Source organism: Zalophus californianus, chromosome 5 (genome assembly GCF_009762305.2).
Source record: "Zalophus californianus isolate mZalCal1 chromosome 5, mZalCal1.pri.v2, whole genome shotgun sequence".
In the NCBI taxonomy this organism is placed as follows: domain Eukaryota; kingdom Metazoa; phylum Chordata; class Mammalia; order Carnivora; family Otariidae; genus Zalophus; species Zalophus californianus.
The window spans coordinates 91,554,930-91,699,108 of NC_045599.1; the positions used below are offsets into that span (position 1 = coordinate 91,554,930).

General features: G+C 40.4%; 2 protein-coding genes across 5 annotated transcripts; both read right to left on the reverse strand.

Moving 5' to 3' along the window:
- Positions 1-15,132: 15,132 nt before the first annotated feature.
- Positions 15,133-30,747, reverse strand: C5H5orf47 (chromosome 5 C5orf47 homolog). Its single transcript, XM_027604401.1, has 6 exons — positions 30,465-30,747; positions 30,171-30,374; positions 22,043-22,128; positions 20,570-20,669; positions 19,086-19,124; positions 15,133-15,520 (listed from the first exon to the last, which is right to left on the reverse strand). The coding sequence occupies exons 1-5, from the start codon at positions 30,745-30,747 to the stop codon at positions 19,105-19,107; spliced, it is 693 nt and encodes a 230-aa protein (XP_027460202.1). The 3' UTR covers positions 15,133-15,520; positions 19,086-19,104.
- Positions 30,748-46,225: 15,478 nt separating this feature from the next.
- On the reverse strand, positions 46,226-107,358 carry CPEB4 (cytoplasmic polyadenylation element binding protein 4). 4 transcript variants are annotated; one of them, XM_027604980.2, is made up of 10 exons: positions 104,851-107,358; positions 89,435-89,516; positions 71,187-71,237; positions 61,951-61,974; positions 60,077-60,250; positions 56,620-56,709; positions 56,121-56,239; positions 54,371-54,485; positions 53,097-53,278; positions 46,226-50,644 (listed from the first exon to the last, which is right to left on the reverse strand). In XM_027604980.2, the coding sequence occupies exons 1-10, from the start codon at positions 105,973-105,975 to the stop codon at positions 50,417-50,419; spliced, it is 2,190 nt and encodes a 729-aa protein (XP_027460781.1). In that variant the 5' UTR covers positions 105,976-107,358; the 3' UTR covers positions 46,226-50,416. The 4 variants fall into 4 exon arrangements, with proteins under 4 accessions (XP_027460781.1, XP_027460783.1, XP_027460782.1 ...); XM_027604982.2 differs by lacking the exon at positions 71,187-71,237; XM_027604981.2 differs by lacking the exon at positions 61,951-61,974 and having other exon boundaries at positions 104,851-105,975.
- Between the last annotated feature and the right edge of the window lie 36,821 nt (positions 107,359-144,179).

A 144,179-nucleotide genomic window follows, 5' to 3' on the forward strand; every position in this document is an offset into this window, starting at 1 on the left:
GTCTCCTACTCCTCCGCCATCTTGCTCCGCCCTGATTAGTGATGTTTAGCATTTTTTATATACCTGTTGTCCTTTTTTTGTTTTTTTGATGTTAGCTCTTACTTTTATTATTTATGCAATAAGTCTTTTTTGCTTTATTTTTTAATTTAATTTGATTTGATTTACATTCAAATAACACATAGTGTATTATTAGTTTCAGAGGTACAGTTCTATGATTCATCAATCGTATATAACACCCAGTGCTCATTACGTCACGTGTCCTCCTTAATGCCCATCACCCAGTTACTCCATCCCCCCACCCCCTCCCTCCTGCAACCTTCAGTTCGTTTCTTATGGTTAAGAGTCTATTATGGTTTGTCTCCCTCTCTGATTTCATCTTGTTTTATTTTTCCCTCCCTTCCTCTATGCTCCTCTGCCTTGTTTCTTAAATTCCACATATGAGTGAAATCATGATTGTCTTTCTCTGACTGACTTATTTCACTTTGCATAATACCCTCTAGTTTCATTCACATCACTGAAAATGGCAAGATTTCATATTTTTTGATGGCCAAGGAGTATTCCATTGTACATATATACCGTATCTTCTTTATCCACTCATGTGTCAATGGACATCTCTGTTCTTCCCATAGTTTGGCTATTGTGAACATTGCTCCTATAAGCACTGGGGTACAGGGGCCCCTTTAGATCACTACATTTGTATCTTTGCGGTAAATGCCTAGCAGTGCAATTGCTGGGTCGTAGGGTAGCTCTATTTTTAACTTTTTGAGGATCCTCCATACTGTTTTCTAGAGTGGCTGCACCAGCTTGCATTCCCACCAGCAGTATAAGAAGGTTTCCCTTTTTGTGCATCCTTGCCAACATTGGTCGTTTCCTGACTTGTTAATTTTAACCATTCTGACTGATGTGAGGTGGTATTTCATTGTGGTTTTGATTTGTATGTCCCTGATGCCAAGTGATGTGGAGCATTTTTTCATGTGTCTGTTGCCCATTTGTATGTCTTCTTTGGAGAAATGTCTGTTCATGTCTTCTGCCCATTTCTTCATTGTATTATTTGTTCTTTGGGTGTTGAGTTTGATAAGTTCTTTATAGATTTTGGATACTAACCCTTTATCTGATAAACATTTGCAAATATCTTCTTCCATTCTGTAGGTTGTCTTTTGGTTTTGTGGACTGTTTCCTTTGCTGTGCAAAAGCTTTTTATCTTGATGAAGTCCCAATTTTTGCCTTTGTTTCCCTTGCCTTTGGAGATGTATCTAGCCAGAAGCTGCTGTGGTCAAGGTCAAAGAGGTTGCTGCCTGTGTTCCTCTCTAGGATTTTGATGGATTCCTATCTCACGTTTAGGTCTTTCATCCATTTTGAGTTTATTTTTGTGTATGGTGTGAGAAAATGGTCCAGTCTCATTCTTCTGCATGTAGCTGTCCAATATACCTGTTGTTCTTAAATAAAGTGCAACAAGATTGTGAGTAGCCTTCTCAAAATATGGACTATAGGGCACATGGGTGGCTCAGTCATTAAGCATCTGCCTTCAGCTCAGGTCGTGAGCTCAGGGTCCTGGGGTCGAGCCCCACATCGGGCTCTCTGCTCAGCGGAAAGCCTGCTTCTCCCTCTTCCACTCCCCCTGCTTGTGTTCTGTCTTTCACTGTCTTTCTCTCTGTCAAATAAAAAAATAAATAAAATCTTTAAAAATATATATGGACTACCCATGGAACATTCTCCAGACTTGATCACATCCTAGGTCACAAATCAGGTCTCAACCGGTACCCAAAGATTGGGATTATTCCCTGCATATTTTCAGACCACAAGGCTTTGAAACTAGAACTCAATCACAAGAGGAAAGTCGGAAAGAACTCAAATACATGGAGGCTAAAGAGCATCCTACTAAAGAATGAATGGGTCAACCAGGAAATTAAAGGAGAATTTAAAAAATTCATGGAAACCAATGAAAATGAAAACACAGCTGTTCAAAATCTTTGGGATACAGCAAAGGCAGTCGTGAGAGGAAAGTATATAGCAATACAAGCCTTTCTCAAGAAACAAGAAAGGTCTCAAATACACAACCTAACCCTACACCTAAAGGAGCTGGAGAAAGAACAGCAAATAAAGCTTAAACCCAGCAGGAGAAGAGAAATAATGAAGATCAGAGCAGAAATCAATGAAATAGAAACCAAAAGAACAGTAGAACAGATCAACGAAACTAGGAGCTGGTTCTTTGAATGAATTAACAAGATTGATAAACCCCTGGCCAGACTTATCAAAAAGAAAAGAGAAATGACCCAAATCAACAAAATCATGAATGAAAGGGGAGCGATCACAACCAACACCAAAGAAATACAAACAATTATAAGAACATATTTTGAGCAACTCTATGCCAGCAAATTAGATAACCTGGAAGAAATGGGTGCATTCCTAGAGATGTATCAACTACCAAAACTGAACCAGGAAGAAATAGAAAACCTGAACAGACGTATAACCACTAAGGAAATTGAAGCAGTCATCAAAAATCTCCCAAGAAACAAAAGCCCGGGGCCAGATGGCTTCCCAGGGGAATTCTACCAAACATTTAAAGAAGAATTAATACCTATTCTCCTGAAACTGTTCCAAAAAATAGAAATGGAAGGAAAACTTCCAAACTCATTTTATGAGGCCACCATTACCTTGATCCCAAGACCAGACAAAGACCCCATCAAAAAGGAGAATTACAGACCAATATCCTTGATGAACATGGATGCAAAAATTCTCACCAAAATACTAGCCAATAGGATCCAACAGTACATTCAAAGGATTATTCACCATGACCAAGTGGGATTTATCCCTGGGCTGCAAGGTTGGTTCAACATCTGCAAATCAATCAACGTGATACAATACATTAACAAAAGAAAGAACAAGAATCATATGATCCTCTCAATAGCTGCAGAAAAAGCATTTGACAAAGTACAGCACCCTTTCTTGATCAAAACTCCGCAGAGTATAGGGATTAGAGGGTACGTACCTCAATATCATAAAAGCCATCTATGAAAAACCTACAGCGAATATCATTCTCAATGGGGAAAAGCTGAGAGCTTTTCCCCTAAGGTCAGGAACGCGGCAGGGGTGTCCACTATCACCACTGCTATTCAACATAGTATTAGAAGTCCTGGCCACAGCCATCAGACAACAAAAAGAAATCAAGGCATCCGAATTGGCAAAGAGGAAGTCCAACTCTCACTCTTTGCAGATGATATGATACTGTATGTGGAAAACCCAAAAGACTCCACCCCAAAACTGCTAGAACTCATACAGGAATTCAGTAAAGTAGCAGGATATGAAATCAATGCACAGAAATCAGTGGCATTCCTATACACCAACAACAAGACAGAAGAGAGACAAATCAAGGAGTCGATCCCATTTACAATTGCACCCAAAACCATAAGATACCTAGGAATAAATTTACCCAAAGAGGCAAAGGATCTGTACTCAGAAAACTATAAAATACTCATGAAAGAAATTGAAGAGGACACAAAGAAATGGAAAAACGTTCCATGCTCATGGATTGGAAGAACAAACATTGTGAAGATGTCAATGCTACCTAGAGCAATCTACACATTCAATGCAATCCCCATCAAAATACCATCCACTTTTTTCAAAGAAATGGAACAAATAATCCTAAAATTGTATGGAACCAGAAGAGACCCCGAATAGCCAGAGGAATGTTGAGAAAGAAGAGCAAAGCTGGTGGCATCACAATTCCGGACTTCCAGCTCTATTACAAAGCTGTCATCATCAAGACAGTATGGTACTGGCACAAAAACAGACACATAGATCAATGGAACAGAATCGAGAGCCCAGAAATGGACCCTCAACTCTATGGTCAACTAATCTTTGACAAAGCAGGAAAGAATGTCCAATGGCAAAAAGACAGTCTCTTCAACAAATGGTGTTGGGAAAATTGGACAGCCACATGCAGAAGAATGAAACTGGACCATTTCCTTACACCACACACAAAAATAGACTCCAAATGGTTGAAAGACCTAAACGTGAGACAGGAGTCCATCAAAATCCTAAAGGAGAACACAGGTAGCAACCTCTTTGACCTCAGCCGCAGCAACTTCGTCCTAGAAACATCGCCAAAGGCAAGGGAAGCAAGGGCAAAAAGGAACTATTGGGATTTCATCAAGATAAAAAGCTTTTGCACAGCAAAAGAAACAGTCCATAAAACCAAAAGACAACCGACAGAATGGGAGAAAATATTTGCAAATGACATATCAGATAAAGGGCTAGTATCCAAAATCTATAAAGAACTTATCAAACTCAACACCCAAAGAACAACTAATCCAATCAAGAAATGGGCAGAAGACATGAACAGACATTTTTCCAAAGAAGACATCCAAATGGCCAACAGACACATGAAAAAGTGCTCAACATCGCTCAGCATCAGGGAAATCCAAGTCAAAACCTCAATGAGATACCACCTCACACCCGTCAGAATGGCTAAAATTAACAAGCCAGGAAACGACAGATGTTGGCGGGGATGCGGAGAAAGGGGAACCCTCCTACACTGTTGGTGGGAATGCAAGCTGGTGCAGCCACTCTGGAAAACAGTATGGAGGTTCCTCAAAGAGTTGAAAATAGAGCTACCATACGATCCAGCAATTGCGCTACTGGGTATTTACCACAAAGATACAAATGTAGGGATCCGAAGGGGTACGTGCACCCCAGTGTTTATAGCAGCAATGTCCACAATAGCCAAACTGTGGAAAGAGCCAAGATGTCCATCAGCAGATGAATGGATAAAGAAGTTGTGGTATATATACACAATGGAATATTATGCAGCCATCAAAAGGAATGAGATCTTGCCATTTGCAACGACGTGGATGGAACTGGAGGGTGTTATGCTGAGTGAAATAAGTCAATCAGAGAAAGACTTGTATCATATGACCTCACTGATATGAGGAATTCTTAATTTCAGGAAACAAACTGAGTGTTGCTGGAGTGGTGGGGGGTGGGAGGGATGGGGTGGCTGGGTGATAGACATTGGGTAGGGTATGTGCTATGGCGAGGAATGTGAATTGTGCAAGACTGTTGAATCACAGATCTGTACCTCTGAAACAAATAATGCAATATATGTTAAGAAAAAAAAGAAAAAGAAGAAGATAGCAGGAGGGGAAGAATGAAGGGGAGTAAGTTGGAGGGGGAGACGAACCATGAGAGACGATGGACTCTGAAAAACAAACTGAGGGTTCTAGAGGGCAGGAGGGTAGGGGGATGGGTTAGCCTGGTGATGGCTATTAAAGAGGGCACATTCTGCGTGGAGCACTGGGTGTTATGCACAAACAATGAATCATGGAACACTACATCAAGAGCTAATGATGTAATGTATGGTGATTAACATAACAATAAAAAATTAAAATATATATATATATATGGACTATATATCTCTGCCAAGGAATGAAAACTTACAGTATTTGAAAATTTCCCATGAAAATGTCCTTTTTGTAGAGAAGTTCTACTTGTTTGATTTTTTAATGTTTATAATTAAAGAACTGAGGAAAAATCATCCCTCTCTAACTCATATAAGGTAAGGCCCTGCTTCCTCTCAATCAATGCTTATAATAGTTGCCGAGGTAGTTCTGTTAAATGTTAGTGGCTCATGTCAGTCCTCTGCTCAAAACTATTCAGTAGTTTTTCATCTAACTCTGAAGAAAAGGAAAATCCTCAAAGTGGCATAATGTAATCTGGTCTCTGTTACCCTCTCACCTCATCTCCTACCACTCTCACTCACTCACCTGGGCCTCTTTTATGGGCTTCCTTCCTTCAGTTTTTTACTTAAATATTACCTTCTATGTGAGGCCTTCACTTCACCTCCCTACTTATTACTGCATCCCTTGATACACCTTCATCTCCTTTATTTTTCTCCATAGTATTTTTTAACATTTATTTATTTTGTTTATTATCTGTCTTACCCTGAGGACAGATTTTTGCATGTTTTGTTCACTTCCGTTCCCCCAGGGCCTGGAACAGAATCTAGAACATAGGTACTCAATAACTATTACATAAGTACTGAGTGAATGAATGAATGTTCCACTAGAACCTGACTCACAAAGGCAGGAGACTTTTGACCAGATGTCACTGCCCCTCCACAACCTCTGCCCTGGGCTGTTATATAATTGAAGACTCCCACCTTCAGGCAGGAGTGGGTAGTACACATTTGCTAACTACATGGCACTCCCTTTTGTTCCGACAATTTCAGTTTTCAGCTGGTCTCTGTCTCTTGACGTCCAGAAGATCCCATTTTGGGGTGATTGTTTAAAACGAAAACAAAAAATTACATAACATGTATACTAAAATATTGGGACTAATAGTCACCCAAAATCAACTAGGCTATTTCAGGTTGTTTGAAAAATGTATCTAAACTTAACCAGATTCCTGCAATAATAGGGTCCAATGAGGACACATTAGGGTCACAGAAAGGCCAACATGACAACAGACATTTAAATGGAGCCATTTGAGATTCTGTTGGAGCACTTCCAGAAATATAAAAAATCCCCCTCACACTCAGATTCTTAGAAAGTATAGAATAATGTAAATGAGGATATTTCTGAAACAGAAAGTCAGGTCCTTGAAGTAGGAGTCTACAGATTAATTCGATTTCATTGTGTAATTTTTCTAGGAATATAAAGTATCTCTATACATACAATCAGATTTCTGAAAGCATAGAAACCAGAGAACTTAGGATTATCATTTATCATCAATAAAATTAAGCAAGTGGACAATGTAATTATAATAAGAAAAAGTAGGAAAATCTAGGCTTAAGTTGTGTTATTCCCAGAAATGTGGATATTTTCCCACACTTAACTTTTAAAAAGTACAGAATAAAACAATCCACAATGAAAGTCAACAATATGCATGAATGTTAGCAATGTAATGTTAAAAAGTAATATTAATGTAATATTAAAAGTCCAAAAAGATCATATGCAGCATGTCCTCATTAGAAAATTAAACACCTAGGTTTATAATGCAAGTTTTAGGGGACATATGATTATAATAAAACTACATAAAAAGGAAAGTAAAGGAATCATATGCATAGGGATCAGTAGGATGGTTATCTTGAACAGGAAAGGCAGGGAGGATGTGTTGAAGGTATTGAACAATGTGATTAGATATAACTTATTTTCAAGATATTGTTGTGGGGGTAGGTTCACAGTTGCTTATTGTTTATTTAAAATAACTAAATACAAGCAGACCATGCACTGATCAATGAGAATGTCATGAATCAAAGATTAATCATTAATGAAATCTCTATCCTTGAGATCCATAAATTTGACAGGGGAGAGACATGGCGATCAAAATTTCATGATGACATGAATGACTAAATATAGTCAAGAAACAGTGAATGGCCCAAATTTCTGGATTCAGCTTAGTATGTACCAAACTGGAAAGAGCATCACTCCCATCCAAATAAAAAAAGAGCTGAATATCTACAAAAATCACAATTTTTCTTTAACTCATCAGAGTGCTGAGGTTCCAATGCAACCAACTTATTGGAAGCTAAGGAAAGACAAGCATGCCAACACTTGCTTACCTGGGATAGGTGTCAGACACTGTACAAGTTGCTAAGAATAACTAAAATTTAAATGGATGGCTAAAAGCTGAATTAGAGGCAGTATGAGAGTGTAGAATCCCCAGGAGAAACAGACATGAGAATTTTCACCCATTCACATGTCTTCTCCACATATTTTACCAGGTGCTCACAACAAAGATTGTGGACAGAGCAAAAGGCTAGAGAAAGCCTCCTTTATGGTGTAGAACTTGGATAGGAAAATAACAGCACTAAAGGGAAGGCACAAAGTTCTGTTCATATCTTTCTTCCCTATCTAGTGGAAAAGATTGACAACATGCATGAACAGATGAGAAATTTCATCAGGAAAATTAAAAGTATAAGAAAGAATCAAGTGAAACTATTAGGAACAAAAAAATGCTAGAATACAAAAATGTTAATGCTAGTAAACAGAGATAAAGAATATCCTCTGAAGGTTCATCAGTAGACTTGAAACAGTGGTGGAAAGAATTAATGAACTTGAAGACAAATCAATAAAAATTGCCCAAACTGAAAGACAAAGATACAGAAGAGTGGAAAAAATAGAACAACATTCACAAGCTGTAGGACAATATGAAATGTCTAAAATATGTGTAACTGGAATACCAAAAGGAGAAGAAAGAAAACATGAAATGGAAGAAATATTTCAACAGATAATGGCAATTTTTCCAAAAGTAATAAAAGACACCAAACCAAATATCCAAAAAGTTGAAAAGACACCAGGGATAAAAACAAAAACAAACAAACTGAAACAATTTAGACACATCATATTCAAACTGCTGAAGACCAAAAACAGGGAAACTCTTAAAGGCATCCAGAGACAAAAGAAACTTTACATACAAATGAACAAAGACCGAAATAACAACAGACTTCTCATCAGAAACTATGCAAGCTAGAAGACAGTGGAGTGTCATCCTTAACATTCCTTTTTTTTTTTTTTTTTAAGATTTTATTTATTTATTTGACAGAGAGAGAGACAGCGAGAGAGGGAACACAAGTAGGGGGAGAGGGAGAGGGGAAGCAGGCCTCCCGCCAAGCAGGGAGCCTAATGCAGGACTCGATCCCAGGATCCTGGGATTGTGACCTGAGCCGAAGGCAGACACTTAATGACTGAGCCACCCAGGCGCCCCATCCTTAATATTCTTAAAAAGGAAAAGTAACCCAGAGTTCTACACAGGGAAAATACGCTCCAAAAATGAAAACAAAATAAATATTTTTTTTTTTTAGAGATGCAAAAATAAGAGTAATCATTACCAGCAGACATGCAGTGCAAGAAATGCTAAAGGAAGTTCTCCAATCAGGATGATAGCAGACAGAAACTTGAATCTACACAAATAAATGAAGATCACTAGATATGGCATAAATTAAGGTAAATATATAATTCATTTTTAAATTATTTTTAATTGCTCTAAAAGATTATTTGAAGGTAGACCAAATAATTTAAGATGTATACTGAAAACCTGAAAGAGACCACTATTTTTTTTTCAAATTTTTATTTAAATTCTAGTTAACATACAGTGCAATATTCGTTTCAGGACTACAATTCAGTGGTTCATTACTTACATAAATCACCCAGTGCTCATCCCAACAATTTCCCTCCTTAATACCCATCACCCATCTAGTCCATCCTCCACCCTTCTTCCTCCACCTACCCTCAGTTTATTCTCTATTGTTGAGTCTCTTATAGTTTGTTTCCCCCCCCTTTTCCCCCTCCCATATGTTCACCTGTTTTATTTTTTAAATTCCAAATAGGACTGAAATCATATGATATTTGTCTTTCTCTGACTGACTTATTTCACTTAGCATAATACACTGTAGCTCTATCTGCATCATTACAATGGCAAGATTTCATTCTCTTTGATGGCTCAGTAATATTTCAGTGTGTGTGTGTGTGTGTGTGTGTGTGTATTCTTTATCTATTCATCAGTTGATGGACATTTCAGCTCTTTCTATAGTTGGATTATTGTTAATGGTTATAAACATTGGGGGGTGTGTACCCCTTCAAGTCTGTACTTTGGTTTTCTTTGGGTAAATACCTAGTAATGCAATTACTGGATCATAGGGTAGTTCTATTTTTAACTTTTTGAGGAACCTCCATACTGTTTTCCAGAGTGGCTGCACCAGTTTGCATTCCCACCAGCAGTGCAAGAGGGTTCCCCTTTCTCCACATCCCCGCCAACATCTGTCGTTTCCTGACTTGTTAATTTTAGCCATTCTGACAGGTGTGAGGTGGTATCTCACCATGGTTTTGATTTGTATTTCCCTGATGATGAATGATGTTGAGCATCTTTTCATGTGTCTTGTTAGCCATCTGGCTATCTTCTTTGGGAAAATGTCTATTCACGTCTTCTGCCCATTTCTTAACTGGATTATTTGCTTTTTGTGTCTTGAGTTTGGTAAGTTCTTTAGATTTTAGATACTAACCCTTTATCAGATATGTCATTTGCAAATATCTTCTTCCATTTGGTAGGTTCTCTTTTAGTTTTGTCAACTGTTTCCTTTGCTGTGCAAAAGCTTCTTATCTTGATGAAGTCCCAATAACTCATTTTTGCCTTTGTTTCCCTTACCTTTGGAGATGTGTCTAGCCAGAAGTTGCTGTGGCCAAGGTCGAAGAGGTTACTGCCTGTGTTCTTCTCTAGGATTTGGATGGTTCCCTTTCTCACACTTAGGTCTTTGATCCACTTTGTATTTATTTTTGTGTATGGTATAAAAAAGTGGTCCAGTTTCATTCCTCTGCATGTGGCTGTCCATATTTTCCAACACTATTTCTTGAAGAGACTGTCTTTTCGCCATTGGATATTCTTTCTTGCTTTGTTGAAGATTAGTCAACCATATAGTTATGGGTCCATTTCTGGGTTTTCTATTCTGTTCCATTGATCTATGTGTCCACCAATCTATGTTTTTGTGCCTGTACCATACTGTCTTGATGACTATAGCTTTGCAATATAGCTTGAAGTCCAGAATTGTGATGCCTCCAGCTTTGCTTTGCTTTTTCAGGATGTTTTGGCTATTTGGGGTCTTTTGTGGTTCCATACAAATTCTAAGATTGTTTGTTCTAGCTCTGTGAAAAATTCTGTTAGCATTTTGATAGGGATTGTATTAAGTGTGTAGATTGCTTTAGGTAGTATACACATTTTAACCACTAAAATTTTTTTAAAGAGGTAATGCAGAATAAGCTGTGGTAGGCAGACTTCTAAGATGGTCCTTAATGATCTCCTCTTCTGTAATCATTTCTTCATGTAATTGCTTCCCCTTGAATATGGGAGGAAACTAGTGACATGCTTCAAACTAATTTGTCAAAATATAATTTGACAAAAGTAATGTAATATCATTTGTGTGAGTAGTCTATAAAAGACCATGACTTTCACATTGCTACAGACTCTCGCTATTTTGGAGAGGCCCAAATGGGACAAAACTTGCCAAATCGGATTTTAAAAACGATAGACTTTCTATAAGAAATAGACCGTGAATATAAACACAGACCTATTAAAAGTAAGAGGATGGAAAAGGATATACCATGCAAGTGCTAATCAAAAGAAGACTGACATACATATGTTAATATCAAAATAGACCTCAGAACAAGGAATATTACCAAGAATACAGAAAGACATTACTTAATGATAAAGTTGCCAATTTGACCTTTATCATAGGTCATAACAATGATCCATGTCTAAATGTGTATCCACCTAATAACACTGCATGAGAACATCATTACCTTGATACTAAAACCAGACAAAAATTACAATAAAAGAAAAACTATAAACCAATATCCTTCATGAATATAAAGGCAAAAATCCTCAACAGAATAATAGCAAATCAATTCCAATAATACATAAAGAATATATATATATTACATCACAACCAGGCAGGGTTTATTTCAGGAATGCAAGGCTTGCTTAAAGTTTTATAATCAATCAATATAATTCACCTTACTATAGCTTCATGCACTTCTTTCAAGCCCCACTCACTCCTTCAACCCTGGAAACCACTAATTTCTTCTTTATTTCTATAATTTTCCCCTTTCAAGAATGCTACATAAATGGAATACATATTTTGTGATTGGCTTTTTTCACTCAGCACAATTTTGTGACAATTCATTCAGGTTTTTGTGTGTATCAATAGTTTGCTTCTTCTTATTGCTGAGTAGTATGCCATGGTATGGAGACCACAGTTTGTTTAATTATTCATCCCCTGAAGGACATCTGAGTTGTTCTCAATTTTTGGCTATTACAAATAAAGATGCTATAAATATTTATGTATTTTTTTTTTGATGAAATCAAACTTATCCACTTTGAACTCTTTCCTTAATCTTATATCATTAAGACTTTCTCCTATATTTTCTTCTAAACATTTTATGGTTTTACATTTTACATTTACATGTATGATTTATTTTGAGTTATTCTTTTATATGAGGTGTGAGGTTTAGGTACAGGTTCATATTTTTGCACATGGATATCCAATTGTCTCAGCACTGTTTATTGAAATGACTACTTTTCTTCACTGAAATGCCTTTGTATATTTCCTTTGTAAAATATCAATTGACACTTATGCTCCTAGGAAAATAAAATAGATATACTTTTCCCTATTCCTCCCACTAAGTATTAAAAACTAAAAATCTTGGATATTATATATAAAACAAACAGAAGAAGACTGAAATATGTAAAGAAGAAGACAAATCAGCGAAGGACCTCAGGACCCAAGTAACAGCACAGTGGTAAGTTCCTGGGGTTTTGTTTTGTTTTATGGTCTCAAATATATATCCCAGACTTGCAGCTGAGGAAGCCAGCACCCCGGAAATGCCAATGGGCACAAACAAAAAAGTCCCAATAAAAGCCTGATCCATCTGGAAAAGGATAGCTTAGAAAGACAGAAAATTTTAATAACTTCTCTTCACCAGCCAAACACCACAGAAAAAACTGGATCCCAAAAACACCTATGGCAACAAAGGCTTAGTGGGGCCCCCAGATTTCGAACTTTCCCCTGAATCAAACTGCCCCCTCATAACCCAATGAGATTGTCAGAAAAGGCCAAGTAGGGAGCCAGAATTTTCAACCCCACTGGCAAGTAATGAGCCTTATCTTTCTTCCCACACTCCCTGACCACCCTTTCCATTACTGACTCAAGTGTCAACGGAGATCACATAAGAAGCAGGAAGGCAGGAAAAAGAGAACCAAGAAATGAAGAAAAATCAGAAAACATAAAATAAAATGGAAGAGTTAAATCCTCATACATCAAGAACTACATTAAATATAAATGGTAAAAGTATATCAATTAAAAGACAGAGATTTGCTGAATGGATTAAAAAACATGACCCATCTCTATGCTGTGTACAAGCAACATTTCAAATGTAATGAATGATACAGGCAAATTGAAAGTCAAAGGGTGGAAAAAGATGTATTAATTAAAACAGAAATAGTTATATTAAGATCCTATCAAGCACACTTAAGAGAAAAGAAAATTACCAGAGACAGAGAGGAACATTATATAATGATAAAGGGTCAATCTACCAAGAATACATAGTAAAACTAAACATGCGTGCACCAAAAAATATACAAAATATGTGAAGAAAAAGCTGATAGAACTGAAATAATAGACTAATTTACAATTAAATAAAAAACAAAAATGCAATATATCAAAAATCCATGGGACATAGTTAAAGCAGTGCTAAGAGGAAAAATTATGGCACTAAATGCATACATTAGAAGAGAGGATTCTCAAATCAATAATCTAAGCCTCCAGTTTAAGGATCTACAAACAAACAAACAAACAAACAAACAAACAAACCCAAAGCAGGCATTAGGAAAAAAATAATAACTGAAATTAAAGAAATTGAAAACAGAAAGACAATCAAGTTCCTGGGTAGCCAATGATGACAGGTAGTTAATATCAACTCATCATCAATCTGTCTACTTAGCTGTCCAGTGACTCTTCTCATGAGTGTTAGCATGTGATACAAACATTTTCACACTTTGTCCCTTCCCATATGTCCATCCATATGCCTCGACTCTATACCTTACCTTTTTTTCTCCAATATTCATCTTTCTTACCAGGCTCCTGATAAAATGGCCAGGCCATTGGCTGCAGCCCAGGAATCCACAAAGATTCTCACCTTGAGACACTCCCCCATCACACTAAGTGGATGACCAAGTGTGTGGCTTGCAACTCCAACCTTTTCCCTTTCCAATTTCTTTCAGGGCCACTCTGGAACATGGTCATAGTATTGCTACCATCTCTATTGGTTTGTACCCACAAGTGAACCAATCCATTCATAAACCAAAGCTCAGACTTTTCCTCCTCTTTCAACTGATTATATGGGACTGCTCATATGGCCATAAGTACAAGCAGGAGGAGGGGAGTTAGAATAACTGATGTGGGTGACCCGAGGATTGGACTACCTGCTCACATAGCCTACTTGTGCTGTCTGGTCCCACTTAGGAACCTCCTGCTGGGAAGTCTTCCTTCCCAGATGTGCTATTTTCACTTTATGGCAGTCTGCTGATGGTATTTTGTTTGTCTGTTTGTTTGTTTGTTTGTCTCATGGCCAAGCAATTTGTCTCCACCAGGGCCCCCAAACATGTCAAAACCATCTCTCTAGTGGCATTTAATTTTGTGCTGTGGACAGCATGGCCTTGATTTATAATTCCATTACCGGGTCTATGGCTGGCTTTCCATAAGCTTCATATTACATCTTTTCCCACTAATGATATCTCCAACACCGTAGGGTCTTTCCAAATCATATGACCGAAGCAGCAGGACTGCTTATACCCCAGGCTGGACCTACTGCAGAGCCTTTTCCTGCACTGGGTCCCACTCAAAGTTGGCAACCTTCTGTGTCACCTAACATAAGGGCCTGGTCAATATTTCTAGATGAGGCATGTACTGCCTCTAGAACCAAAGAGGTCTACCATGCATGGGATTCAATTTTTGTGGTAAAGAATTCAGTATGCATGTGGGGTTTCTTTGTTTTGTTTTGATTTATTTGCCTTTATCATGGGCAAACTTCTTTTTGTCTTTTCCTCCTAAGTTTTCAGGTCTACGTAGGCCTTTGATACAATTTAGGGAGAGAGACTGCATCAACAAAAAGCAGAAAAAAATGGTCTAGGCAATAGTTAATTACTACTTAATACTGAGTAGAAAATAATGGGACTTTACTGAGAAACATTTCTAAATTATTTCCAAAGTACTATATCTCTCATTTATTTACTGAAAAAAATAATGTATCTAATAATTAGGGGCTTGGAAAGGAGAAGAATGTTTCCTGTGATCTTTACCTCCAAATTTTCCTAAAATACTCCATATTACAATTTAATTTGCACAAATTTTCTAATTTTCCTTAGAATGAAAAGATGGCTTAAATACCATTAGTTTTAACACCCAAAATAATCATTACTATGTAAATTGTAGATTTTTATGATAAAACAATTGAAAAATTTAGAAAAAGTAAGGAAGCCAAAAACAATTTAAATGGAATCTGAGTTTAATTTAAATCATTTACATCTAAATGAAGGATGAATAAAGTGGTTGTTGCAGACTCATTAATAAAAGGAGAAGTTGGCAATTGTAAATGCCTGCAATTATATTACTATTTAAATTTAAATTTTACCATAAAATTTAAATTTTATGTATAAGATTAATTTAGAAAGATATGGAATAAGCATTAATTCACATTTGAATAAGACTTGCATAACACTTGTGTGCATATGATAATAATATTTAACAAAAATCTGTATTATAACTTGCAAGGAAACACATAATTTATTTAAAATGAAGGTAGTTTTCCTATTCAGTTATGAATTTATAATGAAGATAGTTTTTCTATTCAACTATGAAAGTCCCACTTCCAACAAAACACACCAAAATTAACATATAATTATGATTCAATTGAAAGTTCCATCTTCAAACTCTTCAGAGTCTTCTCTGGTAAACAGATCCAAAGACAGGTTAATCCTAAATAAAAGATGACAAAATTGAATCTTGTTAAGATAAAATGTCATGGTCAATAGTCACTGAAATATTTTAACATTTCTAAGACTGCTAAGCAACAGTTAGCCACTCCCTGTATTTACTGTTTTGATAACTTTTATGTTCTCTAGTTGACCATAAAAAGCTTCTAACGCACTCAATATGTAACTCATTTTTCTTCTCCACTCCAGCTCCTGCCAATAATCTTGATGACTTCAACAGCTCCAGTTACAGAAACTGTGTCACAAAAACACTATATCATAGTCCTTCATCTCCAGGCCGCTTCAAGCCACTCACAAGCAGGATTATCACTTTGGACAATGTCATCACTTGGCACTTCTGCTTTACTTCTAGGTGCGGAAACTCTCAAAATTGTTCCTAGCTGATGTATTTCTATACTCCTAAGTTTTGTACCCCTACACCGTCACCGAACAAGACCATTGCAACCCTTTGAACTGCCAAGCCCCTAATCTCCTATAAGCTTCATTTGTACCCCGCTCATGACTTCTGATTAAGCTCCTAGAATCACTCTTTGAAACTAAGATTCCTCTTCATCCTAGACATCACCAACATTGTGTTCTCAGTCCTCTCCTCCCCCTCCATCCTCACACTGAGGTTTTCATGCACATCTACTGCCACCACTACCTATGACCTTCATGCAGCATAGATTGTACACTAGCTCCAACAGGACACTTCCAGCTGCGCCCTTGGAATTTTCACCTGAATACCTCATTACAGCTAAAGTTCAACACACCAAAATAAAATTCAGTAGCTTTACAAAACCAGCTCTTCTTTTGACTTCCTTCTTTCTTAACTACTCATTTGCAGAACTTAGGATCATCTCTCTTTTCCCCTACAGCAAATCCTTTGTCTCCTCTCCACCCACTCTGCTACTCCCATTTAAGTGCATTTCACTTTCACTTGGACCCTGTCAGAATTCCCAGTTTTTTCACTTCCTGTCTTGCCTCCATTCCAAACCTTTCTACAAAATAACATCAGATTCTTTCTAAAATGCAGATCTGATCAATCCACTGCTTTAAAATGTTGTATACTGATGATGTACAAGGTATTTGCATAGTCTTTCATCGTGTTTCCATAAAATACTTATTAATTACAAAAGGAAAAATAAATTCCCGAAATTTGATCATTGTTGTGTGGTTATATAAAAGATATCTTTGGGGCACCTGGGTGGTTCAGTCATTAAGCATCTGCCTTCGGCTCAGGTCATGATCCCAGGGTCCTGGGATTGAGCCCTGCATCGGGCTCCCTGCTCGGCAGGAAGCCTGCTTCTCCCTCTCCACTCTCCCTGCTTGTGTTGCCTCTCTCACTGTGTCTCTCTCTGTCAAATAAATAAAATCTTTAAAGAAAAAAAAAGATATCTTTGTCCTTAGGATATATACACTAAAGTATTAAGGGATAATATTTATAAATTATATATAAATATAAAAGACATGTATCATATGACCTCACTGATATGAGGAATTCTTAATCTCAGGAAACAAACTGAGTGTTACTGGAGTGGTTGGGGGTGGGAGGGATGGGGTGGCTGGGTGATAGACATTGGGGAGGGTATGTGCTACAGTGAGCGCTGTGAATTGTGCAAGACTGTTGAATCACAGATCTGTACTTCTGAAACAAATAACGCAATATATTTTAAGAAAAAAGAAAAAGAAGAAGATAACAGGAGAGGAAGAAAAGGGGAGTATGTCAGAGGGGGAGACGAACCATGAGAGATGATGGACTCTGAAAAACAAACTGAGGGTTCTAGAGGGGAGGGGGGTAGGGGGATGGGTTAGCCTGGTGATGGGTATTGAGGAGGGCACGTTCTGCATGGAGCACTGGGTGTTATGAACAAACAATGAATCATGGAACACTGCACCAAAAACTAATGATGTACTATATGGTGATTAACATAACAATAAAAAATTAAAAAAAAATTATATATAAATATATAGATATATTTTTAGAGAAAGAGAGAGCTTAGGGAGAGGGCCAGAGGGAGAAGGAGAGAGAGAATCTCAAGCAGACTCCACACTCAGCATGCAGCCTGACACAGGGCTTGATCTCGCCACCCTGCGACCATGACCTGAGCCAAAATTAAGAGTCAGATGCTTAATTGACTAAGCTACCCAGGCACCCCTTAAGGGGTAATATTTTATACACACACATATACACACAGAGAAAGAGAGAAAGTGTCTAAGAATTAGAAAGCAAATGTGACAAGATGTTAAAAATCAGTGAAACTAGGTAAAGGGTGTGCTGGAGTTCTTTGTATTATTCTTGCAACTTTTCTGTACATTTGAAATCATTTAGAATAAAGGGTTAAGAAGATGTTTCTTTACTGCCTACTTAATGGAATACAAATATTACTCACATGAGACCCTTTGAAATATAGTCTCAGTATATTTTTATACCTTTCTTCACAATGACTACCGTAAACAAGGTTTAATCAAACTGTTCATTCCTGAACATTTTCTTGGACTCCATAGGACTTGCTCATGTCCGTGTCTAAAATATACTCCCCTCCCCCCACATCCCCATGTACAAAAGTCTGATTTCTCTTTCCCAACACCCAGCTTACTTTTCTAGTACTTTCCAAACCCCACCAAACTGGATGTAATCTCTCCCTAGAAATTCAACGAACCCAGATCATTAGCAAACCAAGGCCCAAATGAAATGAAAGGAGGAAAGATGATTCACTCGATTCAAAACATGTAATATTTCAAAATAACTGTAGAATCACCTACAGAAATTCAGAGTCCAAAGATAGAAGGAAGGTGTCATTTAAGGGTCATACACACAGTAATTGAAGCTATAAAAATGGGTATGTTGGGGCTCCTGGGTGCCTTAGTCAGTTAGGCGTCAGCCTTTGGCTCAGGTCATGACCCGGGGTCCTGGGATCAAGCCCCACTTCAGGCTCTCTGCTCAGCAGGGAGCCTGCTTCTCCCTCTCCCTCTGCCTGCCGCTCCCCCTGCCTGTGCTCTCTCTCTCACTCTCTTTCTTTCTGTCAAATAAATAAATAAATAAATAAAATTTTTAAATGGGTATGTTATCTCAGAATAAATATGTAAAGAGAGAGCAGAACCACAATTACTCCCAGGGCAGCATTTGTTTTTAAGTGGTAGCAAAAGGGACAAATAAAAAATATACAGAAAATATGGTCAGAAAGGCAGAAAGAGAACCATGTCATAACCTCCAGGACACTAAGAAAGAAGAAAAATTGAAAGTAGTAGGAAGATAATATTAAATGTGACAAGTTCAAAGAGAAAAGGGACCTAGAAGATATAAACAAAGAAACAAACAAACCCACAAAAATCATGGGCCATGGAAAGAGTAGTTTCAATAGCACCGTGAATACGGGGCCCAAATGATGTTTATTAAATTTCAACAAATATTTAATTAGGGCTTACTATGTGCCAAGCACTGGGTTTCAGGAAGGAAACAGGCTGGAATTAGCAATGGGTATACACTAAAGGTTGGAGAAGGTAAGATGTAAAAGGGAAGGAAATAAAGCCTATACTTTATAATTGTTATATAAATGGATTCTTACCAGAAGATGATAAGAAGATTCATCTTGTGTAATTTAAGTCTAGGAACAACATAAAATATACAGAAGATTCAAGTTGGCCTCTAGCACTGTTTTTCCCCTTAATAAATATGTAATAAAAAATAAGAATTATAATACATTTCTAAAACATTATTATTAGTTTTTGTAATCTGGTTTAAAATTGTAATGCAACATAATAAATTACAAGGCACTTGTTTATAACAGGCTATTTCTGGAAAACACAGAATATTATTTTAAGTTGCCAAATAAGCCTTGCAAGATTACTTGACGGTTAGTAATAAATGTCACATGAGAATTGACAAGTTCAAGGTTATGGTCAGAGCAAAATTAGATGTAATCTGTTTATTAAAGTAACTGGATCTGGATTAACACCTAGAACAATGTCCAGGGTTTGTGTGCATTGCTCTGCCTATTCAAACATCCTTTTCACCTAAAAAACCACAGATTTCTTTTTTCCTCCTAATCCCCACTTCTGTCTCATTCTCCTTAATTGAATAAATAGAGTATCACTAATATGAACATTGGCTTATATGTCATTATTGCAAACAATTTATGCTATTATTAATGCAATATTACACAAACAGTAATGAGTTTCCAGTGTAACACTGCTTACAAAATGGCCTTCTATTCTAATTATCTTATGAAAATATTTTTCACAAAACTCAATTCTGCAGATTTACTGACTGTCAAAATAGAAGCTGTTATCAAGTGACTGTACTAAGAACCTATAGAAGTGTTCAGCATGGTAACATGAGTATTATGACAAGTATGTGAAGGAAAGGGAATAACTATTATGATCTATCAATTCATGTGGCATTATTAGTTACATAAATTTTATCCAACTTAATTGTTTGAGAATCCAGAACTTCCTATTACTTTAATAAGTATACTAGATTATATCTAATTTTGCTCTGCCCACAATATCAATTCAATATTGATGCAGCTTTAGAACATGGTTTAATTTATGAGTTGTTTTCCAGGAATGAATTAACGACATCAAGGCCGTAATTCAAGGGCAGTTTTGTTAAATACATTAAATTAGACTGCAGCATCCATGGAAGGAAGTGACTATATGAACTGACACAGAATTTATCATTTTATATTGCAGTTAAAATGTTTTCCTTCATCAATATGGATGAGTTTTGTAATCTGTATTACAAAGCTGGCATTAAAATTCAGATTTAACAGACAAGTGTGTTCCTTTTGCTCAGTAAATTTAGTCAACATTTACCTTCTATGCTCCTCCACTCACACCTACGCCTGTGGTCTAGTCTATAACTCAGTGCTTTAAAATGTTTTGTACTTTTAATTATGATGAACAGTGATAAAATGGTGGCTGCATTTCTATAGTTCTGTACACTGAATGTGACAATTAGGAAAAGTACTAGAATAATGTGACCCAAGGGTGACTAAACGGTTAGGGAAGCCAGTCTTCTTTAATACAATCAAAAATTGTGTTAACTTACTTTCACAAGACAGTTGTTGGCATTTCAGCCGGAATCTAAATTTTTCATTTTCTTCAAGCATTCTAGAAATGACTTTGTACACTCTATTCCATACTGAAATCTTAAAAATATAAGCACAGTTAAGGAACACTGTGGCACAGAGGCAACTGGCAGTGACTCAACCATGCTGCATGTCAACTGATAGCACTATAAAACAATAATAGCACTTAGAGACCTAAAACTTAAATGTAATTGTTTTCCCATAATCAGTGATCTCTTCTGCTAACTTCCTAGCATTTCCTCTCTGTAGTATTTACATTAACTCTCCTGGATGAAGGCAATGTCTATAAAGTCCTACCTAAGTTGTTCCAACACATTCAATTTTGTTTTCAACAGTTATAAAAATAGTGAGTTTCTAGAGATTTTTAATGTATTTTATTCTAGTTAAGAATTAAACATTTCTCCTAGGACATACCAAAGCAAAAATTACCAGACACCATGAATATACTAGAATAGAAAGAGTGAGAGCTATGGAAGCAAACAGATCTTGGCTCGGATTCTGGCTTTGCCACTTAACAGTTGCTTGACGTTGGGCAAGTGTTCTACATCTCATCTAGTAATAACTTCATATACTGGATTATTAGAATTAATGAAAAATATATGTAAATATATGAAATGTATGTAAAGCACATACCCCAGTAAGTGACATATAGTAGTTATAAGTAAACACTGGCTATTGCTCTGTTCTCCTCACCCAAGGGGAATTGGTTCTTGGAAGAAATAATTCTTAGTATAGTGGGAAGATCAGATGCACACTCAAAATACATTTAGGATGAATCACCTTGAATGCTATTTTATACCATGCATAGGTTGTAACTCATACAAACTCAAAGCTTAGAAACAATACAATTTTATGTCTCATTATCAACTAACAGTTTCTTTAAACCAAAGTGTAAAATATATGGTGGAAAACAAATATCTGTAGAGCTAGTGATCTTGAATAAGTTTAAAACACTCAAGTTACCGTGACATTTGGACAACTAGAGGTGAAAATGGTTCAGCAATAAAGGTTCATCCTTGTTAGCTTTCCTTCTACAAACTAAATGTATATCCCTTCTCTTTAAAAGAGCAATATGACACCAGTATAAATACGTTATTCTTTTCTGTTAAATCCATGATTTTCTCTTTATATTACACTATCTATCAAAGTTTGCTATATTCTATGAAACATATATTTTCATGCTTTGAAAAATCTCCCATTACATTTTGATTAAAATGTGTTTATATCTTCAAACACTGGAAGGACTGTTCTCTACAGTTAATAAATATTTCCAAACCCAGTTCCATTTCCGCTAAATTAATTCTATTTTCTCATTTCAGTAAATTAAACTTTCAAAAGATGGAACTATTTTTACTGTTGAGTATCTTCACACATTTGTATTTAGAGAGGTTAATCTAAAATTCAAATATTGCTCATTCTCCTTTATAATATACCTTTTTCTTTTTCTTCATTATTTTGGAAACTTCATTCAAAGGGATGGGGAAATCAAACTTTTTAGCTAAATTCTTCTGGGTTAAACCTAATTTAAAAAAAAAGAGAGTGAAAAGGTAAAAGATCAAGGCCAGCACATATTTTAAATGATTCACTATCCTGATAATAAAGACAATTATAAATGTCTCTTGAGTTGTCTCTGGGGATTTTTACACTTGTTGGTATATTTCTGTTCACTAGATAATACCAGTTTACCAATTAGCTAATACTATGCTGGGGGAGAAAACCAAGAAACTACCTTGGAAATGCCTAGGAAATCTCCTTTCTTTACTTATTTGAAAGGTGAGTACCCAAAGTCAGCAACACCAAATACCAGAAGCCACATCTTGACCCAAAGCATCTCCATAGTCTCCTTTCTTTTCCATTCAACTCCAGACACACATTATGATTTCAACTCTCCCAAATACCTGTGGTTCCTCAAATGCCTCGTTCTTATCCTTCCCAGCCTTTGCACATGCTGTTCTATATGGCTAAAACACTCTGTGTACATGCATGTGTGTACACACACACACACACACACACACACACACACACCTGCCAGGCAAATTTTTACCTGCTCTTCAAGACTCAGCTCACACCATCACCTCCTCTCTACAGTCCCCCACACAGCACTAGCTCCAGGAACACTGAGGTCACATCACTTAGCACACTTTTATATCACATATTTATAATGTGTTTCCTCCACTAGGCTGTGACCTCCCTGAGGGCAATAGCTATATGTGTCTTAGTTATCTTTCTACCCACACTACCAGACAAATAGTAGGTACTAATAAAGGTTTGTCAGAGTGAGTAAGCCTCCTCCCTCTACTCCCCAAACCATGCTGCCTTCCCAAGTATTAACTGTTAGAAGAAAACCCAAGGGCTTGTGTGTCCAAGGACAAAATCATAAAACACTGAGCATGCGTTCCCTAAAAGCCTTTATATTTGTAATCTGCCCACCCGAAAACTTACCCACATTATCCCTGCCCTACCACTACCACTCTATACCTGGCTTTCTTCCCCTCATTCAATATTTAGCTTTCCAGGAACCTTCTCTGATTTCACAAAGCACCCTATGCTCAGTTATCATGAGATTTATCATGTTGTTTACTTGGGGAGTGTGTTTTATTCTTTATTAGAGATCCAGTATCTAATACCATACACATTAGATACGCAGTAAGTGTTCCATTTGCTAGTGAATTCGAGTATGTTCTAAAATGGCATTTCCCAATTTGTGAGAAGCATACCACTGATTCTGGATGGGACACAGACCTAGCACTAAAGAACCTTAAATCACACAGTGAGAAACTCATTCTTTCCCATTATTTTTCAATCTGATGACATCAGGGAGAAAGTATAAGTTTGAAACTAGTATGTTATTAAGACTTCTCTGAGATTTGCTTCTCTCTCTGACTACAGACAACCTTTGTTAGACAAGCTATTTGACTAGAATGTAATAATATTGCTTTGCTTTTATTAGATCGTTTTTAATTAATTTCTATTCGTGGCAAATGGTACAGGTTTGCCACTGAGATAATGATGTAAAGTGTTGTAAAAAGAAATTTAGTTGAGAGGGAAAAATGCACATATTTAAATAAATATATTAAGTAAATGATAGTACAGATTTATATGCAGATATAGCATAGGAAAATAACTCAAGTCTAAGAATCTCTATTCTTCACATACCCATATGTACCTTTCCCTCTAAATGCCTACGCCTTTGGAATACTATACTTGCATCATTCTCAAATATTTTCCATTTGTAAGTCTTACCTAACCTAGACATTACTCCTTGAGGTCAGGATAGGAGCCATCAAGTCTACCTATAATTACTGGGGATCTAAAATATGTCAAGGAGTATAGAGGATGTGAGAAAGAAAAAGACAAAATCATTTCTTCTATTTGTTTTGCATACTTCACTAAGGGTAGCTCCAGTGTATACCAAAGACGTTGTCCCAACTTAATGTTTTCAATCTTTCTCTAACCTTCTTTCTACACACAGTTTCTATACACTCCAAATATACTCCCAGTTCTTCCCTAATCAGTCTCCATCACAGATCCAACCCAGGGCTATGCTCACACAATTTTTCCCACCTGTAATTCCCTCCTAGCTCAGCAACATGTGTGACTCTCATGGAGTTCCACCACCATGAAGCCTTCCCTGATTCCCTCATCCCCAAATTATTCACCACTTCCAAAGCATTTATTTATACTTCCACAAAAGCACTTGTCATCCTCTGTTGTGCATAAATTAAGAATATATCTCCCAAGTTCTGTGAGAATTGATGTATTAGTCTTGCTTGAAATGTTAGAAGAGTTTCCTGATTTGCCTGCCCCTGGATTTCTAAACTCCACTACGTTTTACAGAAACAGCTTACAAAGTATACCTTCCAGAAGTGTACCTGTCTCTGATTGTTCACTCCACCATTCAAAAATCTTCAGTGACTATGCAATGACTGTCTCCAAGGCATTCTGCAATCTGGTCCAAAACTTACTTTTCATTCATTCAACAAATATTTAGTCAGGCCCACTATATACTACTCACTGGGATAATCTCCCCTTTCCTCCAAGCCATCTCTGTTCATGTATTCTATATCAAACACTGTGCTGGACATTCTGCATGCATTCTGTACTTCTCTTAGTCTTTGTAGTGACTTGTTGTGGAGAGAACTATTATCCCCATTTTACATATAAGGAAACGGAGAATCAGAGCAGTTAACTTGGACAATATTACACTACTAATAAATGACAGAGCCAAGATTATGTCTTTCTGACTTCAAAGCCAATGCTCTTGATAATCTCTACCTTCCACTAGCAATTTCTCTATTCATGTCCCTTGATTTCCTACCTTTATGCCTCTCCTTTCCCTAAACTATCAAAGCCTTTCTCAGGTGTCTTTCTTAGAGCATTCAAGTCTACTAGCTTGTATTCATATTATTCATTTAGAAGTTCCTTGACAGCAGAATATTCTGATTCTTCTATGTCAGTAGCACCTAATCTAGTGCCCACAGTGTGGAAGACGTTCAATGTTGTTGAATGGATAAATAATTTACCTACTTCCCCATAGAGTGGCAGGCATAAGTATTTAATAAACTTCCCTTTGATATTAATATTAAATACACCCCAAACTGAGTAAAACTTAAGCACTTTCTGGCTTGCTTTAAATATAAATATATGACTCTATTCCTGGTCTCACAAGCACAGCAAGGGGGCTCTGAAGTTAATGGCTCCATCATCTGCCCAGCTGCCCAGCAAGAAACTTCAGATTTGGCATCAACCCTTCCTTCTGCATCTTTTAGTCAGTCATTGATCCTCTGCTTTCTGTATTGCTGCTGTCTCAGGTCAGACCTTTTATCTTTGCACTGGATGACTATGACTGCCCTCTAACAGGACGCTGGCCTCCAGTCTCTCCCAGCCCAGCTCTGTTCTAGTTCTCCTTCCTCCACATCTGACCATGTCATCCCTACCACAAAGGAGCAGCAAAAATCGCAAAATTTCAAAACCAAACTTCAGGGCAAACTGCATTATTGTCTTTTCCCACCCCAGCAGAGAAGTCAACCAGAGGAAAGCCATCCTAGGTCTGCACGGTGCAAAGTTACAACAGCATAACACAAGTTTCATAATCTCGGCTACCCAGTTACTCCTCACCCACATAGGTGGGGATCTCTAGCACAAATTCAGGCATCCCTTCCATTCTGTCCCCCTCCCCTCTGGGAGCTTCTTCAGCCGCTTCCAGTGTTCTTCGCTTTCAATCCACCATCTTGCTGATGGACTACTATTTGTCCTTTGATTTGTGGCAGTAAAGCAATACAAGCTCTTGTTCAAATCCACTGTATTTTTTTCTGGCTTCTCGCCTAAGCTGTGGAGCTCCTCACCACCACAACCGCTACCACCATCACCACACTCTCTCCTCTTCCTAGAATAAACCTTTTACCCTGTTTCTACTATTCAAAGAAGCTGGAAGCCCAGGGTAAAGTGTCTTCTACTGCCCCTGGATGTTTTGATCCCTGGCAGAGGAGCCAGAAAAAAACAAAACAAAACAAAAACGTGAGTGCCTTTTAACAATGAGGCCATTAGAGGGGCTTGGAGTCCAAAATCATGACCCTGCTTAGGTACCTCTGAAGGCTTCCCGCCACAGCTCATTCTCAGCAGTCAATCTAAGTCACACAGAGTACAATTTCATACATCGAAATTATCAGAGTAAATTTAGTCTGGAAGGATACCAAACAAAATATGTATATATTCCTCGACTTGGGCTTCAGTCTTGCCTGCCTCCAATTCAATCTCCCTTATATAGCATGGCCTAAGGAAATCTAACCCTATCACTTCTCTATCTCTTTTAAATTGATTTATTTGAAAGAGAAAGAGAGGAGGAGGAGGAGAAGCACAGGGAGAGGGACATGCAGACCCTGTGCAGAACACGGAGCCCGATGTGGGGCTCGATCCCACAACCCTGAGATCATGGCCTGGGCTGAAACCAAGAGTCGGTTGGTTAACCAACTGAGCCACCCAGATGCCCCTCACTTTTCTTGTTCAAAAACCTTCAGTTTTGGACTTTCTGAGTCACTGAAGACAATGGGGAATGTAGAGTAGCTGACTTCCCAAAATTTCATGCCAAACAACTTCACGTTTTGAAAATTCTACATAAAACCACACCTTCAGCATTACTTGAAGACAGAGAACACTGAAACTGCAAAATAACTGTTTAAGTAAAATAAGAAAAATCATTCAGTCGCACAATTATCGGGGCTCTGATCCTATATGCTCCAGCCCCACCCCAAGCAGGGCTCTGTGGCCAGCAGGGAAGAGAAGACGGACACTAAAAAAAGTGCCTGCAGGAGAGCTGGAGCAACCAACAGAAAGATTAAACCAACCCTAAATCTGAAAATACTAAAACAAAACCCTACAGATTAGAGCAAAAACTACAGAAAAGGGATTTCAATGGGCAATTTAAAGGGCCAGACACCACATAAAGTACCAAACATGCCATTTACTGGAACAGACTCAGTTTAAAGGGGCAAGCATGATTTAAAGGGACAGTTTTCCAATTGCATGGCTTCCAGGAGAGAAAAAGAACAAAATGGAAGGATCATAAATTAGGTCACACAGAAAACATCAGTAGCATCCATAAAAGTGCAGACCTTATAAACACTCAGATTATAATGCCATAAAACAGGGACGCCTTCGGCTCAGGTCATGATCTCAGGGTCCTAGAATCGAGTTCCACATTGGGCTCCTTGCTCAGCGGGAGCCTGCTTCTCCCTCTGTCTGCTGCTCCCCCTGATTGCTCTCTCTCTCTCTGACAAATAAGTAAATAAAATCTTTTTAAAAAATTATGCAATAAGACAGTTTACTAACAAAAACAAAACAGAAAAGTCCTGGAGATTAAAAAAAAACAAAAACAAAAACAAAACTTGAATCTATTAAGCAACTCTAGAGTGAGAAGGGTAACACAAACTAAAATTACAGAATTTAAAAAAATAGTGACAATGGAAACACTACATATTAGAATCTATGGGATTTAAAGTAGTGGTTAGAAGAAAATGCATTGCACTAAACACTTATCAATAAAAAAGAATAAAAATAAATGAATGAAATGTCCTGCTGAAAAAAAGTATAAAAAGAACAAAGTAAGCCAAAAGAAAGCACATGTAAGGAGATAACAAAGTTTCATCTTTATTATTTATCTTTATTTTTTAATGAGGAAGAGACTAGAAAAACAAGATGTCTCATTAATAAATTGAAATCCTGCTTTTTTTTAAATTAAAACAAACAAAACACTGGCTAACTTGATCAAGAAAAAGGGGGAATACACATACATACAGAAAAAAATGACAATTGGAAAACAACCATTGAAACACAAGACATTTTTTTTTAATTATAAGATACTACTTTGCAGAATTCTATGCAAATAGATTTAGAAACGCAGATGAAATAGAGAATTTCCTAGGGAAATATAGATTACCAAAATTGACCCATCAGAATTAGAAAGCTTAAAAAGAGCAATTTCACAGAAGATATAGAAAAAGTTGTTAAGAAATTATTCCACAAAAAGCACTAGACCCAGATGATTTCACAGAAGAATTCTACCAGGTAGTCCCACTGTTCTATAAATTTTTCCAGAGCACTGAAAAAGAAGGAAAAGTTTGTGATTCCTTGTATGAAGTAAGTGTAACTCTAATACCTAAGCCAGATGAAGAAGTACAAAGAAAGAAAAACTACAGATCACTATCTCTCATGAATACCACTGTAAAATTCTGAAGAAATTATTAGCAAAGTCCAAGCTACTTTAAGAAAATAACATCATAACCAAGTAGGATTTATTGCAGGAATGCAAGGTTGGTTCAATATTAGAAAATCCATTTATATTATATACCATACTAATAAATCTAACAGAAAAATGTGTTTATCTCCATAGGCCTGAGAAAGCCTTTGACAAAATTCAACACTCATTTACAATTTAAAAAAATGAAGAAAATAAAAACTGAGGAATACTTTTTAATATTTTTAATATATATGCCTTTGTCCTAAAGCCAGTACCTTATTTAATGAGGAACACTAGAGGCATTCCCCTGAGGTCAGGAATAAGGCAAGGATGCCCACAATCTCCACTACTATTGAACATTGTACTCGAGGTATTAGTAATGCATGTAGTAAGACAAAACAAATCTACTGCAGGCGTAAGAATGGGTAAAAAAAAAAAAAAGAAATTATCTCTATTTACAAATAACATCACAGTATACCTGGACAATCATTAGTATCAATAATAAAACTTACTCTAATAATAAAAGAATGCAGTGAAGTGCTAGGATTGAAAAGTTAACATACAAAAACCAATACGCTAAGTAAAAGAAGATAATCAAGAAATCTCACATATTTATGAGACAATTTATATGAGATATCCAGAATAAGCAAATCTATGAAGACAGAAAGTTTAGCCTTTGCTTAGTACTGGGGTTAGGGGTAGGGGAGGGCAGTGAGAGGGAATAGTGAGTGTTAATGGGTATAGTGTACAGTACTAATAGGCATAGGTTTTCTTTTGGGGCATTAGAAATGTTCCAAAATTAGAATGAAGGGGAGTAAGTCGGAGGGGCAGATGAACCATGAGAGACAATGGACTCTGAGAAACAAACTGAGGGTTCTAGAGGGGAGGGGGGTGGGGGAATGGGTTAGCCTGGTGATGGGTATTAAAGAGGGCACGTTCTGCGTGGAGCACTGGGTGTTATGCACAAACAATGAATCATGGAACACTACATCAAGAACTAATGATGTCATGTATGGTGATTAACATGACAATAAACAATTAAAAAAAAAAATGTTCCAAAATTGAATGCGGTGATGGTCTCACAACTCTGTGAAAAGCATTGAGTTGTACACTTTTAATAGGTGAGTTGAATGAACTGCAGGTGGAGGGATAAGCCTTCAAAAAAGAAGGAAGACCTCTCCGGGAGATAGAAATGCTCTGTATCTTAATTGTGGTGGTGTGTTACTAACCTCCTCAAAATGTATATAAAATCAATCCTAAATACAGTTGATTTTTTTTAGAGATCAAGAAGTGGGGCTCCTGGGTGGCTCAGTTGGTTGAGCTTCCCAGTCTTGATTTCAGTTCAGGTCATGATCTCAGGGTCCTGAGATCAAGCCCCACCTCAGGCTCCACGCTGAGCACAGAGTCTGCTTCTCCCTCTCCTTCAACTTCTCCCCCTGCTTGTTCTCTCTCTCTCTCTCAAATAAAGATCAAGAAACTTCCTATATACTAACAATAAATAGAGGGGATTATGGAGGAGGAAACCCCATTTACAACAGAAAATCAAACACCTAGGAATCAATTTAGCAAAGATACACGCAAAACCTATAGGAAAATGTCAAATCTAGAACATTCCCAAGAGACACAAAAGCAGACTGAACAAATGTTAAGACCTCCTATTTTTAGAGAGGAAGTGCCTCAACCTGGTAGACGTCAGTTCTCCTTAAGCTAATATAAAAATTCAGTGACTCCTAGGAATACCAACAAGCACGCCTTGGCCCCCCTCATTGTGGGGGACGCAAGGGGCTCCATCCAGAGACCACTCCTGTCAGTCTGACTGACTTTACATGACCGGCACGTGCCTTTCTTTCGGCGCGCTATCCGGGACTCGCGTGAAGCCAGGGAGCCGCGGGCCTCATATTTCGGCCCCGCGCAGGCGGCTGGACTGACAGGAGGTCGAGCCCGGCCGCCCACGGCCCGAGGGGTCCCCCCAGGCCGCAGGCCGCTCGGGGTTACCGCTGGGCTGGCTCCGCCGCAGCTGGGCCGGAAGGCTGACAGGACGCTGCCGGAAGGCCGAGGGCTGAGGCGCCCACCGCCCTGGGACCGAGGCTCCCGCCCACCCACCGCCCCCTAGGCGCCACCTGCTCGCGCCGCCGGCCGGGGACAGCTCCGCGCGCTCGACGCCCGCGCCGGCGGGGAGGCCGCGGGGGCCCGGGACCGAGGGCCGGGGGTCAGCTCCGCGCCGGCCGGAGCCGCCGCCCGCGGCTCCTCGGGGCTGCAGTCGGCCCCGCGCCCGGTGCTCCCGCGGCCCTGAGCCCGGCGGCCGCCGAGCTGCAAGATGCCGCCGCACCGGTGCGAGCCGAAGCGTGTCACGTAGACGAAGCGCGCCAGGTCCCGCTCCTGCTCCCGGCCGGCCGCCGCCATCGCCGCCCTGGTCGCGGAACCGCCACCAAGTTTCCTCAGCGACCCGCGGAACGCACGGCCCGCGCGCGAGGACGCGGGCGGACGGCGAGGACCGGGCGGCGGGGGCGGGGCCGCTGTGCACGTGCGGGGGTGAGGAGCGCGCGCTGCAGCGGGCCCGCGGGGCGGCGCATGTGCAGGTGGGGTGCGCGAGGTAGGCGGGACGCCGGGTGGTCGTGAGTGGTGCGGGGGGAGGACAGCGCCTGGGGCGGACCGCACTGCAGTGAGGCGCGGAGCGCGAAGGGTTTGGTTGGGGCGACGGTGGACCGCTCAGCTGGAACGTGGTGTTAAGGTTTGGGGGTAGGGGGCAGACTATGGGGGCACAGCCCTCTGAAGAAATGAGCTGAACTAAGATGAGGTAGGGGGAAAGGCAGTAGGCCACTGGGCACCCTCCCCGCGGCTGGGTGTGGGGAAGATTTCCGAGTGAGGAGCCGACCCTGGGTTTGACCAATCTGGAGCGTAGGTCAATGAAGTTGGGGACCTGGGGGAGGGGAGAGGAGACAGCACCCTTTGCTGCCAGAGCGTTCCAGCGGGACCTTGGCCTGGTATATGTTGTGCTGGGCCGTGGGCCTGAGGCCAGCGTCTTACACCGACTTGAGGCCCATCGTTGTTCCGCTGCTGCCCAGCTGGATTATTTGGGCAAGCTACTTTTCTTCTCTAAGCTTCCAGTTTCCTCAGAAGTAAATTCAGGATGACTGGGTTGTTAAATCAAAATAAGGCATATTAGGCATCTGGCACATAGAGAGTGTTCCCTTAGACTTAACCTTCATGTCACATTTATTGAGTACATACCCTATGAAGTGCATGTGGAAATCTCTTTACATTTATACTTTGCAGATGGTTTTCCCATAGACCATCCTTTTAAATCCATGCGGCAATTTACAGCAGAGGAACTGAGGCTCCAGAACGAGTGACTTCCCCAAAGTAATAGGCAGCGATAGAGACATATTTTCTTAAGATGAATCTTTTTAATTGAATTATAAATATGTGCAGAGAAGTACACCGATCATCAATATACAGATGGATGAATTTTAACACACTAAATATATCCATGTGATATCCACCCAGGTTAAGAAATGGTGCACTGTAGAAGCACCTCATGTCCTCGCCCAAGCCCAGTCCCTTTGCTTTCTTTCAGATTCAAACAGCATCAGTGAGGTTTGCCCCTTCTGTTTGACTTCCTTCACTCAAGCTATGTTTGTGAGATACAAGTTATTATATGAGTTTGTACATCTGACTCTAACTCTATTTATTCCTCTATTCCACTGTTGATGGACATTTGGTTGTCTCCAGTTTGGGGTCGTTGTGAACAGTGCTGCTAGGAACATTAATATATATCTTTTGTTGAACATGTATTAAAAAGTATATATTTTAGTGTGGAATTGCTGAGGGCATTCATAGGTTCAACTTTAGTAGCTACTGACAAACAGGTACCTGGAGTGCTTGTACAAATTTTCACTTCCGCCAGCAGAGCATGAGAATTCCAGTTGCTCCAAATGTTCAGCATCACTTGGCATTGTCAGTGCTTTTCATTTTAGCCGTTGTGATGGATATGTGTATTAGGGCTTTCCAGAGAATCAGAGCCAATAAAGATGTGGGTGTGTGTGTTTGGGGGGGGGCGGTGTAAAGAGAGAGAGAGGTTTTAAGGAATTGGCTTACATAAATACAGAGGCTGCCAAGTCCAAAATCTTCAGGATAGGCCAGCAGGCTGGAGACCAAGGGAAGAGATGATGCTGCAGTTCAAGTCTGAAGACCATCTGCTGGCACAACTTCCTCTTCTTCAAGAGAGGTCAGTCTTTTTCTATTAAGTCCTTCAAGTGATGATTGGATGACGTTCAACCATACTATGGAGGGTAATCTGCTGTATTCAAAGTCTACCCATCTAAATGTTAATGTCATCAAAAAATACCTTCGCAGAAACATCTACAGTAATGTTTGACCAAACATCTGGGTACTGTAGCCAAGGCAACTTGACACATAAAATTAACGGACACAGTGTGGTATTGCTTTCTTGTAATTTGCATTTTCCTGATGACTTAGGAAGTTGGGCTCATTGGCTATTCTCCCTCCACCCCCTCCCCCACTCTGCTCTCTCTCTCTTGCTTGCTCTCTCTCAAGTAAATAAATAAAATATTTAAAAATTAAATTCTCTTGTCTATTTCTATATGGGGTTTTCATGCTGTTCTCAATCATTACGAGGAGTTTTTTATATATTCTGTATATTAGCTATTTGTTAGCTGTATGTATTGCAAATTTTTTCCTCATCTGACTCACCTTTTTTCCTGAGACCCCACTACACATGTTAAATCTTTTTACCCTGCTCCGTATATCCGTTTTGCTCTTTTCTGTGGTTTCTGTCCTTGTTTCTCTCGATGCTTCTGTCTGGTTATTTTCTACTCATCTGTAGACCGGTCCCCTGACCTTCTTTTCAGTACTATCTAATCTGCTCTCCTCAGGTGTCCCACCTTAAAGTCTAGGGCATTTACTAGGGCCTCCCTGGGTGATCCTGAACACTAGGCTGCCACTCATAAACTGGGCAGCATCTGGTGGGGGAAAGCTATGGTGTAGAGTCACCTTGGTGCTTTTCTTGTCCTTGGAATCTTGACCCCTTGAGGTCCTCTCACCTCAGCCCAAGCTCTCCAATCCTTTTGGACAGATTTATTTTTCCTCTTTAATCCAGCATTTGATGATTTTCTTGGCAGGAGAGACAATGGATCTGACACAAACTAGTGCCCCCTGGGGCAGATGCAGGGAACAGAGAAGACCAAGGCGACTGTACCTCATGAGCGTATTTTGGCCTACCCCCATGGAACAAACACAGATTTCACTCTCACTGCCCCTGTCCCCTGGGGCCCACCCAGTGCTCTACTAGTAGTCGGGGGGGTGGCCCCTGACGGGACAACCCGTGGGATGTCAGGAGAGCCTGGCAGATGAAAGGAGTTCACAAAGCCAGCACCTTCCCAGGGTTCAGATCTCAGCCAAGGACCCTCCTGAGAGCAGCCACCCTGGGTCCCTCTCTCCCTGCCCCCAGTCTCTTCCTTCATGGAAGTCTGGAAGTATCTAATTTAGTGGCTTGCTCCTTGATTGTCACACCAAAACCCCTATAATTGCTACATGAAAGCAAGGACCTTGACCCTTTTGTTCCCACAACATGTCCCCAGGCACTTAACACAGTGCCTGACATACACAGGCATTCCAGACTCATGTGCTGTACCTATAAAGAAAGAAGTAAATGACTAGACACATTAGAAGAAGCCAGGAACAGAAGGAAGTTGCTCAGCTAACATCATCCACCAGGTGGCAGTCACGGCTCCCATATAAAAAAGAGTCTCCCTTTTTTTTTCCCCACCCTTTAAAAAAGAGACCACTCAATTTTTATTTTTACCAAGAGTTAGTAGCCTGAATTCAAACCACGACTCTTTCATTTGAGCTTTTTGAAAATAACACTTGCGGAAAATGCATTTCCAATCCCTATGCCCTGTGGGGTGAGTGGCCCTGGCTGCCGGGGCGGGAGCGGGGGTGGGGGGGTTGTGTTCAGGTAGCGCACTGCATAGAAAGACCAGGAACAATTGTAGAAGATGTCATCTCGGCCCACAAAAGAGATGATTGGCTCGTCCCTCCCTCACCCCTCATCAAACAGCTGCAGGAGCTGAGAGAAAAACCAACGGATGCATATTCCTAGTCATGAATTTCATTTGGCCAGCCGTAGGCATGGGGACATATGGCTCTCCAAGGAGGCAGCTGCAGATGACTGTGGAAAAGGGCCTTCCCACCTCATCTGTGTCTGAAATGCTCTTCCTTCGCTCTCCCCTGGTTCTGACAAGTCCTTCCTGCAGCTTCCACCATGTTCCTGGGAGTATAAAGGGTGGGGGACCTGGAATGGTCCCTGCTGCTAAGCCAGCCCCAACTTTCAAAATGCTAAGCCCAGGGCTTCTTGAGAAAGAAAGGGGCCCAGGCCAATTCCATTTCAGGGGGAAGGAAGCATGAGGGAAAGTACATTTTTTAACATGAAGAAATTCTGATATATTTAAAAATGCTTAAATTAAACAAATAAAGCTTTAACTCCCGAAATACAACATAACAGAATTAAGTGTTTCTCAGAAACTATAGGTATTCCTTTTTAAAACTGGATTCTTTATGTGTTACAGGCAGAGGATGTGATAATGGTACCCAAGCATAAATGTGTATGATGGTTCAGGTTCTATCCTGTCAGCGAATCTCTATGGCCATTGTTTAATCTCAAGATAATGTCGACTGACTCCATTTTTTGGCCTTTTGTGAATGAGAGAACCTTGGGCCCCAGGGGACCTAGCTCAACACCTGAGTTTGTTGTGACTGAATGGATGGGAGGACCCTGCCCTGTGGGGAATACAGAGAAATTTCTCTAGACCTGGTCCCAGGGAAACTGAGCATTCCTTCCCTCCCCTGCTGCCTCCCCTCCACCAACTCAACACACTCTCTCACACATACACATGTGTGTACACACGCCTCGGCCCCTGGTTATTAAGCCCATTTCTAAGATTAATTAAGTTGTCTGTGTCCCCCCATCTATCTCATCTTCCTTCCATACGACCCCTCTGAATTAAAATAATGCGTAATCAGAATTAGATCCTGCTCAAGGCGTCTAAGTGCCACTCATAACTTGTTAAAGCGGGATCTCTCGTGCCCTTTCAAACAAGCAAAGAATTTCAATGAGACCTCCGAGGACAGGGAAGGGAATGGGGTAAAAATTTCCCTTTGCAAGCGATATCTTCCTTTCGAAGCTTCTGTGTATCTAGGTGGGATTAGAACTGCCTTGTTTCCTCCTGGTTCCACAACGGTTTTGCTTTTGCCAAAATGTTCCAAGGGAGTAGGATTAGTACTACACGGTAAATTGTGTTTCCTCCAAAAATAGCACAGCAGGTGGGATTTACCAAAACCCAAGTCATTCTCCTGTATCTGTCCCTCCAACCTGTAGCCCTAACGTGCCCACCTCTCTCTGTTCTGCTATCACCCTGGCCCACGCTACCGGCGTCTACCAACATCCACTGTCCTCACCCCCAAACACACTGCCGTCCCTCCTAAATTGTTCTTCTGCTCCCACGCTTGCTCCCCTACAGCCTCTTCTCCATGCCATCACCAGAGTGAGCCTAAATCAGTTCCTGTCCTTCCCCTGCAGCTACTCTAGTGGCTCTCCATCTAATTTAAAATAAAACCCAAAACCTCTACAGATCTACCGTGGCTAATAGTCCTCTGCCTTCTCTGGCCCTTTGGCCTCTCTGAGCTCATGTCATGACCTCTTCCTCCTGGCACTGTGTCCAGATGCACTGCTCTTCCTTTCCTAAATATGCCAAGCTTGGTCCTGCCTCGGGATTCCTGCATGGGCTGTTCCCTCTGCCCAAAGTACTTTTCCCTCAGATTTCACCATAGCTTGTTTTTCTCATTATTCAGGGGTCGGCTTAAATCTCACCTGTCAGAAATGCCTAAACCTCCAATTAAAGTAGCCCCACTTCTAGTCTCGCCAAATTATCCAGTTTTATTTTCCTCATAACACTCAGAACATTTTCTTATGTCTGTGCTTTCTTGTTGATTATCTGATTTCCCCTTCCGAATGTAAATGCCAACAGGACAGAGACTTCGATGGCTTTGCCCACACAATATCCCCAGAGCCTAGAATAGTACAGACACTTGGATGAATGATTGAACGAACAAGGAAACCCCTCGTTGTAATTCTCCTTTGCAGATTTCCACCTTTGGCTAACAGAGAGCAAGTTCACAATTCAGATGAGTGGTTCTGTGCATAATAAGAATGTGTTATCTTTGTCAGGGGCTATCTCCTGAGAATCTCCCAGCTACTCCCTATGTTGAGAATGGGCATCACATTTCACCAGGGCTCAAAAGCTGAAATGACTCACCCAAATCACACACACACACACACACACACACTTACTTGAGGTCTCAAATCCAGGTCGTTGTTTCCGGGATGTTAATGCCAAGAGGACAGAGACTTTACCTGTCCTGTCCCCACAGTATCGTCAGGATAAATAATGTGCAGATATTTGCTGGAGAAATGAGTGGATAAATGAATGAGCAAACTCCTGGAGAGAAATCTCGCTCTGGAACTAAGGCACATTCTAAATAACAAGATTCCAGCCTCTCATCCTATCTGGCTGGTCTGCTCTGGCCTCGGGAGGATGTTCCTCCCCTCCTGGTCCCTGGGTCCTGGGTTCCAGCAGCTTCCAGCTCAGGAGGTGCACCCACAACCCAGTTCGGGTCTGCTCTCTCAGTCACTACGTTCACCCTGTCCTTGGTACTCCAAGGTTTAAAAATCCAAGGCTTTCCTCAGGGACTGAGTTCTTGCTTCTCCGTGTGGTCTGAGAAGCGGCAGCCCTGGGTTCACCTGAGAGCTTGTTAGAAAGGCAGAGTCTCAGGGGGCGCCTGGGTGGCTCAGTCGGTTAAGCGACTGCTTTCGGCTCAGGTCATGATCCCGGGGTCCTGGGATCGAGCCCCGCATCGGGCTCCTTGCTCTGCGGGGAGCCTGCTTCTCCCTCTCCTCCCCACTTGTGCTGTCTCTCACTATCTCTGTCTCTCTCTCTCTCAAATAAATAAATAAAATCTAAAAAGAAAAAAATTTAAGAAAGGCAGAGTCTCAGGCCCCCAGCAGTGGTGAATCCGAACCTGCATTGGAACAATATCCCCAGATGAACCTGGTGCCCATGAGCACTGCGGGGCTCTGAGCTACCTTTATCTGGCATTCCGATCTCTATTTTACTTGTGAAATACCTGAGCCTTGGGGCCCTGTTAGCTGTCAGGCACCCCCTTCTGAGGCACAGATCCTTTAGTGGCTGTTTTGAGAGCAAGTCTAGGAAAAAGAACTAATGTCCGGATCCTGTGAGTGACTTGTCCAGTAAACATTTATTAAGCACTTACGATGCGCAAGGCACATGACTGGTCCTGAGGATACAAATATGCCTAAGACAATGTTTATCTCCCCCACCCAGAAAAACCAGGTAAACAAATTATATATAATGCTAATCACACATTGTAAGAAGTACTAGTCAGAAGGAGTGCTTCTGATGACACAGTGTGATGGGGGGGTGGCGGGGTGCTTTAGAAAGAATGACCCAGGAAGTTATTCTCAGAGGTGATGTCTGAGCTAAGTCCTGCAGGGCCAAAGGGGAGTTGAGCTGAAGCCTGAAGTCGGGGAGCCTGAAGTCGGGGAGACAGGGCAGTGGGGCGGGCAGAGAATTTCTCCCTGAGGAAACAACCGGGGTGGGGGTGAGGAGAAGACCCTGCCCCAGGGGAGGGGCCTTGTATCAGAGGAATGGATTGAGGGCCACAGTGTGGCTGGAGTGCCCAGTGGAGAGGAGCTAGAGATGGAGGCCGGGACCAGAGGCCACAGGGCCTATGGACTTGAGAAAACAGATGCAGATTTATCTCCAGGGCTGTGGGATGCCACTGGAGGGTTTGGCAAAGCCAGATTTGTGTTCCACTCCAGCTAAGGAGTGGCAAGAGGAGAAGGCACAGCACAGTGGGGGTGGGGGGGAGGCGGATGGAGGAGTGGCCACGTGACAGCAAGGAGGCCCTGCTGAGGCAGGGCAGGTCACAGGGCATTCCCCTGACTTGGTTCTCGCCCCAGTCCTGGGAGGTGGGTATCACTGTCTCCTCTGTACAGAGACAGTGAGTGTACTATCTCAGGGAGAGAGGGGAGGGGACGTCCCCAAGGTAGTTGTGGCTCGCAGTGGCCCAATCTGGGACAACAAAGGTGATGATGACAGTCTTGAATGTGTACTGGGTAAGCGCTGTTTTGTTTTGTTTTTTTAAGATTTTATTTATTTCTTTGACAGACAGACACAGAGAGAGAGGGAACACGAGCAGGGGGAGTGGGAGAGGGAGAAACAGGCCCTCCACTGAGCAGGGAGCCCCACTTGGGACTCGATCCCAGGACCCTGAGATCATGACCTGAGCCGAAGGCAGACGCTTAATGACTGAGCCACCCAGGCGCCCCAGGGTAAGTCCTTTTTTTTCCCCGATTGTCTCACTGAAGCCTTACCTCAACCCGATGATGGAGATATTATTTTCTGCCCCTTTTCACTGGTGAGACAACCAATATTCAGAGGTTACCTAACGTGGCCAAATTCACTCACCCAGAGATGGCAATGGGACAGAAATCCTGGGGTCTCACCCCAGAACTATGTCCCTAACCCCAGGGACCCCTGACTTCAAAATCCATGTCACCTCTACTACCTCGCGCCATGCCCGGGTCCACCTTTGCCTACGTTTTGCCATTTATAAAGGCAGAGGGGAAATAACCGAGAAACTAAAAGTCAGATTTCCTCGAAGGCAGTGTAACTCAATTGTCAGCTGACAGACTCCAGGCCGAATCTCTAGCTCCTGCCTTTGTCTTCCTGCTTCTTTCCCTAAAGAGAAAGAATCTCGGCTCATCGGCAGCTCTCCAGAGCTGAAACTCACCAGGGGTCCAGGGCACAGTCCCTGGGAGTTGGTGTTCACGCTGGCAGCCCAGACTCGGGGACCTCCGCCGCAGTGTATGGTTTCCCACTGGGGGAGGAATCCTGTTCCCAGCGTGCGAAGGAGACCACAAGGACAAGGCGCAGCCAGGGCAGACACTCGGCCTGGAGCCTCCACACTTCCTCCGTCACCATGGCAACTCTGGCAGGCTGGATGGGGCAGAGCCCAGAGAAGACGCGGAAGGGAAATGATGGAGGATGGCGGCGGCAGAGGGCTCCTGCCAGCCACACACACGGTCACCCTGCCACCCACTCCTGCCTCCAACCCAGCCCGGGGACCGGACCGGCACTTTGTTAAGTGTACAGATAATAACAGCAACAAGAATCATTAGGATGCTAATAGTAATAGTTAACATACACCCAGGGCACTAACTGCTGTCAGAAACAGATTAAGACATGCACAGACCCCGCTTTGGAAGGCCATGGAGCTGTGCTCTCCATATTAACTCAAAGGGGAAAGTACTAGAAAATAAGTATAATGAAAGCCAAGAAAGATTCCGATTTTCTGCCATCATGGGCGACTACTGCCGTCATTGCAAAAATATCCTCATTGGAAGAGAGAGATGGTGTGGAAGGCTGTGGCCCCAGCCGCTGGCTCTGTGTGTGGAGGGAGGTGCTACTGACTTCTGACACGAAGCTGCATTTGATGAACTGAGTTCCACTCCCCTTCTCCTGTCCTCCCCCTTCCCCTACTGTCCACCCTTACCCACCCTTGTTCCCCGATCCTGGGACACCCCTCAGGGAGGGCTGCTGATTCTGACTTAAGTAGGACACCTTAGGGGACCAAATCGGCGTCCCCATTTGTATCTCTTCCAATTTTAGAATGTGGTGTTTGGTCTTTGTTAGATTTGAATTCTTCGGGTGGCAAAGAAAAAGGAAGTTGCTGACGACTGTATTTGGCTGTGGCCTTAATGTCTCCCTCAGAAGGGCGTTTTGCTGCAAATCTATGTTCAAACATTCTAAGTTGGTTCTTCCAGGCTCTACAGCATCACATCTGTTCAGGAACAGCTGTTCAGGCTGCAGCAATGATCAAAGCTCGGCATTCCAGAGTTCCAGGGCTCTAAAAATGGCAAACACTTCTCTTTTTCTTTTTAAGTATATACGTATATTTAATATATAATTTAAATATATATATATAAAATCAGGAAATATATATATATTCTCTGCAAAAATCTATTTTAATAATTCTGACATCTCAGTCCAAAAGCAAAATATGCAAGTGCTCTTTTAAAATTCACCAGGAAAATTCATCAGTATGAAAGCCTCTCCCTGCTCTTTTGGATTTCAGGACTATTTTTGCGAGATTACAGAGACTTTGCAGGGCAGATGCGTGAGGGATGCATGAGGGAAGGCTTGATTTCTATGTATAGAACGTGTTCAATTATAGTTCTATAGAAAGAAATAAAACCCTTTCTCCTGGGGGGATTTTCCTTGAATCTAAAAAAAAAAAAAAAAAAAAAAATTGGATGTATAGATATATATAATATGTATGTAAATCTGTCAGTCTATCTGCCTACCTACCTACTTATCCACCCACCCATTCGTCCATCCATACACCCACCCACCCATCTATCCATCCACCCAGCCATCCATCCGTCTAGCTAGTTAGATATCCTTTCTTGGCACCCATGTGATTCGGTTGGTTGCGCCACTTCTTAGTTCTCTCAATTTAGGAGATGATATAACTACCACAAAAATCACAGTATTGTTAAAGACATCCTCGTCAGACAAAATAAAGAGAAATAACTTTTCAATGCACTTGTAAAATGGTATCCTTTCAGTATAACTTCTTGGTGAAATTTTAATGAAACTCCTCTTCAGCTGGTTGGAAACTCAAAAGGGGCAAGGTGAAACAGGACCTAGTATTTGTGTGCCTGGATTTGAATCCCGGTTTTGCGGATTAGTTAACCTTTCGGAACATTAGCCACCTAAAAGTGACCGCACTAACAGTACCTATCGCATGAAGTTGTGGGACGTTGAAAAGAGGAAACACCTCTCGAGAGCAAGATGCCTGGCACTTGGAAAGCATGGCATCCCTACCAGTTGTCGTTGTAATTATTGTTGTTCTTCTCACTCCCAGAACTGCTTGTGGTTCTGGGATTTGGGGGTTCGTAGTACTACAGAAAACAGTCCTTTTTATTTGTTTCCTACCCCAGATTGATCTTTCACTGGTGGTCAAAGAGAAAAGATATGCATTAAGAAGTTTTCAAAGTGAATAGAAATGACACTTAACTCCCTTGCCCCATCTCCTGGAATGAACGGTACACCAAGTCTGGCCACTGAACCACAGACACACACTTAAGGGAAGCCAGTAGGCAGACAAGAACCATAGAGGTAGCCAGAGCCATCCAGGCTTGATGACAGAAGAGCTTCCATCTGGCCTTCTTACCCAGTTTCCACTACCCAACTCCATGACCTTGAGTGAATCCCTCAAGCAAGAGTCAATTCTTCAGGGGCAAGTAGCCTCATGTTAGGACTCACAGTCAAAACTCCCATTCTCTCCTGCAACTTTTGTTTCATCTTCCTGTCTCTATACTTTTGAACATGATACCTAGCACCCAGATTCATTTTAAGAATGAAGCTTCTGTTTGGGGCGCCTGGGTGGCTCAGTCGTTAAGCGTCTGCCTTTGGCTGGGGTCATGATCCCAGGGTCCTGGGATCAAGCCCCGCGTCCGGCTCCCTGCTCAGCGGGAAGCCTGCTTCTCCCTCTCCCACTCCCCCTGCTTGTGTTCCTACTCTCGCTGTGTCTCTGTCAAATAAATAAAATCTGAAAAAAAAATGAAGCTTCTGTTTGTTTTTTTTAAGATTTTATTTATTTGACAGAGACAGACACAGTGAGAGAGGGAACACAAGCAGGGGGAGTGGGAGAGGGAGAAGCAGGCTCACCGCCTGAGCAGGGAGCCCGATGCGGGGCCCGACCCCAGGACCCTGGGATCGTGACCTGACAACTGAGCCACCCAGGCGCCCCTGAAGCTTCTGTTTTAAAAGCAAATGCAAGGGGTGCCTGGGTGGCTCAGTCAGTTAAGCATCTGCCTTAGGCTCTGGTCAGAATCTCAGGATCCTGGGATGGAGCCCTGCCTCAGGCTCCCTGCTCAGTGGGGAGTCTGCTTCTCCCTCTCCCTCTGCCCCTCCCCCTGCTTGGCTGGCTCTCTCGCTCTTTCTCAAATAAAAAAAAAAAAAAAGCAAATACCAGCTGAAAAAAAATATCCTGTCTATTGCTATTCCCCTGGCAGTGAGGTTTACAGGGAAAAAATGTGGGATTTGGTAGATGGGGATTGAATCCAACCTTTACCACATACTGGCTGCGTAACCTTGCAAGTCACCCAACTTTTCCTGGAGATAGTTCTGTATTCTGTTCAGTACCTCACATGGGTGCGAACTATGCTAATGTATGTAAGTGCCTGACCTACCAAGGTGGTCAGCAATTAGTGGTTTTGCTCTCAGAACCATTCCATCATTGCTGAGTTAGGAGAGCCTAGAGTCACCTGATAGACCAGCCCATTCCACACCCCCGCCCCCGCCCCCCCACTCCCCACCCTTGTGGCAGGTCTTTGAAATCAAATCTTCATTAAACACACAAGGGCTGCTTCACTTTTCCCTCAACCATGAGAGGTGAAGGATGCCTCCTTTCATTCAAATAAGGAGGCTCAGGTCTGTACTGGACCCTGCCTAAAACCTTTTATGAAGTTTCGCAGATTTTTATTACCACCAGTTCTCATCCTGGGTAACTCATTTCAGAACAAACTTTAAATGCCCTGTGTTGCCCTTACTGGGTTCTGCAGCGGGGTGGGGGTGGGAGGGTCGTTCCTGGGTCTGTTTGGTTCTTTTCTCTCTTGTGGTGTTGGAGGGGGGGTGAGAGATGAGTTGAAAATAATCTCTTTAAAATGGTGACATTTGCTTAATCACATTGACATTTTTATGGTATCAAAGCCCTGCTTACTGAAATAGAACTCCAGTGAAAAGGATAAAGAAAGCTCAAGCTTAGCTTTTGGCATTTGTATTCACTGATTCACCACCCTCCACCCCCATCTACCCACCAGCAGTTTTTCTCTGACACTTAATCAGATTATACCCAATAGAAAACACTGGTGACTTGCGCATGCACTGGATTTGGACGCCACTGTTCATTTTTAACTTCCCTGAGACAAACTGTACTTTTCCACCTCTGGTGACCACACTGAATCACAATATGACACTTTTTCCAGCCAGTCAACAATGACACCGAATTTGACTAGAAAAAGATTCGAACTTAAAATATCCCAACAAGATTCAGGCATGCCAAAACAAAATGTTCTTTAATAAGAGAGACTGCATTGGTACTGCTGAAGAGTTCATAGTAGGGCACAAATGCTCATTTTCCAAATTCTTAAGAGTTTATTCAAAGCCTGCGGTCCCTATTCTCAGAGCATCGGCAGGGGTGCAGGGGGACATTTTCCAAGGGGGGAAATGATATAAATGATCAGAAAGATAGCATGTCATGAATGGCAGATTCAAACAAGCGGCTTGTCTGAAGTAGTACCTGGGATGGCCCTCATGAGAAGTACGGGCCAGGGAGTGGCATCGTCAAAACAGCTTTACAAGGTGGTGATGGTTCATTCTGCAAAGCAATTTCTCTCTTTTGGAACTGGGAGTAGAGGGAGGGGAATTAAGGGAGCTGAACTGCAAATGGTGCAGGGGTTAGAAGCAAGGCAACTATGTCAAAACCCCGTAAAGTTAAATGTGGACAAGGACAACAGCCCTGGGTATGACTAGGGAGGGACAGGAGCAAGAGCCCTTGCAGAACAAAAGAAAACCAAAGTGAGATTCTTCGACTTCCTCATACCAGTAAACATACCAAAATGTACAGCAACGTATCCCAAGCATGTCCCGTGGGATCCCATGTTCTCTGTAATCAGAGACTATAGGCAAAGTAATTTGGTGGTGGGGGGAGAGACACTTGAAACAAACAAAGATAGATTTCTTCACTGTACAACTTCTCAAAGCCTTAACAAGCTAGCTGCATATTTTGATTTTCTACAAAACAGGGTACCTTATTTTCTAAGCTTATTTAATGACAGAACTTTAAATTTTTTTTGTCTGTTTCTTGTAGAGAGGATGACCTTAGTGATCTGAAGATCACAATTTGTGAAATAAATATTAAGAGTTTCTTAAGTCTATCATTCTGTCATTACATACTTCAGAAAAAGAATTACCCTTTAAATGTTTTTATTTCATCGATATCTTCACAGTTCTTTAATTTTTAAAATCAGGAATTTACTTTCCCCATGACTTCTGACCAAACATTAGGGGAGTATTTATCAAACTTTAAAAAAAAAAAAAAATTCCTAAGAAGATTATTTTCCTTTTGAACTGGGTATGGATACAAAACCATTACCAAAAGAGGTTATGAAATAACTTAATTGTTAATAGTGGTTAAGAATGGGGTAGAGAACTTTCCTTTTTGGGTGAGTTTGGGTGAACTACCAGTGAATAAGGAAACACAGCCTAGATGGCCTCTCACACCCTTTCCAGATTCACTGTTCTGTGATTTAAAACACCAAAGTACTGCACCTACGTATTATTTCAAGATTCAGTTGTTACATCACTTATAGTTGATATGCACTTGCCTAAAATAAAGCCCTAAAATAAAAAAACACAATCTACTCATGTTTGTTTTTTTTCTCTTCACGTGCCTAAACCAACCCAGAATGCCAAGGGATGTTGTAGAAAGTGGCAACCAAACGCCACCCACATCTCCGATGTCCCCGGGGCTTCCTTAGGGACCCTTCACTGAACTCTGAACAGGAGTTTTAGCTATCGTCAGCCAAACTTTCTGTGACCCGGTATTCCTGGGAGAGCCCATGTGCTGCTGGTTCAGCCCCTCACGCGCCCCCTACAGTTCACAGAGCTGCATATTGGGAAAAAAAAATTTAGAAGCAAAAGACCTCTACGGTCCATTTGTCTCAGGACGAGAATTGCTTCTTCTGGGCTTAAGAATACTATACTCAAGGTGAGAAAGAGCAGAAATTAAATTTGACAAAACAGAATATCCTCCGTGTCATACTTTATGTCGTAATAAAGCCTTAAGTTAAAGGTTTGAAAATGCAGTTTAAAATGTAAATACTGGGCGCCTGGGTGGCTCAGTTGGTTAGGCGACTGCCTTCGGCTCGGGTCATGATCCCGGAGTCCCGGGATCGAGTCGCACATAGGGCTCCCTGCTCGGCGGGGAGTCTGCTTCTCCCTTTGACCCTCCCCTCCTCATGCTCTCTCTCTCTCTCTCTCATTCTCACTCTCAAATAAATGAATAAAATCTTAAAAAAAAGAATTAAAATGTAAATACTAATACATCACAGTACTCGGTAGTCCACATGATTAATGGGCCAGATCAAAGACAGTACTTTCAATTCACATGCTATAGAGATTATTATCCCTGAGGCCGTCTCCTATGATGTTAGGATCTCGGAAGGAACTGGGGGTTGAAAGTCAAGACTTGTTGGCCATGATCCTCTTGTACGGTGGCCAAAAATCAAGGCTCTTCGTTGGCAAAGACCCCCAAACTAAACTTCCCAGATAGTGACCTTCTCTGTGAAGACACATGTTCCCTTACTTTTGTTGGACATTTGGCCTTAAGCAGTTGACTTGGCCTTAAGCTCGGATCCTGACTGAGGCCTCACACACATACTGAAGGCAAAAAGAAAAAAAAAAAAAAAAGGACTCCGCAGGGCAGTATGCGAACAAATAGTGCAGATCAAAGACAACAACCCATCGATACTTATAAACTTACATAAGCAATGCACACTTGCCACTATAGTACCCGTATGACTGGACATCTTTTCGTATCAGTTTGTCCTGCCTTGACCCAAGAGTATATACCTCATACCTTTTTAATGATCCATTCCTAATCATGGAAGCATAATCTATTTATGTCCACAATAAATAAGTATATTAAAAGAAAGCTGAGTTAAAAGTTTTATTCATTCAACATCTCACATTACAAATATTTAAAAATTATATGCATACTGGTATAAATAGTCATTTGCAAACTATTTAATAACATTAATTTTCCACTAGCACTTCAACAAATGAACTCTTTTAAAAAAGGAACTGTGTTATATAACTTAAGAGTAGAACATACAAAAATAGGAACTTAACGTGAAAATGACTTTAATAAAAAATGAATTACCCTTATTCAAAATGCTATAATAAATACTACAACCTCCCCATACACAGTAAAAACTATATGGAAATTCAGCCAAGTAGTACAATTAACTGACATACTTAAATAACTTTTCCTTCTGATAATATGAGCAATACACTGGAAAAAAAAACATTAGGGATTAGTAAAAACTAGACACCCACTTGCTAAAAGTTTCACTTCCAAAAAATATAACAAAAATCTGATGAAAATTATAAAAACTAATTATACTTTAAATTTTAAAAATATAAAAAATAAAACAGTTGAATACAATATTGTCCCAATTCTTACAATGCTATCAATCACAGTAGCTTTAAAATAAGATAATAAAATAAAGCAAATGACCAAAACCTCTTTTATTCCATTTTTAAAAATAATCTCAAATTTACATTAGTAGAAAGATTGATTTCTGATTCTTTTCTTTAGAAACACCAGCAAGAAAGAGGATTACTCTTAACAGTAGAAAATGACATTTTTAAATGTCTGCAATTAAAAACAAAGAATTACACTGCAAAGATCTTTCAAAAGTTTGAAATAAGTATTGCACATAACTTGAAGTTAACTTGCCACAATTCATCACATTCAAGTTTTAAATCACCTTTTAACAGAAGATTCAACTCTTCAAAACAAAAGGGGTGAATTATCAAGTCTTTCCAACAGCACTCTCATAAAATGCTAAATTCATTCACTGCAAGTTTTATTTTGCATTCTGCAGAGGTCTGTGTATGGAGAAGTATATATATTATACCAAAGCGTGGGGCCCGAAGGGGAAGGGAGAGGGTTCCTTTACATAGAAAATAATCAGAAACACTTTATTTTACATTGCAAAAATAACCATGTAATTACTCTGTAACTACATTGTAAGTACATGGCCAGTGCCATGCTAGTGCGCTAGAACTACATGCTTGGTAAATTGAAGTGATACCCTAAAATCTGTAAACTAATTACATGTTAATTATGTTTTGAGTTACATGGTAACTCCCAACTACAATCCCATGTAATCTGAAGGACATGTAATCAATAAAGTTCAGAGTAATAGATAATAATTGTTTATGCCCTGTAAATTGAAGTGTAACCAAATAATCTGTAAACACGCTTGTCACACAATCACAAGTAAATATTAGTAGAATAACAATTTCTTACATTAGTCATGCATACTAACATTACACACCTGTCCCACGGCAGGCTATTTTTTTTTCTTTATCTATAATTAAAAGAGCAGACATCTCTGAATCGAACACTTAACATCAATTTATTAATATTAAAAATGGCTAAACATTCACCAAGAATGTCTGCGTTATGAATAATTTTAAAAACTTAGTAAGAAGCTGTAGACAATTTTGTTATTTTAAATTTCTACCCTATGCTTATGCATTTAATTTTTTTTTCTTTTTAGGAACTACAGTGTTATCTGTCATTTTCATGCGAATTTTCTTCATTAATTTGTGACTTTACATAAACTATTTCTTAAGTTATAGGTACACCAATAGCTGGTGCTGGGGAAGGATGTTTAAGCAACATGCTTTCTCTTCTCTGCAGACTCTAAAATAGCATTGCCAGTGCACAACATTCATAATTTAAAATGTATGCAGAGCACTGAAATGTATAAAAAGCAGAATATAAGAAAATAAAATTTATTAAAATTATTTATATTAAAAAATGAAGTATATGAAGATCTCTCAGTAATAAAAGTACAAAAAGCTACTCTTTGCAATATGAAAAATTGAGGTATTGCATAAAGAGATATCCCGTCAGTGAAAAGTGTGCCTAAAAATGTTCACTGTTGGAAAAACAAGATATACAAAAGTAGTGCATAACAAATATACATTATGTGCATGACAAAATAAGTTAGCTACAAAAACACTGTACCGAAATTCAGCAGGTCATGTACAAAGGGAAAAATTATTCAAAGCTAGTTCTCAAACAGTGTTATTTCTTGTTAACTCATCACACCTGTTTACTGAGTAGGAACAGCACAATAGCACACCCCAAGCCACCTACAAGCATTTAAAAGAATAAAAAGAGGCAAATGAACATTTTGATTAGAATTATGTAGTTCAGGAGAAAAGAAAAAAAAGTCCCTGACCAGCTACACAAGAGCACCCTCCATTCGCATGACTGCTTTCAATATTTGTAGGGAATTCTTTAAAAGCAGCTCCCTTTCTGTGTTTGACCATTAGACAGCATATGCCTCCATTTTGACCTTTGGAACTTAACAGGTATATAGTTCATTAAAGCCTGTATTAAAAATAAAGGACTGCTTTTCCTAACGATAATCAGTAGGGGTCATCAGCCAGGTGGTTCCACCTTAGTGCTGGGGCAAGTCTTTGGTTTTGAAGGATCCAAGATGGTACTGTTAGGTAGCACAACTAGCAAGATTGCCATTAGATTTTTTTTTTTCTTAATGTTTTGCACACTGGTAATAATCCTTTTAATGGTGGGTAGGGCATTTGATAAGAGAATGTCAATTAAAATAAGTTACTTCCATGACCAGGGCTTCAAGAGACTATTTTAAATTTACTCCTGAAGCATACTGTTCAACACATAATAACGCCTTTCAAAGCTAGAATTTTATTTATAATAAAGCATGCATTACTTGATGAAGTTGGCACTTCAAACACTGACTATGTCCCATGCTAAGTTCTGAAATGGTAATGTTATTTTATTTTATAGGAAGAGTAAGATAAACATACGTACCTTTGCACAGATTTACACAGTTACTTAGTTCAACAGTGCAAAACACTTTGCAACTACTTAACTTTTTTTTTAACTTTTTTTTTTTCATTTTCTATGTTACAACTAAATTACAGGATACCCAAAGTAACTTTAAATCTAAAAGTAAGCCAATCAACAGCCAATTTGTATATTGGTTTTGTTTTCCAGTTTTGGCTACAATTGTACTATAACACAAAATCAAAAACGATATCCTTGAGGTATCTCTAGGTCCGTTCTGTTCTGTCTTGTTTTTGAACGTCAAAATGGAGCAAAGGCTGACACCTGATGAGTGTTAGTAAATTAGGATAGAGAGTTTATACATAACATCAAAAATAAAATTTATACATTTGTTCTTCAGGAGAGGAAATGCTAGTTTTCCCACCAGTTGTCATTAATTCTAGCTTTGGTAGGTTTCCTGGGGCTGTGACCAGATAAGGAAGTTTAAAAAGAAGTAAGTGCACTCCCCTCAGTAGTAAATTTACCCAATTTTTACATTCTAGTTTTAAAAATGGTTGAAGAGAAAATAAACCTAGCTCTGCCTACTTATTTTTTGTCTGATGTAGTAGGAACTCTGAGGCGTCATGAAATTCTATTCGGCCTCTAAACCCTTACAATTTTTGTTCTAATGCTGCTTCAATCTTGCTCATGCATTTGTGTTTGCTTTAACATGCTCTTTCCTGTTAATAATTGTTAACTTCCTCCACTGCTGTGAAATGAATAAAAAAGGGGGGAGGGGAAAAAAGAGAGGCAAAAAAGAAAGAGAGAAAGGAAAAGGCAAAAGCACTTCTCTGGGGGAAAAACTGTGTCAGGACAGACTGATAGTGTTCTTGGTGCGTGGTTAATTTTCATAAAAGTATTCTTATATGTTATATTATTAACAATAATTTACTTAAAAACCCAAAATACTCTATTGTTTCATTTCTCTTTTAATATTTCTCTTTCTCCTCTAAGAAAATGTTACAGGAAGTTTGGATCCTCTTGGTCTCCAGCAAAACAAGAGAACAAAACTTCCACGCAACATGATGGCAATATGAAAAAGGAGTTCTTACATATTGTTTCCAGTGACACAAGAATCTACAAAACGCCTATATTATAGGTCATTCTTTGCATTATACTATTGTTAAGTTACGGGCTGCTACAAAAGGACATGCCGGCGTGAAGAGGTTGAGGAAGGGGTCAGAATTAACAGAAGAGTGCACTTATTCTGAGGCCTGAAAACGAGCACTGTAGTTACCCTTTAGTTCCAGCGGAATGAAATATGTCGCGGACGGTCACCGCCTTCCTTCACCAGGGGCTTGTGGAATTCCCTGCCAGCACGAGAATGAATAGCAGCCCAGCAATATTCACAGTAATACTGCAGACAGGTAACATTAGCACAGAAAAATGGAGCAAATTTTCCCCCACAACGGGCCCCCTGACATTCATCACACAGCTGATCATCCAAGACATATGGCTTAACTTCCACCTGCAATTAAAAAGAAAAGAAATGGGTTCATGTTTTTTCATGAATGGCCCAGGCAACTCTGACTACGGTGCGTACGTTTCCATCCACTGTCTGAGTGAATCTATGCCAGGGTGCCCAAAAACAAGGGTCAGTAACTCTTTCATTGGAATTAAGAGAATCCATCTTCTAAGAACCTGGGAAGGTTTTTACACCCATCATCTTACATTTCTGTCTTATGAAAAAGCCACTTTTCAAAGGAAAATGCGATTCTACCAGAAATCACAAAGGGAAGCCAACTGTTTAGAACATTATGAGATTAAACCCACAGAAGAGTATTTATAGGCCCAGATCATCACTTATTTAGTGGATCTGGATTTTTGTCATATGTGGAATTATAATGTAAACAAACCAATTAAGGGCTTCCCAGTTCCACAAAACAGCGCTTCAATATTCACATCAGAGGGAAGATGCGTGGCTTCTGCGTCATGAGCTTCTAAGTTGTAATAAAGCCTGGGTCAGGGTTTCTATTTACAGTGTACACATCTTGGGTTATAACCACAAATTCAGAACTCTGAGAAAACAAGATTCAGCCACAGTCCTCACAACCTAAAACCTTGCTTTGTTCTTTGTCAGTAAGAATGGCTGACTTCAGTCTAAAAGTCAGAGGTGAATTTATAAAACTGGGTCTGTTCCAGTGTTCAATAGGCCAACCTGTCATTTGGGTCTCTCAAGCACTAAAAATAATCTGGCTATTAATTCACCAGTGAGAAAAGAGTAGGTTACTTTTACCCCTGGAGAGATTCATGGTTAAATTCCCCTATACCAGGCTATCACTACCACTGGTGCTATCTAGTTCTGACAAGGAATCCTGACAAGGGTTAGCTGTGAACAAGACGAGGGACATGAAGACAGGAAGAGCAGACAAAACTAGAGCATCAGCCTTCTGGGCCTGAGGCCATTCCATAACATCTACCGAGTGGCAAGAACACGGGTCAAAGATTTGATCGCAGAGGAACGCAAATGAAGTCTGCATTTCCAATGACTAACCTTACACCTCTGACACCTTTGTTGGGATGAAGCAGCGAGGCAGAGGACCCTGCTTACACGGATGTAGGTATTTTTTAGTGTGAATAAAAAACAAGTGGGCTTGTTAATGTATACTGCAACTTGTCTTGCCTTCTTCCTCTGTGTTTATAATAGAAGCTATACCTTTCTTTTTATAGATTCACAATATAGTATGATATCCACTATAATCTTATATTTTATACTGACATTGAAGTAGTATACACATGAAATGAAACATAAGCAGTAAGTGTAAACCACTACTGACTTGATAGTTTCTACATAATGAATTGAGAACAGCACAATACAATCAATCAATAAGGACTTTTTTGAGCACAATGCCTCAGAGTGTTGATATCTAAGTCAGTCCTAATGAAAGTGCCAGTCTCCCATGAAATAAGGAGCTGACACCAGAATATAAATCAACGCATTGCTTCTTTCATCAAGAGAGTCTTTCTACGAGGGGGAAAAAAAAACAAGTCAGCTGAACTAAACATTATGCTTACTAATGTAGCTGATTCACATTCTGGTGTAAATTCCTATCTCACCACAAGCTAGTAACCATTGGCTGCTGGCAGTCGATACCCAGGCCACACTTTGAGTAGTATCAGTGGTATAAGACACACTTATATCTATCAGAACATAAACTCCTGAGGACAGGGACTTCTTGTCCTAGAGGCTAAAACGTTGGTCGAATGCATGAAACACAAAGATAAGAAATAAATCTGTGAATGCAAAGAAATAAGATGGACAACGGAACACAGAGTTTCAAATACAGTACCTTAGAAAACAGAGGAGAACACTATCTCTGAGGTTTTCTCCATCTTTTTAATTGGGAAGCTAAACCAACAAAGAGGAATTTAAAGTGCTGAAAATAATGCTAATTACTACCTAATTTCAGGTGGTAGAATACACTACAAATAAAAAGATTATGACTTCTACTTAATTTGTTACAATGAAATATTGCCAAGATATGCAGTCCTACAAGTGAATTTATTCAGTCATTTGTTACACAGTACACTGGAAAAATAGGGCTTACTGAGGTATTCATGATCAAAAAAAAAAAGGTCAGGAGATCTCAAGGGCATTGATGTTTGTACTTGATATAATGATATTTACTGAATGATTGACTAACTGAATAAATGAATGAACGGAGGCGATAGCTTAGGAGATTAAATTGCCCCGAGGAAATTGATACAGCGTTCTGGTTAGGCTACTCAAAACACGAAGGGATAGAAAAAATTCGTAGGAATCCTTAGATGTATTACAAAGCATACATCTAATTGGTCCTAGAGGCATAACTGTCAGCTGCCAATTTTACTGTCATATAAAATCCCCCCATTCCAATCTTGGTAATGACACACTGAGAGGGCCATTTCTAGAACTTTCCAGAACATAATCTACGACTTACCCGTTTATCTATCTCTCCATGCTGCAGCTGAACAAAGCGGGCACTGATAGCAGCTATGTAACTCTGTTGATTAGAGAAGGCAACTCGCCCAGCTCCTTTTGGGTATTTCAGCTCAGGGTCGGTATCAATGCCAGCATAGCACACACCTCCGTACAGACGATCCATTATCATGGCAAGCTCCACTAAATGAAAAAGGAGCAAAGAGGGTATGTGAAATCAGGAAAATCCATCTAGTTCACCAAAGGTTTCATCTAAAGCAGTTCATCTGTATTCTGAGCTCATATCCTTATAATAATTACTAAATCAATCATTAATCTTTAATCTTTTAAGTAAGGGCAGGTGCTCTGCTGGGTGCTTCATGTATGTTCTCTTTTAATCTTCACAAACAACCCTAGGAAGTAGGTAGTAATTTCCTGGGGAAATCGAGGCACAGATGGTTAAGTGATAGTGCTGGGCTTGGCACCCTGGTCTGTCTGCTTCTATACCATGTTGACACCATATATTTACAGTTAATAATGTATTGCTTAATATAAACAATCATGTGAACACTAGAAAATTGATTGGCAGACTTTGTGTGGAGGTCCTTCCACATTATCATCATCAAATCCTTGTTACCTTTCCCTACAGTCTAGCTATTCACCAATTTTTTATATAAAAACCTGAAATAATGAATGTATCATGTTCTCCATGAAATGTTTCAATTCTGAAACAGCATTCTTGTTCATTTTATGTTTTTCTTCCTCACTTACACCAATAAACCTCATTTTACTTGAAGTTGGGGATGAAATTTCTCCTGTAAGTACTACTCTTAAAAATATGATGCACTGCTGAGAACCCTACTATATTTCGGAGCTCAGTAGATACCTGGTAAGCAAATGCGGGCATAGGAAACAAACCCTGAAATTCTTGACATACAATCTACTCTCGAAGGGTTTTTCCAGATGATGATGAGAATGATGCTCACTAACACCACACACAGCACTTGGCACCACTTTTTCCCACTTAATCCTCAGAACAATTCTATATGAAGCAGATACACTTATTACTCCATTTGACTGATGAGGAAATTGAAAATGAGGGAAAATAAATTGTCCAACATCATTCTACTATTAACTGGGAGCAGAGCACATGAATTCAAAATCAGATACTTTGACTCTAAAACTCTCGCTCTTGGACATTAACTCAAATGCTCCTGGAGAATTTTCCTAAAAACCTTTATAAGGTATTTCTTATGCTGAAGGGTAAATGGGGTATTTCTGTTTGTTTCATCATACCAGCTCGTAATGGTCGAGGAACACCACCAACAAATATAGTTTTTCGTGGGTCAAGAGGCTGTGAACCATCCATCACAAAGTCACTGTCACTGAGATTCCAAGGCCGAATCTGTACCTAGAGAGCAGACAAACCGAAATGTCTCATTTTTAATGCAGACAATTTATGAGAAAATAAGTTAAAAATTATTGCAGAGTATTTTAAGAGAAACAATAATCCACATCATTATAAATCAATAAAGCTGTAAAATTAGAAGACTTACATATAGCATAGCCCAACCCTTCATTTCATTTTTAAGAGTAAACCAAATGATTTTTTAAGTGAACCATTTTTAAGTGAACCAAAGTGGAAAGTTCAATTTTTATTATCTATTATAAGCTAAATCACTAACATTTCCTTAATTACTGGTAAGTCAATCAGCTATTTCTCAAATTATTTGGGCTTCTATCCTCCCCAACCCCCCAATATCCACATCATGTAAGTTAGTACAGTATTTGATGTTGATCAGAATACAGTGCTAAGTAAACTAGGATTGTGTGTCCAATCCTACAAACACAAACTACTCCTGATCCTAACAAATCTGTTGCGTTATTTCAAAAAGCATTTCCAAGTAAAAATGTATATATTTGCAGCAAACTTATGATAAAACACTTCAATGTGGGGCGCCTGGGTGGCTCAGTTGGTTAAGCAACTGCCTTCAGCTCAGGTCATGATCCTGGAGTCCCGGGATCGAGTCCCACATTGGGCTCCCTGCTCAGCAGGGAGTCTGCTTCTTGCTCTGACCCTCTTCCCTCTCGTGCTCTCTTTCTCTCTCTCTCAAATAAATAAATAAAATCTAAAAAAAAAAAAAAAAAAACACTTCAATGTGTCCACTGCTTTAGTCAACTAAGAATCGTGTACCTTATTTTTATTGTTTGCATTTATTAATTGTTAGAAATGCCCACACCAAAGGCTATGGATGGGTTCATAGTAGGATATTCCTAATATGCACATCAACAAAGTCCTAAGCCAGAGGTCCCAAATTCAAATACCTATGGGGACTGCAAGGGAACATAAGTCAAGTATAAAGAATTTAGGCCATGGGAATTCTGGGAAAAGTGTTCCGGACTTAGGCAATCCCAAGATACCAAGAGGAGCTCCATTAAAATGCTATTGCTTGAGCTGAACCCATAGGCACCTCCATTCTGAACTGTACCCCATTACTAGATCTGGCTGAGTGATAATAAATTGTTAATTTGCCAGATTCGTCCAAATAGGCCAGTTGCTACTATTCCTAAAGACTAAATTTTATGATATAAACTTTTTCAAAAAGAAAAAACAGTAGGCCATGCACATTTCTGTATATACATAATTCATTTTACTTTGGGAGAGTACCATGTGCAAAAAGTTAAGGATCGTATTGGGCAAAATCTTGAACAAAGAGAGGAAGGAGACAGACAAATATCTATTTGTGATTTTTGAGTTCTATTATTCAGAGGAAATTCAGCTACTTTATCTTTATCAAATGCATTATCAAGTTAAATCTTTTAATGGTAAAGACTTACCACTATTTTAATTAACAAAAAAATTCAATGTCAAAATAATGTGTGTAAATAATATAGAATGTCAACATTATGAGGTTGGCAACAACAGTAGTTTGTAAGTGGATAACAAACATCAATTAACAGATACATCAAGATGTCTGTGGGTTTTCAAACAAAGCAGATATGAAGGCAAAAACAAGAAGCTATTTTCATGTTAGACAGCACTCACTGGTTTATCTTTGATAGTGGGACTTGACACACACAGGTAGAGTTTTCCATCTTCTTCAATACATGCATCAATCAGAGCCTGAACAGAGCTTTCATCTTGAAAGAGCAGGAATGCATAGCCTGATAAAAAGGAAAAAAAAAAAAAAAAAGACTTATTTGTTCCCTAAATTTTTTTTTTAATTCTTCAACAGAAAGGAAGTATAAGCTGAAACTAAGGAAGGGAAAAAGAGTAAAAAAAAAAAAATTAAGAAAACTTAAATCTTCCTACGCAAAGTCTGATAGTATCAACATTAAGTTCAGTTTGTTATCTTGAAACATCTTTTAAAGTAAAATTAAATTTGCACTGAAAGTACGTATTAGGTATAAATTTAAAGATGCATTTGGGAAAATATAAGTTTAACAATGGAAAATCTTATAGCAAAGGTAAACTTTTATGAAAAGGCTAAACATTAAACAATATAAGGATACACTGTACACGTATATTGAATCTTGAGAATTACCTTTAGGAGGAAAATAGGATTTGCTCTCTGCCTTATGAGGCCAATCCACAATCAAAGGGCCAAAGCGACGAAAACTAGCTGTGATCTCATCTAATGAACAACAAAGCAAAGCAAAACAAGTAAATGTAAATATTTCTATAATCATTTTGGGGAAGTAGTTTAGAAAAAAAGAGTTTCAAATCTACTATTTACAAGAACAATACAAAGAACTCCTGTAGCCCCTTCATCTAGATTCCCCCAACTGTTACTATTTTACACATTTGCCTTCCACTTCTTCCTTCTTTCTATCTCTATGTATGCATGAATCAACCTATCTACCTACCTACCTTTTTTTTTCCTAACGTGATGCTCTATAACCCAGAAATACAACCACTGGCACCTGCTCAAAGCAAGGTCATTTCCTCATGTACTACCATGTAACCTTCCCAATCAGGAAATCAATATTCATACAATATTACTCCCCAATTCACAGACTCCATCCAAATTTCAAACTATCCCAATAGTATCTCTTTTCCCCTTTCTGATCCAGAATCCTATCCAGAACACACGATACACTTAGATGTTCTGTCCCTATAGGGTATCTGTATTCTTCACTTTTGGAACAGCTTCTCATTCTTTCCTGTCTTTTACATCTTTGACAGTCCTAGAAGTATAGAGGCCATTTGTTCTGTAAGATGACTCCCAGCCCGTACCATTTCCTCATGACCAGACTCATGAGTAGACAACAGGAAAATAAATTTCCAAAGAACTTCTGGAAAGAGTAGGTAAGCATGTATAGATAAGACCTGGGAGGAGGGCAGGACAGAGGAAAAGAAGAGATGGGGGATGTGTTCAAATTCCAAGCCGGCAGAACTGTTTTCCTCTCCTCCAGACTGTGAAAACAGTACAGTCTGCTCTGCTATGCTGCCTGTTTCTGCAGTACCATTTAGCTCATGAAGACAGACTGGTGAAGAGAGGAATGAAATCACTATAATCTGGAAGTTGTACTGGTTCGCAAATGATTGTTCCTGGGCAAGGTGAGCTAGCATACTGGTAGTAGAATTATAACCTTCACCAGGAAGAGAAAAAGCCCCTCACTTGTCTGATATGCAGGCAGGAGCCCTCCTACTCTCTTATAAGGAAATAAAAAAAGAGCACAGCAACCAGGGCTCTCTTGCTAGAGAGGCACACTCCCAACCTTGCAGGGCTCTCATCTCCTGGGAGTGTGCACTTTCTCAGGTGCTCAGAGGTCTGATTACATCTGCGCTGCCTCCAAGCCTGCAAGCCAGCATTTCTGCTCTGTTGGTTTTGTGCATTTTCAGTATTCCTTGAGGCAGCTTCTAACTACATTGAGCTACTTGCCTGAATTGTCCAAGTTATTTTCAAGGTATTAATTCTCTTTTTGTTAGTGCTTCCGGCACAAAGGTCATTGGGTTCTGAATTATTTGCTTCCCTATTTCCCCAGAAACCTTATAATCTTTAGTGTATAATTCTACAGAACACACTATTCTCAGGAATACATATTTTACATTATAGTAGAAAGGTCTGTCTACTTAAATTGCTACTGATTTATCAACATGCTTGATAATTATCATAATTCCCATTAATTTTGCTCAGTTTAAACCATCTCCTTTGCCAGACTAGTCATATTTATCTGTGCTCCTAAGAATTTTAGAAATTGCACATTTAAGATTGCTCAGTAATTTTCCAAAAAGATATAGACTATCTGGGCCAGAAGGAGTTTATTCCAGGCAAGGTCAGATAAAATTCACTCTTTGCTCTCTTTTTGTATGTAAGCAAATAATTCATTCATTAAACACCATCTGGGCTAAAGACTTGACTTTCAAGGGCCAAAAAAACAAGAATCCACAATACTAAGGAAAATGAGAATTCCAGGTAAAGAAAAGAGCAGGCCACACCCAGGAGCTTATTAGAGAGGCCAATATTGTGACCACATGGTCAGCCCAGGATGAACACTTTGGAAAGCTAGGTCCTCTGAGAGCGGGATCAAGACTGATTCAGTCTAGCCTGAAATCCCAACACAGCTTCCACCCAAGACAATTTTTCATAGATTAAACAAAACAAAACAAAAGAGAACTGTGTTTATTTCAATCTTTGGCGTTTTGAAAACTTTGTCTCAACCTTCCAAAAGATTGCCCATCTTAAGGAAAATGAAGTGACTCAATATATTTAATCTCAGTCTAAACTGGAAGTTATTAAAACCTTACTATTAGACCTTATAGAGTTTTAGAGAAAACGATTCTATTCTCCATAACATTAATTGGTTTATTGCCATTTCCATTTAGGAAACCAGGACAAAAGAGATTAGGGAAACAACCACCACCACCACCACCACCACTAAGGATATATGGTTGCTATATGGTCTGCTACTTGAGTTTTAGTCTGAACTTGAACTAGGGTCACTTAGGCCCACAGATGCAGAAAATATTGAACAACTAATCCTCTAAACCTTTGGCTGGCTCCTAAGGCAGATCTCAGCTCAAATATCACTTCCTTTAAAGAGTATTTCCTTGGGGCACCTGGGTGGCTCACCTGAATGAATTATTTGCTTACATACAAAAAGAGAGCAAAGAGTGAATGTCACTAGTTAAACATCCAACTCTTGATATCAGCTCAGGTCTTGATCTCAGGGTTATGAGTTCAAGCCCTGCATTGGGCTCCACACTTGGCATGGAGCCTACTTAAAAATAAATAAATAAATTAATTAATTAATTAAATAAAAAGAAACAAGAGGCTTTCCTAAACCACCTAAGAAGATACCCTGAATCATATCACAAAACAGTACAATATTATGCTATTTTCTTTTCAATACTTACTCTCTGATATTTTCTTGCATGATTACACACTTTTTATCTGCCTTTCCCTACTAGAATTGAAACTCTATGCACACAAAGACTTTCTATCTTGGTTATACTGTAAACAAACCTAAGAACAGTGTGTGACTTTTAAAAAGCCTGTAAATATTTGGCAAGTGAAAAAATACTCAGAAAATGATAAAACTCTTAAGATTCCCTTTCTTGTGGTACAACTTTAGGGCGTATTTTTCCAAAATTCATCCTTAATCTAAGATTTCAAATTTTTAATTAACTACATTTCTGGAGCAGGTAGGAAACAAACTGGAAAACATATCTGGCCAAGGCACCACACACAGACAAAAATGCAGTAAGCACTATGTTTGCCCACAACAGAACCCCTGAGATGGGTTTCCCAACGAGAGGTACTCTTTTCATTTAGTCTAATCACTTGCTTCAGCTGGTTCCCGAAGTCCTGCGCCCCTTCTGTTGTAAACTAATCTTATATGCCAGGATAGAAAGACAGGACAAGAGAACAATGCAATCAAAACTGAATACCTGGAGCCAGATAAGATTGTTAGAATAACAGCAACCACTATCTATGAGTTAGCTACTATGTGCCACAGTCCAGGCACTGTACAATTAGCAGTTCTTTGTAAATATACCTTCATCGATGTCAGGAGGTAATCCGCCCACAAACACCTTGCGAGAATATCGTTCCACTCTTTCTCCATTCTGGTGAGTGAAGCAGTGAGGTGAACCCAGGCCACTATGAAGAGGTTGATCCCCACGGCCATCATCCAAGAATCCATCTTCCATTGGAAACAGTGAAGACTGACCTGGAATAGAAAGCAGGAAAAAAAGCTAACAACAAATGTTCCTTGCCATTGCTGATCTTACACAAGAAACAAGGAAAACAGCAGATTCAATAAAATGGCTTTTATTTTTCTCACTGAATAGCGAATCACTTAGATATGCTCTTGAATTCCCATCACTTTGAAGTCTTAGTGGAGTCAGAGAGAAAGTACACGGTTAAATAGAAGGCTGCTCAACTATCCCCCTGGGATCCAGAAACTTCAGTGAGGTGAAACGGAAGTACAGGAGGAGGGAGCACTCTTTTGAAAGCTGTTGGCAGTAGACTGCATTGCCTTGGCAGGGCCCCAGGGCCACAGGCAGCCTAGACATGTACACTAAGGATTAGATTCGACTATCAGATGCTAGATCACTTAAATTTTTTTAAAACACAAAATAATATAGCCTACCCAATTTCCTCTAAGACTGTCCTTAAAATGAACAAGTCCATTTTTAAAGTGAGCACTCATCTTGGTTTACCTTAATGGGATATAATCAAAACCCATTGATGGCTGTTATCCAACTTCACTGCCTAGTATTAAAGAATTTAAGATTTTTAGGCATGCTAAAGATTTATTTTTTTTTTAGTTGAGTAATTAGCAGCTGCCACTAGAGCTATCTAATTCTAAAAAGTCATCATGAAGTTTGCTGTTTGAAAATCCTATCATACAGAATATATAAGCAGAAAAGACCAGAGATGCCAATGTGGTTAATATTATTCCCGTGTTTACCGGACAACAAAATATGAACTTTGGAAATCATAAGCAAAACACGGAGCTACAAAAAGCAGAATCTTTCAAGCACTGTTTCGTCACTTGTCAGGCTGGCCAATTTACTTCTAGGTACTACATAAGGAGTTTGTTAATGGATCCGATAGAAATGTAGGTTCAGTGCTCTTCCTTTACTGAAACATTCCAATGTCTTTGTTGCCACACTTGTCTTCCTTGCAGCTTTCCTAACTAAACCCAAGTAATAGTATATTTATTATGAATTTACCCTACAAAACTCTAGTTATATAATGAAGATAAAAAAGGACTATAAAATTGGAGGTTTTTTCCTAAATAATTTTTAAAAGTCACTTACATTCGAAAGTTGAGCTATTTGACTATCTAATTTACTTGCTTGTAGAAAGGCAAAGCTATGACAGGCGGCAAAAATAAGGTTTATTCAGGCACCTCTAGGAAATGATTCTTTAAAATTCTCTAAAATTTCTAGAGCTTTTTCCCCCAATGTTTGAAATTTACAGGAGTAGTCACTTATTTAGCTAATCTCATTTTAAACCAAATGTATTAGGCTAACCTAGTAGAAAAAAATAGACATAAGGTATTCAAGTATAACTGAGCTTCCAATATAATCAAGTCACACTATATTTTCCTTTTTAAAGATCCTTAATTTTTTTCTTCCAAGAAATTCCTTTCAGAAAAGAAAAAGGTGAAATAAATCTGCAGATATAAGTAAGTTGAGTTTATAATACAGGACATTACTGATTCGAATCCAGATCCTACCATTCTGACTCCTTCAAATTAGAAAGTCTATAACCTTAACTATGACATACAAAGTATGTATGGATCAAAGCTTTGTCGCATTTCCCCCTCCCCACCTTCCTCACAAGGGTAAGAAATTGAGCAAACTTAGGTCCTCTCCAAATACAACTGGTACGTTCAAAAGTTAGAAACAATAATGTTACCTCTCCTTCGCCCATATGTCCTTGCTGCATGTCAAATGAGAAAAAAAAAACAACCTTTCAAACATTGTCAAAAGAATCAACTGTGATTTCATCTACCAGCTTTTGAACCTGAAAAAAAAAATTGGCTATGTTCCTCATTTCCTAGTAAATGTCTCAAAAACAAGGAATTTGGATGGTGAGAGGTCAATTTAATGCACGCTTTTTTTTTTTTTTTTAAGTTCTTCAAGGACACTGTAAAGCTGTACTGAATTTTACTTGTGGTAAGATAAGTAGTTGGCTGTAACTGTCATGTCACTCCGGATCCAGACTAGTACGACACTCAGGTAATATGTAACATGATCTAAACCAAGTCCTACCACACTGATCTTAAATGCTCCCAAAATTCCCTGCTAACTAGCAATTCAGTAAATATTTCAATATTTAATTCATGACTTTTTCACCAGTACAGGATAAACAGCAATTTTACACCATGGCTTTATGATTAATCCCTAATAAAGAAAATCATAACAAATGAAATCTTTAGGCAACTTATAAATTTCCTTTTAGCCAAAGGAAGTTTCTTGTCCCTTGTCAAATTTTCCACCATGTCCTAAATGCTGAAAAGTATAAGGTCTGGCATTTTATTGCCAAGTAGGTTACAGCTAAGAAAAAAAAGAAAAGAAAAGAAAAGAAAAGAATATAATATAATATAATATGTATTTCCCTGAATACCTGGGAAATGGTAGTATAAACTTTAAATCAAGACACTTTTGAGAAAATGTCTTCCCTGAAACAAAACTGGCACTTATAAGCCCAGCTTGTCCAATTACCTTAATCCTATTCAACAAACATTGCTTAAATGCCTGTCTTGCTAGGGACTATGGATAAACAGCACATGGCCCTGACTACAACGGAACTAGCAACCTTAAATGCCAGACAGCCACGTAAGCAAGTAATGACAATGCAGCATACCTATTTTTATTGCTATTGTAGTTATGTGTTAGGTACAAGAACAGAGGAGGAGAAGCAAATGGCTCCGATTAAAGAATCAGAGAGAGGGGTGTGGCATTTGAGGAGGAGATGGGATAGCATTTGAGACCTTAAGGAAAAAACAGAGAAAGGGCATTGCAGGCCTGGCAACACAGCAAATAGGGTTGCTATAATGTTCAGGGAAAGATGCCTAGAACAGAAGCATACGGAACAAGCGAGAGCTTGACTAGAGAGAAGTGTTCAAATAGGAAGCTGGGAAAGATTCCTGAGTTAGAAGGTGTAGCACCTTTAAGAAGTCATTATACAGACTGGTCAGGGTTTTCATTCTTAGCCCACTACATAAATGCTCAATATGTATAACTCAGTTATAACTGAGTTGTAACTTGGAAGTACCATGTGCATATTTTCCAAAATGAAATTGTCTTATGCCAAAATACATTTCTTCCATTACTAGATACACTGAATTTCACCAAAGTACTTGAACAAATGGATTAAAAACACATAAAATCTCCCTCAGCTAGGATTTCACTTTGCTAGAGGTCTTAAATTTGGGGTGGGGGGGCAGGTATTTTCTCAGTCAACCTGACATAGGCTAAAAAGACAAAGATATCATAAAAACAGATGCTTAAGAACATTCTATTCCTATGACTGCTTCAATGATAAGGGAGTTTGGGAAAATAAATGATTTGAAAATTTTGGTTCTGTCAATCTTAAAAAGTTGATTGAGCTGCTTAGATTTCCAAGAAAAAGGATATTTGAAAAGAACAGAGACTTTTAAAAGCTACAAAATTAACATAAAACTCTCACAGCTTCCATTTATCAAAAATAACTACAGTTTCAGGAATAGTAAGTACTACAGATTAAAGGCAAAAATCAAATAAATCTCAAATTCTTTAAATATGTTCTTTCAAACTTTGATCTTGTACCACATAATTAAGCTGGTTAATCTAAGAGAATTCATGGTTAAATTCTGAAAACTACCTAGAAATGTTTTCCCACATTGAGAGAAAATAAGTTATAGGTGTACAATGCTTACAACCATAAAATCTGCCAAATCAGAAAGGGAAATTAATATAAATTAGTATTAAAAATTAAAAACAATGATATTCTGAAACACAGAAAATGACAGCGTTTAATTTTTTTACTTCTACTTATTATAATGCTGTTAATAACTATACATTATTTTCAGTGTAGATTTTGACATGACATGTATACAGAAAAGTACACAAAGCGTAAGTACAGAATTCAATGAATTTCTGGTAACATGAACATACCTATGTAACCAGAACCCAGACAGTAACAAAATGGTAAATAGTGCCCCTTCACCCTACATGTGAAAGATGTACTAAGCACCTTTTTCCCAACTATTTCAAATTATACTTGGCTTAAGATTATTATGATGCCATACTTGTAACACAGATCTTTACCACTTTACTGAGGAAAATGTCAGACAGATTTTCAATCTCATGATTATCAACTGTTGCATATTATTTGATGGTTCTGAAACATCCAAGGAAGTGGCAAGTTAAAAAAAAATAATTCATTTTAAATATGTTTAAAGAAATCTACATTTCGGAAAACTTCTAGCTAAGTTGGCTGAAATAAACTCTGCCCAGATCTTTCCTTTAATCACCAAAGAGCACACTGTTAAAAAGATTTTTAAAATGCAAGCTGCTATTGAATACAAATCTTCTAGTACCCATAGGATTTAAAATGACTACTATTTATACATTTATCTTTTATTTTTATTTCTTAGTTTTTACTTATAAGGTCCTCGATAACTTCATATTCAGTACTAACATGATTCAAGAATGTTCTAATAGACTGGAAATATTCTAGCTATAAATTTTTATAATTTCTGGATACATGTTGCTATTAGAGCTATTGAAAAGCACTTTATTTTCCCAAAATGTCTTCATAGGATTGCTTACAAATGTCCTATATTCACCATTAAATTCCCTCTAGTAAAACATTTTACTACTCTGGGAGACTAGATTTGCAAAGAAGGTACAGAAAGACTTTTCAAATCTTTTTAAAATATACATTATATCTATATATATTTCATTATAAAAATGGAGACTTTTTCTTAGAAAATATTATTTTCTCACTTGTTATAACATTTGTTATAATCAAAAAGAAATAAAGTATCCATAACAGCGATACAATCATAAGAAGTAAATACCTAGCATGCAGCCATTTTAAGAGTGGCACATATAGGGGCGCCTGGGTGGCTCAGCTGGTTAAGCGACTGCCTTCGGCTCAGGTCATGATCCTGGAGTCCCGGGATCGAGTCCCGCATGGGCTCCCTGCTCAGCAGGGAGTCTGTTTCTCCCTCTGACCCTGCCCCCTCTCATGTGCTCTCTCTCTCTCTCATTCTCTCTCTTAAATAAATAAAATCTTTAAAAAAAACAAAAAAGAGTGGCACATATTCATGTGCTGATATCTAAAGCTCTCTAAGATGTAGTTTCCATGAGTTTTCTATGTGTGTACTGTATGATTCTTATTGTGTACATGTAGAAATAAAGAAAATACAAGCAGGTATGTGGGAATGTGCGTAAAACTTTTTTCTAGAAACAACCACAAGAACCTTTAGAGAGAAAAACTGGCATGGGGAAAGAAAGAAGGATTTCACTTCTTGATTTACCCCCTTCTGTACTATTTACATTAACTATATTACTACACTTGTTCACTGTACTATTTACATTAACTATATTACTACACTTGTTCACAGACCCTTTTTTGTTTTCTTCTTGGTACTTATGTTAAGAACAAACAAATGGTATATTAAAGAAAAACATCCTTTCCTACATGAGAAGACCTAATCATCTTTGTAAAGAAGATGAATAAGATATTACTAGATTTTAGTAGGCAATGAAAGACTGCCCATACTCAGGCTACTCTGGCCCACCTCAGGCCCTCCATCTACCTCTCATTGCCCCCAAGCTGAGAAAGCAGATAGCAATTCTATTTGGAAAAAAACAAGGGGAGAGGGCTCAGATTAAAAGATGTTATCAAATAACTGATTTTTTCAGCAGGACTAAAAAAAAAAGTATGTAAGGGAATTACTTAAATTAGTAAATCATTTAAAAAGATGTAAGTCAAAGACTGGAAGCTAAAAGGAATTAATCTGTTAACAAAACAATAAAGATGATAGAACCAAAAAGCAGACAACCATCATAAAGACCAGGGCATACAATTCAACAAAGATGCAAAGAATCATTTTATTTATTTATTTATTTATTTTTTGTTAAATGATCTTATAAATCAACCCATAATGTAATGGACTGACTCACTGTCACAAAATTATTTTAAATATATGCCTAGTGGTTGAGATTTCATATGTCACATTGGCTTGTGTTTATACTAACTTGGTGGTACAATATTCAAAGAATGTCAATAAGATACAATAAAGATGAGACTAAGATACTATTTGTAAAGAGCTATCTTAGGGAAAAAAGGGCAAAGAATGGGACTCTAGTTTCTCTACGTCCCTAACCTTCAGTTTTTTACAAAAATGGAGAGCTGATCAGAGAATAACAAAAGATACCCTATGTACACATGATGACCACACAGTCAGATGTTCAGTAAGTAGTAATTTTTTCCTTTCCGCAAAAGTAAACTCCTGTGTCTATATTCTGAGGTTGTCTTCAATAATTACTCAGTTTTTCATTACTATTCGAAGGCTAACAACTGCAGAGCACTTTAGAATTTACAATATGTTTCCATAGTATCTTTTTTGTGAAGGCATCTTTCAACATCCTCCTTATTGTAGCAACTAGATCCACACTATATACATTTTCAGTAAGTGACTATAATCTACATTTCTCATGGGTAAATTATACCCTCCCCCCCGTTCATAGATTTCTGTGTACCACCCCCAACGTTTAAGCAAACAATCTTCCTCCTTCCATTCCAAAGAACTATAATTAAGAGTTGTTCTATGCTAACCTTTTTTTAAAAGATCTCTTAAGTAATCTCCTCCTCTGGGACAAGCAAATGTTTTAGTGGATGCTTCCAAGGGAGAGACATCCACAGAGAAAAGGAAATACATACATAAATCTGTTAAAACCTAATATATTTTGCTGTCTGCCTGCGGTTTCATTTTTGAAGCAGTTAATCCTATTAACACAATGCCTTTGTGTTATGCCCCACCTAGGAAGGCTAACACAATGGAATGGAAGGTGGGGGGAGAAAGGACCATGCAGGAGCACTTTTATACAGAGGCGGTTGGGATTGCATGTTAGTTTTCTCAGGCAGACTAACTTTTCAAGATGGGTAAAGGGAAAATTAACCTTTCAATCTGATGTCTGTCTCAAAACTACACCAAGACATACCAAAGGAATCTGAGGTAAGTCTGGCCCAAGCTTAACACTCCTTTCTGACTTGGCTGAGAAACTGAGTCAGTTTCAGGCTTGTTCTTCATAACCATAAAATGGATGTTCTAACTACATTCCTATTACATAAAATTTACTAGGAAAAGGTATGTGATCTGGGATGAATTGTGTTTCTTCCTCAAAATTCATATGCTAAAGTCCTAACCTCCAGAACCTCAGAGTAGGACTGTATTTGACAACTGGGTCTTTGAAGAGGTAATTAAGGTTAAATGAGGTCATGGAGGTAGGCCCTAATCCAATATGACTGATGTCCTTAAAAGAAGAGATTAGGATACCATTCATGCACAGAGGGAAAATCATGTGAACACAAAGAGAAGACAGCCATCTACAAACCAAGGAGAGAGGCCTCAGAAGAAATGAACCTTGCTGGCACTTTGATCTAAAAACTTCTAACCTCCAGGACCAGAAGCTCTGAGGAAACAAATTTCTGTTTAAGCCACCAGTCTGTGGTACTTAAGGCAGCTCTAGCAAACTAATACAGCATCCAGAAAGTAGCTACGAAGTTTGGTTTTTTTTAATACACTTAAAATCCAAGGATTTCCCCCAAGAATGTCCTCTAAAAAAAAAAAAAAAATCTCTACAACTAATAACAGTGATGGATTGAATGATTTCCCCAGAATGTGCACCACAACACTCTTAGCACAGTTATCAATTATTATTTGTTGAATTATACGGGCAGTGTCTTTAAAAGTCATGAGTGGTATATGAAGGTCACTGCGTAGTATAAAAACTGATGATTGAGCATGGCCAAAGGGGAAAAAAAGTAATTTGACCCACTAGATGAGTAAGCTCTTTTTATCTTTGTACATGCAAATCCCAACATTACTCTAATATAAACTGCTGAAGCTGGTAGACTATTCTGAATCTTTTTTTCATTTTATTTATTCAGGATTTAAACCCCACTTCTTTTCCAAAAAGCTTTGGGATTGCTTGAAAATTTCAAAACGAGTTATACAATGAAAATCATCGTCGAAATTCAGATGTTCATGTGAAGAGAGTAAACAGTTCTCACATATTTTTATCTAAACAAAGAAATGGCTTTCAACTCAACAGCGGCTTGGAAGAAAAAGCTCTGAAAGTTACAGTTGAGACAAGTAGAGTAGCTATATAAAATCACTTTTCTAAAGGTTTTTAAGCCTGAATAGATTATTTATGGTGGACAGGGAAGAGCAGCTCCTTACAGGTCCTTAAAGTCTTAAAATTGAATAATGAATTAAAGCAACACAATGTACTAGGCTTTTATTTCAGTTTTAAGAAAAGACTGCATGGATAGGAGATACAAAGGGACTGCATTTAAAAATGAATGTAGTAGTTTTTATGTTATTTATTTCAATAATCAGCCAAAGAAAGCATGTTCAACTACAGATGATTTTTACATTCATCTTAATCCCGTTTTGTTTTTTCCTTATAAATTTTCAGCACTAATATTCCTAACCAAAATACTTATGTGTATATTCGCACTAATATTCCTATCCACAAATATTCCCAAACATTCTAATTATTTTAACTATGTAGCAGCTCTACGCTAAGTGATTTACATGCATTTCATCTTCATCACAATTCTGTGAAATGGGTAGTATTTATGAGTCCAAAGGTTATCTTCATTAAATACAAATAGTGCTTTACAGTAGATTTATACGATAGGTACCCCCAAATCATGAATTAAATTGCCAGCAAAGTTACTAAAACATCAACACACAAATGAGATTAATTTATCTATAGAAGCTATCCGCCATAGAAGAGGTTTCATAAATTTGACTGAAGAGAATGGGCAATGCCTACATCCACACCAAGGTGACTAAAAACTGTCTTAACATCCCTCCACCCCCACCTTGCTTTAATTTCATGATTTTAAAGTAATCTGCTATAATCTGGACTTTGCTACTGGAGAAAGAGTGACTCTGTCAGTCACCTCCAGCACCTGGTCTACTTAGTTTTATTCCTTATTAAAATGTATAAATTGGTATCTGGTCCTAGCTGGTTGGTTATTAAGAACTAACACTTGATCAAATATGATAAAATCAAGTTCTAGGACCCTCTGAGATGAACACTGGATCTGAGACCATGGCAGGATTATGCTTAAGGAACCAGCAAGTTCTCCCTCTTTGACAACTCTTTGTTCTTTATCTTCCTGTCTTTCAGTTTGAGACAATATTAACCTCAGCTGGTATACCTTTCTAATAAACACAGTTTCCATGCACGCGACGGCAAAAACCATCCAGTCCCTTTTAGAATCTATGGACAAGTAAAATTTCAAAACAATTATTTGGGGGGAAAATTACCTTTATTTTTCATTGCCAAGTAAGGGTCACAAAAAATAATCTATTCATAAAAGAAAGGATATTAATGGCAGGGGCAGAGGAGGCAATCTCACAATAACAGACTCTAAAAAAAAAAAAAAATGAAGTGAATTTAGCTTTAAGGAAAACCCATTAGAGAGTCTCACCTCAACAAAATGGACTCCAGGGGCAACTGATCTAATTTAGCAACTGCATGAGGAAATTGAGACAAAGAAGAGTTGACCACTTTGCCTAAGATCGCACATCAACATCTCAAATCTTGGGTTCATTGCCATTTCCAGCACACAGACTCGGGAACTCGTTCCACAGGAAAAGCTAAAATCCTGCTATAATGGCAACCCTTATATTATTCCCACTTATCTTGATGCCATTATCACCACTGGGTTTGGTTTTCAGTCTACACACATTTCTAGTGAAATATTATATTTTGGCATTATTTCTGGTAGCTGTAGCATGAAAAGACCAAAGTCTGATGAATAAGTGAGGCTTTTATAAACTGTACAGTCTTCAGAGGATCTGATGTACCCACGGCAACTCTCATAAATCAAATTTCCTTTTAACTTTTCCTGGCTCAACAATCCTACGTTCTACAGAATACTGATGTCAAATACTAACCAAAAGTAGATCCAGTCATAAAAATAATTTTCAATCCTCCATTCACAATATACCATAGACAAGTACAAAGTTTGCTTATTTGTTTTGGGGGGCTTTTTTTTTTTGGTTTGGTTTGGTTTTTGGAATGATGAGAATATAGCTATTTAGCCAAGAACACTTCTTCGAGGTGGTGGGACTTACAATGAGCTTTGACAGATGGAAGGCGTTGTGAACACACAAATTTAAAACCCATATTCAATAGTGAATGAGGAGGAAAGAAGTAAATAAGACTTTTGTATTTTATCCTATTAAACTATAGTAGTACGAAACAGACACTTTTTGATTCTTTAATTCCTTCTACGAGGAGATGCCCCTTCCTTGTGCAATTTAGTCCGCTGCAGCATAGGCACATAAAAGAGAACTCAACGGCACATTGGTAATATTTAGAACCAGAAAGGAGAATTTACCAAAGGCACTGTAAATGTCAATAAAACTTCATTTTTCTTGTTCTCATTAGACAGCAAATAGTGAATGACCTTGTCCTTTACAATGTCAACCCCTGTGGTCTCAGGCTGCTTTTTCTGGTTTCAGATCTCTGATTACCCTCCCTTTCTCCTAGAACATTTTTCTAACTACATGGAAATGGTTTTCATGTTGACATTTCAAAAGTCACTCTACAGAATCTAATGGTAGATTAAACCATTCTTTATGTATAATTATGGGATTCTCATTTATTCTGTCATCAATTTCAAGACAGAGAATAAGTCAGTTCTCAAAGTTTAAAAAAAGTTACTGCTGCAATTTGGAGGAAAAATAATTATTATATAGCTAATAAAGTAATAGCAACTTGCAATTATCATTACAGAACAAACTAATGTCATTTTTCCACTTGTCAAAGCATACCTACTATATTTTCTCATCTAGGACTAACTTGTTTCAGTTCTGTCAACTTCACTAGGGTAAATCAATTATCACTTACCATTAATAAGCAGAGAGCTATCGGATCCTGGATATGAATAGTTTAGACGACCTGAAGGTAAAAGAAGGCCGTTACTAAATTTATTTTTTTCATAGATGGTTTAAATGTATTCAGTAACAAAACTGAATTAATAGCTTTAATAGATAAGGTATTTTTAAAAAGCTTTATTATGGGATAAAACTTTGCTGTGCTAATGAACACAATGAGTCAGAGGACATATCAATCAGCATGTTCACAAACATCCAAGAAGGGCAAGTTTGAAAGTGGGAAAATAAAACATCCCTCATATTTAACTATTTGTTCTCTAATTCCCAAACTCCCATACAAAGTAATTTTCTTTATAACATTATATTCTAATAGAAACTCGTAATAATAGTTTTCTTTGCCCCATAAATGTGAAAATGTTTTCATGTGTGTAGTTTTTTTGTTTTTTAAAAATACATAATTAGCAGGAAGATTTCTCTATATAATTCATAACCAAAGTGCCAGACTTATGCCTACATGTATAGACACACTAATGGGTTTAAATTCTCACTTTGAAGGAAAAGTACAGAAAGTAAGAAAAAACATATCACTGTACTTACAGGTGACAGAAAGAATCAAAGCACATGGCACAATGCCCAAAGCACAGCAGGTACTCAAAAAATGCTGGGTTAGTTTCCTTCTAATTTTGAAGTGGTTCAAAATCTAGTTTTGAACCTAAAATGGACACCCAAGATGTCCATCAAAAAAGAATTTGTGACAGTACTAAACTTTTTGGAGGATGCAACATCTTTCCAAATTAGTAGCCACAAATAGAGGGGGAAAATAGCACTGAGATTTCTCCCTTTATCAGGAATTACATTTCTGTTTTGGAAGAGTTTCTACATATTGAGTTGAGGTATCCAAACCACATACCATATACCTATTCTGAGTACCATACCATATGCCTAGCTCTATGCTGTAAGTTATAAAAAATCATTAGGGCAACCTTTTTAAGTCTCCATATTCTACATCTACACCCACCTTCATAAAAATGATGGAAAACCCTCTACAAGTCTTGCTCATTTAGAGAGTGAATAGGAGAATGTGACTGTTAATTACCTACCGTAGTCAGTACTCTTGTAAATTGGGTAGTGTGAGAATCTAAAATTGATTCATAATTATAGACATTCTACTAGGAAACAGCAGCCTAAACTCTAATTCCACAGAATCACAGCAGACTCTCCAAAGCTATGGAAAAAGTGGGGAAGCAGCCGTAAGGCTGAGGCCAGCCTTCCAAGATGCCAGAAAGGCTCTATCTGGTTCCACTGAACAACACTATGGGAACCAGAGCTAATCAGTGGTCCTATCCATCCACCAGCTATATATTTACAACTCTTGAGGAAAAAGGAACTTTAGGCCTCAACCATCCTTCGACTTCTCAAAATTCTGCTTCTTTGAAATAGTCTCTAAAGAACTGAACTCACACCATCAAAAAAGAAAACCATTCTCTATTGCTAATAGCTTTAATTAACCCATATCCAAAGCTTGGGGGTCTGCTATGAAACAGAATCTGAACTTAACAATTTTCCTACTACAATTTAAAACCAAATACAAGGGTTATTAAACGTTATTAATTAGGTCACTTCAATGTCAGCTTGTTTCTATTTAGAGTGAAGGCAGGGATGGAGATGGGGAAGGAGGCGGCAAAAATTAATTCTGATATTTCAGTTTCTTTCTAAAAATTGGCTCAATTATTTAAGGCGAACACAGAGAGCCAAGCATCCAAATCCAGTGAATTCCATCTGAGCTGCTTTTAACTAGGAACCTGGATCGTATAACCTGTCACAAGCACATTTTTAAAGAGTACAGACTGGAGATACTGGAAGAACATGACCTTAACTGTTACAAAAGTTAGGAGGGGGTGAGTAGTGCTTCCGAACCAGTTAACTCAAAGTAGCAGCTGATTTTCTGGAAGGGAACACACACATATACATTTTATAGCTGTAACCACCCTCTAGTAAATAAACTAACAGAAGTATCACACATACCATTTTTATTTACCATAAAATATTTTTTTAAGTTGACGTAGGTCAACCCACAAAGTATTTAACTATATTAAACAGAGTTTAAGAGGAAATTCTTTATTTCGGAGAAGACACTCTAATTTTTTTAACGCTAACATTTCCATTGAAACCAGAACTGTTCCATACGAACTAAATGCGCCTCATTTGATGCCAAGAAGGGATAATGAACAATGAGAATCTGAAAGACAAATTACCAAACTGGCTGGCCCAGTTTAAACAAATCAAGTTCCACCTTATCAGAAACTCACCTTTTGCGTACCTCTTTTTAAGGAGAGAGAGAGATAAGAAGACTATTTCAACTTGACAGACACAAAAATGTCCCTTAATTCAGTTCTCAGAGTTGGCCTCAATGCACCGCTGCTGAAGAGATCCTGCCCTATGCTGCCAAGGTAGGTGACCTTTGATACTTTTTCTGCTCTTCAGACTTCTGAATGCAGTAATTCCACCCTTCAGCTAAGACAATAGGGCACTGAAGAATCACTGGCAAAGGTCACAGTTTAACTCTGAAAGTGATACTTGTTTTTAATTTTCTAACCTGATCTTGTGAAATGAGTCCTGTCAGGCTGGAATCAATTTTGGCCTCTGAGTAACAAATACACCTGTGACATTTTGTTAACCAATCAGTAAAGCTTTCTATTTCAATTTTTAAAATATAAGCCATGACATTTTTTAAAAAACTTTTTTTTTTAACTTCATAATGCTTTCTTAACCTGCCTGTCCTATCTTTCTGTGAACTTTTTCTACAATTCCAATATCTAGTCATCCATTCATGCCATCTATTACGGATAACCCGTATCACTTCCTTTCTGGAAATCTTCCGTAAGCTCTCATTATAAGTGTCGTGAGACTTTCAAGTCTTCCTTTCATTCTCCTTGTATACCCTTCATTTCTGCTCTAAGATCCTCTCTGTTCTATGGATGCCAATTTGTACAGGCATTTCTGCATTTTCTGTCCCACAGCTAGATCACTGACAGTCCCCTTTCCAGTCTGAGACAGTGCCCTCTTCCTTTGTTCCCAGTGGAGGGTATTTTTCAAATCTTTTTTTTTTTTTTTCCTTCAGATTCACCTCTTTCCAGGGCAACTTTCCCAAAAAGGCAACCCCCTTTTTAGATTAATTCACCAACTTTTCTTTCTAGCTGTGTCGCAACAGTCAACCTTCTTAGGTAAATCATTTTAGCTACTAACTTTTTTCTCTCTTTTACCATAATAGCCCCCTTTAAGAATTAGAGCTTTTTTTTTTTTTACCTAGGTACTTTAAGTTTCCTTGTTTGAGTACCATGTAAGCACTCAATGAGTTCATTCCACTGAACTTAAAACACCAGCATTTCACAAATGAATAAAGTGAAGTAAAATAAAAATAAACAAGCTATGTGAAGCTGAATATAATCCAGTGTTTGTGGGTTGTTTTTTTTTTTTTTTTGATAACTCATCTATCCATAAATATAACCGAAGTTTTGGCACATCTAGAATTGAATTTCTCAAGGGAAAAGGAGGGCTTTGGGATTTCAGGCAAGTGAACCCTATTTGGTGGATAAAATTCAATCTTTGAAGGCTCCTGGTATTGATTGTGTTATAAATATAAAGAAATACTGCCTGATCAGCAGTCCTAATCTTATGACAGGACGTTATGACAGGAAAGTAATAGTCTCTGGAGGCCAGCTGCGGCATTTGGAGCCAGAAGCCTGGCATACATCATGCAGAAGGCATAGACTATATTTGGTGATATGACTCAACCTAGCCAAATATAGGCAACTGATACACTGTGACTCTGGGGAACTACACTACCAAATTCTACAGCCCAGAAAAGATCCGTACTTCAACTAGGCAATTCTATGCCAGGCATTTGCAAGTTGGAGAACCAATATTTACCAACCAGACTAAGAACTGCTCGGGTGAGTAAGTGCCCAAAAGAACACGATATACTGTCATATTCTTTTAAGACTAAAACTAAAGTAACATAGTCAATGAGATGAAAGGAGGAAGGACTAGAAGGAAATATTCTAATACATTAGAGTATATAAATGTATATATTCTTTTCAAAATTAGAGAAAAAGTTATTTTCTAAAATGTAATGCAGATATTATTGCTACTGATGATTCAGCAGGAATTGATATAATAAATGCTGCTATTTCAAATAACAAACACTGAAAAATATCAAATGTTCTACAGAGCTATTAGACTTCATGCTATGACCTTCTCTTTTTCAGTCATACTAGCATTGTTGGTGATGTGTGCAGGCTAAGGAATGATAATACAGAATAACTGCAAGGCTATCCAAAATGCAGCATGCAGTCCTAGAAAGTGACAAGTAATGTGAAATTCTAAGTTAATTTTTTTGATTGACTTACACTATAAAAACTTGGATACTCCAAAGAAAAGGGAAGGGTTTTCAGTGGACACCATTAAAAATTTCTAACAGGAAAAGAAGTATGGGCTTAGGCCCATTTTTAAGGTAGAGCAAAGATTTACACACACCACACACATCCATACATGACCATACACATACATTTGTTGTTGTTTAGCTAGAAGTGTTCCTCCTGCTCCTGTTCCTGCTAATTTTCCTTAGTTCACATTTAAGTCAAAGCTATACGGCCACAAATAATTGTTTAAAGGGGGTGCTGCTCCACCTGCCTTTCTTCATCTGTGGTTTTTACCAACACTGCCTGAGATTTGCAGCAAGATGGCGCTGTGGGGACCTAGACAACACAGAGCAAGGCTCAAGAAATGTGGAATAAATTCAGTTTCCGAATACCAAGTTTTTACTTCTACAGATGCAGAACACATATCAATATGAACTAATAAAATGTGTTCACTGGATCCTATCATTTAATGATATAAAGATAATTATTTTAATAATTTATTCTATTGACCCAAAAATAACTCCCCAAATCAAAACCAGTACCTTATTCTACCCATGATACAACCAACTTCCAGTAAAGATGCTTCCATGCAAAATCACAGAGGAGGAGCTGGCTGGGGCTGACATCAGCTGGAGAATCTTGCCCCTCACCCACTCAAAGAGCCATTTAAATCACACACACAGACACACACACATGTAAAAGGTATATACCTTTTAGGCTAAACAATACCCCTCCCCGGGAAAGACGTGGCTTTCAGTTTTTTAAAAGCCAGGGCTTCTTAAAACTTCTTGACTCCTCTTTGCCTATCTCTCCAGGTTCATCTCTCCACACCACCATTCCCCTCTCCCACATTAGGTGGTACTCCAGGAATTCAGAACTACTGGCCCATTAATGTTTACTTCTGGGATCCTCCCTGTCTGGAATGCCCTCCTCTCTTTGTTCCCAATGTCTCACCACTCAAGCCACCACCCTTTTGCCCAGGTACCTTCTATCTCAGGCCTCACATCCTATGGAAAGTCCTCCCTGCCCCAAATCACCTGCTCTGATTCAGATGACCTCATGTGCTCCATACAATACCTTTTACACTTACTGCACTATAGTTACACTACCTATTTCTAAACTCTCTCTTTCTCTAAGGCAACAGAATCTTTAAGGATAAATTCTGGGTTTTGCATTGCAGAGCTTGGAGCAAAGAGGCTCAATAAATAGCTGTTGAATGAATGAATGAAGCTAAGCCAGCAACTGGTGGCCTCTCTGCCATGGAACATGCAGTGGAAAGGGTAGACAGTCAAAACAATCCCATCTTGTGAGCTAGGTCAAATTACCTAGCTTCTATGAACCTCAGTAAAACAAATAGTTCCATTTACTTCACAAGGCTATTGAGAAATTCGTGATACCATTTTTGCAGAATGCTCAGAAAATTCCCCGGATATAGAATAGGTGCTTTATTAATATTAAAGCCTTTCCCCTCTCAGAATATAAGCCAGAGATAATCAACAATTTTCCACTTGTGAAAGAAAGACGAAGGATTCATTTTAGCCAAATAAGATCCAAACTGAAAACTTGGGAGAAGGGAGTAGGCCATCTGGGGGATTTTTCAGCTTCAGAAAAATCAGGGTTTGCTAGTGTTCTTGTTTACAAATGGATGTAATTCTTCTTTGGGGTAAGCAAGAGGAAAAAAAAATCGAACTCCTTACTTTTATAATAGCCAAACTGGCAAAGTAGCAGAAGTATTTTAGGAAATGAAAACTGAAAATTCAACTGAATAATGTTTCTTTTTAAAAAAACTAAGCAGGTCTTCCTTTTGTACCAATGGCTCAAATTTACTTTTTCAATTGTGATATGAGACTGTAATAAGTGGCAAAAAAAAAATAATAATAACAACATTTATCCATAAGATAAGGAAAGTCAATGGGTGAGTTTCTATAGATTACAGAAGGTTTCATATAAAAGGATGGCTTTGACTGTAACTCAGGGCAGTTACAAAGTTGCAAGATCTGAAAGCATCTAAGAATTTCAGGCAGAAGGGAATGTCTAGAGAGAAACTAGTGAAGAGCTGACCCAATTAAGGAATTCAAAAGATTTCCTACTGCCAGTAAACCAACAACAAGCGAGCAAGCAGGAAGGCTATTTTTATCCCTGCCAGAGGCCTTCTGACTCTGGATGCTACATTTAGAGGACAGAGCAACAAGATAACTTGCCTTAAGAGGATGTTATGATACCAGTGATTAATGGCAATTTTTTAAGCTTAAAAAACGAGGCATAGTTTTTGTCCAAATTTAAACTAACAAAAGCCAATCTTAAAAAAAGGATAACATAATGGAAAGAAAAGTGGAAAAACAGATCAACGGGTAGTAGAAAAGTTTTAAGTAATCTAGAAAAAAGTCAAGACAGTAAGTTAAAATTCTCCTACCTTGCAAAAAAGGTTGAATAAAAAAGGCATGTGTTACAAGAGACACATCTGAAAAGAACCAGTGGATAAACATAAAAGAGTTGTAGATCTGGCCCCAAGGTAAAAAATGATTATGAGAAATGGCTCTCTGTACTGACATGAACATAAAAGATCAACACAAACTTAGGAAATCTCTACGGACCAAAAGCCAAGATGCTTGCAAAAGATTAAGAACTTTAGAGAGAAGAGTGATAAACTGCTCTTAAAACTGGTTACTGAAGTCCGACCCCTCAAAAAGCAATCAGTAAAGTCATTAGTTGGCTTTCTGCATACATACCTATCATTAACTCTAATCACTTATTTAATACAAATTCTGATGACTTTATTGAACTTTTAATGGAGAATGTGCTTGAATTTTCATACCTGTTATAAGTTCACCTTTTGCTATTTCTCAGAAGGCCCTAGTTTCTATTTTCTCCTATCTATATTCAAGGCAGAGTCTTCCTCTTACTAGCCTTCAAAACTAAATAATAAACAAGCCGTTCAAAGATATCTGCTAATTATTTGAAGGATAAGGTACACGAGGCCAGGAGTCTTTGTTTTTATTCCCTGATATATCCCAACAGCCTAAAATAGTGCCTGGCACGTGGCTGATTCTTGATATGTATTTGCTGTATGAATGGCCTCCCATGGCTTTCTATCAAAGTGGTTCACAAAGGGAGTGAAGACAGGGGTGGGGCAGGAGAGCAGTGTATTTGAATCATTTGGAAAATACACATGCTTAAGTCTCATGACAAGACCTGGTGAATCAGAATCAGGGAAAAGAATAAGCCAGTTGGGAAAAGTTCCCTCAATGATTCTATTTTGACCTCCACCCCCAAAACGTACCCTTCAATAAGAACCCAGTAGATGTGAAATCTGAGTCTTTTATAGACTATGATAAAATACAGCTCTTAAATTCTATATCCAGTCTCCTAAGTAGAAATTAAGAAACTTTAATGCCTACTCTCCGTCTAAAGCATACTGAAAAAAAAAAAAAGTTTATGTTCTTTTTATGTGTTTCCTTCTTAAATGCTACACAATAAATACCCAAGCAACTGAACCAGGAGTCAGAAGCTGTGTGTTCCTGTCTTGATCCTCTAGGTACCAGTTAGTTGAGTGACTACAGAAGCTGTTGTGTCTTTCTGAACTTCAATTTCTCCAGCTGTAAAATGGAGATCACAAAACTCACATAAAAGGTTACTGTAAGGATTTAAGGTATATAAATCTCAGAAGGGGCACAAAGTAAAAGTCAGAGAAATAGTATCAGAAGTAAGTGCTCTTTCACTTGGAACTGGTTGTTAACACTGCTTCCTATACAGAATGTCCAGATCTATCTCAAAAAAGAAAAATGTAGACTGGTACCGAATGTGTCCTTTGATCTCCTACTACCTGGTACCTAGAGTGTGCTCAAATATTTGTGGAACTAGAATATAAGCAGGAGCTAAAATGTAAGATACTTCCAAATCATGTGTTAGGGGGAGCTGTCTCCCCCTAACACCCAACTCCAAGGTGCATTCCTCTTGTCATATGGTTCCCCCTGTACCTTAGCATCGTGCCAGATGCAGCCTAAACAGCCCACACTCTTAGCCCTGCCTCACAGGGCAAATAGACGGTTTCAGAAGTCAGAGACAAAGTTCCAAAATGCCATTTGATGGAGATAATAATCTAGGATAGGGCAAGTGACCTCCTCCCTCTTGTCTTCATCCTCATCATTTCCTCTACTAAATTCCTTCTTATGCTATGTTCTTATTGGTAATGGGGTACACTGTAATGGCAGTTTAAAGCAGAACAATTAAATAAGTTCTCTAGAGCAGTGTTTCATAAACTTCTGTAATTAAGACCAACTTTAATCAAAATATTTCAGAGAGCCTCCCCACCATGCTAAAACTAAGGTCCCCAACCCCCACTCCAGTAAAACAATGACAACCTTAATACAAGGCTTCTGTGATTTTAGCAACACCTTTAAATGTATTTTAATTGCATTACATCAGCATCCACATGGTTTTGAAAAATAATCCTGCATATGTAAATGAATCTATCACGTAACTGGAATGCTTAGTCCTAATGGATTCACAGGCCCCATCAAATAATTCCCATGGGTGAAGAGGCCTGTGGTCCACAGATTGAGAACAAAAACATTCCATGAGGCCAAGTTTAAACAACTTCTTAAAACATATTTTAGACCTATCTCAAAAAGAAAAGATGCTGTCTAAAAACAAGCCTTCATTCAACTGACTACATTTGACGGATTTCTGGAATACCCTTTCTATAACCACTCAATATTAAATACTGCTACATGCAAACTCACATGAAATTCATACACTACTTTTAGTCATTAAACTACAAAAACCTTCAATTTTATCACTCAGGAATACCAGGTCAGAGAGACTGCATGGAATTGCTACTAGTAATGTAAATGTCATGATGTTCGTCCTTCCATTACCAGGTGAGGAAACCAAGATCTAGAGAGAAGTGATGGACCTAAGGCCATATTATAACTGCTAATGGCAGAGCAACACAATCCTAAATGCTTCTCTTTTTACCTCTTACAATTTGGGAAAGTCTGTTATAAGCTAACAACTACTGATCATTTACCACAAAGAGACTGAGTGGCTAATTTAAATATCTGTATTTAATTAACCATACCAGGCACTTATTATTTGGAATATTAGAGCTAGTAGAAGTTAGATTTTTTTTTAAGTTCTTTATACTTCAATTAATCATGGCTACTCTTCAGAATTAAGATTTGCACTTATTGTTGGTTTCTTGAGAATTAAAAAAGGGTCCTCTAATTGGTTGATTCCTCCTTCTCTTTCCCAATGTATAGCAACTGGCACCAGCCCAACTGGATTCCAAAGAGATTATAGAACTGCTTTCCCTTCAGAGTTCCACTAATGTTCTTAATTGACTGGTTACCAGGTAATACCCGGAATAAAACAAAGCCTTGCTTTTAGAACAGAGTGCATGGCGTGGGACTGAATTCAGAATCAGTCAGTTAGACGAAATAATGAAGCCCAGAGGCAGCCTGGCCATTTCAGTACCTGACTGAAAAAAGTAGTAACTAGCTCAAAATTGGTTAAAAAGTATTCCTTTTGCTGCATATTTTTACTGCTGAACAACAAATTCACTGAATTTTTGCTCTTTTCCATCTTTTGAGGACAGTGGCAACGTGAGGGGAGAAAAATAAGGAGCACTGGGGTAGAGAAATTCACTGTATGAGGCATGAATACGTGATAAATGAATCAACTGCATACAATAGTCAGGTAGAAACTCCACGCATATCAAGGAAGAAATAATTTTGTGGCACAATTGTGCAACGGTTCTGTCCGTCCTGTTACTAAGCTGAATGCAAAGAGAATCTTGGGTATTTTTATGACAGCTATGAATCAGGTGGTATTGCTTCCCTCCCTCAAAGTCAGTAAATAACTTTCAAGGATTATATAACAGGATCAAGGAAAGTCTTAAGACCTTCACAGTTTGCTATTGTATTACTCCATTAACAAAAGAGCTTTCATTATGCAGATATTAGTATACAGGGCTGGTTTAGTAGCTGTCATAAAAGGAGAGAGCAAGTCACTTCTGCATAGGATTTTATAATTCAGAAAGGGAAAACAGAAAAATAAGTGACAGTACCAAAAGGTACACTTCTATTATTAAATTTGATGCAGAGCAGAAACAAAATGATTCTCTATAAATACTCTGGACCTCCTTCTACGATGTTTATTGTGTAGAGAGGTCCCTAATATTTAACACTGACAAACTGCTGACAACGTCTGAAAACCTTACTACTGAAATGTCATCCTAATTTCATTTCTGAATGGAAAATAATTTCTGTCCATATTATAATACTTTTACTTATTAAGCTGTACACAACACTGTGGAAGTGTAAAACATTACAGAAAAGCACTTGTTACTTTGCTACCTGACTGCTGCTTGTTTTCGAAGTTATTATTTTCTTATTTCTAAGTGTTAACTATCACCATTCCCCGTTCTGAAGGTGTCCAACAAAATTAAGTCAAAACAGCCATAAAATACTTACACAATTTGTAAAGGAAAAAACAAGTTACTAAGTTAAAAGCCTCTTTTAAAGAAACGTTTACGATCTTGAACCTTTAGTATTATAAAAAGTTCACTCTCACTTACCCCCTCCACCCCCTTTACCTTCACCTCTCACCCAGGTAAAATCAGAGATTAACAATGTTTTAAGGGGACCACTCAATTTTCATGGACTCAAAATAAGATTCTTTGTGCTCCATGTTCAGGATTAAGAGGACTGCTTTAGTAATTATGGACCCACATCATAGATGACATAAGACAAACTCCCCCTTTGTGACAACTGCTTATATGACTTTCAGAACAAATAAAAACAAGGGTCAATTTTCTATCACAAACGTGTGGAGGACAGAGGGCAAAGGATCACTACTTTCTACTTACCAGTACATGTTAAGTCAATAATTTGGGCAGAGGAGGATCTGGACACCGCACAAGGAGTGTTTAGTATGAACTGAGCTTGTTTCAGTTCAGAGGCTAGAGTGAGGAGGACTTCAATCCAATGCTATGAGCACATCAGTGTTCACACACATCACATTTTGTTCTCCCAGGCATTCCCCTCCCCCACTTAAAACAAAACAACAAAACCAAAAACAACAGCAATCCCCAATCTGAAAAAGTGCAGTCACACTGTTCAAAATCCACACCTTTGTAAACTCTGCCTACACAGGGCTGTGAGGAATCCAACAAATCCTAACCAGCAGGAAACCAGAAAGGAGACGGTGATTCAAAATTAAGAATACACCCTGCATCCGTAATACAAAGAAAATCATGCCCCACTACTTTGTCCTCTCCTTGCTCACAAAAGAATTACCTCAACACAGAAGCCCAGGTCCCATCCTGCGACACAACTAAGCCAAGCAAAAGAGAAAGCCTGTTTAGGATGTTCCATTTCAGCAGTCATAAAAGGGAGAGTGCAAAAGGAGAAGAAACCACTTCATTTCTAAACAGCCACACACAAAGCTTGTTGTAGCTGAGTTTAAACTGTCTTCTTTGCTATGTACCTTACTCCATTACTTATGAAGCTTCTAGAAGTAAGGCAATTTTCTACTCTCTGGAGGCCTCGCCCACTCCCCTGCTACGCTGCTTTGAGTTACTTGGTATCATCCAAACAGAGCTAGAAGGAACCAGCCGAGTTCAGGAAGGCTCCAGCAGGGCTTTCAGAGCAGCCGCCTGGCGGACTCTGAATCTTCAAGAAGGGCCTTTAAATATTACCCTTCTTCTTCAAGAAGGGTAATATTTAAGGTCCCCCAGTTCACCAGAAGACATCTGACATCAAGTAATGGTAATTTACTTGGAAGGCGAAATCTGATTAAGAATCACAAGCAAAATGAGCTGGTTTGCATTATCCATTTCTTCTTTACCGTACTTTGTATCCTGCTCTGTTGCATCTCCCTTAAAGGAAAATGTCCATTTAGTCCCCGTACAAAAGTGATGGAGGAGTGGGGTGCAGGGTAATGCATAGCAGTCTTTTCTCAAATTGCCAGAGGCAAACTGATTCAACTAGAAAAAGGTTAAATACTGTAAGAAATGATACCCCTCACCACCATTTAAATAAATCATTTTAATATTACAGCGACAGAACTTATTTTAGTAAGAACGCCTTTTGTTTTTTACATTTTTATTTACTCCAAAATTCAAATCTATAACAATGATATTAAATTTAGTCCTATTTTCAGCAACTTTCATAGAAAGTTTTTGGAGCTATCTCAGTCTACATAAAGCCGGTATGCAATGTATGTTCTAAAACATCTGTATCAGTCTGCAACATCTGCTCTTTAAAATAGAGAACTACGTGGCTGCAATTTGGAATATAGAAATATTTTAAAAATTGTTCCTCAAAGGAAAATTTAAGGTTTCCTAGTTATTTTTTAACGGTATCTTTTTTTAAGCAGCACTAACTTTTTTCCTCCCCCTACTGTAAAGATAAAGAATTTAAATTATCCCAACGGTCATTCTCTTACAGTGACATAAAAAAAACCTTATACAAAATAAATGAAACAGGTTTTGTGTACTAAACTTTCAACAGTTTCATGATTTTCTTCTAGAGAGATCATTATAAATTCTTTTGCTTAGCAACAAAGAAAAGAGGCACAGATGGAATCATCGCTTGCCTACTCATTTAAGCGTTTCAAACAAATCCACAGGAATGAAAACTAGCGGGGGGAAGGGCCCCCAAATTTAATGTGCAGTAAAAAAGGAAAAACATATAACAAAAATATTTCAAAACGCAAGGTCACGATACCTTCCGCAGTCAGGAATCAAATACATAGTATCTTTGAAGTAGATCCAGCTCTTAAAATAAATTCTTATTAAATGAATACATGACACAAGTGTGACAGTAATGTCTAGCTGTATAACATAACTCCCACTACTTACTCTCCATATGCAATAGGTTTTTTGGGCACCATGGGATATGTAAAAGACTGGCACTTGAAACAACTTGCATTTCTGAATGCAATCATTATTGCTTACATTCAAATCAAGTATTTAAAATGCCTGAAACTCAAGGGGATTGGGTAGATATGTTGAGTTCCCTCTTCCAAAAAATGAAAGCAAGATACATTCTATAACAATATGAAGAGAAAAAGATTCCAATTTCACAATATTGAGGAAAAATAAGATGATATTCTGACTCATAATTCAGTTAATTAATATCTGAAGAACAATTATAATGTTTTGACAATTTACAGATTGCCTTTTTTCTCTCAATAATTTTGCTGTCTCATTTGGCTTTCTGGTGAAATGAAGCACATTGGATACTAAATTGTTTTCATATATAGGATTTAAAATGCTCAACCACTATTATGAAACTCTGGATTGTTCTACTCCATCTGACATCTGATAATTTTCAAGTACTATTTTTTTTTCCCTCTTTATTCCTGTGTGGTCTCCCTCTGCTTCCACTCCATAACTGCTACTTCTTGGTTTATATCTACAGTCTTTTATTTCCTTCCCACGCAGAAAAGAAAAAAGGCTCCTTAATTTTCTGAGGTCTTTCCTACTATACACTGAATATAATACCATTTCATGAATCTTTATTTCACTGTGTCCAACCTATGCTTCAGAAGGCTGAAAACAGATGTACTCACATGTGGTTTTAATGTATTTCATGCTGCTCCATTTCTAAACAGTAAGTACCAATTTCACAGGCAAGCAAAGGCACAAATAACAGTAAGATACAATATTCCCCAAATGATCAGCTGACTACCTGTAATGGTAAAAGATTCTTCTGTCCAGGTGAAGCAAATACTTGATAAGCCTCATAATTTTGCAGCAATGAGCAAGCTGTCACCTGGGATATCAAAATTCATTTGACCGTCTGTAGCTTAGGCTATTAGCTTATGAGACTGGGTGTGCAGTAAAGAAAATGAAATCAGTCTCGGGGGAAGAGCTTCTGCGGACAGTTACCCGCATTGGTTATGGAGAAGGCAATATACAATTCTGTGGATAAAAATAACATACAGACATGCCAGCTGATCAGAGAAAGGACATGGAGATATGGTAGGGGGAGGACCCTTTTCCTCCCAAAGAGCTAATCCCCTGTATATGGAGAAAATTATAGTAGCCTTAAAATTCTTAGAGAAACTATTTAAACAGTAAGCAACACTAATATAAATCATGAAATGAAACCCAGGTACTCCTTTTGCACATTTGTTAAAATGTTAAAAAAAAACATGAAAGGTTTTCAGCAAGCCAGTTGGAATCAATAACACATTCATAAAGAAACTCAAAAGCTATATTTGAAGCTTCCTAGGCATATTAAGCATTTTGTCTGTTGACTGCAAAAATAAAATTTTAAACTTGCACTACATTAAAGGAGCTGTTTTATTTTTTGCCCAAAATGAAAAGCAAAATTCAGTTTTCTGTTTGCATTTTAAATTTAAATGAATAATATAGCCGTATCAATCCATTCAACTTGTAGTTCTTGTATCAACTCTAGGCTTTATTATTTGAACACATACAACAAATCGCATTTCTATGAGGAACTGCAAATGAAGGATAAAAATAAATGAGGTCATTCATAATATACTTTATGAAATTATTTTTAAGATAAAATAAACCCGAATATAAAATTTGCCTCCCTATGATGGGCTCTTTTTTAAAACAGTTCTCAAATTAATTCTTTTAACTGAATTCTTATAATTTTTTTTCTGAGAAGCATATTATATTCTATTAGTCTGACAGAATCATTGTCCATTTTCTGTGTTCTCCATTTCTAAGGTAGCAGAGCACATGGAGGGGTTTTTATTTTCAAAATGGATTGGCAGGTTTTATATACTTATTTTAAAAGGACAACATGTTGTTTTTAAGATATTCAACTTTTGTTATCATCTTTAAACAAAATCTCACAATAGAATCACTGTTAAAATCAAGCATAGCTTTCCGAATAGCTATCTAAATCAAAGGAGAGTTTGACCAGAAATGAAGTATTCCCTTGAGCCAAACTACATTTTGGTAGTGACAGACTACAGTGATATAAAGTTCATCATCTTGGTTTACAAAAAAAAAAACAAGCATAACTATAATGTGGCATTTTAGGACCATGAACTCACCTATGAATTCTTTACAGCTCTTTGAAGAAAAAAAAGGGACAAAGTTCATTTAATATACTTAGGTCACTTTGGCACTTAAGTTTACGTAGAAACTGACTTTCTCATTTGATAGGCATGAAAACAGACTTAATAGATATTTAGTAATAATCTGTACCAATTACTGAGTGTTTTCTATAACTACGCAGTAGGCTGCATTTCATAGATAGATCATACCATTTGATCCTCACAACCACCACAAACTGTAGTGGCAGAATGGCAGTTTAAATCCAGATCTACCTGACTCTAACATGCATGGCCTTTCCACTCTGCCACACTTCCTTTTATAAATAACTATTTTACAAAACCGTTATGTTCTCAGACTAGGCCAATCAGATTTAATGTTTTCTGTCATCAGACTTAACTTTTCATTATCCCTACAGAATCAGCTTAAAGAAACTTAATTTAAGTAAAAGCTGGTAGAAGAAATTAAAAAGGGAATATAGAATAAAAGCAGAACTTTACACAATGATTTAGCAAACTAGGAGAAGAAATAGAAATAAACCTGAGAGATGTCCTGGCTATATCTAAATCCAGGAAATGCTACTGTTAGTCTAATTGGAATAATGTGTGAAACTCTTATATTTAACCTAAGTTAGTAGTTAGAGGCTTGCTTCTTAGAAGCAATACATAATAAATCGTTTATATCTGCTACTGTTTATAAACTGTGTTTTCTCTGAAAGGCCCTTATCATGAAATAAAATAAATAAAATATCATGAAATAAAAAGAAATAGGCACTTATAATGAAAATGAGTTCTAATTATTTATTATCCCTAGTATCAAGTACATAAGAGGCTCCCCTGCCAAAAAAAAGCAAGCAAGCAAGCAAGTTAGTTGCTGAAGGCATCTAACACATTAAGAATAAACAAAGTCCTTTACCTTTAACTACTTTTTCTGTACTTAGCTTTTAATTTTGAAATAATTGCAGATTCACGGCAAGTTGCAAAAAACAGTACAGAGAGATCCTATATGTCCCTTACCCAGTGTCTTCAAGTGGTGACATCTTACATAACTATAGTACAAACCAGGACACTGACATTGGTACAATCAATCCACCAACCATATTCAAATTTCTCCTTTAGCTAGTTTTTAAGAGTGTGCAGTTTTTCTGCTGCTAGGAAGGGCCTTAGACTCCCCTCACTTTTCTGATGAGAAAACAAAAAGAAGGGTCAAAGAGGCTGAAATACTACCCAAAGTCAGAGTGCTAAGAAATGGCAAAAATAAAGCTGACTGTGAATGAGAGATCATCTTTCCTCAGAAACAGAATGTGTATTTGGATTAGAGTCACCCATCAGAATTCCATGAGGAATTCAGTAAAGATATTCCCAAAATATTTTTACTTCAAAGTTATCTCAACAGCTGGATGCATATTTTTTTCACATATTATTTTTCATCTCTCCAGACCTCAACCAGCTCTCCTCATTAAAAAATTTACCATTGTTGGTCTGTTGAAAAGTACTTAAAAGTTTCATTGTATTAGTAATGTAATAAACCAAACTCAAAGGAAAACCAGGCCAGGCTGGTCATCACTTAAAGCACAGGCTGTTTTGCCACCTTTGACCCCAGTGCAAAGCTATGTCTGGCACAAAGCAGGATCATAAACACCGAATGAACGAATGAATGAATGAACAGACGAATGAATGGACAAATGAACAAATGAAGGAATAAACAACTGGGATGACCAAATATACCAAACATTCCAAATTTCTTAAAAAAACAAGCAAAGAAAAATAACAACAACAAAAAAAACCCTCCTTTCTAATTAAAAGACTTTTGTGCAGAAAAATATTTTATTTTGTGGGGTAGTTTTCACAAAATCAGACCTGGAAGGGCCCTTAGAGAATACCTCCTCTGGTAATTCTCAATCCTGGTTACCCATGAGCATCACATGAGACATTAAAAACTAACATGCCAAGCCCTACCCCACACCTGGAATGGGCCCCAGGCATCTATATTTTATTTTTAAAGCTTCCCATTATAAGTCCCTTACTGCCACAGTGATTCTAAGTCCCTAATTACAAAGATTAGAAATTGAGGCCTTGGGGTGCCTGGGTGGCTTAGTCGGTTAAGCGTCTGCCTTCAGTTCAATTCATAACCTCAGGGTCCTGGAATCTCAGCATGGAATCTGCTTCTCCCTCTCCCTCTACCCCTCCCTGTACTTGTGCTCATGCACGCTCTGTCTCTCTCAAAATAAATAAAATCTTAAAAAAAAAAAAAGGAAAAGAAATTGAGGCCTAGTCAAAATGAAATGTCTTATTCAAGATAACACACCTAGTTAGTATTAGAATTGAGACCAGAATCCAAGTAGAAATAGCACTATTTTTTCTTAACATGATCCACAGAAAATATTTCCAGAACACAACTTCATCTCAACTTTGAAACTATTGGCCATTTTTTTAAAATGTGAAACTAGACCAAAAACTCTATCAACATTTTGAACTCTTACTAGTGTATAGTCATTGTCATGGGTGGAGAGACATACAGGTTTGAGGCACTGAGCATTCATGTCTTTCCAGTTAACTGCCCACCCTTAGCAATTAGTACTCTTGCAGTTCTCTTAATTGATATTGTGATGGGCGTACAGTGGATACCCATCAAGTATGTTTGAGTTTTTAATAAGAGAGGTATATGTATAAAATTGATGGAACTGACTACGTACAAAATATGAATCCATAATATTTGCCATACTGCTCATGAGATTATACATATAACACAAAATTTTAACTATTCACTAAAATCAAATAGTTAGATTTTTAAAGTTACCTTTAATGGAATCATTTTCAGCTCTCATAATGTCAATGAGTGAACTCTCCAGTGAGTGCATATCAAATGTTCTGGGGCGATCCTGTAAACACAAACAGCCACAAACCACTTTTAAAATAGCTTTTAATTATAAAAGGAGACAATAAGCTGCTTTCAATGGGACACAGATCCAAAAGGCAATTTCACTCCATGTATAAGGTACATTATTACTGCATTTTATTTTTAACACTTAAAAGACATCAAAACCACAAAAGTAGCCAAGGCTCAGCAAAGAGTGATTTGATTTCTAATAATTATTTCAATAAAAGCATTATTTTTACTAATAAAGCAGAGGCAACTAAAACCAGTTTCCATACAGTCAACAACATGAAACAAATGTAAAATAAAATTCATAATCTTTGTCTGCCACTTAAGATTGCAGTAACAAGGCAAAACTTTCCAAACTTGTTCCAGCAGTCATGTACTGCGCTGCCATTCAGCAGATACTGCTACTGAATAGCAATATTCAGAATAGCAATATTCAGAATAGTTATTCAGAATAGCTATATTTTCTTATAAACCATATGTGAAAGTAGTTATCCAAGGTCTATAAGACCACTAAGTGGCAAAGTAGTCTTGATTTTGTTGCCATTAAAATTAAAGGGAAGACAGTGTGTCAACACTGTTGGTCTAAATCCTGGCTTAACAAAATGTATTTCAAGAGTGGGTGAGGAATCTTAAAATATACAACGACCCAACTGCTCTGGCATTCTTCCGGAGGAAAAGTACTAGAAATAACTAAAATTAAAGTGTGGCTTGATAAGTGAAAAGTAAGAGATGAAACATTTTAGGAAGCAGTAATACAGATTTCTGACCCACCTCAAGAATAAAACTGGTGGTACACACATGGACACAACTGCAAGAATATTAAAGAAAAAGGGGCTTCCACAGGAATTTGACAAGCAGAATTCTATAACCTTCTTTTCAGCTGTATTTTCTCTTACATTACTTTTTAACTCAAAGCTTCGGCTTTATAAAAAGTTCACTGGATTTTATCCCCCACCCCTTTTTAAACTTTAAACTTTTTTTAAAACTTTCTCCCTTTCCTAGCTAACTTCTAGAACCTTAAGGCTGATAGAGCACATGCTCCACTGGACAGCATTTTTTGATCAACCTGACATTTCTCCTCTGTCCTTCCATAACACTACTTGTCGTCTACAGCCATACCACCCTGAACGTGCCCGATCTCGTCCATAACACTACTTGTCGTCTACAGCCATACCAGCCTGAACGTGCCCGATCTCGTCCATAACACTACTTGTCTTATTTCCCTGAAATAGGGATCACTTCTCCTGACCCCACCCCACCATGTAGATAATCAGAATGTTCACTGAAGTAATTGTTTTACAATACCAATTTTTTTTCACCTCTGTAACTCCAGGAGTCCAAAGACAGTTATATTTGGCTATAATCCAATATTTAAAACAGAGAGCATTACAGGATTTTTCCGGTGGGGGGGGGGTGTGGAGAGGATCAAGATGGGGATGGGGAGCAGGTGCCTTAACATGCTATTCTGCTCTGAACTGGTATGACTCCCTCCAGAACATCTTTCCCGCTTTTATTCTTGATTCTTTCCTTATCGTCTTCATCTACTCAACATGGTCAATAGAGAAGAAGGAGGACACATGGTCAGAATCAAAATTTCTAAAGGTTAGTGTTCACAAAAAGGAAAATACTGTTCTGTTGTTTTTTTTTTTTATCCTTCTTCATTTTTTATCCTTCTTCACTGAATTAAATCAAAACTTGTATTGCATATTCTTTTGGAAGCAAAGTGGATTTGAGGCAAAATTTGAGAAAAAAGTTAATACGAAATTCCACTCATTCTACAGTTACTAGATTTGTCCTCTGTTCTGAAATCTATGAACCACACCCATAACCAGGCCAGCCACTTTCTCTACTATCTCCAATACAAAACCAATCTTGGAGGCAATAATTCTCCGTGTCTAGTAACTTGTCTATGTCCTTGGCCAGTTTCCCAAGGGTAGGAAGTTATATCTTACATCAAATGTTCCCACTGTATACAACTCCATAGGGTGACAGCATGCCAAGATATTTATCTCCTAAGCCCACAGGACTGACAGATGTGGTAGGAACTCCCTAGCAGATGATTTCTGCTTCAATATTATGTTTTCTAGGTGTGCCATGAGGTGACACAGGTTGAGAAGCCTTGTCCTACATTTCTGTATCACTGTGCCTCACACAGGACCTGACAGGTAGAAGGCATATGTGTTTGCTAAAGCAATGAATAAATGAATTCCTTCAAGTAATTTTGTAAATGTTTAAAACATGTCTTTCCTTCTACTTCCTTAAGGTTTGTTTTTACATTTTCCCTTTCCTGCTGTAGTGTTGTAGGTTTTCTTTTGCCAAAATAACTGTAATGGGTAGTGGGGTAGGGGGTACTCAGCTTTTTTTTTTTTTTTAATGCAACTAAAGCAGTAAGCAACCTTGTGAATTTCCAGAACTTGCATTTGCCAATCACTGAATAACAAGATCACTGAAGAGAAGCAGTGGATAAAGAATATTACAGTGTGTTTTGGTTTATGACAGCTGTGTCCATTAAATAAAGAAGCTTCCTTTTTACCTGTAAGTTTCTAAATGTAGTACTGGAATTTTAGCAAAGCCACTTTGTTACTCCCTCCCCCCACATATTACCTGAAACATGAGATTTTTGCTAAGATAACCCCTGACTTCTAATTGGTGGAATATATTAAAATTAAAATCCTAAATGGATTTTTAAATTTTCAAGTAATGCTTTATAGGATTAAAAACAAACCCTCAATCCTTTTTACACTTTGTCATGATTTACTACAAGAGTGACAAATAAATACCAATATACAAACTCTGATCAACTGGTATAGACCCTCAGATGCAATGTGTTGGGAAGGATTTTCAGGCTCTGCATGGGTTCAGAAGAGAATAGGGTCTGGACAGATTGCTGATGATTTAAGTGCAAGATACAGGACTCAATGGCACAGTTACCACATTCTTGCCAACCCTTGCCAATATGCATTCTTCCCCACAGTCCAACCTTATTATAATTATTATAAATGACTACATTTGTATAACGTTTTATTTCTTATGATGCTTTGGCAGTTCAAAGAGTTCAAAAGCCACATATTTTGTCAAGTAAACATTCTGTTCTCAGAGAGGGTCTAAAGTTTATCCTTCTTGATTTGTTCCCTCTCACTGATCTTTTCCAACCATTTTTAACCTCTAATTAAAAACAAAAGCAAAAAACTAAAATGTAAGTGTGCCACTAGGAAGTAGGTGGAGGAGCAGATACAAATAAATAAACCAAAGGAATAAGAACAGCAGCACAAACGATCCTGGTTTTCCTACCCAATAAAGTGTCAGATCAAGAGGGCTTTGATTGCCATATTTCATTCTCTGATTTTACCCGTATTGATTATTAATTGGGCCAAATATCATAATCACTTATCTATCTTCCCAGAAAGTAAACAACCTATAAGATAGAAACCTTGCTAAGTGACAACTCTTCTTGATTGAATGTGAGCTGATAACCAAAATATGAACATCAGCATAAATGAGAAGAATGAGCATTAGACACTAGGAAGCCCCAACTCCACCACTGGTGTGTCAGGTGAGCTTGGGCCCTTTCGTCTTCTAGACCTTTGCTTATCTGAAGAAGGAAAGAGTTTGATTAGATCTCTAATGTCCTTTTCCTAACTCCGAAATATATTTGTATTCTAGCTTTCTGACATCCTTAGCTTGTGCTCTCCCAAGATTTAATTTAAATTATAGTGGTGAGTATGGCAGGAAGCAAAGCGTAAAGGAGAATGATTAATAAAAACTCATCACTTTGTGCCCACAAGAAGATGAGGGCCAATCGCAGGTTAATAAGAAAATGAACCCTTAGCGTCTTAGGACAGTCACTGCATCTTCTTATGCTATACATAATGCAAAATAACAAGCTTTTTAAATAAAAAAAATTTACTTAAAACAATTGGTCAAAGTGGGATGTCCTGATTTCAGATAATAGAGCAAAGAATCTATCATGAAACAAAAAAACACCAGCAACCAAATTTGCTTCAAGCCACCATCACCAGTTTCTCTCGGCAGCCTAAAGGGAGAAAAGGTAGAAAAACAGAACTACCTTTTACTGAGCATCTACTAAGTACCTGACTTTATTTTAGGTACTTTATTAATACTGTCTTAATTAATACCTCATAATTATAAGTTAGATGGCATTATTCCTGTTTTAATGATTAAAACTAAGACCAAGGAAAATTCCATAATTACTGCACAGACAGGTTTCTGCAGAGATCAGCAGCTTAGTTGGGATTCAAGCCTAAGTCTCCCTCCAAAGCAGGCAATAATTCCTTGGGTAAGGTAATGGTCATGGCAGTCAAAGGACCACTCTAAGACATACATTTGAATGAATGAGATACTCTGCTATAAAGGTCCTGGGAGCAGGAACACGCTGGCAAGTGCCCAACAAACAGTAGGCACTCAAATATTTCTCCATAAATCAAAAAAAGAACAAAATGTATATATAAGAAAAATATAGGAATGATATCAGAGGTACTAAAAAGGTAAGAAGCCCGATAAGATAATTCCTTCTTCCTACTGAGGTGACAAATAGATGTGGTGCACAAACTAGAAAGCTTCCACAAATGCCTCTCTAGGTCATCTACTGCCAACCGCAGAAGTGTAAGTGGTAGTAACAGTAGTAATAATGATAATAGCAGCAGCTAATGCTTATCAAGCTCTAATGCTTTACATGTGTAAAAAATCCTACACAATTAGGTATCCCATTTCACAGATGAAGAAACGGAGGTTGAGAGTGATTAAATAACTCTATCAATGCAAAGTAAGTGGAGGGCCAGAATTTGAACCGAGGCCTTCTGACTCTACAACATGTGAGCTTAATAATCATGAATGAAAATAGAAGAGCACCAATTATCTTCAAGGCTCAGCAAAGCAAACTTGATTACCATACTTAGACCTCATACAAGTCAATATGAAAATCAAAGTTGGTAAAAAAAATAATTTTCTGATAAAACAAATTAGTATTTCAAAAATCAGAACCCATCCTTTTAATTTACACCAGTAATCCTGACTGCCATGGCAAAATAGGAAGACTTACATCAGCAAATAACTGATAACATGACTTTTCCTAACATTCCAGAAGTAGCCAAAAGAAACATGTGAACCTGTTGGTCTATTACCAACAGGAAGAATAACTACACTGCAATTATATCACAAACCAAAATCATCATTCGTGGCTTTTTTTTTTTTTTTTAAATCCAAATGGATACTCTAAGCCAGTGTTTCTCATACTTGAGAGCATATCAGAACCATCTGGAGGTCTTGTCAAATCATAGATTACCCATAAAGTGTCTCATTCAGTAGCTCTGGGTAGGGTCCAAGAATTCACATTTCTGACAAGTTTCTAAGTGATGCCAGGGACCACACTTTGAGAAGCACTGAGTTAAGCAATTACATTCAACAGGTTAATTTCCTTAGGTAGGTGGCATTGTGATTTGTAGCTGACTGGCCATGATACAGTTCGGCTTAAATATGCTACATCAACCATTTTAAGGTTTCCACATGAAGAGGCAGCCCTTGCTCTCAGAACCTAAAACGAAGCCCTCTCCAAGCTCTGAGATGCCTAACTTGGAAAAAGATTACAGTCAAGTTCAATTTCAACAAATCAACCACCATGACCACTCTATTATTGGTCTTGTCTTTTTATATTTGAGTTAGTATGTTTTCCCATTACTAGACGGGGTCTAAAACACACAAAGTACTTAATTGAATATAACACATCATTAAGAACCAAAGCCAAAAGTCAGCTACTCCCTTAACTGACACTCTCCCTATAAAGACAGACATTACTGTGATCGTCACTTCCCAGACAGCTATGCATCTGTATCAGCTGATGAGGTTTCTCTTTCTGGCTTAAACTTTCCCTAGTGAAGAAGGGAAAAGAAAATATTTTGGTTTGAAAGTATATGCCAGTATGTCAGCTGCCAAAATAAATAGGAAGTTTGAAATGCCAGTGAGCCCATAATTAATCAAAGGTACTACAGGAGTTTTAATCTGAGATTTGCCAAAATGTAAATGTTCTTCTTGGATTAAGTATTTAAGCCCACAGGCATCAAAAATCGACTACATAGTCAACTTTCAAGATTCCACTTCCAGATGATCCTCACATCCCTGTGTAGGCACAAGTCCCTTTTTCCCCATCCCCCTAGCATGATGCCATTCCATATGATGTTGACAAGTTCCCTTACAGCTATCCCCCCAGTGGACTGTGAGTACCACTCACCTCTCCATAGCCACAGACTGTAGAATATGTGTAGCACACTGTAGTCCATCATCACCGCCACCATTATTAAAGTGGCTAACATGTCCCTCCTGGTTCAGTGTTGTGCATCTTATGTGAATTATGTATGATTTACATACATTTGTTCCTCATAACCATCACGTAAAGTGTATACAAGTATCATCCCCATTTTAGGCAAATAATGCTGTAAGAAGTTAACTAATTGCTCTCAAAGTCATACAGTAAGTGGAGGAGTCTGACTTCAGAGCAGAAGCTCAGAAAAGTGGTTCATTTAAATAAGCCTCATCATGACCTTGAAATTTCAATTTATAAACAAACACCTGGCAGGTATGACATCCTTCACTATATAGAGGGCCTGAATGTTGAGAACGAGGGTCAGAGGTTAAAGTCAAAGAGGTAATTATCTAAAGTAGAAGAAACCACATTCAGTAGCATCTTGTATTTCTAAACATGTTCCCTCTTAGTCAGTACTTTCTCATCATGACGGCTTAATAATGAAGGCAGAATCTTATAGACCATAGGCTACCAAATGCTCCCTATAAAAAACTATAAATAAATGAATGTCTTTGGTGTATTACCCCGATTGGAGCAACAGGTCCATTTGTTCCCACATGAACTGATGAATCAGATCTCTTCAGAAAGCCTTTGAGAAAACTTTCTTTACGGGCGCCTGGGTGGCTCAGTCGGTTGGGCGACTGCCTTCGGCTCAGGTCATGATCCTGGAGTCCCGGGATCGAGTCCCGCATTGGGCTCCCTGCTCAGCGAGGAGCTGGCTTCTCCCTCTAACCCTCCCTCCTCTCATGTGCTCTCTCTCTCTCTCTCATTCTCACTCTCTCAAAATAAATAAATCTTTAAAAAAAAAAAGAAAACTTTAATTCCACCTTCATTAAATAAACCATACTCATTTTGAGCATTAGAAATCCTTAAAATCGTAAACATTTCTTGTCACCACTTAATTGAATTTAAAAAAACAAACTGCCATTCCAGACTTGCTTAAGTCCGTTCCTGGATCAACAGACCCTTTCTTCTCTTGACTATGTGTGCATTCTCACCTTGCCTGGCAGAGAGAAATAATTAAAATCTACTCTATTCCAAGGGACACCTGGGTGGCTCAGTTAGTTAAGCATCCGACTTTTGATATCAGCTCAGGTTATGATCTCAGGATTGTGAGATCAAGCCGCACGTCAGGCTCCCCACTAGGTGTGGAGCCTCCTTAAGATTCTCTCCCTCTTTCCCCCACAACATGGACTCTCATGCTCTCTCTCTAGAAAAAAACAAACAACAAAAAACTATTCTATTCCAACAACTGAGTTTAAATTACCACTTATTAGACAAGTGATCTTGACATCACAGAATCTCTGAACCTTGGTTTCATCAGCAAAATGAGGATGATACCCCTCCCTTATAAAACTGGTGAGGAGAAATGAGATAAGGTATCTGACAGATTGCACAAAAGGTGCAGCAGTTAGTAGATCCATTCAATAAACATTCCCTCTGCCAACTTCTCTCTCTGGTGAAACAGCAAAAGAGCCTGAAATTAACATGTTAAATTAGATATTGTTATATCTGAATAATTCCGCTATTCTGTGCTATTTCCTGTAGCCCATTTTCATAGGAAAATGAAATAGAAAAAAATATTCCTCCTACATAATAAGCTACTCAGGGCAAGAAGTCACTCATTTCAGGAAAACAGGTAAATACTACTAAAACTCAACCCTAAGGAATGAAGTCATTTAGACCCTTCTGGCCCTTCCTCTGTTCTACGTCTGCTGGGCCTGATCAGGGTCCAAAGTCAGCAAAGAAAATGGTCACCCAAATGCACAATCTTTATTCCTAAACTGAGGTTTGCTTGTGTTCTATAACCCATGAAATCTCTCTTGTGAGCCTTGAGAGCAATGTCAAAAAGCAGCCTATGCCCAGTGTCAGCCTTTCTGGGCCCTCATAGTTCCCACCACCCCCCATCCTTAGCTCTCCAGAGTTTCCTGAGCAGAAGGCACTTCTAAACATCCAGGTACAAAGAGGTCACCAGACTGTACACGTCACGAGGAGAAGGAGCATGCTTGCCTTGGTCATGTATTCCCAGCATATGGGCCAATGAAAGTATCGAACATTTATAGGTTGAAAGAGAGCAAGAGGTGAAAAAGTTTGATGTAGTCCAAAGGCCAGCAAAAGGCCCCAAACCTCTAAATTCTTCTTTAAAAACAAAAACAGACAAACAAAAATACAACCAAAGAGCTCTCAGTCTTATCCTTTCAGAGATCCTTCCCACAAGTCCATGGAAGCCCAAACCTGGGCTAAGAAGGTAAGAATAAGCTGGAGAAAGGAAAACTAGAGAATCTCCTCCCAAATTTTCAGTCACCAACTGATGTTTTGGTGCTTTTGTTGGACCTCTCACCCCTCCCTTATTTTTTTTATGGCCATGTGACCACCAACAACTTCTCTGTCCAGAAGGGAGGAGATGAGGCCAATAGTGATTTCCTTAGAGATTAGTACCAGCTTGAGTGGTGAAACAAGCTGAGCAGGTGCAACAGAAATGTGGGCCTTGCTTAGGTTTCTATCTTTTCTTAAAAACCACTAGGAAATTTCTTTGTTGTTGTTTTTATGGGGAGAAAAAAAGACTCCAGCACTTACAATTGGAATGATACAATCTCTGGGAACTGCTTTAAAATAACATGAAAGGGGAGAAGGTTAGGAAGAAGACAGAGGAGTTTGTCCAGGAGTCGATCATTGTTGAAGCCAGATAACATGCACATGGGGGTTTGTTATACTTATTTTGTCTATTATTGAATATGCTTAAATTTTTCCCTAATAAAAAATTTAATAAGACATGAAGGAAAACACTTTACCAAAATAGAGACAGGGAAAAAAAGAAAAACAGTTGGTCACTAAATTTTTTAGCAGTGTTCAAGAAAATGAGGACATCATCTAGCCTGATTCCCACTATTATTTAAGTACAGTCACTTTATTTTAAAAAATTATATTTGGTTCATGAAATTCTTCTTTAAAATTATGCTCAAATTACCATATACAAGTTATACCATATTTCATATTTTAAGAATATGTGCTATTTTCAAGATTTTGAATTAATATTTCTATCTGATAACCAGTCAAAACAAACGAGAAAATGAAGGATCAGGAAGGTTAAGTAGCTTGCCCTAGGTCATACAGTAAGTAAGTGGCAGACCCATATCTGGAACCCAGATCTGACTTCCATACTATAATTAGGAGATTTTTCTGAATAGCAACATTCTTATGCTCACTTTTTTTTTTAAGGTTCTGACAGATGTAAGATGACAACAGCTATTTTACTGACTAGCACTAGATGCATTCCTCAAAAACATCTGGAAGGACTACTATTAAAAGTATGTTACATAATATTTAAATATAAACATGGCTTTAGAATGTATAATAGTGAGGGATTAGCTATAACATAGTTTAGATATATAAAAAAATAATGATTGGGATATTTCTGATAATTATTCAGCAAACAAAAATTGCCCAATCTAAATACAATATGAAAAGTACTTGTACATCTTAAGACTTTGAACTTTAATAATTCAGTCTGCAAACATGAGAGAGGACCTGTAAGTGGCTGATGGAGTCTCTTCCTTGACATGTAATGAGACCTGAACTCTACTACCCATAGGTGAAAGTTTGCCTTTTGTGGTACCATTTTGCCACAAGACTTAAATAAGCACATGCTGCATACAAGTAAGACATTTATAAATGTGACCATTAATAAAATGTTTGAAAATACCACACTGTTTTTTATACCTAAAGTTGGATCTGTTAATTTGCCTTAAAGTTTAAAACAGCTCATAGATTAAAATGACAGGAAATTATCAGGTGCTAATATGTTTATAATGAGGACAAAAAGCATGTTTAGCATCATTCAGGGATTAGCACAGATCAAAAACACATTATAAATCAAACCAAAACAACTTTTATGAGCTATCTAGGCTTGTCCCTAGTCCATAACATTGGAGGTACTCAATAAATATGTACTAAATAAGTTAATTAAAATATAAAAAACAATACTGAATTCCAGGATAAAAGCTAAAATAGACCCAATTCAAATCTATGGTAACTCTTCCTATCTCTTATCCAAAAAAATCACAAATTCTCCTTTGAAATAGTCTCTTTTAATGTATACAAAAGCAATCAAATGTTCTAAATTTCTTAAAATAACCATAGCCGAATCTTTCAAAATACTGAAAGATGTAGTCTACCAATACTAATGAAAGTTTAGATATATACAATTATAAAACTTCTCAAGAAAACTGACTAATTCTGCTAAATGTTTTATCTGTCCTAGGTTACATCTAACTTATTCAAAAGGAGTACTCTAAGAAGTAAAGTACATATAATAAGATAAGCAATACAAAGGACTGTTCAAAATCTTTCATAGATACTATATTTGTAATTAATCTCATTATTTTACAAATTTTAGAGAGGCATACTTTAAATTAAAAAAAAAAATTTAAGCCACCTACTATGGCCACATACTTAAGGTGCCTCACAAAAACCTTGATGAGGTTTTATTATTATTACCTTGATGAGGTTTTCTTCCTGAATTTAAGCGATTTGCTCAAGGTCACACAGCTAATTACAGTGCACAGTCAAATTCAAGTGTGCTTGGATCCAGAGCTTATGCTTCACTCTACTACGTTTGGCCTCATACAATAACCTATCTCAGTAATTATTCAAGTTTCACCTTCGGAAACTGATTAAAAATAGGACTATACCTTTATTATTCCATCTACTAAGAATTTTCTGAAAACCTGAAAGTGGAACTCTTTGTTTCAATAATATAAAATGTGATGAGAATCTATACTAAATTTGAAGTAAAAAAAATTACAGATTGCTATAAATTTATCATGGTAAAAATATACCTTAATTTCTGCAAGAGTAATTTTCTTTGAACAATTAAATATAAAATGAGTTTGTCAGGAAATATTAAAACAAATGCTCACGTTATGAGCTCCCTGCCTTAAAGAGAAATGCATTATACACATTATCTTATCTGTGATGGGACCAAAACCTGAGGTACAATGTAGTGCTGAAAAAAATGGGATAATGGATCTTCAAGCTAATTTTCCTTATAGCAAGATAAAGTCATAAAAAAATAAATATAGGCTATAAAATTTAAACTAGGCATATGTTAACTTTAAGATTAGTTTTCCATTTCTTTCTCATGAACACCAACAAGGATTATTCTTAAAAGCATAAACCCATGAACTAAGAGCATCTTTCTAGTTGCAACGTTCACTAAGCTTGCTATAAATAGGTTTTTCCTGAAAGGTGTGGAACAATGTGTTGATCATATTCCATGGCTTCTGTGAAGACAACAAAAAATAATCAAAAAACTCTACCCCGCCCAAGTTTTGATTCCATCAGAAAAGCAATTAAACCTAGTTCAAAGGCTTTCTACAAAAGGTGTAAAATTATACCTGGTATGCTTTCCCAAAGTTTTTTCAGTATCTCAATTCTGCTGGAGCCAAAACCATCTAACCCATACTTTATAATGAAATTAATTTCCCTTCCTCTAATAGAAATAAATACAAAGTCAAAGAAAATGTTTCCCATACAAAGATCCCTCCTGGGACTATATTAAAAAACAAAAAGTGTAATGAGGTTATACTTAGACAATTGAAATAATTCACCATGATTTTCAGAACTGAAGCAATGCAGTAACTTTCTATTTTCAAATATAAGATGCCATATATAATTTTAAGGATCAATAAACTGACAACACAAGCAGAGTTATGAAAGTGACATGAATTATTTGCCTGGTTAAGACAACTTAACAAATCCATGACGACTGTGTCTGAAGTAAGAGCAAATGGGTTCTAAATCCTAAAATGTCTCCCTACCAAGTTTTAGAGATGGTCTTTGTGAAAGATTTTGTCTACCCTCCTCTTTATTTTTTCATTTTCTATTTTTTTGCCTACTTCCTGGTTTTTAGCTAATGGAGGTGTGAGCATAACTGAGCTGAAGATAAGAGACTATCAGAATATACTCTACACAATTCTCCTTTACTTTCCTGTAAGGACAGAAGATCTAGGCACCCCTCCAAAGAAGTGCTGTATTCAAATAAAATTATTGGCAAGTGCCCCAATATATTATTTGGTTTGGACACTGGAATTCCAGGATGTGTTTGGCAGGACACGGAGGATTTTTTTCTTCTTAATGTAAGGGTCAAAACAAACCTTGCCCAGTATTAGTTACGTACCAGGTAAATTCTTTCCTTTCAATAATACTAATATTATAATGTAGCCATGTATACTGCTGGATCCTGTCATTTCTGTGGTATATTTCCAGATCTCTCTATAACACCTAAGGAATTCTTGACAATAGCCATTAAAACTGAACTACTAATATCTGTAAAATTTCTTTCCTAAAATTAATAGTGTTTAGGGTAATAGATTTAAATAAGATGGAAGCAGTTCAGAAAGTGTGGTTGTGGTTGCAGCAATTCCAGTTTCACAGGAGCTCACCTCAGGACCATAAGGAACTTAGACATCACCTCCGTCACCCCCCGCATTTTATGGAGAAACTGAGGCCCCCAAATGTTATACTGATAGGGCAAAGAGCACACCTAGTTTCCAGGCTCCCAGTCAAATAAATGTTCCTTCACGTTTTTCATATCAAATTTAACCAAGTAATTCATACCAACCCAAAACTGTTATTTTTTCTTTTTTGCCAAAACCAATTCAAAAGGGTAACTGTTAAAACACACACACATGCACACACACAGAACTACATACATTAAGTAAGCATACAGTACTCAGTTTACTAACTTCTTGTGTTTTTTTCAAAACCCAAAAACCCCAGTGTGACTTTCAAATCACCCCCACACTTGCTCCTGGCTCCCTGAACCCTCCCTCCTATTCCTAAAAGTGGTGGGGGATGATGAGCAGAAATCAACAATTTACTTTCTAATCCTACCATATTTGCGCCAGGTCTATTGACTCATCCTTTTTCCATCCTCAGCATAATAAGACAATTCTAAGGGAAGAGTTAGTTTCTAACACTTTTTTAGTATCAACCTTAGTTAATTTTATTATTATTTCATAAACCAGCTTAATCTCCAACTGATCCAAAAGATTTCACATGTAAACACATTCCATTAGCCCCCCAAAATATTGAGAATATGCATGCATACAGTTCATTCATTTTCTGAAATTTTTGTTTTTCCCAAAGCAAACCTTCATCAAAAGTCAGTAAACTGAGAACGGAAAATAAACCCTGAGGTCATCTAAGTTCAGTCACATAAGTTTGTTCTGTCAGTGTACTGTAGCAAAATGAAAAAAGTGTATTCAATTCTGAGCCGATCTTAATCCAGTTAAAATGTACAGAATGCCAACTTAGATTTAAAAATTAGCAAGAAATGAATAATTCAAAAAAGTCACCTTTGCACTAAATTTTCTTTAAATTTACGTTCAAAAGAATATTAAAAGCAACTTTTTAAAAATGGACTTCATGAAATTACCAATGTCTAATAGCCTTTTACCTAGCTACTAATGCAAGATAATTCAGTTTGAGTAAAAACCCTTTTTAAAAGCAAAAGCCAACAGCTTTTTGATACATAGGGAAAAAAATTATTTTTAAAAATCTAAAACAAAACTTAATCAAATATTGTAAGATACATCCTAACTATTCCACCTGAATCCTTCAGGGAAGGGACATTTAATTCCTTGGAATGACACAGGATTCTCTTAGCAAACTTGCCCTCCCACTAAGCAAATTATTAATCAAACAGATAGTTCTGCTTGTGCTGACATCATACTTGGGGACATTGCAACTGTCTTGTAATCTGTGTTAGCCCTTGCAGAAAGATCTCTAAAATAACCCTTTGTGGCGCATGTTTATATACATACACATTTGTGTACACATGTATACAGATATATATTTTAATTCTTGTTTTTTAACCTAGACTTTGTACTCTTATCAGCAGTGTGCTTTTGGGCAAGTTATATCTTTCTGATACTCAATTTTCTCATCTGCAAAATGGGGATAATAACAGAACTTACCTTGTGGGGTCACTGTGAGGACTGATTCAATGTTAGCTTATTAGCCCATATAAATTTCCTAAACACATATAAACAATCATACCTTCAAATATGCAAACGCAGTGGGGCATCTGATGTTCAATTAACTATGAAATTCCCTTTATCTCATATTTATCAACTAGACTGGCTGCTCATTAATTCAAAAACATCAAACCATGTGACTCTTGCAGAGTAAGGATACACTGGTGGCAAGAAAGACAAGTGATCTTTGCCTGGATCTATTTTTAGGAATGGTTTATCTACACCCCTAGTGTTAACACTGGAAAATAAACAAATGGATGAAAGGCATCATAAAAGAGTCACTCTGAGATCAACAGTTTCATGGTATTTGAAAATAAATGGGGATGAAGAAAACATTTAAATCATTTCTGTACCAGTCCTTACTGACACGGGGCAGGCCAAAATTTGCAAAGAGGTTTAAGAGGAATTGCTGAATTGATGAATTCAGGCTGTTCAGACTGCAAGGTTCAGAGAGGTTCCAGGTTTAAAGTGTAACCAGTGAGAAAACTATAATTCAATAGTTGGTTTTCAGTAAATCACTATCCTACATGGAGGAAAAAATGAATTTTTTTGTTATACAGTTACTTCATCTGGGCAGAAAATTATCATCGGTTTGCACAATGAAGTATACGTATATCTATATATTATTTATTCTCACCTAAAAAAGTAGGAAAAACCAACCCTGATGATCCTGTCAGGCTAGAAACATATTATAGTTAATAATTCCAACATCACTAGCTACCTGGTAGTCATAATTATACCAATTCATACTATTATCTATGGGGAAGATTACAATTAGAAATTTATCAAAGAAACAGCTGAATATTTTGTTCCCAATTATACCCCTGTCCTGCCAAAATAATGTCTAGCAATCAACTCATTTTCCAAGAAGAGTTCTGATATGTACATGGACCATTCAAACCTCTTAGTTAAATAGATATTACACCATACAATTTCCTTATTCATCTTAATCTATTAATGGAACAGAATCTTACCGGAAAAGGAAAAATGTTGTCAGCCCTGTTCAAGCTATCTTCCATCCAGGATTTAGGAGCAAATGCAGAGCTGGGGCGAGCGTACTTCTGCAGCTGAATATGATTGCTTGCAAAATTTTTCTTCAAAGGCGAGATGGAATTCAGGGGCGTTATTCCTCCATTCAGCCCTCTGCGGTGATCTCGGCCCTGGGAACCTCCCCAGCCCCCATATCCACCACCTCCCGGGCTCCAGGAAGAAGATGGTGTAGGAGAGGGACTCTGGTAGCTGCTCCATGGAGAAGGGGGTTTGTTAAGATTATTCGCCAAATGAGGCAGCTGGTTAAAAGCAGCATTTCTGTGTGTGAAAGGTGGGGGATGGGGACTGGCAGGAGACCTCCTCTGCTGCTGAGGCTGGTTGTGATGATGCTGGAAATGAGGATGATGAGGGTGGTGCTGTGAGAGGGGCCCAATCTGAGGGGAGAAGCTGCCTCCAAAGCCAGGGCTGACATGATGGGGAAAATTTTGAAACAACAGAGCACCGTTATTAGCCGAAGCAGCCGGGACCCCTCCCTGGTGAAAGAAACTTGCATCTTCATTGATGATTGTAGAAGAAGAAGGTGCTATCGCTGCTGACCAGTTACTGAAACCAGTAAGAGACGATGCACTAGACGTCAAGGGTTGGGTCGAAGTACCCAGCCCCGCGGCTTCTTGATAATCAAACCCTGTCAACACTGGTGACTCGATTCTTATTTTCTCCTTCCCATTGCCATTTTCTGAAGAACTGTCCCCTTGATTTTCTTCTGATTTTGCCTTCTCGGGTTCAGGCAGTATTCCAGCTTCCTGACCTGGACCGGGGGAGAGCGGCTGCTTTTCTAAAGGGTCTTGCTGTTCCTGTTGCTGACTTTTTGCTTTTTCTGACCCCAAGATCTCATCCTGAATGTTATGGGTAGCTGGAGCAGGAAAGAGCCAAGCTGACCCGGCACTGCTGCCATTGGCAGCTGTGTTATTATTTATAAAAGCAGCAGGGCTGGGGGTGGCATTTTGGTGATGGTGTGGAGGCTGCAGATGTGGATGGAATCTGACTGGAAAAGCAGATTTATTCCCAGTATTGCTTTGCACTAGCACTCCAAACCCGTAATCCCCCATTTATTATTTTTAGGATCAGATTCTTACAATAAAAAATGACAACCTGATGTCTCACGTCTTTGTATCCTCTACCCAAAATTTCAGTTGTTTGTTTGAAATGTCTTATTTATAGCTAGCTCAAAGATCGCAGCTTATCACTTGAAATAGTTCTGATTTGGAATTCTGGCCTCTGAAAGGAAAAAAAAAACTAAAAACAAAAATCTCTTAAAACACTGACATGAATCCAACTGGGCTTATTTCTAGGAGGGAATAAAAACGAAGAGGGTAAAAATCAAGTCTTTGGTTAGTAAAATAGGCGCTTTCTTTTTCCAAAGGAAAATGTACATGAATGACAAAAACACAGCTTCTCAAGCATCTATGGATGTAGAAGAATAAGCATTGCGCGGAGTAAAAATATATATATATATAATTTAACAATCACATATGGTCTTCCTCAGCAGTTTAGATTCACTCACATAAAAATTAGAATAGGGCTAAGAGGAGAATACGTTCTTTTCTTGGCAGCTTGGTTAAAAAAAATCAGGAATAATTTAAGAACATTATATATTATATATTTATATATATAGATTATATTAGGTTATCTAGGGTGGGAGGTGAATTCCTGGTTGCGGGAGAGGAAATCAGCATTGACTAATGGAAAGATGATTGCAGGGAGGTTTCTGCTGTTCCTGGTCCTGTTTCTGCTCTTTCACGGGGTGCAGTTTTGGCCTCTGGGGCTGTTCCTGAGGCTCTGGGTGCAGATCTTGCTGCGGTCGCTGTTCCTGGGCTCCCCCCGGCCTCCTCTCCCCCATGAAATGGGCTGAAAACACCCGTTTCTCCCTCTTGGGGGGATCGCGATCAGGAAGGATCTAGCGAGACTCGACGAGAGCGAGCGGGCGGCCCGGGGGTGCGGGGACCAACGGGGCGACCTGGAAGGTCCTGCGGTTTCGGCCTCTTCCCCTCTCTGCGGCTCCGGGGTTTTTTTCCCTCATGGGACCCAGGGGCGGTTTGTTCAGTTCTCTCAGTTCGATTCTCCGCAGGGGGAAAAAAAGAGGAAAAAAAGGGAAAACCCACTAGTGTAGTTATTCTAAAAGAGAAGGGCCTCCCCCCTTTGTGCTCTCTCTCTTTTTTCCCCCAGATTTTAGAAAAATCTATAATTTAGAAGGCTTTTGTTTCCCCTCACGGTTGCTGGGCCGTCGTCGTCCCCTCCGCCGCCGCCGTAGCTTCACCCCGGTCCCGCAGTCCCCGCTGTCGTTGTTGCGGACTCCACCTGGCTCTTCTTTTTCTCTCCTTCTTCCTCCTCTTCCTCCTCTGCTGTCGCCGATGCCGCCGCCGCCGCCACCGCCTCCCGGTGCCCGGGTCCCGCAGCCGCGGCTGAGTCCTTCTCCTCAGGACCGAGCCGAGTGAAATGACAACCAGCTGGAAAGACCGAGAGACACTTCCGGTTCGAAGAGGGAGGGGTGGGGTACCGAGGGCACTCCGCCCACCTCTCGAAATACCAATCAGCTGTTAGAATTTAGACGAGGCCACGCCCCCGGCTCAGGTCCCCTCCTAGGAAGGTCGAAAACTTACCTCGAGGGACGCCTCTTCCGTCTGGACCTCGCCCAGTGAGGCAGGGCGCCTGGAACCCCCACCCAGAGTGAGCGCAGCAGGTTGCCATCTTTAGTATGGGCAAAGGACTCCTTCGCTGTTTCTCTTCCCTCACCACGCTTTGCAGGAGTTGCATATAGGGATGCACGGAAGAGAACAGATCCCTCGAGCACTAAGAAAAAGAGTCCGAGTCTTGGGGATCCAAGGGGCTACCGGTGAAGCCGCGGATGAACGGGAGGCCTGCCCACAGTAAAGGTGGGTCCCCAGGCATCACGTGCTTTGGCTCGAGCTCCGCCCCAGAGGGATCTGGAAGGGGAGGCGGGTCTCCCCAGCAGCTGTGCGGTGCCTAGAACTGCGTACGTCCTTGTCCTGCCTGTAGCCCTCACGCGGGACTCTCCCTTCACCTTCCATTCCCCCACCCCCACTCCCCAGCTTGGCTTAGTTAACCCGTCTGGTACGGTCTGTCAGGCACAAAGATAACAGCTGCTGTAAGCGTAGGTAGTTGAGCCCTCTTCTTCATCCTATTCTAGTCCACCGTACAGGCTATACCAGAGGGACATTTCCAACACAAAAATCTTACTGTGTTCCTCACCTGTTCAGATCTCTTTCTATGAAAAAGGCCAAACTCCTTGGTCTGGTATTCAAGGCCTTTCCGCTCTGTGGGCAGTGCGTTTTAACACCTCATCTCCGAACAAATGCCCCACACCAAGCTGCTCCAAAGATACTCTCAGTGCCTTTTAACATGCCCTTTCCTTTCTTCTCCACTTGGTAGACTCCTGTTTTATTGTAGGAATCCGTTCAAAAGCTACCACCGGCTCTTTCTTCTGAATTCTCTTACGAGCATACGTGGCTCGTAAGTCCTATGCGTGTATGTCTTTCATGCTCATTTATCACACGATTGCAATGGCGGCTTAGGTCAGCCAGACCTGGGCTCCACCGTTGGCTCGCTGAGGAGAGGACCTTGTGGATAGGAGGCATTGCCGAATGAATGCTGATAAAAATGAATCAACAAACCAACTATGGTGGAGTTACCTTGAATGACAGTCCCTTTTCCAAGTCTGAATAATTTCATTACTTCTGCTGTTTGATTTGGAGTTCACATCTCTCAGACTTTTATCCTTTAGGTTTTCAGTAGCTGCTCCAGTGTGTGTCTTGTTCATCTTTGTACATTCCTGCTTAGGACCATCATCAGGGTTTAGGGTAATGCCTTGCTCTCAGCACAGGCTCTAAGGACATTGGATAAGTGTTTTCCTTTAGAAGGAAATGAGAAATGAAGAGAAGAAATCACGGTAGAGCCAGAGCAGGAAAACAAAGAGAGATCAAAGACTTTTAAGAAGACTCTTATGAACAAAGGTGGCTTCCATTTCATTTCTATAGTCCTCCCTGAATGGCCCTGATTTCTGCTGCCTCAGTTTCTCAGTCTGCCAATACTTCCATGTAGAATACCTGTTCAGAGCCTTAAGAAGTGATTTTTATTCTCTTTCCTTGTATCATGACCCTGAGTCTTACCTCTGCAACTCTACTCTGAGTTCTTTAAGCATAGGGTCTTACCCTGCTGTTTATTCCCCACAACTGGACATACCTTGAGACTTGCTGATTCAGTTAGGTGTCATTTCCTCCAGAATGGTTTCCCTGACTGCCCTCTCTCTAAAATCTTGTAGATTCCTCTCTTTAAATTACTGCTAGTTGTCAGTGGGTTAGTTTCTTAAGGGCAGAGGTTTTATCTGACTTATCTTGGTTTCCCTAGTGGCTGGCATAGGGTCTGGCACAAAGCAGACTGAGTGAATGAATGAATGAATGGTCAGTACCCGGTAGATGATTGAGTCTTTTGAAGCTACCAGTTCTCAGTGGCTAAAATGGCAGCCATGACTCGAAAGAAAAAGGACTATCTTTGGAACCCAACATTGTAATTTGAATCCTACCTCTGTTACTTCCTAGTTGTACTGCCCTGGGCTTTACCTTTACCAGCCCCTAGTTCCTCATGGATAAAATATGAATGATATTTCCTCTCTCACTAGGTTGGTAAATTACATGAGCTACATGTGAAGTGCTGGGCTGAGGTTTTAAAAAAATATTAGTTCCTTATTAACATATGAAGCATAGAGAACTTGTATTTCACAAGTGTCTTTTGCCTAGAGCAGCTGTGTGTATGACTGAATCCAGGAACCTGTGTTGGTTTGTAGAGAAGGAGACACACCCGAGCCACAGTCAGGATGCTAATAGGTCAGCCTGATCTTTTAAGACTAAATCAGATGTGGGCAGTAGGTTTGGGCTGGAGTGAAACTAAGATGATCTCTATAGACGTCAGGCTCCTGGTTAGGGAGTAGGAGCATGGGAGAAGGAAGGGGGAAACAGTTCTCTTGGGTCAGTTGCCTGCTCAGAAACCCAGGATACCCAGCTCAGGGCTGCCCTCCTTAAAAACATCCTGGCCTCAGAAACTGGCCTAGGTAACCATGACAACTATTCAGCAGCTCCATTTAGGATCTCCAAAGGGATCTACAGTTGCAGATGAGTGCTAGCTTGAATGCTCTGCTGGCAGAAGAAAGCCCCTCCACGAAGCATGCTCACTGGGAACCTTTCAGTTTGCAGAGAAAGCAAGCTCCGTCCAAACATTAAGGTGCTACCGGGTAAAAACAACAACAAAAAACAAAACAAAAAAAACCTCCCTCCCTGTCCAGCAAGGGATTGACACACCTTCAGAGAACCTGTAGACTAGTGAATGCATGTACCCCGTTGGCTACGGCCCAGCCCCCTCTGGGGTTTGAGGTCCACCACACCCCAAACCCAAGCCTCCCATGAAGCATGGCCCTAAGATCTCTTTCACCAGCCTCTTTTAAAACTTGGCGGGTGATATAAATCTCACCTTGTAATCACACAGAATGAACTCTGCCCCATTCCAATTCTGATGTCCTCCACCACTGCCCTTGAAGCATTTGTTAGCCTTCTTCCAACAGCACACATCCAATTCCCCAGAGGCCTGCCTGGTGACTTTAGTAACCAGGGTTGCCACTCAAGGCCGCTCATTTTGTGCACTATACAACTCACAGGGCACCACAGACTATTATGTGAATGCCACCCCCTGGAGTTGTACAATGTGGCAGCCCTGCTTCAGTTCATCTGAGTAAAACAGAGGCACCTTATGGAAATATGACACCCGTACAAAAAAGTGACTAGATACTACCGTAAATTACATGAGTACAGGCTCATTGCATGCAGAAATATTTAAAGCAGTTGGTCCATTTATAGTTTAGAGTCGGTGGCCCAGGAGCTTTCTGTGATGGCATTGAAGGACACGGTGTCCTTGGTGTTGTTTAATAGTGAGCTGTAGCAAGAAGACAAGCCTGGGCATGTCCATGGTCCTATCCCTTAAGAGATTAATGCCCAGCAGTTACTTTGCTTAGCTTCATTAATAAGCCTTCTCATGTAGTGGTGGAATATATATTTTACTGAAATTAAAAGAATATAACAATAATATTTAAAGGTAGGTCCTATGAAGGTAGAGGAAGAGAGAAGAGTGGAATTACTTTTGGAATATCTTCTTTTCTAAAAGTATCTGGATGCTTACTCCCAGAAGGCAAGCTGGACAGAAACAAAGCCAAGTCCTGAAGGCAGGTTTTATTAAACCCCACCTCTACTCTTCACCCTGTTTTAATATTGAAAAGTGTGCACGTTTACTTAGAAAACGCCACTGTGTTTTGTGTTTTTTTGTGTGTGTGTTTTTTTTTTTATGGTTAATTGCTGGGTTATATTTTCCCTTCTTGTTTGTTGTTTTATAATCTGCACAAACCCTCTGCATTTTAAACACTGTTTTCCTCTTGCTTTCCCATTTAAGGTATTATCATTCACATAGAGTCCATAGTTAACAAGCATTTTGGTGGGGGTGGTGAAGCCAGTTCCTCCCATGCATTGTTACTGAATAAATGGCTTGGAAAGGCCCTAGACACAGACATGCTTCACTTGAAATTGCCTTATCCTGGCAAAGATTTAGGTGAGCAGAAGAGGGGGTTGACCTTCCAAATTGTGATATGCATCACATGGGATGACTTGGATTCTTTCGTGGCCTCAGCCACCTATATGGATGGGCTGCTGACCTAGATTACCCCTTGCTGTTTTGACTGGACACACCTCACTTCCCTGCACGCAACCTCACTTCCCTGCACCCAACCCCAGCTGTGCCTCTCAAGAGCTGCCATCTTACACCCTGCAGATAGGCTGTAGGATTTTCAGCTGTGACTCCGGAAAAAGACTAGCTTTTTAGAGCTTGTAGGGAAGCCTCAGGGTCCAGAGGTCAGAGAGCCGGGAGTCAGAGACCAAAATTCTAGCCCCCAACATAGCCATAAACTCATAGACACTGGTTCAGTTTGTCTGTTGATTTCCTTTTAGCCAGAATTTTTGCTACCTAAACAGTTTCACTTTGGAACTCTTAAGCAATAAAGGTTCAAAGAAAGGCATCTATAAAAAAAAAAAAATTACTAAAGATGCTCCTCTTCTTTTATATCCAAATTTCCTGGTCCCCTATTCTTGGAGTATATATATTCCTGAAGAACTGTTATGAGAGAGTTGATTCATAAGCATCCAACCTCACACTTCAGTGTGCATTGGTCCCCAGTAGGAGCCCATCAAATGCAGATTTCCAGGCCCGGCCCCACCCAAGATATTCTGATTAAGTTTTCTCATACTATTTTCTCATAAAATTTTAAACTTCAAGAGATTTTTCTCAAAATAATACAAGAACACAGAAAAACCAAAACAAGAATGGCTAAAACAAAAAGTTCCTTTCTCACATGAAAGAGGCTTGGGAGAGTCAACATAGGGCTGGTGGGGTGGCTTCAAGACGTCATCAGAAACCATTGCTTCCCTCCTCAAAATGTAACTTCTGCCTGTGATCCAAGATAGTTGATCAAGCTCCAGCCATCGTGCCTGTGTTTTAGACTGAAGGAAGAAGGAGAAAGCTGATGAAAGACATGACCCTTCTCTTTGAGGAAACTTTTTGGAAGACATTCACAACACTTCCATTCTCCTCCCCCTGGTGGGCATTTGGCCATATGGGCACAACTTGGGCAAAAGAAGTTTTTATTTCACACTCATGTACCTAGTTTTATAAAAAGTGACATTCTATTAACAATGAAGAAAAGGGGAGTTGGATACTGATGGGTGAGGCATTTTGGCCTAGAGAAGTTTAGTTCAAGTTTAGTGACTGACCTGAGTCTTACAGCCAAGTCAATGCCCTCATTTTGCAATTGAGGAAGCAGGTCCAGGGAAGGGCCTTGTCTAAAATAATTCAGTTATTTTGCCCAGGTATCTTGACTCAGCACTCTTCTTCTACCCAATAGTCCTCAAATTTTAGCATGCTTCAGAATTGCCTGGAGGACAAGTTAAAACCAACTAGAATTTCTGATTAGATAGGTATGGGGTAGAGCCAAGAATCTGTGTTTCTCACAAGTTTTCAGATGCTAATGCCACTGGTTTGAGAACCAGTGATTCACAGACCATCCCCACCTGGGATTAAGGAGGGCCTTCAGTTCACTGTAGCCAGCCTTAGTCCTCCTTCCCTTTCCTTTGGTTTACTCAGTGGTGCCGTGATTCATTCTTTCAGTCGGTTAAGGCAAACGTAGGAGTCATCCTAAACCCCTCCTTCTCCTCCTCCATCCTCTTATAGTTAGTCCCTAGGTTTTCTTCATTTCTCTCTTCAGCATCTCCTCCTTCTCTCCATATCCTGCTTTGGTTCAAGTCTGATCATTTCTCACCTGGATTTTTTTGCAGATGCTGTCTTCAGGCTTAATACCTGGCCTTGCTCACTGAATCTTTCTAAATGGGGAGTCTACTTACATTACTCCATTGTTCAAACACTTTCCGTGGCTTCCTGATGTATTCAACTGTATTTTTCTTTTTCTTTTTTTAAGATTTATTTATCTGAGAGAGAGAGAGAGTGGGGGGGAGGGGCAGAGGGAGAGGGAGAGAGAAACACAAGCTGATGCCACGCTGGGCCCAACGTGGGGCTTGATCTCAGGACCTTGAGATCACTACCTGAACCAAAACCAAGAGTCAGACACTTAACCTACTATACTACCCAGGCACACCTCAACTGTATTTTTCAAACTTCAGTGATTGTCATTCCAGCATCACAATTTCTGCCATATTAGTATAGCTCCGGCAGTGTCACACATTTAATGTTTCTGTAAGTTGGCTTACCTTCTAAAAAAAACTTAAAACCTTATTTAAGGCAACATGATTTACCACTCAAAATGAAAAACAGTTATCACTTACTGTAACCAAAAATAATTGTCATGTTTAAATATTGAAAACAAAATAATGGTATGAATTTCTCCTAGATCCTGTATGCATTTCAAAAGCTCTAATGTTGAGGGCTTCTTCCTTTTTGTTAAAAGGGAAGATTACTAAGGTTAGAAAGGTGCTAAAGACTTACTAGCCCAATCTGAAAGATCTTTACATAATTAGAGGGACTGACAAGGATTGGAAAGGGAACTAAATTTCTCATTGTGCGATTTAAGAGTATGCACTGCCTTGTCTGGGTGTAACCAGCAATCATCTCATGTACCCCACTGGAAAAGGACCTACTGTCTGAAAAACACTGCCAGACTCCTTAACATGTCATCCCATGCACCTGACAAACTGGATGACATTTTAACATCATTTTGTGCAACTCTCCCAGAACATCGTTCCAAGCATCTTGAAAAACCTGAAGTTCCATGAACTTGCCCTCAGTCATGAATACTATTTGCTACAAGTAACAGAATGCATGAGTAAGAATGACCTAACCATTAAGAGGTTATTTTTCTCACACATCAAGTAGTCTAGAGGTGGTGGTTGCTCGTGCTGGCTGGTCAATGATGTCAGGACTCTGGGTTGGAATCTCTAGGTTCTAGATTCTAGACCTTTCCTTCAAGGTCTTAAGATGTCTGCCACAGACCCGGTCATCATACCATGGCTTTCAGAGGTGAGAAACCAAGGGCTTCAAAGAGTTGAGTTTCTTTCTGGTCATGAGTTTTCCTCTGATCAAGGAGAGTAGGTCTTTCCCAAGGGCCCCTCAGCACACTTCCTGTTAGAGTTTTTAGTTCAAAACTGGGTCACATGCCACGATCCAGACCAGACCTGGGCCCACCTTCCCTGAGACTAAAGAACCCCCAACATGAAACATAACCCCAAATCAGGATTCTGCTAGCAAAGGTAAAGGGAGAGTCTTTGGAAAGAAGTCAAAAAATGTCTCCTATGCTTACCACACAACTTCTTTAGGCCTTTCCATATGTGTCTGTTTGCCAAGAACACCTACTTTGTTTTCCAGAGGGGCTCCTACTCAAGCACCCTCATTGGCCTTCTTTGACTTCCCAGCAAAGGTGGGTGTCTTCTCCTAAGTGGGCAGAGACACTTAGCCATATAATTGACTATTATGTTAATGACTATTTAGATCCCACTCACTAGTCTTGCTCTTCTGGGTCAGCTACTCTTTTCTCTTTTGTATCCTCTGGGCCCAGCATTATGCCAGCACATGGTAGGCCTTTACTGAGTGTGTGTTGAATTAAGGTTGAATTAATCAATTTTTTTTTCCCTTCACATATACAAGTCACAAGTAAACCCAAAGTAATAAATGTTAAGTTGAATTTAACAATAAGCATACTTTGGAAAATCTTACAAAGAACACTCTAGATTTTATTGTTGCTATTCTGTGTTGTTCTGTGAAAAATACAGCAATCTCCTATTAGCATACATCAAGTTACTATCGGCATAACACTTCTACCACACTGCTGATCTTCTGGCAAGTCAGTCACTATAAATCCTGGAGAGTGGTTTATAAACTTAGTAAACCACTTCAATCTTGTGTAAAATGCATTATACATGGTAATAGCTTCATTTGGCCGAGTCAGTTTAGGTAGAGTTCCATGATTGCATTAAGCTAGTCTGTATTGATATACCCTCAATGTTAAACAGCTCCTTAATGAAGTGGATTGCCTCGAAGCCATTGGATAGTGCATGCACACACACACACACACACACACACACACACACACACACACACACACGCATGCATACACGTCAAGTTATCACCACCCAAAAACAACTGCAGAGGCAGTAATTATATAGTATTAATGAGCAGTATCATATACAGTTGGATGTACCAGTTTCTAATGTAGCTGAGTTGATTCTCAGTAATGGGTTTCTTGAAATGACCTGGCCTCCACAAAAGTACCTTCAGGTTCAACAGCCCATGTAAAATAAAATAAATGCATAAATAATTTAGCAAGGGAAATAGGTAGCATTATGGCCACACTTCTGTGTGGCTGTTATTTAAAAGCCTAGCAGCTTGGCAGTTAGAAACCACTATGTCCAGGGGTGTTGTAATTCACCATTTGCTCGGAGTTGAAATGAGGCAGAGGAGCGCTCCAGGCCCCTAGCTCATTTTTTATTTAGAGGCGATTTTTTTTAATCCATTCGGCCATTTAAGTTCCAAAAATAGAAAAAGGAAAAAGAAATAAACATGCTTCAAATTTAGAAGTTTAGAGGCTGGTTGGAGCCCTCCTTAGGCAAGGTCTGGGATGCATTTTCTAAGCAACGTTTTACAAACTTGTAAGTGCATGGTGAGAGTTTAAACATTCGTCTCATTGTATGTGTGTGTGTTTCTTTTGAATCCCTATCTGGTGGTTTATGAGGCAGAGTTTTTCAAATTCTAGTCTTTTTTATATACTCAAGCACATGATTGTTGCTGTATTATTATATTACCTATCTTACTTATTCGCCCAACTTTATTTGGAAATGGACTCAATTTTTTTAGAACTTAACTAAATAAGTTTAAAAAGAAAATTTTGTATCACTAATGTAAGCAGAAAAATCAATGTCATGTCATAAAAAGATGCTGCTATTTATGTTTTCCTAACACACACTGAAATAAATATGTACAGAGCCGAACAAAAGCCTAGTGATTCAGAGTTTCCCCATGTACCACCTGAGAGTGTCTCAGGACTGTCAGTGGCACTTTTAGGGACATACTCGCTTACTGGTTCAGGACACACACCTTTTGAATCAAGATTGGTTCAAATCCCACTTGTGCCATTTGCCATTTGCTGAACAACCCATGAGCAGGTCTATTCGTCTCTCTGAGCCTCAGTTTCTGCATCTGGAAAATGGGGATAAAAATTGTTAAGCAGTTAGCTGAGAGGATAATATGAGGCAGTACACGTAAAGTTCTTGGCACAGCACCTAACCTATAGCAAATGTCCAAGAAATGTCAGCTGCGATTATTATTAATTGGTGGTTGGGGAGATGTGGGTGATTACGGAGCACCAACCACCAACAAATTCAGTTCAGAACAAACAAAATAGATTAGGTGTCTACCATGTGACGGGCTCTGTGGTAGGCCCTGCAGACATGGAGATGATTCTGGAAGTGACAGACATAAGGAGCTAATGACAGCAGTGTATGGGAAGTGCAGTGAGGGTTATGTGCTCAGGTTATTATGGCAGGCCAGAAGAGAATGTGAGGAAAGCCAGCATCACGAAAGCAAAAGGTGCAGATCCATCCATCAGGCCCTTCCTGCTGGGTTACGGGGACATTCATCAGTACTGAAAGGTACCAAGTAAATTGGATTTCTGCTGGAGAACAGAAGCTGCATGGACTTCAAACACATATACAGCAATGGAGACATATCATCATTTACTTATGGGCTTAAGTGACACTAACGAATTGGTGAATATCACTTTCAAAGCCAAAGAGTGATCAAGCAATGTGTAAATGGAATTTTAATTTTCTTTCCTTCTGTTGTGTGTTAGGTCACAGGCAGGTGGTTCACAGATATTTTATATTGGGCCTGCAGAATAATTTACTTTTTTTAAGTTATTACTTGCTAACATGTAGAAATTATGCACTTCTACGAGAAAACCCAGATTTGTATCTATTTAAAAAAAAAAAAAGTAAGATGTGGCCATCTGGATTCCCATATAGGGCAATTTGGGGCTGGAGTTAAGTAGTTGCTGTTCTCGTAAGATGGGGTGTTCATCAATCCAGTTCACCATAGTCCCTACCCATCCAGCTGATCGTGCTGCCCTGGGAACCAGGCAAGTGGGTCCCTACCTTTGGCCCCATGACTTAGAGACACCACTCTGGCCCCTCTCCAAAAGTGCCCTTCCCCAGGAGTTCATGAAGCCAAGGGACGCCTGCACTGCCTTTTTTAGACCATACTGCCGGTGCCAAGGGACCTGCGAGTTCCCTGCCCATGTGACCTGTGCCTGCTTCCAGAGACCTCTTTCTCAGTTAGTTTTTCCCAAGGTGAATAGCACTACTAGAGTACATACCCTGGGCCTTAGGAGTGGTCAAGAGAAAGCTAAGGTGTTTTGGTGGGGAGGGAAGGGAATGAAGCTTGAATGTGCAGGCCAAGGTGCCATCCGCTTGTACAAAGTCTTTTGCTGTGTGAGCTGGAGTCAGGCAAGGGAGGAACAGAAGTGTGGATGGTGTGTTGCAGGGGGGCACCTCGGGCTAGGGACCCTATTAGCATTTTCAGGTAAGGAAGTCTGAGGAGTCTGAGAATTCTAACTTGAACTTGGCCTTCCAGGTCATTATAAAGGTGTATTTGTCAAGGTAGGAGACTAGATCATACTTCAGTTTGTTAATTCTATTTGTAACTTAAAAGTATTTAGATATATGGTAGATGGACTTCCGTTTATACTGTTTCCCTGGGCCACCAAATGTTAGCAAATATTAGGAGTAGGTCAGTGGGTGGATTTCACTTCTTTCTCTTTGCTGCCTGACCCCCTTTAGTATTTGAGTTTGTGGCTCCCACTAGATGTGAGCATTGTGAAAGTGGCATCCACCACTCTGCCCCTAGCCCAGTCCTCCCCGGGTATCCAGTGAATATTGAATGAGTGACTAGGTAATCTGAGAGCTGATATCTCAGGTTAGTCCTGTTGAAATTATTTTCTTCTGTCATATATGTACACCCTCACAATTATTTTAAATTTTCTCTTTAAATGCCATTAATTGGAGTGCCTGGGTGGCTCAGTTAAGTGTCTGCCTTAGGCTCCGGTCATGATCCCAAGGTCCTGGGATCGAGCCCCACATCGGGCTCCCTGCTCAACGGGGAGCCTGCTTCTCCCTCTGCCACTCCCCCTGCTTGTGCTGTCTCTCTCTCTCTTTCTGTCAAATAAATAAATAAAATCCTAAAAAATTAAAATAAATGAAATGCCATTAATTGCTAGACTTTTTTTTTTGTGATTTCTAGCTTTCTGATTTAAAATGAATTTATATACACAGCAAAATAATCCAAAAGGTTTAAAAAAGCAAAAAGAACCTCACATGTTGCCCTAACTCCCCCAATGCCACCATTATTCACATTTCGATATCTTTATTTCCAGTCTTTTTTTTCCATCCATTCCTTTTCATAGTTGAGACCCTACCTAGAGATTGATGACAGGAAGCTGCCACACTCCAACTATTTGAGCAGGTTTTCTACTGCTGTTTGTCATCCCTGTGATGCATTTTAAAAGATAAATTGCCTAAGAAACTTCTTGATTTCATGGAGAAATATTGAGGTGAGGAGTGTCATGAACACTTTCCAGAGAGGTGAATGACATGGTTCTAAATTTGTGTGTGTGAGAGAGTTCATGATGTACTCTACTTACCAATCGTTCATCATTTTTATCAACATCATGATCACCATCAAGGGTCAACCATTAGCCATCTAATTGTTTACAACCTTTTCCCATGAAGGTCTGTATGAAAAATGCTGCATACACTTGGCCTGTTCCCTTTTGAAGCTGACACACAGCCATGGGTACATGCTTGTGGTTCAGTCAGCAGTCCACACACGTGTATCAGGTGATGCTCCAAAGCCATGCACCAACGAGATCCCGAGACGATCCAGTGCAACAGGGGAGAGATGACTAAATTCCAAAGTGCAGAAAGCATGACAAGCCAGTAAACAAGGGTGCCGTGGGGACACGGGAGAGAAGCTGCCTTACTCAGCCTGGGCTCCAGGGAGGGCTTCCAAGAAGAGGGGAAATTTGAGCGCTGTCTGGAAAGCTGAGCTAGGCGTAGGCAGATGTGCAAAGGAATCAGGTGTCCGGTTGGGGCCCCTCGAGGGTGTGGCTGGTGAAGAGACGAGCACCTAACCCACATTCATTGATGACTGTGTACTCTGTATCGAAGGGCCATGTTGGGTCCTCAGAAGCTAGAGCTGGATGGACTAATGAATGAATACAAGAACAGACCTTTGGGTGACATCCCACCTAATAGAACATTTCAGATCTACATCCCGATAATGAAGCCTAAGTCCGAGGCGTTCTAGAATATCCCTAGTAAAAGTAATTTAAAATGCCCTCTATGATTTGGCAGTGTCTATCAAAATGTGCATAGCCCATGACCCAGAAATTCTAGTTCTTGGTTTCTGCTGTAGAGAAAAAATTTGTTCAAATAATCTTCTTGTGTCAAAGGGTACATGCACCATTTGTAAAAATGAAAAAAAATGGGATCACCCGAACTATTTATACATAGAGGAATGGTTGTCAAAACGAGTTCTATCCCACAGAACTGTATGGAAAGTTAGAATGAGGTAGATTTATATATACCCAGTAAAGACTCCAAGACAGAAAGCTGAAGGGCGGGGGAGGAAGTCATGTAACGCACATACAACATGTTATCATTCGTGTAAAGAAGTGATTTTTACATTTTGCAGACACAAAGAATATCATGTTTTCTATAGTTACAGAGATATACAAGTTTTTATTAGTTCATAGGCACACATTTCATATAAGCACTCAGATAACAAATTAAATGCATTACCAGAGAACGTTTGCCAAACTGCAAACCGTAGCTGCCTCTGAGGGATTTAGAGATTGGAAGAGGTGGTTGAAAGAGATTTTGGCCTTACCTTTTAAATTCCTTTACAAGGAGCCTGTGTTCTGTGAATTACTTCTGCAATTAAAGATTAATTAAAACAATGAAAATGTTCTAACTTTCGTGGTAAATCAGTACCGCCGATTTGGGAACAAATTGAGTAACGTGAAACAAGACACTACAATGTTCCTACCCTGTGACTCAGTTATTTCCCTTTCAGAAATCCATCCAGAGGAAGTCACAAAGGCTTTCCTATAAATATGTTCAATGCAGTATTATTTATCGTAGTGAGGGGAAAAAAAGGAATCCTCTGAACTGTTCAATAATGGGTAAAAGCTGAGGTGGTAAGTGTGCATATAGAATGCTGGGAAGCCATCAAAACTTGGTTGCAGAAAAATTTTTTTACTTCTAAAAATGTTAACAAAGTATGATTAAGTCAGAATAGAAAAATGTGAAGACAGTGTGATCTCTAACATAATAAAAGCACCAACACACATACACAAGACCCGTGGAGGTGGGGTGGGGGACCCAGGAGAGCAATTTGACAGGGTCTCATGTTCGCTTAAGGTCTCAAATTTAGCCTTTTGACATGATCTCTAAATGCAGTTTTATAAATAATCACAGGGATACTCTGAACAGTTACACATAGTCACAGATACACTCTTGCTGTTTAACAATCACGTGACTCTGATTGTTGCATGTAAACATTAAAATACAGCACAGTTTTTCCCATCCTGCTTCACTAAGAGAGGAAGCCCAGGGTGCTCTCACTCACCCAGAGGGCCCGTTCTGCCACAGGCACAAAAGGGCACAAGGAAACACCCCAAACGGGAGTGCACGTGCCAGTCGTCTCTTGGTAGTGGGATTATAGACCTTTTTTAATGGTCCTTTATCTGCTTTTCCTAGATTTTCTACAATGAGCATGTGTATTTCTTTCATAATTTAAAAATAGCTCCTAGAGTAAAAATTAAAAAACAAGGAAGAGGAAATGTCCTTCTTTAAAACACAAAAGCAGCGCCTGGCTCTAGAATGTGCCACATCAGGATGTCCCTGGGCGGAGACCAAGGCAGACTGGCACCAGGGCTGGACAGAAAAAATGCAGCTGGACCCTGCTCCAGTATGTCCCAGAAAGGCCAGCGATGACTTTCTGCCCCCGCCCGTCCCCACACTGCGCTTCTGTGCGAGGCCAGAGCGATTCTGCAGGCCAGAGGCGCAAGACGATTCTGGTTCAAAGCCGGACCTGACAGTTGGAGGGGGTGGGGAGATAATGCAGGCTCCCGATAAACTGGGTGAACTTGCAGCCCTGGTTCCGTGGCTCTAAATCAGGGTGCGTGGGAGCAAGGAGGAGCCGCTCATTTGCAGGAACAAATGGGATACTCAGGTTGGGCTGATAAATAAATCCCTTTATCAGGGGACTTCAGAACAGGATTTCTGCGCATGACAGACAAACAGCACATGGGACGGCAGGCACAATGGGGTGAGAGGAGACAAGAATCACTTGATTACAGCGGAATCTCTTATTAATGGATTTGGGCCCTGTTCTTGACAGGTTCAGGGTGCGTGTGTGCACACGCACGTGCGTGTGCGTGTTTTATAGCCAACAAGAGTGAACACTCCTTCCCACTGCCCTCCACCCTCATGCTCCAGGCTTTTTCCTCCCACTAACAAAGCGGGTGTAACTGGTTCTATCAGCAGAACAAACACACTGGCGTTCAGTATTTCCCCTTGCGAGGAAATCGCTCCTGCCTCCTTGCAGGAGACACACAGCACTGGTAGGTCAGGGAGCAAACAAGAGTGTCTGTCTAGTGGTGAACAGCTGGGGCCGGGAGCCAGCACCCTCATTAGAGGAAGCCGCTACTGTTTCCAGGCTGCTTCTATTCAGTGAAAGCAGGTCATTACAAACACAGCGCGTTTTTGCATATTAACCAAATTAAAATAATAATATGTTCTCTCCTTTCATGTGCTATACTGATAAATCCCAATTTATGAATGAAACATGCTGATTAGTTAGTTAAAAAATAATTAGTCCCAGAATGTGTTTCTGAGTTGGAGACTTAATGAATGCACACAAATACGTCTTCCCAAGTCCTCAGCACATTAGTCTTTTAAAGCAAAATATTCATAAGAGGCGTTCATGAGAGAAAAACAATGAAGTAGCCTGATTTTATTTTTCTTTCTTTCTCACTGTGTAGGGTAAAATTTGGATGTTATTTGGTGCCTGTCAGGCTGGGTCACTTTAGAATTATGGATCCACGTGATGGCTGTTATACTCCATTGAGTTTTAACATTTAGATAGTAAAGAGAAAAGGTCTCAGCTCTGAAGCTCCTTCTTGTCCTGGAGAGGACCTTCCAATTCTGTTATGGAGCCTTCATTTCTGGGGTCAAGAGGTTAATTACACAAAGACTGGGGCAGTTGAGAATCAGAGGCTAGCATCCCAAGACCAGAGTGGGGTCAATTAGATTTTCATTATGTTCCTACATCTGGGAAAACCAGTACTGGGTTTTGGACAAAATCTAAGTATTTGGGCCACTGGGAATCAGAAGGTTCCAGACACTCCAAGGACAAAGGGGCGTAAGGATGACCGCCAAGCCAAGGGCCTTTTAACCTGAAGACTAGCTGACCCATTTCCTAGCCTGGGAGGCTGTACACAGCACAACTGCATCTTACTGGGGCATTAAATTCCACAGCTTAAACTGCATTGCATATTGTAAAAAACCACCCTTGAAAATTACTGGACTTGCCCATCAGATGTGCATCATACAATAAGATTGTTTCGTTTCCATCATTGGACCAGGTCACTACTTCTTTGATTGAGCCTCCAACGACGTATAGGCTTGCGTTTGGGAACTTTGTTGTGTTGAAATCACACACCAGACTCTCTCTCCTGCCTCTCTGCCTTGACTGTTCCTTTGGCCTGTAGTTCCCCAACTTGCATTCTGTCTGCCTAATGAACGTGCCCTCACAACTCAGCTCAAGCATCTCCTCCTCCAAGAAGCTCTCTCTCAGTCCACTACGGGCCGACATTCGCTCAGTTCTGTGTAAAGGCTGGGATCTGTTCTGAGGCATTAGGCAACCACTTGTCTGTCTGTACCAGTCATAAAATATCTCGAAAATCCCCTCGCTCCCTCCCCCCTCCTCCCTACTCTATGGTCCCGCAGCGCTCTGCATGTATCTCCATCTTTATTATCCTGGATTTTCATTGTTGGTTTTTCCTTTCCTGCCTCCCTACCTGACTGCGAGGCCCTAGAGGGCAGGTTGGAATATCACTCATCTCTGTAGCTAGCCCAGGGCTGGCCACTAGGAAGGTATCAGTAACGGAGAGAGGGGGAGAGGGCCTAGGAGAAAGGAAGATGGGTAGAAGACAAGCAACATGGGGGAAAAGGGAGCTGGTGTATTTTGGGCCCATGTGCTGATCACCATGAGGAAGTGGCCACAGGCTATAAAGCTGTCTTTATAGACACCTCCCCCAGCCATCTGCCCCCAAAACTCTGGCACAAGAAATCTCTGCCTTTCCTATAAAAATTTCAGCTCATATGCAAATCGTATATAAGTGTTGAGTATTATCTGGGTTTTGCATTTGGAAAGAAAAAAAAAATCTCTTGCTCTTGCCTGTGTCTGTTTCATTGTCCAGCCCTCTGAGGCTCTGGTCTGTGAGTGTCTGTGCCACTGTGTGTGGCTGAGAATGGGCGCTTTATGTGCAAAGGAAGCAAGACTTTTCTTTGGCTGGTTCTCTGAACCCAGCTGCCAGTCACAGGGCTGGCCTCCTCGATCCGCATCAGGGAAGTCTCGGTCTGTGTTTGAGTTCTGTACTGAGGAGGCTACTGCCTTGCAGAGCTGGCCTCTAGGACATCCCTTGAATCAGGAGTGCCCTGGGCCATGGAAGGCTCACAGCCTAAGTGCCAGGCAAGCACAGAGCAAAGGCACAGAGCCCTCCCATGCCTTCCTCATTCGGGAAGCTATGTGCTGCTATGGAAAGGAGTCAGGCAGACAGTGCAAACCGGCCTCCAAATCTTCAGCCGTGTGATCTCTGATAGGCTTTTCAACTTCTCTGTGCCTCACATTTCCTCATCCACAAAATGGGAAGAGCAGAATTGCCACCTTGATAGAGTTGCCGTGAGGAATTGAGACAGTGCACCTGATCACATTTTTTGAACCGAAAGGTTAAATGCACACGTCAGTTTATTATTAACAGGAGATCAAAATGGGAGTTTCAGCAGAGGCACCAAGGTACAGCAGCTGCTGCCTTCCATAGGCAGGGCAGGGACTGCCAAATAAAGAATTTACAAAAGAAAAATTCCCCAAGCCAGTCCCACACTTCTCAAAGCTCTTCACCACTTCGGAGGATAGAATGGGGTTGGGTGGTTAAGATTTAGGGAAGATTTTGTGAAAATTTCTTTGGAAAAGAAGTTTGTGCTTCAGCCTTAGCCCTTCGTCATTCAGGGACTCTCAGAGAGCTTGTTTTGGGTGCCCTGCAGTGGGGGACGTGGTGGGCCTGGGTCTGACGCATGCTCAAGGAAGTGGGGGATGGTGCCAGAGGAGGGAAGGTAGCACCATGACCCTACGCAGGCAGGTGAGAGGTTGTCATCATAGGTGGTCCGGCAGGGCCGCCTCCAGAAAATCTGAGTGTGAAACTGTCAACCTAAAACATTTGTCACACTCAGAGAGTGCAAAGCCAGCCTTTCACAGTATATAAACAATTGAGAACTTTCCTATCCCCATTACCTTCCTCCTCTAGCCCCACGTGATTCTTGGAGTATCCAGAAAATAGGTTAGCAAGCTAATGGAGGAGTAGAAATGCTGGCAGCAGACCCTATGGGGAGGAGGGGAGAGGATGTAAGTACTGAATTGAGGCAGTGTCCCTGAGTTAAAGTGATCAAAGGACCTTTTATTACCTAACAGTGGTTAGGAAACTCGGGATTCACCAAATTCTCATTCTGGAGCAAGGAATAGATTGCACACAATGAATAGGTATAAAGGGAAATGATGGATAAAAATAAATTGCTTTTATAGGAATCCCGCTTGTTCAATGGATTGGATACATTAATATTTCTTATCCAGCACTAACCATGTGCTAAGCACTGTGCAAAGCACTTTAGATTTTCAAATAATCCATGGAGGTAGATGCTACTAACATGTCCATTTTGCAAAGGAGGAAATCGAGGTTCAGAAAAGTTAGATCACCTGCCATAGGTTGCAGGATGGTGGGAGGGAGCCAGTATTCGGAGCCAGGTAGCTGGGCTCTAGAGTTGCCCTACCTCCTTCCTACCTCGGTGTCTCAGTAAGCAGATCAGACAAGGTATGTGGTGAAGGATTAAAGTTGTCCTTCATGCCTCCAAGTGCACTAGGCTAAAAATACTTCAAGAGTGCATAGGAATTCTCAGCAATCCCTTCAGGGAGGGACTCCAAGGAGACATGCTGTTTTGGTTAGAATGATTTGGTTTTAAATATCAAGACCCACTCAAGCTAGCTTAGGGCGAAAAGGAAACATTATCAAGAAGATACAGGCATATGTTCCTGTCGCCTGTCCGGACTCTTTCTGCTGCATCCCTCTGGTTTCTGTTTCTTACTCCTCCTTTTCCCTCTGCACATTCCTCAGTCCATTTTGCAGAACGTGGCTGCCTCAGATCTCAAGTTAGGGCAGGCACCTCAGTGCCAGCTCTGCAGAGACCAGCCGGCGGAATCCTGATTCCAAGTGAGGAGACAGTTTCAGTTAAATATACACGCAGTACCTACTACATTGCCAGGCGTTATCGTAGGCATTTGGGATACAGCAGTGCACAAAATGGGCCGGGGGAGGGGGGGGGAATGGAGAAAGAAGACACGTCAAAACAAACCCTGTCCTGAAGGGGGGGGGGGGGTCCCCTCCCAGTGAGATTCTGATTGGTCCATCTGGGGACAGCTGACCTCTTCCCTTGGCCCAATCAAACGTGTCCGGGGGCGGGGTCACAAAGTACAGGCTGGCGGCCAGGAGACTGAGCTAGGTGTGGAATCCAGGGCTGCCTGTCCCTGAAGCCATCTGAGCCAGATTTCAACCTACAGCTGAGCTACTTCTAGCAAGGTTTCGGCCCTACATAGTGGCAGCTGCCTACTCTTAGGTCCTACTGACCCTCTCTCTCAGGAGGGCCCCCACCTCATCAGCCTCGTCCCCAATCTCTTTCACGGCAGGTTTGACACACATTGCCCTTTATCCCACCCCCTTTTGTGGTGGACGAAGCCAGATACCATTTCCCTGTTGCTTTTTGTTCTTCTCTCTCCTCCCTGAGGGAATGCCTGTCATGGGGAAATTGGGCAGTGTCCCCCTGCGCTTGTGCAAGCAGCAAGCGGAAGCAGAGCTGGAAATGACAGCCCACCCCGAGGAGGACCTATATCCTGGGGCTCTCGTCCCAGCACATGGTCTCCTCTGAGGCAGTGACACTGCTTTGTACAACCGAGCCTGGCTGTGGGAGCCTGTCTGAAGGCGGCCTTGTCAAAGAGGCCTCATTTTTCGTTGTCCTGCGGGAGGGAATTAGGATGACCCGGACGGTTAGGGTCCTCCCCTGCTTCCTGTCTGATGGCCGCGGTGATCGGCTTCCGTACTGCCAGTTTCTGCCTTTCAGTTGGCCGGCTTCTGGGCCGCCTGCCTGCCGACCATTTCTACAGCCATTTTCCCTCTTTCTTTCCTTTTCCTTTTTTTTTTTTTTTTTCAACAGGAGCTACTGCACACTCAGTAATGGAATAGATTACATCAGATCCTGCGTTTGCCAGCCTCCGCGCTAAGCTAGCTTCTCATTCCTGCAGCCGAGGACACCGACCTGGTTTATACTGGGATGGAGCTCACAGTGCAGAACCCCTCCCCCAGACGGGTTTCTGTGGGATCCCCAAGTTTTGTCAGTTGGAAAGTGTGGCATTTTGTTTTCTCCTCATGGTTAAGGACATGAATGTCTAGGTGGGGGGAGGGGGGTGGGCACCAGGATTCCATCCTGTGGAAGCCACGCGGTTCGCATGACCCCTACGCGTGTAACTTAACCCTTGATACCCCGGTTTCCTCGTGTAAAATAAGGCTGATAATAGTTTCCTCGTTGCATAATTTTAAGTTTGAATTGGGATAATGTATGTCAGAAGCTTAGCATGCTTCCTGGCACATAGTAACCGCCCAACACACTGGCGGCCATTGTTAATGGATTCCTTACATCTCTTCCCCCACTCTGTTCCCCCACATCATCTCCACAGACACAGTGTGCTAGAAGCAGGCTCCGAGGTCAGACAGACCTGCAAAGTTGTGACAATCACGTACACTCTAGGATTGTTATGAAGATTAGATGAGATCATGTCCATAATCATAATAAACACGTGTAAGTGCTTTATACATCTTACTACTTTAATCCTCACAGCAACTTTAAGAGGTAGGGATGATTATTATATGGATTTTACACATGGGGAGGGTAAGGCATTAACCGGGGCCTTAAGTAGCTGGCTCAAGGTTAGAAGCGAGTCAATAGATAAGGCAGCAAGTGGGTAGAGAAAGCATGTCCATTCACTGTCAATCCCACTCTCTGCCACATGGCCTGAAGTGCCTGGCACCCAGGAGGAGTTCGAAGAAACGTGAAGTACGTTTCTCCACGTTGTAGATCTATAAATGACAAGACTACAGAGCAGAGGATGTTTGGGACACTGTCTACGTGAATCATTGGGGAATAAAGTCAAGTCAATGACATAACCAAGTAAGGTTAAAAGTAGCTACTGTGTGTGTTGGGGCGCTCCCGAGGGCTTGGTGTGTGTAATTGCAAATTAATCCTGAGAAGCACCATGTATGGTAGGTGAATATGCCCCAGTCGTTCATGTGAATTCTGTCCCCATATACATCTGAGATTCCTGATCTCAGACTAAGCCTGAAAACCACTTTTTCTTATACAACTGGGAGGAAAAACTGGGAGGACAAGGCCGCGTTCAGACAGACTCCTGTGACTGGCCCAAACTGAGCAGCAAACAGGATGGGCAAAGATGTGGAAGGACAACCTTGTCATGGCCAAATTTCCAGCCTTATTTTCCACTGGTCCAGAAAAATATATGCACAGAGTAAAGCAGTACCCAGGTGGAGAACCTGGAGGTGTCAGTCAGGGGCTGGCCGGAAACAGATGGCACACTTAAATTAGTGATTCGAGGAGAGTTTAATAAAGGAGCTATTTACAAAGATGTGGGGAAACCACAGGGATAGTGCAGTTCCCTGAGGCTGGGAATAGCTGAGTGCTGTCACCTCCCGGAGGCCTGAAGAGAGAGGAGACAGAGTGGTGACCTGAACCCTGAGACAGTACTGTGTGGAGAGTCCCACCTGGCCGGAGCTGTGGCTTTTGGTAGAGGGACCCAGCCAAGCCACCGTGGCCCAGCAAGGCGGAGGCAGGGGAATAAATAAATAAAAACCTTGCTCTCTCTCCTCCCTCCTTCCCATCGCCTGTTCAGGTTCCCCATTGTTTGAACCCAACCAGGAACCAGAGGGCAAGGGGGCTCCATTGATTCAATCCACCTAGATCAGCCTCCCCCGGGCACAGAGCAGGGTGGAAGAGGGTGGAGTAACAAAAGGGAATGAACTGGATGGGACTGGATGAACAAAGGGAAGATGTCTGGAACACTGCTCCTCAATGGAACCACAGAGAGGCCACTGCCTCCCTGGGACTGGGGATTCGCAGGCAAAGAGAAGTTTGGGATCTCAGTGGTGGCGGCCTGTTTCTGGGATTGTGGAAAGGGCTGGCTGGCACACATGCTTGGCAGGCTTGTACCAGCTGAGCCAGGAGCCTGACATCACCCTCAGTCCCTTACACCTTGGCTAGGGTCTCTTCACCAATTCGACTGAATAGAGTATTGAATTTCCCTTTTCTTTATGGCTAAGCTCTTCCAAGTCAGAAATAGCCAGAGGACTTTGCAAGCTCAGGAGTGTCTCTGACTGCAAACCCATTCATGTCCTTTAAAACGGGCAGAAATTTGAATTCTTCTGTGACTTCTTTTCTGATGTTTGTGTATGTCCTTCCCATTGCCTAAAATATAAACCCCACGATGGCGTGTTTTAGTCATCTCCATATGCCCAGAACCTGACACGAGGCTGACATTCTTTAGAATCCTGAAAAATATTCATTCAATCTTGATGTCCCTGTAGTCCTCGACAGATTCCAATTTAACCGGCATTTATTAAGCCCCTACTACTTCCCAAGTGCTGTGTCGGGTCATCTTTATCTCAGTTCTCTAATGTAATATTCCCAAACAGCCCTAGCTATTATCCCCATCTTTACCAATGTGGAAACTGAGGTTCAGAGAGATGAAAGAGGTAGAGCCTGGATTTGAACAGAGGTCTGCTTACCTGGTCAAATGCCCTTTCCTTTCCTGCTCAGATGTCCCTCAATTGGTCAGTCATTGGACAGTTACTTCATGCATATGCACGAGCTGACTGCATGAATGAGCCCCTTGGAGCCTCTGTGTGTGTGTGTCTGTGTGTGTGCGCGCTGCGCGCGTGCTTTGTGAGGCTCTGAACGTCATTGATGGTGCTGGCTCTCACACAGGGCTCGCCCCAGTTTGATAGTTGCAGCCAAAAGAGTGCTCCTGGATATCCTCCCTGTCACGTCTGTCTTAAACCCACCCTGCAAGGTAAGCACGAGAGCAAGTCAAATGTGTGCTGTCCCTAAACTTGGCTTTTGGGTGCAGGATCCTGGCTCTCTCCCAAGTAGCTTGCTCCCGTTGATTCAAAACGCACCTATTTCTGAGAGTTTCCTCTGTTGAACATAGAAAACATAAAATTGTCAAGTGCTTACCCTTTAGTTGTTCTGGAGCTGCCAAAATTCTAATTGGCCAATAAAATCCACCTGTCTCAGAAGAGCCCCCAACATGCCCCCTCTTACCAGGAAGAGAAAGAAAGTTAGAAGCTGGTCCTTACACATATTCCTTATGCCCTGAATTTGCATAAGTTCTCTCTGTCTTCGTAACGGCCCTAAAGATAGGAACTGTCCTTAGTCATATTTTGTAGGTGCTGGGCCTGAGGTTTTAGGGTGGTGGGGCACTTGTCCAAAGTCACATGGTTAGGAAGTGGCAGAGCCAGGCTCAGGGCAGACTTGGACTTCTGGCTCTTGCCTGTGGATGCGAGCAGCCCGAGGGAGCTTTCTCAAGCATCTAAGCCCGCTGGCCTCAATCACAGGTAGGACCACCTCGATTCCTTCTCATTACCTTCTGCCCTATTTTACTGAGGATTCAGGGCAGATTCGGATCTGGCCTAGAAAAACATCATTCTGACCCCTCAGAGAAAGATGGAGAGAGACAGAGAAAGAGAGAGAGGAATGTGTTTCTAGGCTGTTCTGTAGAACCTAAGGCATTTTCATGACAAGACTTTCTCCTTCCCACTAATCCTCAGGGCACTTTATCTTCCCCTTCCTATGGCCCTGTCACAGCCTGCCTTGTTTCTGCCCTATCTCTCTCTCTAGGCAGGGGGCTCTCCAAGGGTGGGGTCTGTGGCCTATCCTCTCACACCCAAAGTCTCAGTGTCCATCAACATGTACTGAGCACCCATCACATGCCAAGTTCCCTATCAGACACTTTCACAGCTGTGACTACGCTTCTTTTGTGTGACCACCCATGTGGAGTACATTGTAGCATTAGCCTATTTTACAGATGGGGATGCTGAGGCTGGAGGGGCAAAAGAACTGGCCCAAAGACACAGAGCTAGTCAGTCAAGGGCAGTAAGCACTGGCCTGTTTTGCCCCAGTACCGGTGATCTTCCCACAACATCGCAGCTGGAGAAGAAGGAGGAATACTGAAGAAACCTCAAAGACGGCAAAATAAAAGAGAAAAAATAGACTGTTTCAAAGCAGTAAATTGATGGAAGATTAACGAAGTGGGCCTAGGGTCTAACTTCCTTTCTTCTAAGGTCATGAAAAAAATAAAAGGGCACACACCCAAGATCAGAGAAAGAAACACGGAAGCTGCTGGAATTTTAGCTGCAGATGAATCTTTCACCAGACTTTCTAGGGGAGTGGCTACGCTCAGTCACATCAGGATGCACTGCATGGCATGTGTGCTCTAATGTTGAAACAGTAATAGTCTTTTAAATGAACTTGAGCAATTTATACATACGGTTTACATATATGAACATGCACAGTGCAGTTAGAGAAGGCACTGCCCTTGGAGTTAAATGACCGAGGTTCAAATTCGAGGTTTGTCCTTCCCTAGCTGCCCAGCCTTAGGTAAAACGCTTCTCTCTCTCTTAACCTCTGTTTTCTCATCTGGAAAATAGGCTTGACGAGAGTTCTCATTTCACAGGGGGTTAGTTTATCTGAGTGAAGTAGTAAATGGAAGCCCCTAACAGGGATTTAAGTATACGTTCCCCACATTGTGCTATCTAATTAATTCATTTTAAATGAGGAAAAGGAAAGTAGCCTCCTCTGCTACCAGCTCCAACAGCCTACATGTGATAGCACATGGAGACAGTTCAGAGTAGTAGGTGTTTCCAAGGAGTCTGGAGCCAGGCTATTGGCGTTTAAACCTGGCTTTGCGATTGCTAAGCTGGATGACCTGGGGCAACTTACTTAACCTCCTTTTGCCTCAGTTTTCTCACCTGTAAAGTGGGCATAATTATAGGGCTTCCCTCTTAGAGTTCTCAAGAAGGGTATGGTCCCTGGGAACCCTGCCTGGCACATAGCATATGCTCAGAAAATGTTCATTATTACAGGATTAGCATCTCCATGATTACGTGCTGAGTGTCTTCCTTATGGCTGCATTTCAGCTGTTGCATCTTCCTGTTCACCTCCCCCGTATCCCCACTGCTGAGCTGGAGGACCCAGATCCGCAGGGCAGAGAGGCATTACTTAAGTGAGGAGTGAGCCTCATTGTCTTTCAGTGATGTCAGCAGGGCTCCTTATCAATAATTGAACAGTTTTTCCAGGAACCTGATCTAGAAAGTGCAGTGTCCTGGCTGCAGCAGGGCCTGGCTGGCTGGGGCCCCCGGAAGGCTCTGGGCACAGTGAGGATTGTTATCCGCCTGCTGTGCGGGCAGAGGGTTCTGCTTGCTGCTGGAAGGGCTGCAGCTACAGGGTGGGACTTGAGACTCAGCCGCGTCACAGGGCCCTAACTCTGTCCCCAGGTCTTGCCCTCGCAGTCTTGTTCCAGCAGCCCCAAAGACATGGTCCTATTCTTCACCTTGTATGCTCGAGGGAGCCTGGATCCTGGAAGTCATTCTCAACACTGACCCCCACCACTGCTCGCTTCCAAGCCATCCACAGGCCCTGACGACTTTGTTTTTAAACATGACTCCAGTCTGCTCCCTTCCTCTATTCTCATCACCGCTACCCTAGTCCAAGCCTCCTGGGGCCCCCACAGAAGCATCTTGCTGGCTTCCCTGACCCCCACTTGCAACCCCACCCCCACCCCCAGGGTACATGCCTGCACACACACACACACACACACACACACACAGGCGTGCACACAGCAGCTAAGAGTAATCTTCCTAAAATGCAAATTCCGGTCCTGTCAGCTCCGTGCCGAAGCCTTTCGGGGCTTCTGGGATGCTCTAAGGAAAATATCAACCCTCCACATGTCCTCGAGGCCTGTGGCGAAACTCTGTCCACCTTCACCTGAAGCTCTTCGCGTCTTCATCCATGACCTTCCCACCACACCCTTGTATCAGTCCCTGTCACAGAGGCCTCACAGCTCCAGGCCCTCACCCATTTGTTCTCTTCTGTGTCTGCCTCCTACTTATCATACAGCCCTCAGATGTCACCTCCTCAGAGAAGCTTCTCCTGACCCTCCTTGTCTAAATCAGTGACCCCACACCCCACACCCCAGCCCCTGAATATTTCTATGATGAAACTCATCTCCACCAGAATGATTTTGTCAACCTACTGGCTTCCTTATTAGTAGTATGTCTCCCCCACTAGAAGGTGAGCCCATGTGGACACAGATCCTGTCTGTCTTACTCACAGCTGTATCCTTAGGACTTCCAATAGCTCCTGGTGCCTGGAAGGTGGGCAGTAAATATTTATTAAATGGATGGCTGGAAGCTGGGAGGTTGTGGAGTATTGTGGAGTGAGCCCTGGACTTGGAGTCGAGAGTCCGGAGCTTGAGTCCCAGCTCTGTGACCTGCTCACTGTGTGTGATCAAGCACATCATTACACCTCCAAAGCTGTAGCTGGAGTCAGAAGCCCTGGGGTCTAGCCGGGGCTCTACCACTTGTGGACTGTGAGCTCAGGCAGCTTACCTTATCTCTCTGAGCCTCCTTTTCCTCTGCTGTCAAATGGGCGTGGTACTATCTACCTCACAGGAAGGTTGTCGGTAGAATGTGCGAATGGAGCGTGTGGAGATGGAGTGTGTGGAATCCATGCATGTAGACAGAGTCTGGCACATTCTGGGGGCGCAGCAGGGGGAACCTAGGGCCTGCCAGATCCTACGAGCATTCTGCACTGAGCTTCGCAGAGTCCCCTGGGGAACCGAAGGGGACATAGGTAAAAGCCTTGGAAGTGGTAACATTTGCTTGGAGACTTTATCATTGGCTGGAAAAGAGGACTCACGAGGTAAAAAAAATACGTAAGATGCTTTGCACTGGAGTCAGCCGGTGGCCATAAGGGGGTGGCACTTCCTCTGACAGTCTTAGAGCTACCGACATTTAGATTTTACAGCTATGAACTCCCAGCTACAGAAACAACCTGACTGCTGGGACTCCTGTAGGAGAAGTGATTTTTATTATTGTGACTCTAAAGATCTCTAGTCCAAAACCCTTTTTTTTTTGTTTTTGCTCCCACTGAAACCATTTCTTTTATAACTATGACCTAGAACTCATGGTTGTGCTGGTTTTAAAGACAGAAAGGGCCATCAAGGCTTAGCAGATATGTTCCCACCTGCCTGCCAGGATGTTGCTTTTTTTTTTTCTTATCTTTGAAAAAAACATTAAAGTGGGTAAGTCACTTAACTCAGCACCTGGTATATAGCATGAACTCTGTAAACATTAGCGGTTATCATTCCTACTCCTGTTTTACCAACGGTAGTATATATAAACACACTTCATAGTAAACAACCTCAGATCCTTTTTTGGGAGAATGAGGTGAATGGTTAAGAAATTCTGGGAATGGGGGTACGTTCTAAGTGCCTGGATAGAGTGAATTTTGTTCCAGTGTCAGATGACCCTTAATGTAGTCACCCTATATCCACCAGATGATGCCTGGCTGTCTCTCACTCCTAAACCTGACCTAGATTAAAAAAAAAAAAAAAAAAAAAACCCCTGATTGGAAAAGAGGAGGAAACTTGCATAATGTAAACAACCACCAGGTCCCTCCAAATACCTTACCATTTTCAAGGCAAGTAGGACTTATTTTCCACCACTTAGGTATAGAAAAACCAAGTCAAAATAAAATTCAGTAACTGACCAAAGGAATATAACTAGAAAGCGGCCACACTGGATTTAAACCTAGATCTTTATGACTCTGAAGACTGCAATCCTCCACTGTCTGGAATCGGTTCTCAGGCCTCAGCTACTTCTTTAGGAGCCTGCAGCAAGTTTTAGCTTGCCAAGTTCGCATTTGTTCAAATAGCAGCATCCTGAGTTGTGATTTACTTTTGAGTGTTCAATTCCTCATTTTGCAAGCAACCCTGCTCCGGACCTCTGAATTCTCTTAGTTGGTCAGACTTCTCATCCGTAACCCAACCTACGACCCTAGCAGAATCCAGTCAAAATAAGTTATCTGCTGTCAGGGATGCTTGAATATTTCATGGCGGCCTGGATGGAGGCAGAGGACAGATCACTCTGCTCTGGGGACAGGCGAGGCAGCTAATGGATCAGCTGCAGGCACCAGATGTCCAGGTGCTGGGATAGATGGCCCATCAGACAAGGCAAGCAGATGACGATGCTTCGGGTTAAGCATCTTGCTAAGGACAGGGCTGTTAAGTTTGTAAGAGGTCAAGTTTTTAAATGCCTGATTTAGGCAGTCCCTCAAACCTGGACTTAGAGGACAAGCTGCTTTAACATTTTTATAACCCTTATATCAGCCCCTGCATGATCGTAGAAACACAAACACACGCCCCAGAGAAGGCTGGTGAGCACCCCAATATGCATATGGGTAAACTGCAGCTCACAGAATTTAAACGACAATGCTCTGGGTTACCCCGAAAATAATGCTAACTCTGGGATCTGATCCCAGTTCTCTCTGTCTGCATTTAAGAGGGGTGACCAATTATAGAAAAGGTCTTGGGACGCGGAGAAAGAAAAGAAATGTAGGTTCGGTTGCGATGTATCCCACTCACTGCCTATGACCAGATCACTTTACCCCTCGGAGCCGCAATTTCCATCTTCCGAGGAATTCTTGGGCTCTATGATGTTATCGCCAACATGGCTTTTCCCCCCAGCCAGGAGGTTAGGAGGGGGCTATGGCAGAGAAGGCAGGGAGGGGGACCAGGGGGATGGGAACGACTTTCTAAGTCCGTGCCCGAGATCTCCACCTAGAGAACGTGGTCCTCAGTCCTGGGCGGAGAAATGAACGGCCCACCAGGAAGTTGCTTGTGTGTCGGCTGTTTTAAGAGTTTAGATGCAAAGAGAGAATGCTGATGGTTAGGGGGAGATGCCTGGGAGGCTAATAGACTGGATGGTGTCTCTGTGAGCCAAGCACTCTGTTCTGCTAGGGAAACAAGGAACCTGAATCCAAAAAGAGCAAGGGAAGGGTTCTGAAATGTGGCGTCTAGCAAGGTGGGAGGTGCTTCAGTTTAGAATGCCCGCCCTCCACTTCTCGCTCCTCCAGAAATGATTTAGTGAGTGCCTACTACATGCCAGGCGCTGAGCGAGGTCCTGGGAGCACGAGATAAAGAAGACAGACATGTCCCTCTCTCTTGGGGCCTACGTTCTAGCAAGAGAGGGGTGTGCCATCCCTAAAAAAGAGCAGTTTAAGGAGTCCCAAGGGTTCTACAGGAAATTGAGCAGGGTGGAAAGGAGGGACTGGCAGGAGGCCAGGCCAGCAGGGAGGTGACTGGGAGTGACTGCAGAGCTGGGCCTGAGGATGAGATGGAGCCAGCTGAGAGGAGAGGGTCAGCAAGAATAAAAGGCTGTGTGCATGAAGTAGGATGACTTCTGCTAAAAGTAACAGAAAACCCAGACGCAAGGTGGCTAAAATGATAAGAACATCTCAGACCTCCCTGAGCTGGGAGTTCTCAAATAGAAGGGACTCTCACAGGCGGGGGAGGACACAGCCGAGCTCAACTGCGTCATCAGGGCCCAGGGTCCTTTCACATGTCACTGCTCTGTCAGTCCTTAAAAGCAGAGCAGGCCTGTTTGAAACACACGGTGTAGAGTGAAAACAACCTAAGTTCACCTTTCTTTTGGGCCACTCAGCGGCTATGGGACCTTGGCGAGACCCCTGCCCGCCTTGCACCTGCCTCCTCTTCTGCCTCCCCTGGGTGCTGTGAGGACCTTCAGAGACCATGTGCAGGTGTCTTCTAGCCCACCCCGTGGTGCCCTTGTTTTTCTCTTGCAACTGGGGAAAGACTGGAACATAGATCCCCAGAGAAAGAGCCTTTGGTTACAAACCCCCTTCCCAACCCACTGGCCCTAAGGAAACCCCATCTTGTCTTTTGTCTTTGAGTCAACAGTCCCTAGAAGTGGACTGTTCTGGATGGTGGCCGAATCAGCTCGGGCCACCCTGCCATGTGGCCCAAGCACTTGCTATTTCAGTCACGGTCACTAAGTGCTCCCGTCTAAACCTCTTGAGGCTACAAGGTACCAAATGTTTTGAATTAATTGGCTTCTATTTTCCTTCCTGTGCAGGTGCCTCGGTGCCTTTTTAGGGCAAGATTGACTAGAGGAATCCTTCCTGAATTCAGGCAGCCCTGATTCAACTTGGACTTAATTATCTCTAATATGCTGTACAATTCCCTCTGTACCTTTTATGACATGAAGTGGAGGCATAATTTATCCAAGTCTATCATTTGAGGCTTTTTTTTTTTACGAGAAGAAAATTATTGTGTGTGCCTTATAAAAGTATTCATTCCATCCGTTGTTGTTTATTCACAAGATGTTTATGGAGGACACACCTCTATGCCAAGCATTGCACTGGGTCGCTTATAATTCAGGTTAACTTCTCACAAGCCTATTAGGTCAGTGGTCTTATCACCATGTGATAGAGAAAAAACCAAAAACAAAAACAGAAATCTAAGTTCAGAAAGAAGAGAAGGTTGGGGGGGGGGGGAAAGAACGAAGAGAGGGTTGACATCTTTCGTCCTTACCCCTACCTGCTTGGACACATGTCTACCAGGAGCTACAGACCTCCATGACGGCAGTTCCCAGTAACACGGTTTCCTCCCTTTGTCCCCTGGGCCCGACGGCTGGTCCCAGCTTCCCTCTGTTGCCTGGTTTGAACCCTCACTCTCTACGTGGCCCTTTCCAGAGGATCTCCTCATCAGAACCACGTGCAGGGCATGGCCTTCCCGCCCAGGTCCCTAACTAATCCACCTGGACAGCAGCATGCAGCTGATAATGAAGTAGCAGCTCGGAGATTCCACGTTCTCCCTTTGTCTACTCTCTGTCATTCTGCCCTCTGCCCCCTGTTATCCCAAGAACCTGTTCCTTTGTTTGTTTGTTTGTTTGTTTGTTTAGGAAAAGAAAAAGGAAGCCACATTCTATCTTCAAATGTCTCTGCATTTTTAGTAGAAGGGAGCAGGCCTTTTTTAGAATCCAATGAGAATGTGTGTGTTTCACTTCCAAAATTCTATTCCAGTTGACCCAATTGAAATCAGCCACCTGGTTCCTTCTGAGACTCTTGTCCTACTGAAGATTCAAAGACAGCTGTGGGGAGCCCTGTTCATGAAGTTTCCTAGGGCTGCCATAACATAATATGTACCCTGGGTGCTTAAAGCAACAGATGTGTGTTCTCCCCCAGTGCTGTAGGCCACAAGTCCCAAGTCACGGTGGCAGCAGGGCTGTGTTCCCTCAGAGACTCTGGGTAGGATCCTTCCTTGTCTCCTCCCAGCTTCGGGTACTGGCAGTAATCTCTGGCCTTCCTTGGCTTGCCGCCGCATCGCCCCAGCCTCCGCCTCTGTACTCACCTGGCGTTTACCTGTGTGTCTGTGTGCCTCTTCTCCTTGTAAGGCACGGAGTGCTAGTGGAGTAAGGGCCACCCACCTCCAGTTCGACCTCAACCCTCAACTAATTACACTGCCAACAGCCCTATTTCCAAATAAGGTACTGGGGGTCAGGACTTCAACATATCTTTTTGAGGGACACAATTTAACCAACAACAGAGCTCTCACTGAAGTCTGGGGACCGACTGGGTGGGGATTCCACTTGGAGACTGGCTTAGCAAAAACGGTTTAAGAAAAGAAAAAGATCAAGAGCTACAGCAAACACTGAAGGGCAGGCCTTCCTCCCTCCCTCCCTTCTTTCCTTCTTTCTTTTTTAAATGACCGTAGGTGATGTTTTCACACATCAGCTTACATCAGCGCATGGTCCCGTTTAGACTGACAAGGATGGCGGTGGTGGAGACTTAGAGAAGCGGATGGTGGGACTAATTGCCATTCTCATAGACCTAACAGCACCTGCAGGTGCATTCAATGTGTGCAGCGACTGGGGGATGTGGAAGACTTAAAAAAACAAAACAAAACAAGAAAACCCTCCTTCTTGTCTTTCAGAGTAACATTTATTGATCTGTGCTAGTCTGTGCAATATGCAAGAGCAAGAGATGGCCAAGGCGGAGGGACAAGAGAGGCTTGGGGCAAGTGGGGAAGGGTCAGGAAAAAGAGAGACTTTGGAGAGGCAGTATGCACAACTGCAAGAATCAGCACTTCTCCCTCCCTCCCTCCCTTCCTTCCTTCCTCCCTTTCTTCTGTCTCTTCCTCTTTCAGGCTTCCTCCTCCTCCTCCTTGACTTGCTCCCATATCTGATCTTGCTTTAAAAAGAAGCACAGACATTAGGCTGCCTGGAAATCACAAATCAAACAATTAAGCCAAGCAGCAGCAGGGGCGGCTGATTCGGTTGTGTGGAGAGGAGACCGTGAGTGTGTAGTGTGCATCCTGTGCAGCGAAGACAGGACATCGCCTGAGCCACCTCCAGCCTGGGCAGGCATTTAATGAACAAATGCAAAAGTATTCCAAGAGTAGAGCATCCAGAAGGAAGCTGAGTCGGGGTAGAGAGAGAAGAAAGACCCTGGGGGTTCTACCCTGTTCTTTTCAAGACTTCTCGTTATAGGAAAAATGGAATTGACACTTTTTAAAGCTGTGAATTATATTAATGACCAACTCTGCGCTCATCAAAGTCCTTGTGATGGGACAACATGTTTCAAAGGTGTTTGAATCTCTCATATTTGAATTATTTTACTAGAAAAAGAATACATGTATGGGAGAAAAATTTTCAGATGATGCCAAAAAGTAAACAGTAAAACATGTATTTCCCTTCCATTTCTAATTCTTGGTCCCCCAGAGGTAACCTCTATTATGGGTCTTCTTCAATTAATTATCTTTGTAAATCAAAAGGTCAGTGTCTTCTTTGCGGGTAGTGTTCTAACTATTGAGTCCAAATGAAAGTGCTCTAAAGTAATTCAAGAATTTTTTTTTTTCCTCCTCAAAATAAAACTTGTTTCTCTGGAGACCAACAACTCTTTTCTTCTACTCATTCCTACCACCTTAAGGCTAACCAGGGGGGCTAGGATGCATGACCAATGAAACCTGGACATAACTTGTGAGGTGGGTGTTGCGATGCTCCTCTGTAGGTAGAGTTATCCTCCTTTCACAGATGAGCAAACTGAGTTCCAGAAAGACGGAGTGACTTTCTCTAGGGTCATAGGACAGATAAGGGCTGACCACAGGTCTGGCTGGCTCTCTTCAGTACATGGAGCTGCCTTCTCCCTTATTCCAAGAAGACTACTGACCCATTTTATGGTCAGTGATTCCCACAGAAATTAATAAGTAAGTGATTGAACCAATTGATCAAGCAATCAATCCCCAACAAATATTTCTTTAAGCACCTATTATACATCCTCTTCTGTAGCAGATGATTTCAGAGGATAGGCAAGTAAGGAATGGTACATACAAAGATGGCTGCTAATTTTTGCCACTTCTCCCATGAAGAGGTGGAGTTTATTTAGAACCTGGATGGGCCTGTGGTTCGCTTTGATGAGTAGAATCCAGCAGAAGTGAGCTATGGAACCCTCAAGGCTGGGCCTTAGGACATCTGCAACTTCCACTTTCACACCTTTGGAATACAGAGATGGAGAACCTTGGAGACAGAGGGCAGTATCAACTCCCTCTTCCCTTAGTGGGAAATAGTACTCAGCAGTTGCCGGTCCTCTCAAATCCACGGCCCTCTCCTACTCTCAGGACATCTGAAGCCTGGGTGATCGTACCAACAAGCACAATTGGTCACGTCTCTACTGAAGACCCTTCATGACATCCCCGGTCTCCCGGGAGAAATCCACAGACCTTATGACTTGCTCCTTACTCCTCCAGCTTCCTCCCCTGCCTCCCTCCCCAACTTTTCCCTGTGAGTTTCAGGAACATGCACGTGCCACCATGCACCATGTTCCTACCTATTTCTAGGCCTTTGCTCCCACGCCTCCTTTGTGCCTGACCATCATTCTCCTCTTCTTCCCTTGGCTGATTCTTATGTTAAGATTCAATTGTCGCCTCCTCCAGAAGCTTTCCCGTCTCAGGGTAGGTGCTGATCCTTCCAGATCTGAGAACACCCTCTGTTTACTTCTGGAGACACCCTATCAGATTCCATTGTAATGGCCTGTTTATGTGTCTGGCTCTCCCACCGGACAGACTGAGAATTCCCTGAGTATTTGCGTCCTCAGAACTGGCGCAGAGCTGAGCTGGGGCTTTTCCCGCGCGTTACCTCATTTCTTAGCTACACTATTATCATCAGCATTTTTATTATTGCTGTGGCTTCTCCTTTCGTAACGGAGCACTCCTGGAGCAACACTGTCCAAAAAAATCCCTCAGTGTACTGAAGAAAAAGCAAACAAACAGTATTTCAGAATTGAAAAACAAAATAAAGAAATAGGCCCAAAGTTGATACACACTTTCCTCTGGTAGTGGTTTAAGCAAGAGGACAATTAGTCCCCAGTCGTGTCTACAACGGAAACAAGTCCTGGAGGACACATCAACGACCTTGAGGAGTAGGGCATTGCACGGGGACCCTGACGAGCTTCCGCGGAAACCAGTTTCTGGGAGGTACCGCAGCCCAGCTAGTCCCTACCACCTTGATTTCAGACCTTTTGCCCAAACCACTTGCAGCCTTGGGGTCCATTGCCATGCCAGACACCTGGGGGTGGAGGGGTTCCCCACACCTCCTCCTGGGACCATATCTCAGCCCAAACTGCTGGGACCACAGAGAAGTCTTACGGAGTTCCAGTGCGGGTGGTCCCATGGGAAAACTCAGATTTCCCTCCAAAAGCTCCCACCACCCCATCTCTTCCCCAAGGACTCTTGGCTGCAGATTTGGGGGGTTGGGGTGAAGAAGAGATGCTGTTGGAGCCCACCATCAGCATTGCAGGCAGAGGCCCCACAGGGGCAGGCACGTGTGTGGGAGCATGCAAAACGCCAAGTGGGACAAGTCCAGTGATACAAATAGGTGAACTGGGTCAGGGGTCAGTTGGTAGAGAATGGTGGGGGAATGAGAAAAACTCGGCCACTCAGCTCCTACCGATTCTTGCCACGAAGGGATGTTGGGTCTGTGGCAAGAGCTTCTCGCGTTTCTTCAGATGCACCTAGAAGTCGGAATTTGAATGTGAAATTTCCCAGTATTAAATATTGAACATGAATTTATAAAATTTAAAAAATCTCTTGCCAGATAAAGCACAGGTCCACAGGTGTCCAGCTGGTGACCTCTCTTCTCCTAGCATCATGCGTTCCAAATGATAATCCATGTCCGAATGTTTGCCACTGCAGAAAGTCACAGAATCAATCTTTTCTGCCTTACCAGTTCTGGGTAATTGTAAATCCATAGGTGGAATGAGGCAATGGAAACATTTGGGGAGTCAGAAAAAAGTGAGTTTGAATCTCAACTCCACTCTTTCCCAGATACGTGGTGTTCCCTGAGCTTTTACTTTCCACATCTGTAAAATGGGGACAATAATTGTAACAGACACTGTTGGTTACCTGCGTGCAGCCATCCCTTCTCCCCACCCCCTGATTTGTTCTTGCCAATAGAGAATTATTTTGTTCAGGTGCTGGAGGAGCAGCAGTGAACTCAAGGGAATGAGCTGTGCTAGCTTAAGTCTTTGTCAGACTCTATCCCACTTTGCCAATGATTTGCCTTGGAGACAGGCCTGAGACCCAGGTTTGGGCAATGAATTGAGAAGAGAAGTCTGCTGAGGAGGTTCCTGAGATGTGTTTCCCTCCCTGATAAAAAAGAAGGAAGAGGAGCCCCCTTTCTGCCATCACCTTGTCCTTTCTGTTTGGGACACTGCAAGGTGAGTACAGTATGTGATGCTTAAGGCTATGGCAGCCATTTTGTGACCATGAGGGAAAGGGTCAAGAGAATCTCAGAAATGCTGCTTCACAGTCTTGGCAGTGTGGAGTCTGCCTCCAGACATTTCATTAAGAAATAGTAAATGTCCTGATGGTTTAAGCTATCCTTTCTCAAACTTGAGCATGCATCAGAATCACCTAGAGGGCATATTAAAACACAGATTGCTGGCCCTATCCCCGAGTTTCTGATTCAGTAGGTCTGCAGTGGGCCCAAGAATGTGCATTTCTGACAAGTTCCTATGATGCTGATGATGGTGGTGAACCACGTCTTGAGAACCACTCTTTGAGCCACTGTTAACTGCATATCCTATTACTTGCTGATGAAAACCCCTAACAGATAAAATGACACTTACTCAAGAGAAGCATTTGGCTATTCGTGGAGACCCCATATGTGGCCAGCCAAGCCATAGTGCTGGTAGACCTTCGTTTCTTTCATTGTCTCTCATTTTCATTCCAGATGTTCCCCTCCCACGCCAACCTGATACAGGTTTAGCTTGAACTAACAGTCTGCAATGCACCCAGGATGCATTTCTCAAAAAAAAAAAAAAAATTATGCTAAGAGCAAAGACAATGAAATTTCCACTACATAACTTCTAATAGAACCTCTCACCTTCAGCATGCTTGAGAAACCTCCTTGAAAAGTACATGATGGGACTGGCTTCTACCTTTAGGACAAAATGTCAATTCAAACCATTGGCAAATTTAATCTATTGCGACATAGCCCTGATTTTGCAGTGTAAGGGCTTGTGACCAGAATTTCCCTACACAGGGACACCTGGGTGGCTCAGTGGGTTAAGCGTCTGACTCTTGATTTCGGCTAAGGTCATGATCTCAGGGTTGTGGGATCAAGGCTCTGGTCGTGTCGGGCTCCATGCTCAGCAGGGAGTCTGCTTGAGAGTCTCTCTCTCCCCCTCCCTCGGCCCCTCCTCCTGCACGTGCTCTTTCTTTCTCTCTCTCAAAAAAAAAAAAAAAAAAAATTCCCAATCAGGTCTTTTCAGAAGCCTCCCATGTGGTGACCTTGGACCACTCTCATTTACTAGACACCCATATAGTCATGCTCAGAAACCAGTAGAAACTATTTGTTTCCCATTCTCTCCCAGCAGAAACAGTCTCCTCAGAGTGTCCTTCCCCAGACCTGCCTGACATCCCCCCTGTGACCATGCTCTTTCTCATCTTTTTTCCCTTTACACAGATGTCTCCACTTCTACTTCCTATGTGTCCTTTTCTCACTCTCCAAGCCCCCCACACTTTCCTTTTTCACACTGTGTTGTAACTGGAAGGTTGCCCAACTGGAAGGGCTTCCGGGGAGGCAGTGTGGATCACCAGGAACAGTCTGGCAAAACCA

Bases quoted from the DNA above. Each gene is read 5' to 3' on its own strand.
- CPEB4 (XM_027604980.2), bottom strand. From the start codon at position 105,975: ATGGGGGATTACGGGTTTGGAGTGCTAGTGCAAAGCAATACTGGGAAT. The intron at 89,517-104,850 runs GTAAGATTCTGT...TTGTGTTTACAG, and splicing joins ACAACATTTTTCCTTTTCCG to GATCGCCCCAGAACATTTGA. The intron at 61,975-71,186 runs GTAAGTGATAAT...TTTGACATGCAG, and splicing joins TAGCTCTCTGCTTATTAATG to CAAGGACATATGGGCGAAGG.
- C5H5orf47 (XM_027604401.1), bottom strand. From the start codon at position 30,747: ATGGCGGCGGCCGGCCGGGAGCAGGAGCGGGACCTGGCGCGCTTCGTC. The intron at 30,375-30,464 runs GTGGCGCCTAGG...GCGTCCTGTCAG, and splicing joins CCGGCCGGCGGCGCGAGCAG to CCTTCCGGCCCAGCTGCGGC. The intron at 22,129-30,170 runs GTAAAGTCAGTC...TTTTTAAATTAG, and splicing joins GAAAGGCACGTGCCGGTCAT to GTTTAACCCAGAAGAATTTA.